Below are 144,179 nucleotides of genomic sequence, written 5' to 3'. Positions count from 1 at the left end.
TCTGCTCTCTGTTGCTTAGAAAATTCTGCATTCATGCTGCCAGTCCCTTTAATCTCATGGGCTTTAATTTTGCGAACAAGTCGATTAGGTGGTACTTTGTCAAATGCCTTTTAAATTTGCATATGCTCAACATCAAACCTACTAACCTCATCCATCGTCAACCATTATTTCATCAAATAACTCGATCAAGTTAGTCAAACAACATTTGCCTTTAACAAGCCAGAATTTCCTTGAGTCTCAGTCAGGACCTGGCATTTCAGCAGCATCTGGTGAGCTGAAAGAGATCCATTATATCAGCTGCCACAAGGGTGCATGTGGACTCCAATAGTGGGGTTCAGGCCCAGCAAAGAGCTGTTATTATCCAAAGACAATTCAGGGTCCATAGCTGGAGTCAGAAGTTGAGCTTGGCATCTCAATCCCCCTATATGTGGGCTGCCTCCCAGAACTCTGGGAGCACAGGGCCGGTAAGCATCAAAGAAGTAGCCCAAGTGGCACATTTGCAACCAGCAACATGTGAATGAGGAGCCCTGTGGGATGGTCAATATTTTTTTTTAATTCATTCTTGAGATGTGAGTGTCACTTGCAAGACCAGCATTTGCTGCCCATCCTTAATTGCCCTTGAGAAGGTGGTGGTGAGCTGCCTTCTTGACCCGCTGCAGTCCATGTGGTGTAGGCACATCTGCACAGCGCTGTTAGGTGGAATTCTTTCATCAGAGTTTCTGTCCATACTTTATTTTAATTTTATTTATTTTGAGATACAGCACAGAAACAGGCCCTTCGGCCCATCGAGTCTGTGCCGACCAACAACCACCCATTTATACTAACCCTACAGTAATCCCATATTCCCTATCACCTACCTACAGAAGGGGCAATTTACAACGGCCAATTTACCTATCACCTGCAAGTCTTTGAATGTGAGAGGAAACCGGATCACCCGGCGAAAACCCACGCAGACACAGGGAGAACTTGCAAACTCCGCACAGGCAGTACCCAGAATCGAACCCGGGTCCCTGGAGCTGTGAGGCTGCGGTGCTAATTTTAAATAAGACAGATCAAAGATTTATTTTTATATTCTATTGTTATATTGAAGGAACATCTAATGTACCTTCAGCATTCGAAAAAAATGAATAATTCACAAGTTTGTCCAGGCCACTCCTTATATTATTCATATCCATTCCATCAATCGTTGTTTCAATCCATTGCAGGGCTGGATATTCCATCTCTTCATAGTTCTTTGATAAGAAAAGAAGAGATATTATCACATGACACAACTGAACTATTATCAAAAAACATTTGTGTTGAGAGGACTGTCCTGGATGCCCAGGTGTGGCAGCATTATTCAGTTCCTGGATAGACTGGACTTTTATGAAGAGATTTATGAGTTTCTGATGGGACTCTTGGCATCAGCACTTCCTGATTCATCTTCCTTTCTCTCTCACTCTTTCATCCTTGGTGATGTCTTGCGTTATTGGCCTTGCTCCTTCCGCTTGAGTTTTCAATAAAAAAAGTAGAGGATGTTATTGAATGCCTTCTACACTGAATCATCGCTAATGATAACATGTCCAGGTACAGTGTTTCTCTGTGAGTCTTTTACCACATTATTTAAACAGACATTTCAATGGAATAGAAATTAGTCCACATTTCCAGGCAGAAAGTTGGGACAGAAAGAACCAATTTTATAAGAACATAAGAAATGGGAGCAGGCGTAGGCCATACAGCCATGGCTGACCTTTGACTTCTCCACTTTCTCACCATTGATGCTTCCAGAATCTGAAAAGCTACCCATCTCAACCTTGAACAGACTCAACGACTGAGCATCCACAACCTTCTGTGGTAGAAAATTCCAAAGATTCACAAACCTCTGAGTGAAGAAGTTTCTCTTCATCTCTGTTTTAAATGATCGACCCCTTATCCAGAGCCTATGGCGTCTGGTTCTAGACTCTCCAACCAGGGGAAATTAGCAACTACCCCATTAAGCTCAGATGTTTCATTGAGGTCACCCCTCAATCTTCTAAACTCCAGAGAGTAAAGGCCAATTCTATTCAACATCCCATCATATGTAAGCCTTCTCATCCCAGGAATTAATTGAGTGAACCTTCACTGCACTGCACTGCCTCCAAGGTCAGCACATCCTTCTTAGATAAGGAGACTAAAACTGTGCAGAGTGTTCCAGGTATTGTCTCATCAAAGTCCCGTACAACTGGAGCAAGAATTACTTACTTTTGTGCTTCAACCTCTTTCAATAAAGGTCAACATGTCATTTACTTTCCTAATTGATGCTGTACATGTATCTAACTTTTTGTTTCTTGTACAAGAACACCCAAATCATAGAAACATAGAAAGTTTAAGGCACAGAAAGAGGCCATTTGGCTCATCGTGTCTGTGCCGGCTGAAAAACGATCCACCCATTGTAATCCCACCTTCCAGCATTTGGTCTATAGCCCTGCAGATTACACACTTGAGGTACATGTCCAGACTCCTTTTGAATGAGTTGAGGGTTTCTGCCTCAACTACCTTTTCAGACAGTGAGTTCCAGACCACCAACACCCTCTGGGTGAGAACATTTGTCCTTAACTCCCCTCTAATATTTCTACTAACCACTTTAAATCTATGCCTCCTTGTCACCGACCTCTCTGCTAAGGTAAATAGACCCTTCAACTCCACTCTATCCAGGCCCCTCACAATTTTGCACATTTCAACCATATCTCTCCTCAATCTTCTCTGTTTCAAGGAGAACAACCCCAGCCTATCCAATCTTTCCTCATAGCTGCATGTTTCCAGTCCTGGCAACATTCTCATAAATCTCCTCTGTACCCTGTCGAGTGCAATTACATCCTTTCTGTTATGAGGTGACCAGAACTGCACACAGCACTCAAATTGTGGCCGAACCAATGAGTTATACAGTTCCAGTATAACCTCCCTGCTCTTGTATTCTATACCTTGGCTAAGAAAGGAAAGGATTCCATATGCCTTCTTAACCACCTTATCGACCTGTCCTGCTACCTTCAGGGATCTGTAAACATTCACTCCAAGGTCCCTCACTTCCTCTACACTTCTCAGTATTTTCCCATTTATCGTGTATTCCTTTGCCTTGTTCGACCTCCCCAAATGCACCACCTCAAACTTCCCTGGGTTGAATTCTATTCGTCACTTTTTTGCCCATCTGGCCAGACCATCAATATCTTCCTGCAGCCTGCAACTATCTCCTCACAATCTAGCACATGGCCAATCTTTGTGTCATCTGCAAACTTCTTGATGATGCCCCCTACATTTATGTCTAAATTGTTAATATACACCACAAAAAGCTGGAGACCTAGCACTGAGCCCTGCAGAACGCCACTGGAAACAACCCTCCAGTCGCAAAAGCACCAGCCAACAATTACCCTTTGTTTCCTGCCACTGAGCCAATTTTGTATCCACCTTGCTGCATTTCCCTGGATCCCATGGGATTTTATTTTTTTAACTAGTCTGCCATGTGGGACCTTGTCAAAATCCTTGCTAAAATCCATGTGGACCATATCAACTGCACTACTCTCATTTATCTTCCTTGTTACTTGTTCGAAATATTCGATCAAGTTGGTCAGACCAGATTTTCCCTTTGCAAATCCATGTTGATGATCCTTAATTAACCAATGATCCAATAATTTTCCCACTACTGAGGTTAGACTGCCTGGCCTGTAATTATTTGGTCTATCCCTCGCGCGCTTTTTAAACAGAGGTACAACATTAGCAGTTCTTCAATCCTCCAGCACCATACCTGTATCCAGATAAGAACAATACCAACAGCTTCCACCCCGACACATAGGTTACCTTTTTGGTCTTGTATGGGCCCAACTCTCTCCTTAGTTACCGTCTTACTCTTAATGTACTGATAAAATATCTTTGGGTTCACCTTGATTTTGTTTGCCAATATTCTTTCATGCCCTCCCTTTGCTTTCCTAATTTCCTTTTTGATTTTAGCCCTCCACTTTCTATACTCCTCTCAGCTTTCTGTAGTATTGAGTTCTTGGTGTCGGACGTAAGCTTTCTTTTTCTGCCTTATCTTACCCTGTCGGCTCCTTGACATCCATGGGGCTCTAGATTTGGCTGTCTCACCCTTTTTCTTTGTGGGAACATGTTTACTCTGAACCTCTTGAATCTTCCCTTTGAATGCCTCCCACTGCTCTGACATTGATTTCCCTTCAAGTAGCTGTTTCCAGTCCACTTTCATGAAATCACTTCTCAGTTTAGTGAAATTGGCCTTGCCCCATTTGTTAACTCTGCCTTCTCTTCTATCACTGTCCTTATCCATAATTATGTTAAAACTGACTGAGTTATGATCACGACCACCAAAACGCTCTCCCACTGCAACTCCTTCCACCTGCCAATCTTCATTTCCTAAAACTAAGTCTAAAACTACACTCTGTCTTGTTGGACTTTCGACATCCTGGTCAAAAAAGTTCTTCAATGCACCTCAAGAATTCTGCTCCCTCAATTCCTTTCCCACTGAAATGATCCCAGTTAATATTGAGGTAGTTAAAATCCCCTAATTTTACTGCCCTATTTTCAGTCATAGAGAGATACAGCATTGAAACATGCCCGTCAACCCACTGAGTCTGTGCCAACCAACAACCACCCATTTATGCTAATCCTACATTAATCCCATAAGGCCTACCACTTCCCCACAATTCTCCTACCACATACCTACAGTAGGGGCAATTTACAATGGCCGATTTACCTATTCACTTGCAAGTCTTTGGCTGTGGGAGGAAACCAGAGTACCTGACAGAAACCCACACGGTCACAAGGAGAACTTGCAAACGCCGCACAGGCAGTACCCAGAATCAAACCCAGGTCGCTGGAGTTGTGGTGCTAACCACTGCGCCACCCACTTCTGTCCCCAGTTGCCTGTTTGGGTGTCTATAGTACTCTCCCAGCAGTGTGATTGCCCCTTTTTTGTTCCTTAGCTCAATGCATGTGCTTCATTTGATGAACTTTCCAACAAATCATCCGCCTCACAGTTATAATAGTTTCCTTGATCAAAATTGCCACTCCCTTGCCCAGCAAGAATCTATCTACCTCTGCATGAAAAATATTCAATGTCCCCGCCTCCACCACCTTCTGAGGTAGAGAGTTCCAAAGTTGCACAACCCTCTGAGAGAAAATATTTCTCCTCATCTCTGTCCTAAAAGGACATCCCTAATTTTAAAACAGTGCCCCCGAGTTCTGGATTCATGCACAGGAGGAAACATCCTTTCCACAACCACCTTGTTAAGACCGTTCAGGATCTTATAAACTTCACTCAAGTCTCCCCTCACTTTTCTAAACTGCAGTGAACACAAACCCAGTCTGTCCAACCTTTCCTCATAAGACAACCCACTCATTCCAGGGTATCAATCTAGGAAACCTTCTTTGAATTGCCTCCAATGCATTCACATCCTTCCTTAAATAAGGAGACCAAAACTGCACACAGTATTCAAGATGTGATCTCAACAATGCCCTGTATAACTGAAACATAACATCCTTACTTTTATTTGCATTTCCTCTCATAATAAAGGATAGTATTTCATTATCCTTCTTTATTATCTGCTGTACCTACATATTATCTTTTTGTGACTCCTGCACTAGAATACCGAGCGGCTCAGTGGTTAGCACCGCAGCCTCGCAGCTCCAGTTCTGGGTACTGCCTTTGTGGAGTTTGCAAGTTCTCCGTGTGTCTGTGTGGATTTTCGCCAGGTTTTCTCCCACAGCTAACGACTTGCAGGTTGATAGTTAAATTGGCCATTATCAATTTCCCCTAGTATAAATAGGTGGTAGGGGAATATAGGGACAGGAGGGGGTGTGGTAGGAATATGGGATTAGTGTAGGATTAGTATAAATGGGTGTTTGATGGTCGGCACAGACTCGGTGGGCTGAAGGAGCTGTTTCAGTGCTGTATCTCTAAATATAAATCCCTCTGCTTCTTGGAATTCTACAGTTGTTCTCCATTTAAGTAATACTCTGCTTTTTTTATTCTTCCTGCCGAAGTGAACAACTTCATATTTTTCCCATTATACTCCATCTGCCAGATTTTTGCCCACTCACACAACCTATCTATATTGGTCTTCAAGCTCCTTATGTCCTCTTCACAACATAATTTCCTACCTATCTTTGTGTCATCTGCAAATTTAGCTACCGTGCCATCTCTCCCCTCATCTAAGTCATTGATATAAATTGTAAAAAGTTCAGGCTCCAGCACAGACCCCTGCGGGGCTCCACTCATCACATCCTGCCAATCAGAAAAGGACCCATTTATGTACACTCTGTTTTCTGCCAGCCAACCAATCTTCTATCCATGCTAATATGTTACCCCCTACACCATGAGCTAAAGGCCGGCTACCAGACACTAACCCGAAAAGACCCGATGACATGTGTCGGGTTCAGGATGGGTCGGATTACACTTCCGGGTCTGACATTCGGGCTCGGGTCAGGCTGGGTCGAACACGCTCTCTCACAACCTCAGGTAAGTGGCTCCAATGTTAGTGTAATTTTTGGACTAGAAAGGTGGTTTTGTTACAGTTATTTTAAACTTGTGCAGATCAGCAACAAAGTGAAAACTGGAAGGTAAGCTAACTGATAGTCAGGTCGGTTCGGCTGGGACGAGCAAAAAAATGGAAGGAGTCAGGCCGGGTTGGGCTCAGGGTCAGATGTGCTTCTGTCGGGCTCGGGTCGGGATTCGTTTGCAGACCCGACCCGGCCTTTACAATGAGCTCCTTCATTGCGCAATAACATTTTATGTGGCACCTTGTCAAATACAATCCAAGTACAGTACGTCAGAGGGTTCCCCTTTATCCACAGCACGTATCACTCCTTCAAAGAACTTCAACTGCTGCACAAGTGCCTTACCCCCTGGCACTGGGCAGGCGATGCAGTCTTCAGAACACCTGACTACGGCTGCAGTGAACAGTTTCTATCTCCCCAAACTACAACATTGCTTTTTCCTCCCCCCAACTTGGATGGCCACCTGTACCATAATGCCTTGCTCAGTTTGCCCAGTCTTTGTTCCTGACGACTGATGCCAGCCTAACTGGTCGGTAGTTCCCTGTTTTCTCTCTCTTTTCTTTTTTAATAGCATTGTAACATTTGCTAATTCCCAATCTGCTGGCACTGTTCTGGAATCTCGGGAATTTTGGAAGATCACAACCAATACATCCAATATCCCTGCAGCCACATCTTCTAGAAACCTAGGATATAGACCATTAGGTCGATGGGATTTGTCAGCTTTCAGTCCCATTAGTTTCTCTTTTACCTATTCTCTGCTGATATTAATTACTTTCAGTCACTCACTCAGTTTAACTCCTTAGTTCCCCACAATTTTTGGTATTTTTTGAGTCTTCTACTGTGAAGACAGATATGAAATATTAGTTTAACATCTTTGTCATTTCCTTCTTCCCTCTGATAATTTCTCCTGTCTCAGCTTCGAAGGGACAACGTTTACTTTTGCTGCTCTGTTCCTTTTCACATACTTGACGAAACTCTTACAATCTGTTTATATATTTCTGGCAGGTTTACTATCATTTTACGGTTTCTCTTTCAATCATTTTATCATCTTTTGCTGGTTTCTAAAACTCTCCCGATCCTCAGTCATGCTACTATTCTTCACATTATAAGCCTCTTCTTTTAATCTTAACCGATTTGGTAAACCACAGGTGGATCACTTTTCCCATGGACTATGAGATTCTCAATGGAATATTTCCATGAAGAATTTTGAATTATTTCTTTGCCACTGTTTATCTACCTCCATACCATTTTTCTGTCCCTTAAGTGATCCACTCTTCATGTGAATATATTACCCCGACAAAGTGGGAGTGTTAAAGTCTCATACCCAAACAGTACCTGATTTAAGGACACCGATGTATTGAACAGGCAACGAGGGGCTCCAATTCAAACAGGTGTTAAGCCTCTTACGTTTAGAATGTATTGACCTTATGCCTGTTATAAACTCCATTTCAGAAACTGGTTGAGATTGAGTGAAGCGAGGAGAAGGAGGAGTGCTTCCCCACTTAACAGTCTTTGCGATTGCCCCACCAACATCCTCTCTATGACTGCACTAACTCCTTCCCTCTCCTGAGGTTTAGCTTTGTTCTGCTGTGAGAGAGGGAAGTGACCCAATGTTCTTTTCTGTAGATTGCACAAGCTGGCAGCAGAGGCCAAGCAAGTGACGGTAGCTCATGTTTAAATTGTTAATGAAGCCCAAAGACTAACTTTAATCCAGTCTTGAGCTTTATGGTTGGGACATGGTTGCACGGCAGGTTATGGACCCATAGATGGGCCTGAAATAATTTCCAGTGTTGGAAACACGACAGAAAGCACAGTCAGCTACAAAATATGCTTACATTGTACTGGATAACATTTGTGGGCTCAGGGAAGTCAATGTTTTCACATAAATCGTTCACCTCGTCTGCTGCATTTCCAGTGATTTGATGCTAGAGGAGGGCAGAGACAGTTAAGCAGAGTAGCAGCATCTTGGTGTCCGTTTCAGTCACTGTTTAATTCACTGAATAATTCTCGACAACAACTTCACCAGGATCTGCAGTTTCAGCAGCAAACTCAAATCTTTTTACACTGTTTTATGAGGATGATTTTGAATACAGCTCAGCTGCAGGCAGGAACAATATGTGTTAAAATTCTGTACTGCATTAACTATGGAAATGTTACTCTGTTCCACCCCTGTGATGGATGTAGAAATCATTCACTCTCTGAGTACCAATTCCAGGGAAGTCTGAACACCCAGGGCAGTCATTTTGAAATGATTCTGGCTCACGCACATACAGTTGCCAGTCCTCCCTCTTTGGGAGCCTACAGGAATGAAAGATTGCTCTCCTGGTCACCAGTATTAGCAACCCAGCAGAAAACCACTTCACATTTCGGTTTTGTACCCACACACTTTCATTTCTCAGCTTTCCTCCAGCGTTGCCTGCAGTAAGTGGGAATGCAGTGGCCATGCTGCACTCCAACCATGGGACAGAGCGCCACTTCCTCACTGAGTAGGTGAGGCTGGAGGATGTTCTTGCTGCCCAATGGCCTGCGCATTTCACACTGTTCCTATCTGTCATTTCCCCTCCTCTTCTGGGATTACGGAGACTCACTGGGATAAAGTAGCTTTGGCAACAACACACACTGGTGTACAGTTCCCTTGGCACTGACTCTCACTGGGGTACAGTTCCCTTGGTACTAACTCTCACTGGGGTACAGTTCCCTTGGTGCTAACTCTCACTGGGGTACCGTTCCCGGGGCACTGACTCTCACTGGGGTACAGTTCCATTGGCACTATTTCTCACTGGAGTACAGCTCGCATGCCACTGACTCACAATGGGGTTAAGTTCCCTTGGCACTGAGTCTCACTGGGGTACAGTTCCCTTGGCACTCACACTCAGTGCAGTACAGTTCCCTTTGCCCTGACTCTCAGTGGCGTACAGTTCCCTTCGCGCTGACACTCACTGGGGTACAGTTCACATGTCACTGACACTCACTGGGGTACAGTTCCTTGCAAATAATTCACTGGGGTACAGTTCCCTTTCACTGACTCTCACTGAGGTACATTTGCCCGGCACTGACTCTCACTGAGGTACAGTTCCCTGGGCACTGACTCTCACCGGGTTCATTTCCCTTGGCACTGACTCTTACTGGGGTAGAGTTCCCTTGCTATTGACTCTCACTGGGGTACAGTTAGCTTGGCACTGATACTCACTGGCGCTCAGTTTCCCTGGCAATGTCACTCACTTGGGGACAACTCCCTTGGTACTGACTCTCACTGGGGTATAATTTGTTTGGCAATGACTCCCACTAGGGTCCTGTTCACTTGTCGCTGATACTCACTGGGCTAACGTTTACTTACACTGAATCTCAATGGAGTAGAGCTCCCTTGGCACTGACTCGCACTGGAGTAGTTCTCTTGGCACCAAATGTCACTGTGGTAAAGCTTACATGTCACTGACTCTCACTGGGGTGCAGTTCCCTTGGCACTGACTCTCACTGGAGTACAGTTCACCGACACTGACTCTCACTGGGGTACTGTTTCACTGGCACTGACTCGCAATGGTGTAAAGATCCCCTGGCACTGACACTCATTGGGCTACAGTTTGCTTAGCACTGAATCTCACTGGGGTACAGTTCCCTTGGCACTGACTCTCACTGGGTACAGTTCCATTGGCATTGACTCTCACTGGGGAACAGTTCCCTTGTCACTGACTCTCTCTGAGGTACAGTTCCCCTGGCACTGACTCTCACTGGGGTACAGTTCCTTTGGCACTGACTCACACAGGGGTGTGGCTTCCTTGGTATTGACTCTCACTGGGGTACAGTTCCATTGTCATTTACTCTCACTCGGTTGCAATTACCTTGGTACTGACCACCGCTGGGGTACATTTCCCTCGTACTGACTCTCACTGGGGTACAGTTCCCTTGGCACTGACTCTCACTGGGGTACAGTTCCTCTGGCACTGACTCTCACTGGTGTCTAGTTCCCTTGTCACTGACTCTCACTGGGGTACAGTTCCCTCGTATTGACTCTCACTGGGGTCCAGTTCCTTTGTCACTGACTCTCACTGGTGTCTAGTTCCCTTGTCACTGACTCTCTCTGGGGTACATTTCCCCTGGCACTGACTCTAACTGGGGTACAGTTCCCTTGGCACTGACACTCACTTGGGTAAAGTTCCCTTGTCACTGACTCTTACTGGGGTATGGTCCCCTTGTCACTGACTCTCACTGAGGTGCAGTTCCCTTGTCATTTACTCTCACTGGGGTGCAATTACCACTGATCTACTAATATCCATTATAAGCCCACCGACTCCAACAGCTACCTCGACTACACTTCTTCACACCCTACCTCCTGAAAGGACTCCATTCCATTCTCCCAGTTTCTCCGTCTCCGACGCATCTGCTCTGATGATGCTACCTTCCATGACGGTGCTTCTGATGTGATCTCCTTTATCCTCAACTGAGGATTCCCCCCCTCTGTGATTGACAGGACCCTCAACCGTGTCCGTACCATTCCCCGCACCTCTACCCTCACCCCTTCCCCTCCCTCCCAGAACCGTGACGTGGTTCCCCTTGTCCTCACTTTTCATCCCACCAGCCTCCATATCCAAAGGATCATCCTCTGCCATTTCCGCCACCTCCAACGTGATGCCACTTCCAAACACATCTTCCTCTCCCTTCCCCAATCAGCATTCTGAAGGGATCGTTCCCTTCGCGACACCCTAGTCCACTCCTCCATTACCCCCACCACCTCGTCCCCGTCGCATGGTACCTTCCCCTGCAATCGCAGGAGGTGTAATACCTGCCCATTTACCTCCTCTCTCCTCACTATCCCAGGCCCCAAACACTCCTTTCAGGTGAAGCAGCGATTTACTTGTACTTCTTTCAATGTAGTATACTGTATCTGCTGCTCACAATGTGGTCTCCTCTACATTGGGGAGACCAAGCGGAGACTGGGTGACCGCTTTGCGGAACACCTCCGCTCAGTCCGCAAGCAGGACCCTGAGCTTCCGATTGCTTGCCATTTCAACACTCCCCCCTGCTCTCATGCTCACATCTCTGTCCTAGGATTGCTGCAGTGTTCCAGTGAACATCATCGCAAGCTCGAGGAACAGCATCTCATCTACTGATTAGGCACAATACAGCCTGCCGGACTGAACATTGAGTTCAATAATTTCAGAGCATGACAGCCCCCATTTTACTTTCATTTTTAGTTATTTTTTCTTTTTGCTATTTTTCTACTTTTTTACATTTTTTACAATTTTTTTTTGCATTTATTTCATTTCATCTTAGTGTGTTCAGTTTGCTTACCCACTTTTTTTTTTCAGGTTTGCACTTGCTGCTGTTCAATATTCAGTCCGTTAACACCTAATCTGTACTAACGCTTTGTCTCACAACACACCATTAACACATTGTTTGCCTTTGCTCCATGACCTTTTGGTCAGCTATGTGGCCTTGTCCAATCTACACCTTCTCCTTTGTTATCTCTTGCCCCACCCCCACCTCACTTGCTTATAACCTGTGATATTTCTAATATTTGTCAGTTCCGAAGAAGGGTCACTGACCCGAAACGTTAACTCTGCTTCTCTTTGCACAGATGCTGCCAGACCTGCTGAGTGGTTCCAGCATTTCTTGTTTTTATTGCCACTGGGGTACAGTTCCCTTGTACTGACTCGCACTGGAGTACAGTTCCCTTGTCATTTACTCTCACGCGGGTGCAATTGCCTTGGTACTGACTCTCACTGGTGTACCCTTCATTTGGCACTGACTCTCACTGGGATACAATTCCATTGGCACTAATTCTCATTGGAGTACAGCTCGCATGTCACTGACTGGCAATGTTGTATAGATTCCCCGGCACTGACTATCATTGAGCTGCAGTTCGCTAACCACTGGATCTCACTGACGTACAGTTCCATTGGCACTGACTCTCACTGGGGTTCAGTTCCCTTGGCACTGACACTCACTGGGGTACACTTCATTTGGCACTGATCCTCACCAGGGTACGGTTCGCATGTCACTGACACTCACTGCGGTACAGTTCCTTGTCAATAACTCACTGGGGTAAAGTTCCCTTGGCACTGACACTCTTTGGGGTAAGGTTCCCTTGGCACTGACTCTAACTGGGGTACAGATCCCTTGTCACTGACTCACTGGGGTACAGTTTCCTGGACACTGAATCTCACAGGGGTATGGTTTCCTTGGCAGTGACTCTCACTGGGGTACAGTTCCATTGGCACTAATTCTCACTGGAGTACAGCTCGCATGTCACTGAATGGCAATGTTGTATCGATCGCCTGGCACTGACTCTCATTGGGCTACTGTACGCTTAGTACTGAATCTCACTGGGGTACAGATCCCTCGGCACTGACTCACACTGGGGTACAGATCTCTTGTCCCTGACTCTCACTGAGTCTGACAGTGGTACAGATCCCCGGCACTGACACTCACTGGAGTACACTTACCCGGTACTGACTCTCAATGGGATACATTTCCTTTGGCACTGACTCTCACTGGTTGACAGTTACCTTGGCACTGGGTCTACCTGGGGTACCGTTCCCTTGGTACTGACTCACACTGGAATACAGTTCCCTTGGCAGGGCCTCTGACTGGGGTACAGATTCCCGGCACTGTCTCTCATTGGAGAACACTCCTCCGGCACTGACTCGCACTGGGGTACAGTACCCTGGCACTGACTCTCACTGGGATGCAGTTCCTTTGGCACTGACTCTCACTGGGGTACAGTTCCCATGTACTGACTCTCACTGGGGTACAGTTCCCGGCACTGACTCTCACTGGTGTACAGTTCCCTTGGCACTGACCCTCACTGGGGTACGGTTCGCATGTGACTGACTTACTGGGGTACAGTTCCTTGCCAATAACACACTTGGGTAAAGTTTCCTTGTCACTGACTCAATGGGGTACAGTTCTCTGGGTACTGAATCTCACTGGGGTATGGTTCCCTTGGCACTGACTCTCATTGGGGTACAGTTCCACGGCACTGGCCCTCACTGGGATACAGTTCCCTGGCAATGTCTCTCACTGGGGTTCAGTTGCCTAGGTACTGACACTGGCGTACAGTTCCCTTGGCACTGATTCACATTGGGGTAGAGTTCCATTGGCACTGACACACACTGGGGAACAGTTTGTTTATTAGGCACTGACACTCACTTGAGTATAGTTCCCTTGGCACTAACTTTCAATGTAGCACGTTTCCCTTGGTACATTTCGCTTGGTAGTGACTGTCACGGAGGTACAATTTGTTTGGCGCCGACTCCCACTGAGTTACAGTTCCTTTGGCACTGACTCTCACTGGGGTACATTTCCCTTGGCACTGACTTTCACTGGGGTACAGTTCTCTGGCACTGACTTTCACTGGGGTACAGTGTCCTAGGCACTGACTCTCACTGGGGTACAGTTCTCTGGCACTGACTTTCACTGGGGTACAGTGTCTTAGGCACTGACTCTCACTGGGGTACAGTTCTCTGGCACTGACTCTCACTGGGGTACAATGTCCGAGGCACTGACTCTCACTGGGGTACAATGTCCTCGGCACTGACTCTCACTGGGGTACAGTTCTCTGGCACTGACTCTCACTGGGGTACAATGTCCGAGGCACTGACTCTCACTGGGGTACAATGTCCTAGGCACTGACTCTCACTGGGGTACAGTTCTCTGGCACTGACTCTCACTGACATACTGTCTGAAACTCACCATCCCAATACTCAGGGCTATGGATATTTCAATTCTCTCCATGGCCTCCTGCTTTGCATTTGTCAAATTACAATCTGCAGTGGACCAGAATCTTTTCCCTTTTATTTTGCACTCTTCTCCTTCAAGGTAGATCTATTAATGTGTATAGACCTGGTGGAAATGGAGGTGGTGTCGCACTCTGAATAAAGGGTAAGATCAGTTTGGATGGAGCTAAGAGACAGTAAGGGGCAGCAGACATTGGTGGGAATTGTTTATAGGCCACCAAACAATAATTGTTATGCTGGGCACAGTATAAATCAGGAAATTAGAGGTGCAAAGGAGCCTGAGGTGGTATGACGAGTATTTTTTTGATGCGTGCGAGTATTTTGTTTTGGAATGCATTGTCTCAAAGATTGTGGAAACAGATTCAAAAGGGAATTGGATAAATATTTGAAGGGGAGAAAATTGCAGTGCTCCAGGGAAAATGCAGAGCAGTGGGACTAATTTGACAGTTCTACTGAAGAGCTGGAACAGTAGTGGTAATGTGGGGTATGGTATTAATCAGGAGATTAGAGAAGCATGTAGCATGAGTAACAGAGTAATCATGGGTGACTTCAATCTGCATATAGATTGGGTAAACCTGGGCAGTAATGCTGTTGAGGACGAGTTTCTGGGATGTGTTCGGGATGGTTTTCTAGAGCTTAGGCAATGGTTAGTCTTTAAAGAAATATTAAATACTTTACAGCAACTATACATTCCTTCAAGGCCCAAAGCCCGCAAAAGTAAAGGCAGGTCAATCGTTGATAACAAAGGAAGTTAAGGATTGTATATGATTCAAAGAAAAGGCCTATAAAGTTGTCAGAAATAGTAGTATATCTGAGGTTTGGGAACATTTTAGAATACAGCAAAGGAAAATGAAGAAACTGATAAAGAAAGGGAGAATGGAATCTGAATGTAAGCTAGCAAACACATATAAAAACGGGCTGTAAAAGCTTCTACAGGTACATAAAAAGGAAAAGTTTGGCTAAGACAAATGTGGATCCATCACAGGCAGAGTCAGGAAAATTTATAATGGAGAATAGAGAAACGGCAGAGAAGCTAAATAATTACTTTGTGTCTGTCATCACTGAGGAAGATAAAGAAATCTCCCAGAATTAATGCTCCAAGGGATTAGGGAGAATGAAGAATTGAAGGAAATCGGTATTAGCAAGAAGGTTGTGTTGGAGAAATAAATGGGGCTGAAGGCTGGTCATTCTACATGCCAGAGTGAAAGAGGTAGCTATGGAGATAATGGATACATTGGTGATCATCTTCCAAAATGCTATAGATTCTGGAGTGGTTCCTGCAGATTGGAAGGTCGCAAATGTCACCCCACTATTTAAGAAGGGAGGGAGAGAGAAAACATGGAACTACAGACCTGTTAGCCTTACATCAGTCATTGGGAAAATGCGAGAATCTATCTTAAAGGATGTGATAAATGGACACTTGGATAATAATGATCTGATTGGGCATAGTCAACATGGATTTATGAATGGGAAATCATATTTGACGAACCTGTTGAGTTTTTTGAGGATGTTAGGAACAGAATTGATAAAGGGAAGTTGGTGGACGTAGTTTACTTGGATTACCAGAAGGCTTTTGCTAAAGTCCCCTACAGAAGGTTGGTTAGCAAAATTAAAGCACATGGCATGTATTAAGGGTTGGTTAACAGGCAGAAAGCAGAGAGGATGAATAAACAGGTCATTCTCACATTGGCAGGCTGTGACGAGTTGGGTACCACAGGGATCAGTGCTTGTGCCCCAGCTGTTCACAATATACATCAATAACTTGGATGTGGGGACCAAATGTACTATTTCCAAGTTTGCGGATGACACAAAGCTAGGTGGGAATGTGTGTTGTGAGAAAGATGCAAAGCAGCTTCGAGGGGATTTGGACAGACTTAGTGAGTGGGTAAGAATGTGGCAGATGGAATATAATGTGGAAAAATGTGAGGTTATCCACTTTGGTAGGAGGAATAGATGTGCAGAGTATTTCTTCAATGGTAAGAGATTAGAAAGGGTAGATGTACAAAGGGACCTGGGTGTCCTTGTCAATAAGTCACTGAAAACTAACATGCAGGTGCAGCCAGCAATTAGGAAGGCTAATGGCCTTTATTGCAAGAGGATTTGAGTACAGGAGTAGTAAAGTCTGACAAGGGCAGGACATATACAGTGAATGGCAGGGCCCTGGGGAGTGTTGTTGAGCAGAAAGACCTTGGGCTGCAAGTATATAGTTCGCTGAAAGTGGAACACAGGTAGACAGGGTGGTGAAGAAGGCGTATGACATGCTTGCCTTCATCGGCCGATGAAGAATTGGGATGTCATGTTACAGTTGTGCATAACATTGATTCGACCGCATTTGGAGAACAGTGTGCAGTTCTGGTCGCCGCACTACAGGAGAGATGCGATTAAGCTAGAGAGGGTGCAGAAAAGATTCACATGGACGATGCCTGGTTTGGAGGGCTTGAGTTATAAAGAGAGAGTGGGTAGGCTGGGTCTGTTTTCCCTGGAGCGAAGGAGGCTGAGAGGGGACATGATGGAGGAATATAAAATTATGAGAGGCACAGATTGGGTCGATAGCCAGAGTCTGTTTCCCATGGTAGGGGTGACTAAAACTAGAGAGCATAGATTTAAGGTGAGAGGGAGAAGGTTTAAAGGGGATCAAAGGAGTAAATTTTTCACACAAAGAATAGTGGGTATCTGGAATGAGCTGTCTGAGGAGGTGGTGGAGGCAGGAACAGTAGCAACATTTAAGAGGCATCTGGACAGGTACTTGAATGAGCAAGGCATAGAGGGATATGGAATTAATGCAGGCAGGTGAGATTAGTATAGATAGGCATTATGGTCGGCATGGACGCGATGGGCCGAAGGGCCTGTTTCTATGCTGTATGACTCTATGACTGTATGAAGTCTTGCTTCAATTGTATAGAACCTCGGTGAGACCCCATCTGGAGTACTGTGTGCAGTTTTGGTCTCTTTGCCTTAGGAAGGATATTATTGCCAGAGAGGGAGTTCAACTAAGATTCAACAGACTTGTTCCCGGGATTGCGGGACTGCCGTATGAAGAGAAATTGGGGAATCTGGGCCTGTATTCTCCAGCCTTTTGAAGAATGAGAGGTGATCTCATTGAAATCTACAAAATACTTAAAGGGATAGACAAGGTGGATGCAGCTAAGATGTTTCCCCTGGTTGGGGAGTCTAGAACCAGGGGACACAATTTCAAAATAAGAGAAAATCATGCAGGACAAAGATGAGGAAAATGTCTTTACACAGAGGGTTGTGAATCTTTGGAATTTTCTACCCCAGAGGGGTAACTGTGGAAGCTCTGTAATTGAGTATATTTAAAGCAGAGATTTCTAGAGTACATTATCAAAGATTTTATAGCAGAGCACTTGGAGAACAGTGGTACAATCAAATAGAGTCAGCATGGATCTACGAAAGGGAAATCATGCTTTACAAATCTATCAGAATTCTTCATGATGTAAGTAGTAGAGTTGATGAGGGGGAGCCAGTGGATGTGGTTTATTTGGACTTTCAGAAGGCTTTCGATAAATTCCCACATAAGAGATTAGCATGTCAAATTCAAGTGCATGGGATCGGGGTAGTGAATTGCAATGGATAGAAAATTGTTTGGCAGACAGGAAACAAAGAGTAGGGATAAATAGGTCTTTCTCCAAATGGCAGGCAGTGACAAGTTGCGTACCGCAGGGATCGGTGCTAAGACCCCAGCTATTCGCTATATATTTTAATAATTTAGATGAGGGAACTAAATGTAATATCTCCAAATTTGCAGATGACACTAAACTGGATGGGAGGGTGAGTTGTGAGGAGGATGCAGAGAGGCTTCAGGGCAAGTTTTGATTTGGACAAGTTGAGTGAGTGGGCAAATGCATGGCAGATGCAGTATTATGTGGATAAATGTGAGGTTATCCACTTTGGTAGCAAAAACAGGAAGGCAGATTATTATCTGAATGGCTGGAAACTGAGAGAGGGGAATATGCAACGAGACCTGGGTGTTCTTGTACACCAGTCGCTGAAGGTGAGCATGCAGCTGCAACAGGCGGTAAAAAAAGCAAATGGTATGTTTGCCTTCATAGCGAGAGGATTGGAGTACAGGAGCAGGGATGTCATGCTGCAATTATACAGGGCCTTGGTGAGGCCACACCTGGAATATTGTGTGCAGTTTTGGTCTCTTTATCTGAGGAAGGATGTTCTTGCTATAGAGGGAATGCAGCGAAGGTTTACCAGACTGATTCCTGGGATGGCGGGACTGACGTATGAGGAGACAGCGAGTCGGTTAGGATTATATTCGCTGGAGTTCAGAAGAGTGAGGGGGGATCTCATGGAAAACTATAAAATTCTAACAGGACTTGACTGGGTAGATGCAGGAAGGATGTTCCCGATGGTGGGGGAGTCCAGAAACAGGGGTCATAGTCCAAGGATACGGGATAAACATTTCAGGATTGAGATGAGGAGAAATTTATTCACACTGAGAGTGGTGAGCCTGTGGAGTTTGCTACCACTGAAAACAGTTGAGGTCAAAACATTGTATGTTTTCAAGAAGGAGTTAGATATAGCTCTTGGGTCTAAAGGGATCAAAGGGTATGGGGCGAAAGCAGGAACAGGTTACTGAGTTGGGTGATCAGCCATGATCACAATGAATGGTGGAGCAAGCTTAAAGGGCCGAATGGCCTACTCCTGCTCCTATTTTCTATGTTTCTATAGCTAAGTCATAAATATTGCAGAAATTATAAGTGCCTGGGAAACTCTCTTCAAATTGTATGTCCCCACTTAAGCAGATACAGAGAGGGGCTTCTTGCAGTTGTATACAGCATGCTACTTGGGACGATTTATTAACTTTTATAAATTTATTAAAGAACTAAACATGCAATACACTTTAAGTGACCAAGTCGACTACAATATAAAAGATTACTACAAGATGTAAAACCTAATCTTATTTCCAAAATAGAATCCATGAGTTTGACAATGTTACTGCAAAATATCTTAGAATATCCATCAAAATCCACAGTGCACTGTTCGCCTAAATTCCCTGATTCGGCCTCCTGCTTCACAATAGAAAGCATTCTCAGTTAAGAATAGAGTTCTCTTGTCACACAGTCAGCTGCTTTTACCATTGGTTGAGTCGCATTGTTGAGGAATTCAATACTTCTGATTTTTCAATTTGAAAACTTTCACTTTTATACTGTTTGTAATCGATTAGCTCATCCTTTGCAAATGTGGGTTTACCTTTGTGTAAATGTTCCTTCCTCTTTCATTAACCATATATGGTTGTATCATTCCCAATTATCCCAGAATTCAGAAAGACATTGACACACCAAGATCTTCAGTTGCACCAGTCTGTTACACTCCTCATAGACCAGCAAGGGACCGTTGCCATATTCCACATGGTCATCTGGGTGGCTGCTCCTCTAACACCACTACTGCAGTCGTTACCCACCGTAATATGGTAATGAATCCATAACACCCAACATGTTGTTTGACCAGAGACAGTATCGCAGCTGAACCCAATCCTGTCCTTGCCCAACACCCACATACGTACATTTTCACAGAGAGCTCACTGGATAATCTCCTCAGCAGGAACAGTGTTGATTTTTATCACTTTCCAAACGAGGGATGTTAGACAACCTGTTGTGTCCCTTCTGCCATCTGACTGAGATTGGATAACTCAGCACAGACTGGAGATTGAACTGGGGGGTGTGGGGGGGTGAAATTCGACCTGGGAGGGAGATCGATTTTTTTTCCATTGATTATGATGGAATGGGGCAGGGTGTAAAGTGGGCATTCTCACCTGATTTGTGTTGCCGCCCAAAAGAAATTTCACCCCATTGGCTCCTTTCTGGTCTCTATGGTTCAGTTCCACAACACAGGCCAACTCACCAACTGAGACAGGAGTAGATTTCAGAGACCTATTTTAAACAAGGGAAGGAATTTTGACATTAGTGGATGATATAAAAAGGGCAAGATCCAATCAGTCACCCGTTATACATCTCTCCCACGATTTCCTTTTCGAGCAGGGCTTATCTGATAGCCAATCTCGGTGGTGAGCTCAAGAAATGACGATTCAGCCAATCGGGCCACACGCCCAAGAGCCGCTGCGATTAAAGGACAGCCAGTCCTGCCGGCTCATTTAAATTTAAAAAAATCCCCCCCCAAAATTTATTAAATATATTTCTAATGCCTCTTTCCTCCCCCCAATAACAATTAACTTAACTATTTGCCCTTTCCCCCCACTCCAAAACACTTACCTTTCAAATCGGACCTTCCCCATCCCCCAGACCTCCGCCTCCCTCCCCACCAGTGTCACACCACATTTCCCCAGACGGGAATTGCAAGTGTGGGATTGCCGGCCGCCACGGGGTCATTTAATGTTGGGATTGTATCAATTCTCTCCTTTAATGGACAAACAGGAATGCATTGAATAGTGAAATGAAAGAACATTTTTGGAATGGGAGGTAGATTTTACTATAATTTCTTAAAGTAGGGATTCTGTAAAATATGATTCAAATGTTCCACAAGACACAGAATCAAACATGATCATCAAACTAGCTCGGGCAAAATGTCTTTCTGTCTCTTAGTGACAAAAGTAAAATGATCTGGCACAGACATGGCAGCAAACAGTGGCCTCCTGACTATACTTTAGAAATCATTAACTCCCTGAGTGTCGGCTCCAGGAAATACTGAACACCCGGGGTAGCGATGTTTTAGATTATTCCAGCTCTCAAACTGCAAGGCCTGATAAATTACTTAGTAATACAGAAATAATATTGATGAAGTGTCAGGAATGGCTTGTTCTCTATGTTATAGTTCAACATCAGTCCCAAATCTCTTTCCTTATTCTCAGTGTAAAAGGCAGCTGCACACGAGTCAGGTTTAAAACGACCTGATAGTGCACCTCGTAGTACAGTATCTTTCATGTGGGGACTAAAACCAAGCCATTCCCTGGGCCCGGTGTGCTGGCTGGGTAACCGATCTCTGTTCCCCTTACCAGTGGGACTGTTGGCAGAGGGACAGGTGGGGATGTTTGGTAGGAATATGGGATTAGTGTAGGATTAGTATAAATGGGTGGTTGATGTTCGGCACAGACTCGGTGGGCCGAAGGGCCTGTTTCAGTGCTGTATCTCTAATCTAATCTGATCTAATCTTTCTTTCCTGGGCAACAAGTTCTGTGAAATTTACTGTGTTGGGAGGTCTCAGAGTTACACAGGAGATCATACTCCTGCACCAACCCACACATCCCCCGGATTCATGCCATTGCTTTATCAATGCAATCAACACTCCTTTGGGGCAGGCCCTCAATGATCCCCACACACATAAATGCCCTGTTCCTCCTTCCACCACTTGTTCCAGCACACCTCCACACCCCCTTTTTGCCTGGTGATTGTCCAGTATGTTTCCTTCCCCAATCGGTCCCAGTCCGTGGTCTGGTTCCCTTTTACTGGGTCCAACTTTCTCAACCACCATCAAAGTCCCAGGGGAATGTTCCCCTCACATCTGAGACAGACGTTCTTTCCTTCAGTCACCCTAACCCTGGTAGCAGTAACCTTTATTTTTACACATGGCACAAAGCTTCCCGGAAAGTGTCGCCAGAGTGGTTCATGTACCTGGTCGAATTCAACCCTACCCACCTTGGCCACCTTCCCTTGTGGAAATAGGCCCTCCGTCCATCCGTCACCCCTGTACCCTCCTTTAGTCACAGTGGGTCCTTGTCCTCCAGTTCACCCGTACACAATGGCTGCTTCGGTGTCTCCCCTTCTCGCCCTTCCGGTCTGTACGGCCATCAAAAATACAAATCCCCATAGGGAGGTCTGCATCCTTCATTCTTCTGATGTTTCCCTGCTTGAAAACAGAACAGACAGAACATATAATCCTCTGGGAAAGGTTTGATCCTCCACAGGTCCAACTGGTTATTTACAAAACATGGAAAAACTATCTACACAACTCCACCGCCTTACTCGAGGCACCCATGGCTAGATGGTATCCAGCCGGGGCCTCTTACAGTTCAGCACTGGCTCGTCGGGAGGCGATCACGGCACTCTTGGCCTTGGGGTCCTGTTGCTCCTCCTTACAGCCCCAGATTCTGGGTCCTCGTCCTCGTCCCAGATGAACAGCGACAGGACCGTCTCCACCAAACTTATGACTGGGCCTGGGCTCCTTTTGACCTTTACCTTCCCTTCCTCAGGAGTAAACAGTTTACACTGGTTGATTTGAAACCATTTTGTCCTCCTGGGAAGCTTCACTGCATAGGCCACAGGGCTCGCCTTGTACGGCCCCATGTACAGTGGTTTGAACACCACTACGTGGGTGTAATTCCACACCATCACCATGTCTCCTATCTTCCATTCCTGGCAGCACTGTGGTTCCAGCAGCAACTGGTTCTGGCGGTGATGCTTCCCCAGGTTGCTGGCAGCCTGCCAATGAATGCTCTGGAGTGTCTCGTACAGATGCTGCACGAAACGATCCCGGGTAACCTCCCTCACCTGTCGATCTGATCACCCTGGAGCTAGCACGTGTGTGGGAGTTTTCATTATTCTTCCCATCATGAGCTCATGCGGGGAGTACCCTGTGCTTTTTGAAGGACTGGCTCGATCTCTCATTAGAATCAATGGAAGGACTTCATCCCACCGCTGAGAGAATGACCCTCTTTCCTTCCTCATCCTTTCTTTTAAAGTCCAGTTCATGTGCTCCACAATCCCTGAAGACTGGGGATTGTGAGACACATGCCACCTTCCGTGTATTCCCAAGAGTCCGAGGGTATCCCTCATGACCTGGCCCATGAAATGACTCCCCTGGTCGGATTCCACCACGTCTGGCAATCCTCACCGGGAGAACACCCCTCTCCAGCAACCTCGCAGTTGCCTAGTGCGGTGGCAGATCTACAAGGAAAAGCCTCAACCCTCTTGGAGAATACATAGACCAGGACCAAGCAATACTTGTTCCCAGCCTTTGTCCTCAGAAACGATCCAATAAAGTCGATCTGCAAAGTCCACCACGTCTCCTCTACCCTTCTCGTGTGTCCTAAGGTTGCCTTTCTTTTCTGGGGATCGAGGTTGTTCACCTGCACAACAAACAGTTCGCACAGAACTCCCAAACTTATTCCCTGAGCTGGCGCCACACCCTACCTTCTCTACCCTCTTCCAGGTAGTTTCTGGCCCTGGGTGCCCTGCTCCCAGACCTGCGCGGGCCAACGGAAGAAATTCTTTCCGGTGCTGTTCGGGAACTACCCACCAATCCCCCTTAAAGAGCAAACCCTCTTTCACAACCACGTCTGCTGCCCTGAGCCGACCCTCAACCTTTTCTCCCCCAACCAGCTTTCCTAGGACCACTCTGATAGCCGGGCTCCTCTGCCTGGACTTGGTTATGTCTGGGCCTAACACTACCCCCTGGGTCCCTCAGCTGTCCCGGATCGCTGCGACTGGCCCTGCCTGACAGGGATCCCAGAATTCTCCCTCTCTTGTTCCCTGTTTTGCCAGCTCGTCGGCCTTAAATTTCCCCTGCCACCTCGGCTCTGACCTGGATTGGGCTTCCACTTTGTGGATGTAAAAGCCCTCTCCACTACATACGGCTACAAGGATTATTTTGATCAAAGGGGCTGTTAGAAGGGGTTTCCCATCTGCCGCTTTAAAGCCACGGTGACTCCAAATCGCCAGATATTTGGTACACGAGTTGCAGGTGAACATCGAGTCTGATCAAATGGTGTAAGGAGTGGGGAATTCCTCGGGGTGCTTAACCACATACACCACTGCAGAGAGTTCTGCGTATTGGGCACTCATGGTGTCGGAGAGTTAAATTGCCTTGGTCACCTTGGCCACAGGATCATAAATCCCACATCTCATGAGTTGTGTCCCGTTTATGACAGAACTTGAACCATCAACATAGATGTCCCTGCCGGTAGAATGGACTCCGGCCTTGAATCCTACATCTTGGTCCCAAACCCCTTCAACCGTGCATCGATGAGCTTCCCCTGCATATGTGAGGTTCATGGTGGGTTTGGGCTCCGTGAGCCCCTGCACTTTCAAATTTAGCTGAGACAGTAGTAAAGTCCAGTGTGCAATGTGAGCACTGCTCATCGTGTCATCCTTTATCCTGCAGTCCAGCAGTATTTGAGTGGGGGTTTAGTGGGTTAATAACATGATGAGCGAGCACCCTGTGAAAAGCTGAGAGCGTTTCATTGCCCAATGCATGGCTAGAAGATGCCTTTCGCAATTGGAGTACCGTTAATCCACATCTGTGAGGACCCTTGAGGAGTACACCATGGGCCTTAGCTTGCTGTGGCACTCCTGGAACAAAAGTGCACCGAGACATCCCGGCTGGCGGCTGCTTCCAAGAAGAAATCCTCATCCCCATTAATCACCCCTAGTGCTGGTGCCATTTGGAGGTTCTCCTTGAGGCACACAAACACTGCCTGGCAGTTCTCATCCCACTCCCATCCGACTCCCTTTCAGAGGAGCTGGAGCAGAGGGGCTGCTGTGATGGTGTAGCACTCAATGAAGTTACGGCAGTATCCTGTGAACCCCAGGGAAGACCTTACTCCGGTAACGTCTTTCAGCGCTGGCAACTCCTGTACTGCCTTCCTCCTTCCCTCATCTGTGCAGCAGTGTCCTGCCCGCATGATCAAACCCGGGGCTTTGGGCTGACCAATCTGAACTTTTATGTGATTCACCTTGAATCCCATCTCGTTCAGTAGCCCGAGCAACTCTGGTAACAATGGGATATGTTCCTCCTCCCCCTCTAAGTGGAGCAACAAATTGTCCATGTATTGGACTAGCTAGTGTGGCCGGCTGACCGCTTTGAGTGCATCAGCCATACTCTGGTGGAAGATAGACGGGCTGCTGTGGAAGCCCTGGGGAAGACAAGTCCAAGTATGTTGTTGGCCTTTAAAAGTGAAAGCAAACTTATACTGGTCCTCCCGTTTTAAGGGGATTAACCAGAACCCGTTTGAAATATCCAGCACCGAAAATGTGGTTGCGGTGGCTGGAATTCTCCCTACGAAGTCTGCTTCCAGACTGGCCAAAGTGGGTCCAGCTTTCCTTTGCTCCTGGTAAAAGCCGCCTGGAATGCAGTCATGAGGCATATGGACTCGGAGTCCTGGGCTTCCTTTGCGTGGGGCTTCTGCCCTGGAGGAGATTTTTGGACTGGCTTCCCCCCTTTGGGGCAGTCCTTCCTCCAGTGACCTGCCTTCCCACACCCATAGCAAGTCCCTGGCATGCTGGTGTCACCCCATTGCTGACGTCATTCTTTCTTCGGCTCACTGGCTCGAGCCTCATGGAGCTTGCCCTTTAGTTTGACCTCCCCTCCAGATTCGGCATTAAAAGCTGGGCTGAGCTTCCTCATCATGCCTGCTCTGTGTTTGCAAGGTCTTCAGGGTCAAACCAATTCTCGGCCCTGCTCCTGACCCTGGGCAAGCTGTTTACCATGAGGAGCCTAAGCTAGTGATTTCTGGGAGCCCCGATCAACTGTGCCCGGACGACCACCCGCGCAGCTGTCTTTGCAGAGTCTGGCCATCTGTGGACTCTCCGGGCAACTGCCTGGTATTTTCAATCTGTAAGAATGGATTCCCCTGGTTCTGCCCCATGGCTACCAGGATCTCATCCATCCGGACCTCTGTGGTGCCTCTCCCCAACTTGGTAGCTGCGGAGAGACTCTGATACAGTCTGCTGTCTAGGAAGAACAGCATCAGCCTGTTCATCTTCTGAGGGACAGGATTAATCTCCACTTGGAGTGGCAGGAATTAATCAAGAATAGTCAACACGGCTTTGTCAGGGGAAGATCGTGTCTAACAAACTTGATTGAATTTTTCGAGGAGGTGATTAGATATGTAGATAAGGGTAAGGCAGTTGATGTAGTCTACATGGACTTCAGTAAGGCTTTTGATAAGATCCCACATGGGAGATTAGTTAAGAAGGTAAGAGCCCATGGGATCCAGGGCACTTTGGCAAATTAGATCCAAAATTGGCTTTGTGGCAGGAGGCAGAGGGTGATGGTCAAGGGTTTTTTTTGTCAGTGGAAGCCTGTGACTAGTGGCGTAACGCAGGGATCGGTGCTGGGACCCTTGCTGTTTGTAGTGTACGTTAATGATTTATCCATGAATAATGGAGGTATGATCAATAAGTTCGCAGATGACATGAAAATTGGTGGTGTCATAAACAATGAGGAGGAAAGCCTTAGAATACAGGAAGATATAGATGGGCTGGTAAAAAGGGTGGAGCAGTGGCAAATGGAATTTAATCCTGAGAAGTGTGAGGTGATGCATTTTGGGAGGACTAACAAGGCAAGGGCATATACAATGGATGGTAGGACCCGAGGAAGTACAGCGGGTCAGAGGGACCTTGGTGTACTTGTCCATAGATCACTGAAGGCAGCAGCACAGGTAGATAAGGTGGTTAGGAAGGCATATGGGATAGTTGACTTAATTAACCGAGGCATAGAATATCAGAGCAGGGAGGTTATGATAGAGCTGTATAAAACGCTAGTTAGACCACAGCTGGAGCACTGTTTACAGTTCTGGTCACCACACTATAGGAAGGATGTGATTGCACTGGAGAGGGTGCAGAGGCGATTCACCAGGATGTTGCCTGGGCTGGAGCATATCAGCTATGAAGAGAGACTGGATATGCTCGGGTTGTTTTCCTTAGAACGGAGAAGGCTGCGGGGGGGACCTGACTGAGGTAAACAAAATTATGAGGGGCATTGATAGGATAGATTGGAAGAAACTTTTTCCCTTTGCGGAGGGATCAATAACCAGGGGCATAGATTTAAGGTAAGGGGCAGTAGGTTTAGAGGGGTTTTGAGGAAACATTTTTCACCCAGAGGGTGGTTGGAATCTGGAACACACTGCCTGAAAGGGTGGTAGAGGCAGGAAAACTCACAACATTTAAAACGCATTTAGATGAACACTTGAAACACCATAACATACAGGGCTACGGGCCAAATGCTGGAAAATGGGATTAGAATAGATAGGTGCTTGATGGCCAGCACAGCCACGATGGGCCGAAGGGTCTTTTTGTGTGCTGGATAACTCAATGACCCTATGACCCTATCTCGCCCTCGCTACACCCGTTGATCCCCCCAATCTGCTCCATCTCCAAGAAGTGAACTGAGGGGTCCCCGTCCCGTTTTAACTTGGGTGTTCCTGCAAACATGGTTTGCAGCTGAGGGTTGGTGTAAGGCACCACATAGTCGCTCTGCAACGGCCCTTGGTCCCCGTTTGCTGCTGTTGGACAAAACATTTGCTGTCGCAGAGGACACGTGGGATTCCCTAGCATCTGTTGTTCTTCCTGGGATCCCATAACCTGAGCCCTACTAGCGGACTCTGCGGTAACCCCACTGGTGGGCTCCGCATCCTGGACCCTACTGGTGGGACCTACACTCTGAATCCTGTTGGCGGATGCTACTATAACCTTACTGGCAGGATCACCCTGACCTTCATCTCCCCTGACTATCTCAGCTGCTCCTGGAGCTAGCAGGCAAACCATCCCTCTGGCCTTCAACAAGGCTTAGGTCAGCTTTCGGATCTCTGCCCTAAGGCCCGTGATCCGTATCCTCGTACCCCCTCACCTGCACAACCTTGTACGCAACCCTCATGTCACTGAGGCGCCCCTCAGCTGTACCAGCCCTGGCTTGTAGTCTTTGATTGTCCGCTCAGAGACCCTGAACTTGCACTTGAGCTTCAGTTACCTGACATTCCCAATACTCGTTCTAGATACAAGATACTTCCTCTCGAGCCCCGCACTCCTTCCTTGCACATCCTCCAAGTACTTGTTATGTGCCCTTGTTATGTGCCATTGATATCATGAGTAAGGCAGGATTACACAATATTTGGTGGAAAGTACCTGGGGTAAGTGGGTGAAGGACTTACAGTACTGATCGCCCGAGCTGGTTCTGGGTAAGGGTCCTACACAGTCTATCAAGAGTCTGTTAAAGGGGTCACCAAACGCCGGTATGGGTTTGAGTGGGGCAAGTTTAATTGTGGACTGTGGCTTTCCCGCAACCTGACAAGTGTGACAGATCTTGCAGAATTTGGCCACATCAGAACGGAGGTGAGGCCAATAAAAGTACCTGCTTATTCGGGCTAGGGATTTGCAGACACCCACATTTCCAGCCATTGGAATGGCATGGGCAATATGTAAGAAATCCTTAGGGAACTCTGGGGCACTGCAATCTGGTGGAGTATTGTCCACTCCTCTTCTGCCAGTCTCCAGGAGTTCTCCACTTCCGCATTACTACCCTGTCTCTCAGGTAATAGCATTCTGGAACCTGAGCGGCTTCTGCCTCGGAGCAAGCAGTCTGCACTATACACTTTATGTTCGGGTCTACCTGTTACATCTTAATTAATGAGGCTTGGCTGAGCACCTCATCTCCTTCATTCAGGATAATAAGGAAGGTTTCAGACAGCGAGACCTTTTTCTCATCTTACCCAAGTTTTTGGCTTGCCATATGGCGGGCAGCCATAAAGACAGGGATAAATTGTGGCGAGTCGAAGAGACTGAGTAGTTGGCAGGAAAAAAGACAGAGGCGCAAGGGGAGAGCCAACTGTGCAACAGCCCCAACAAACAAATTTCTCTGCAGCACCTGTGGAAGAGCCTGTCACTCCAGAATTGGCCTTTATAGCCACTCCAGGCGCTGCTTCACAAACCACTGACCACCTCCAGGCGCGTATCCATTGTCTCTCGAGATAAGGAGGCCCAAAAGAATTATTTAAACTCATCCGCCAGGCTTGGGATCGTTTCACTACACCATCTGGGAAGATCTCCAGGACTTCCTCCTGTAACTGTTCTTTTTCTCACTTATCACTTGGCTTGTCTGGGATTATGGGGGATGCTACCACCTTACTGAGCATTACCTAGAAGGAAATCTATCCCAGCCACTGGAAGCCCAGTGACAATCCCTATAGTGATTGGCCCAGAGACTGGGTCACATTGTAAGGGAACCCAACAGAGGGGTACGGACAGGTATCCTCCACCAATCCCATTGATTAGCACCTTGGCATTCATGGAGCATTACGGGGAAAGTGTCAGGTTTTTCCCCAATAATAATGATTGACTGGTATCCCTGAGCAGTACAATGGACTTGCCCATTTCCTTCGGGGGGTACGGGAACATTGTTCCTCAGAGGACCAAACTCCGCGAACTTTCAAGATCTTTGACTGGTTCTAACAGGCATAAGGCAGTACTGATAGAGGGGAAAATTTTGGCCACTAGGACCTGTCACCCATAGGGTTATCCTGCTCAGGGATGCTTTTGTGGATCCATTTCAAGCTGACAGACTTCCCCTTCAGTTTCCAGCAGTCTGCCCTTCTGCTTTTTGTTTTACTATAATGGGAACACACAGGTCTTCGGGTGTCAGATCTGTGCCCTGTGCCTTCTCTTCTGACTTAGATGGGGGCCGGGGGTGGGGAGTGGGAGGGGGCGTCGGGAGGGCCTCTCACACCCTTTTTCCTAGTCTCTTCCCCCTGGCTTCCCCAACTCCTATCGTATTCCCCCTTTCTGTCTTTTCTGACTTTCTGGGGGTTATTATGAAAGAGTTTGCCTGTGTTCCAGGTCTATGCATGAGTTCGTAACATCAGTGATGGTTGCAGTATTTCTGGCTGTTAGAATCCCCTACTGTTCCACATGAGTGTTAAAGGTGTATGGAAGGCAATTTTTGAACTCCTCTAATAAAATTACCTCTTAATCCCTCGTAAGTGCAGTTAATTTTCAATGCTTACATCCACCTGTTGAATGTGAATTGTTTGACCCTTTCAAATTCGAGAAAGGTTTGGATGGAATTTTTGCGAGGGTTCGTAAATCTCTAGCGGTATGATTCTGGTACAAACTCATAAACACTCAGGACAGCATTTATCATTTGCTTGTAGTTTGAGGAGCTCACGGCCAAGAGTAGGGAAGAAACCTCACAGGCCTTTCCTGTTAACTGGCCTTGCAGCAGGGGAGTCCAAACTCCTTCAGGCCACTTTAACTGATTGGCAAGCCTCGCAAAGGATATGAAGAAGGCTGCAATATCATCCTCTTCAAATTTGTGTACGAACCGGGACGACTTTAAGAAATCAAAGCTTGCCTCGGAACAAGGGTCATTTGAGCTACCAGTGGCATCTCCACTACATAAAGACAATCTTTCCCTGACCAGTTCATACTGTCTCATTTCACTGTCTTATTGTGCTTGTAATTCCTTCTCAAACCTGTCCCTCTGGAAGACTGTCGCTCTCTCTCTCTCGCTCTCCTGAAATTCCAACAATAACCTCGATTTGAGTACAAGTCAAGGTCCTGGGTTTAGGCACCAGATGTAAATCTTCAGTTTGCTTTAATTTAATTGTAAGACTTATGTCAATTACAATTAGAGACTACATTGGGAGAGCTGATCTCGAAGGGACGTTCAGTTCAGACTAGCTACAAACCATGGTCGGTCCGAGTGTTTTTTCACAGGCTTCACAGAATTTGTTAAGTTTATCACAATGAGTACAAAAATGTGATACTTCACGAAAGGCAGCGAGAAGCAGTCACATTCACTGTGCAACACTGCTCCTCGGCCTCCGATTAACGGTGGCGATAGTCTCTTGATTGAAATTTATCTACTTTCTTCCCTTCTTCTCGATGATGCCCACTGATGTCTCTCAGCACCTTTCTTTTATCCCCCTCCGAGGGTTTCTTCATTCCATATTCATCATATTCCAATTTAACCCTTTTCATTGGTCAGATATGACATCACCTTCCATACATTGTCTCTACAGATGTTTTGATGGTCTAAGTATTGTCACACCATGGAGAATGTTTGTTATCCCCAACAACATTCCAGTAATGATTGGCCTCCAAACACTTTCATTTACATTTTCAGCTCCTTGAGACCTGCAAGTCTACCAGTTATTGTTACTCCGAAGAAAAAACAAAAAGTGCTGGAAATACTCAGCAGGTCTGACTGTGATGAATTATAGGTATAATAGGCTTAATTAGGTAAAAGTTAGATATAATTAATACATTATACCTGTTAGAATTAAAGATTGAATAAATGGTCAGTTTTCAAGGCTCATTGAAATTTGCTTTAAGGGCAAAGTTAAAATACATGAACATCCCTGTTACAATGGAATGTGTAGCAGGAACACCTATTCAGGTAAATGAGAGAGGCGATACATGTTCCTTTCTGATAACTATAAACCTAATTAGTTGATATTATTAATGATATTGACAGATTAACTTAAAGAGATGGTACGAGGTAACATCAAAGAATCATCACAGATGATCATCACAGAATGAAATGTTACCTGCAAAAAACAGATGCCACGTAAACCCAACTTAACCCCTGAAGGAAAAAAACAGTTACAATTTAATGAAAAAATCTTTTAAGTATAAAACACATTTATAAAGTTAAGTCTTCATATTACTATTAAACACTACAAACATTTTGACCAGATAAAAACTCACAAATTCATGAGACGGGAATTCTCAGCAGATAATTAATTGGGAATAAGTAGCTAATGATATTCCCATAATTGGGAATAAGTAATGATATTCCCATATATGGATAACGCAAGCGGGGAAAACGCACACAAAAAGGTAACACCTACATTCCAAAGATGAGTTAATCGATTAGAAACAGTATAAACGTGAGAGTTTGGAATCCAAAAATCAGTGGTATTGAATTCCTCATCAATACTACTCATACAATGGTAAAAATGGCTGACTGCATGACAAGAGAATTCTGCTCTTAACTGAGGGTGTTTTGTTTTGTTAGGCAGGAGGCTCACTCAGGGAATTTAAGGTCACAATTTACTTTGAATTTTGATGGATATTCTAAGATATTTTGCTGTAACATTGTCAAGGTTGAGCTTTTGGATTCTATTTTAGAAATAAGATTATGTTTTACATCTCTTGGTAATCTTTGATATTGTAGTATACTTATCCATTTAAAAGTGTATTGCATATTAAAGTCTTTAACAAATATATGAAAGTTAATAAATCATCTCAAGGAGCATTATGTGTCCAACAACACAAACCACCTCTCTGTGTCTCTTTAGGTGGAGAGATACGTATTGAAGAGAGTTCCCAGACCCTTATAATATCTGGGATATTTATGACTTAGCCATAATTATGAAAAAGTAGGCTATCTGAAAGGTGGTAATATTCTCTATGAGTTTTCTTTCTTTGAGGGAAAGCTAGCTCAACTCTTTGGATCTAAAATAAGTCTCTAAGAGTTTGTCTGGTTTGAACTTAATGAAAGGAGATTCATAGGGGTGTACTTCTGATTTGGTTTAGTCCCTGCCATGAAATCCTCCGTCAGGATGAGGACAAAATCTGGCCCATTGTTTCATCTTGAGCTGTCCATTCAAAGGAGTTACTCCACCCATGGTCATTCAATTAGGAACTTTCTGGATGCTTGAGATATTTCTGAGACTGAGCTGGAATTGCAGAAGTAACCTGATCCTCAGCAGCCATCTCTTGTGTCCTTTTAATGTAAAAAAAAGAGAGAAATTGAGTTCCAGAAGATTCTATGCTGAAGATGGTCAATGTTTAAAGTTGTCAATAGGACATGCCTTTACTGGGCATGACGACCTCCAAGACATCAATTTCCATTTCCTCACTGTCACTGGGTTGAAATCCTGGAACTCCCGACCTAACAGCAATGTGTGTGTCCCTTCACCACACAGACTGCAGCGGTTCAAGAAGGCAGCTCACCACCATCTTAGGGCACCAAAGGATTTATATTAAATACCAGCCTTGTTAGTGACGCCCACATCCCAAAATGAATAATTAATACTGTATGAACAGAATGTACAATGACTCCGCCAAATATGTTCCTTGTTAAAGTCTGTACAGCTTCATTTTTGCTAAATGACTGAAAAGCACTTGAACAATTTACAAATATAAAAATCAGCTCCACCTATTGCTCTGAAATGTCGAGCCTGTAAATGTCAGATGGACAATTGGAATTTGTCTCAGATCTGCCTTTGCAGGTGGGCTTTACTTCAGTGAACTTTGGGTGGTCCAGATCTCACTGCCGTTTATAGTCACCCTGTTTTGACTGAGGTACCGAGCTGATTTTACTAACTTTGCAATAAGAGACACACAAGTCATCTCTTGGCCTCTCTTCTCAGTAACGTTTACATGGTGATTTACATCTTTTAATGTTGAACTCAGAAAGATGAAGAAAAACATTGTCACAAGTCACAAAGTGATCTCATCTGCACCTGTTCCCGTGGACAAACCAAATACCTGAATTTTACTATTTGGGAAATGTTATTATTTGAGACAAAAAAAGGACCTGCAATTCTCTCTGACTCTTTATTCCCCGAACATTTACGAGGTGATTTACATCTTCTTTTCAGATTGAAGTCAAACCCAAACCCAGCAGAAATGATGAGGTGGGTTGCGGGTGGGAGCACGATTTTCCACGGCATGGGACCACCACCAGAGACTCGATGAAATGATCCCTGGCACTGGGAAAGTGGATGGGAAAAGGGTCTGGAAGTGATTGAACTGGGGAAAGGGAAGAGAAGCCTGGAGCAGGGGTGGCCAAGAGTTTCTGGTTGGTCCTTGAGCGACACTCGTACAGATCAGCCATGATCCAAGTGAATGGCGGGACAGTCTCAAGGGGCTGAATGGTCTACTCCTGCTCTCTTTGACCATTAGGAAGTCTGGACTTCTCCTATTATGATGTAGCTTCCAGTCAGGTTTTCCCAGATGGTGAGGTATCAATGTCACTATCGGCAGTTCAGATCACATCAGGGTCCAATAGATGTCAACATGACCCCAACATTTCACTATTGATGAGGACCCTGCCTGGCTCCAATGTGTGGCTTGTCCGATTGGGAAAGTTGTTGAAGTTAAAATGAGGGTCAGGTGGGAACAGAGCAACATCGAGTCAGTAAGTTACTCACTCGGCTTTATTCCTTCACATGCACTGTTCCTACCTTGCCGCAGTTGGGCAGGTGGGTGGTGGAGGGGGTGATAAACGTCAGTGTGTTATTTGACCACAGACAGCATCACAGATGAGCCCAATCCTGTCCTCACTTGACACCCATATACGGGCTTTTTAACAGCAGCAGTCGGTGGATATTCACCAGCATCAGGAACCCTGCTGATTTTTCCCCTTTTTCAGACAAGCGATAGATGACCTGTTGTGACCCAACTGCCACCTGGCTTTGATCAGATAATTCAGCAGAGACTGCAGACTAAACCTGGGACCTTCCTACTTGAGACAGTTAAGTTCCACATTCCAGACAAACTTATCTACAGAGAGATCAGTGGATAATCAAAGACAAATTTTTCAAACATGAGTGGGTACAATCTCCATTTGACCAATAAAGAAAAATGGGAATTAGCCATTCAGCAGCTCATTTTAGACGATATAAAGCAGCAATTAAAGAAATGGTGTTCGCTCTGACACATCGTACATCCCATTCACTCTACAACATGACAGGGTCATTGAGAGTGGTGGGCCTGCTAATGGAAGCTGGCTTTTACAGTCGGAACAAGGAAAGAGTTTTGTTGAGTGAGATTGAATTGTAACATACAGAACAAACCACTCCTGACACTTCAATGTTATTTCTGTATTAATGGGGAACAGTTCAGCCTTACAGTGTGACAGCTGGAATCATTTCATAAAAGACTGTCCCGGGTGTTCAGACTTCCCTAGAGCCAGCACTCAGGGAGTTAAAGATTTCTAAATTCATCACATGGTTGGAACGGAGACACATTGCTGAATAAATCAGCTGCTATTTTTCCTCAGTGTCTAATGTTCCTGCCTGCAGATTGTTGTATTCAAAACCATCTTCTGAAAACAGTATAAAAAGATGTGAACACTCTGCTCAAACACCAGATCGATCTGAAGGTGCTGAGAATCATTCAGTGAATTCAGTGATCGGAGTGGACACCAAGATGCTGACTCTTACCTTAACTCTATCTGTCCTACTTGGGCTTGAAATTGCTGGAACGGGAGCGAATGAAGAGGTGACCGAATTCTGCTGGGGCTTTGGCTGCCTTGAACCTATAAAGGATGAATTATACACAGTAAGTATAGTCAGAAGTTTACTGTTTATTGCCATGTTTGTGTCAGTTCATTTTACGTTTGTCAGGAGGAGACAGAAATGCACTTTCAGTGCTTGATTCTCGATAATGTTTGCTTTTGTGTCTCAGGAAACTTTCAAAATTACCTCCAGTTCCAAACAAGATCTTTAATCTTACTGATTAATATATTCATGTCAGTCCATTAAAGGAAAGGTTTTGTGCAATTGCATCAGCAGACTATTTCAGCAATAATTCCCACAATTAGAGATGTGTATCTGGAATTTGCTGTCAGTTCTGGGGCCCAGAATAATCTTCACATTTCAGATGCCCCTCAGTCTGTATCGAGCACTCCTGGACCGGGTGGATCACAGACAGCTGCAGAGTAAAGTCCCATATGGAACCTCAGCCCAAAGCTCACAAGAACAATCACTCCTCCACCAGTTGGGCACTTCCATTTCCCACAACACTTCATCTATTCCCCACTCTGAGTCAGATAACCAATGTGTGGACAGTTGCAGACATTCTGTCTTGTGTGTTCACACCCTCGAGGAACTGGGTTTAGCTCCACAGACTCATTTCACATTGGATCCTTATAGCTGACAGAGAGAGGAGACCTCCCCAGGGTCAAACTCACTCCTTTAAGATTAAAGGAGAACTTGCTGTCCACTTTACCACCCAGCTCACAGCTGAGCTCACTCAACTGGCAAATTAAAGCTTCAACACTGTTTGATGCTCAGAAATATTGAGTCAAATCTTGCTGGATCAGGGCATCGCACTGTTAGTTAGACTTTTCCTGCACATTTCAGCTTGAATATATAGGGTGTAACTTGTTGGGACTGGGAGCTGATAACGGTGCATCAGGGGGTAACTGGGACCTAAGTGAATGATGGGACTAACAATGTATACCTTTAACCAATGAGATTGAAGGACTAAAAAAGAAACTGAGGATAGATAGAGAAGGAATCTAATCAGGATTCAGTCTGTGAGGATTTAACCCCTTACTCACAAAGGGATCAGACATCACAAGAGTACAGTTGTCAAGCTACTTATTGAGAGCAAGCCAGATCAAGTTTATTAAGTTTCATGCAAACTATGGCACTAAACCTTCCGCATTAGTTGTGGGCGGGGAGTGCACATCTTCTCTTGCAGCTTTTGGTCTCCAAAGTTCTCTTCTTTTCTCTTTGTTTACTTGTTTCTGATTCTCATCAACGTACAGACCCAACTGATGGGGTGTCTTTTTTCTGGCTCTTATCCAATTAACCCATCCCAATGCCCAATCATGATTTTAGATTTTTTTTAGATTAGAGATACAGCACTGAAACAGGCCCTTCGGCCCACCGAGTCTGTGCCGAACATCAACCACCCATTTATATGAATCCTATATTCCTACCAAACATCCCCACCTGTCCCTATATTTCCCTACCACTTACCGATACTAGTGACAATTTATAATGGCCAATTTACCTATCAACCTGCAAGTCTTTTGGCTTGTGGGAGGAAACCGGAGCACCCGGAGAAAACCCACGCAGACACAGGGAGAACTTGCAAACTCCACACAGGCAGTACCCGGAATTGAACCCGGGTCCCTGGAGCTGTGAGGCTGCGGTGCTAACCACTGCGCCACTGTACAGACCCAACCTCCAGGGTCTCTTTTTCCTGGCTCTTATCCAATTAACCCATCCCAGTGCCCAATCATGTTCATCCCCGAGGCCCTCATGCCCTGTGTATGCCTTTCTTGACCAATCAGGTATTTAATCATGTCGCTGTTACCAACCTTACATTATTACATCATGTCTTTCATTACAACACTCTCTTATTCTCTCTTTCTCAAGGTCTTTACGTGTTGTGTCTCTTATTAACTTCAGAGAGACCTACTAGACAGTTCTCAGCCAGCTCTTCCAGGACTTTTAATTCCAGCTGCAGTGGGCTTGTTACAATTTCCCACATTCCCTCTATCTTAAGCCATCTTTTCATATTATGCCCCTTTTTCTACTTCTTTTATTTGTCTGTGGGATGTGGGTGTCTCTGGCTAGGCCATCCCTAATTGCTAATTGCTGTTGAGAAGGTTGTGGTGTGCTGCCCTCTCGAACCACAGAAGTGCATTTCATGTAGGTACAGCCACAGTGCTGCTAGGAAAGGAGTTGCAGATTTTGACCCAGTGACAGTGAAGGAACGGCGATGTAGTTGCAAGTCAGGATGGTGTGTGGCTTGAAGGGGAACTTACAAGTGGTGGTGTTTCCATGCATCTGCTGCCCTTGTCCTTCTAGTGGTACAGGTCATGGGTTTGGAATGTGCTGTCGAAGGAGACTTGCTGTGGTGTTGCAGTGCATTTTGTCGATGGTACATACTGCTGCCACTGTGTGTCAGTGGTGGAGGGAGTGAATGTTTGTGAATGGGGAGCCAATCAATCGGGCTGCTTTATCCTGGATGGTGTCGAGCTTCTTGAGTGTTGTTGGAGCTGCACCCTTCCGGGCAAGTGGAGAGTATTCCATCACACTCCTGATTTGTGCCTTGGAGATGGTGGATGTGTTTTAGGGCTTCAGGAGGTAAGTTACTCACTGCAGAACTCCTGGCCTCTGACCTGCTCTTGTCGCCACGGTATAATATGGCTAATATAAAATAAAAACAAGAAATGCTGGAAATACTCAGCAGATCTGGCAGCATCTGTGGAGAGAGAAGCGGAGTTAACATTTACCAAAAAAATGTAAAAAATGTAAAAAAGAAAAAAATAACGAAAAATGAAAGTAAAATGTGGAGCCCGTCATGCTCTGAAATTATTGAACTCAATTTTCAGTCCGGCAGGCTGTAGTGTGCCTAATCGGTAAATGAGATGCTGTTCCTCGAGCTTGCGTTGATGGTCACTGGAACACTGCAGCAATCCCAGGACAGAGATGTGAGCATGAGAGCAGGGGGGAGTGTTGAAATGGCAAGCAACCGGAAGCTCAGGGTCCTGTCTGTGGACAGTGCGGAGGTGTTCCGCAAAGCGGTCACCCAGTCGGCGTTTGGTCTCCCAAATGTAAAGGAGACCACATTGTGAGCAGCGAATACAGTATGCTACGTTGAAAGAAGAACAAGTAAATCGCTGCTTCACCTGAAAGGAGTGTTTGGGGCCTGGGATAGTGAGGAAAGAAGAGGTAAATGGGCAGGTATTACACCTCCTGCGATTGCAGGGGAAGGTGCCATGGGAAGTGAACAAGGTGCTGGAGGTAATGGAGGAGTGGATCAGAGTGTTGCGGAGGGAACGATCCTTTCGGAATGCTGACAGGGGAAGGGAGGGGAAGATGCGTTTGGTAGTGGCATCATGCTGGAGGTGGCTGAAATGGCGGAGGATGATCCTTTGGATATGGAGGCTGATGGGGTGGAAAGTGAGGACAAGGGGAACCCTGTCACGGTTCTGGGAAGGAGGGGAAGGGGTGAGGGTAGAGGTGCAGGAAATGGGCCGGACACGGTTGAAGGCTCTGTCAACAACACTGGGGGGAAATCCTCGGTTGACGAAAAAGGAAGACATATCAGAAGCGTTGTCATGGAAGGTAGCATCATCAGAGCAGATGCGTCATCATGGGCCCCCCATTTTACTTTCTTTTTTAGTTATTTTTTCTTTTTTACATTTTTAACATTTTTTTTGCATGTTTATTTTATTTCATCTTAGTTTGTTCAGTTTGCTTACCCACTGTTTTTTTTTCATGTTTGTACTTGCTGCTGTTCAATTTTTTATTCCGTTAACACCCTATCTGTACAAATGCTTTGTCTTTCAAAGCATCATTAACAGATTGCTTGCCTTGGCTCCATGACCTTCTGGTCAGCTATTCTGTGGCCTTGTCCAATCTACACCTTCTCCTTTAATAAAAGCAAAATACTGCGGATGCTGGAAATCTGAAACAAAAACAAGAAATGCTGGAATCACTCAGCAGGTCTGGCAGCATCTGTGGAAAGAGAAGCAGAGTTAACGTTTCGGGTCAGTGACCCTTCTAACGTTTCGGGTCAGTGACACCTTCTCCTTTGTTATCACTTGCCCCACCCCCACTTTAATTGCTTATAACCTTTGACATTTCTAATATTTGCCAGTTCCGAAGAAGGGTCACTGTCCTGAAACGTTAACTCTGCTTCTCTCTCCACAGATGCTGCCAGACCTGCTGAGTATTTCCAGCATTTTTTGTTTTTATTTCAGATTTCCAGAATTTGCAGTATTTTGCTTTTCTGTTCGGGTATAATATGGCTACTCCAGTTCAGTTTCTGGTCAATGGTAACCTGCAGGATGTTGATAGTGGGTGATTCAGTGATCGTAATGTGTAAATCCAGTAAGTTTTTCAAATAACAGAGAGGCTAAGGGCCTGAGAACATTTGCATGAGGCAATCAGCAGAGCAGCATGTATCGACCATCAGGTTCTAGAGATTTACAGATCATGATGTGTCCCTTCTTCCCCTGAACCTGCTGGCTGATTGCACATTAATAATGGTGGGCATCATTTACACATCTTTACTTTCCAGGAAGATGTGGGCTGTGTAGATAATGTGATAAAAAACTCACAGGAAAATGCTGGAGCTGAACAAAGAACAAAGAAAATCACAGCACAGGAACAGGCCCTTCGGCCCTCCAAGCCTACGCCGATCCAAATCCTCTATCTAAACCTGTCGCCTATTTTCTAAGGGTCTGTATCTCTTTACTTCCTGCCCATTCATGTATCTGTCTAGATACATCTTAAAAGACGCTATCGTGCCCGCGTCTACCACCTCCGCTGGCAAAGCATTCCAGGCACACACCACCCTCTGCAAAAAGAACTTTCCACGCATATCCCCCCTAAACTTTTCCCCTTTCACTTTGAACTCGTGTCCCCTAGTAATTGAATCCCCCACTCTGGGAAAAAGCTTCTTGCTATCCACCCTGTCTATACCTCTCATGATTTTGTACACCTCAATCAAGTCCCCCCTCAACCTCCGTCTTTCTAATGAAAATAATCCTAATCTACTCAACCTCTCTTCATAGCTAGCGTCCTCCATACCAGGCAACATCCTGGTGAACCTCCTCTGCACCCTCTCCAAAGCATCCACATCCTTTTGGTAATGTGGCGACCAGAACTGCACGCAGTATTCCAAATGTGGCCGAACCAAAGTCCTATACAACTGTAACATGACCTGCCAACTCTTGTACTCAATACCCCGTCCGATGAAGGAAAGCATGCCGTATGCCTTCTAGACCACTCTATTGACCTGCGTTGCCACCTTCAGGGAACAATGGACCTGAACACCCAAATCTCTCTGTACATCAATTTTCCCCAGGACTTTTCCATTTACTGTATAGTTCACTCTTGAATTAGATCTTCCAAAATGCATCACCTCGCATTTGCCCTGATTGAACTCCATCTGCCATTTCTCTGCCCAACTCTCCAGTCTATCTGTATTCTGCTGTATTCTCTGACAGTCCCCTTCACTATCTGCTACTCCACCAATCTTAGTGTCGTCTGCAAACTTGCTAATCAGACCATCTATACTTTCCTCCAAATCATTTATGTATATCACAAACAACAGTGGTCCCAGCACAGATCCCTGTGGAACACCACTGGTCACACGTCTCCATTTTGAGAAACTCCCTTCCACTGCTACTCTCTGTCTCCTGTTGCCCAGCCAGTTCTTTATCCATCTAGCTAGTACACCTTGGACCCCATGCGCCTTCACTTTCTCCATCAGCCTGCCATGGGGAACCTTATCAAACGCCTTACTGAAGTCCATGTATATGACATCTACAGCCCTTCCCTCATCAATCAACTTTGTCACTTCCTCAAAGAATTCTATTAAGTTGGTAAGACATGACCTTCCCTGCACAAAACCATGTTGCCTATCACTGATAAGCCCATTTTCTTCCAGATGGGAATCGATCCTATCCCTCAGTATCTTCTCCAGAAGCTTCCCTACCATTGACGTCAGGCTCACCGGTCTATAATTACCTGGATTATCCCTGCTACCCTTCTTAAACAAGGGGACAACATTAGCAATTCTCCAGTCCTCCGGGACCTCACCCGTGTTTAAGGAAGTTGCAAAGATATCTGTTAAGGCCCCAACTATTTCCTCTCTCGCTTCCCACAGTAACCTGGGATAGATCCCATCCGGACCTGGGGACTTGTCCACCTTAATGCCTTTTAGAATACCCAACACTTCCTCCCTCCTTATGCCGACTTGACCTAGAGTAATCAAACATCTGTCCCTAACCTAAATATCCGTCATGTCCCTCTCCTCAGTGAATACCGATGCAAAGTACTCCTTTAAAATCTCACCCATTTTCTCTGACTCCACGCATAACTTTCCTCCTTTGTCCTTGACTGGGCCAATCCTTTCTCTAGTTACCCTCTTGCTCCTTATATATGAGTAAAAGGCTTTGGGATTTTCCTTAACCCTGTTTGCTAAAGATATTTCATGACCCCTTTTAGCCCTCTTAATTCCTCGTTTCAGATTGTGCCTACAATCCCAATATTCTTTCAAAGCTTCGTCTTTCTTCAGCCGCCTAGACCTTATGTGTGCTTCCTTTTTCCTCTTAGATAGTCTCACAATTTCACCTGTCATCCATGGTTCCCTAATCTTGCCATTTCTACCCCTCATTTTCACAGGAACATGTCTCTCCTGCACGCTAATCAACCTCTCTTTAAAAGCCTCCCACATATCAAATGTGGATTTACCTTCAAACAGCTGCTCCCAATCTACATTCCGCAGCTCCTGCCGAATTTTGGTATAGTTGGCCTTCCCCCAATTTAGCACTCTTCCTTTAGGACCACTCTCGTCTTTGTCCATGAGTATTCTAAAACTTACGTAATTGTGATCACTATTCCCAAAGTAGTCCCCTACTGAAACGTCAACCACCTGGCCCGGCTCATTCCCCAACACCAGGTCCAGTATGGCCTCTTCCCGAGTTGGACTATTTACATACTGCTCTAGAAAACCCTCCTGGATGCTCCCTACAAATTCTGCTCCATCTAGACCTCTAACACTAAGTGAATCCCAGTCAATGTTGGGAAAATTAAAACCTCCTATCACCACCACCCTGTTGCTCCTACAGCTTTCCATAATCTGTTTACATATTTGTACCTCTATCTCACGCTCGCTGTTGGGAGGCCTGTAGTACAGCCCCAACATTGTTACCGCACCCTTCCTATTTCTGAGTTCTGCCCATATTGCCTCACAGCTCGAGTCCTCCATAGTGCCTTCCTTCAGCACAGCTGTGATATCATCTTTGACCAGTAATGCAACTCCTCCACCCCTTTTACCTCCCTCTCTATCCCGCCTGAAGCATCGGTATCCTGGGATATTTAGTTGCCAATCATGCCCTTCCCTTAACCAAGTCTCAGTAATAGCAATAACATCATACTCCCAGGTACTAATCCAAGCCCTAAGTTCATCTGCCTTACCTACTACACTTCTTGCATTAAAACAAATACACCTCAGACCACCAGTCCCTTTGCTTTCATCATCTGTTCCCTGCCTACTCTTTCCCTTAGTCACGCTGACTTCATTATCTAGTTCCTTACAGGCTTTAGTTACTACATCCTTACTCTCCACTGACCTCATTTGGTTCCCATCCCCCTGCCACATTAATTTAAACCCTCCCCAACAGCGTTAGCAAAAGCCCCCCCAAGGACATTGGTTCCAGTCCGGCCCAGGTGTAGACCATCCAATTTGTAATAGTCCCACCTCCCCCAGAACCGGTCCCAATGTCCCAAAAATCTGAACCCCTCCCTCCTGCACCATCTCTCAAGCCACGCATTCATCCTGACTATTCTTTCATTTCTACTCTGACTATCACGTGGCACTGGTAGCAATCCTGAGATTACTACCTCTGAGGTCCTACTTTTTAACTTGGCTCCTAACTCCCTAAATTCTGCTTGTAGGACCTCATCCCGTTTTTTACTTATATCATTGGTGCCTATGTGCACAACGACAACTGGCTGTTCACCCTCCCCCTTCAGAATGTTCTGCAGCCGATCTGAGACATCCCTGACCCGTGCACCTGGGAGGCAACATACCATTCGGGAGTCTCGTTTTCAACCACAGAACCGCCTATCTACTCCCCTTACAATCGAATCCCCTATGACTATAGCCCTTCCACTCTTTTTACCGCCCTTCTGAACAGCAGAGCCAGCCACTGTGCCATGAACCTGGCGACTGCTGCCTTCCCCTCGTGAGCCATCTCCCTCAACAGTATCCAAAATGGTATACCTGTTGTGGAGGGAGATGACCGCAGGGGACACCTGCGCTGCCTTCCTGCTCTTTCTCTGCCTTTTGGTCACCCATTCCCTTTCTCCCTCAGCAATCCTAATCTGCGGTGTGACCAATTCGCTAAACGTGCTATCCACGACCTCCTCAGCATCGCGGATGCTCCAAAGTGAGTCCATCCGCAGCTCCAGAGCCATCATGCGGTCTAACAAGAGCTGCAGCTGGACACACTTCTTGCACGTGAAGGAGTCAGGGACATCAGCCATGTCCCTGAGCTCCCACATTGAGCAAGAGGAGCATGTCACGGGTCTGAGATCTCCTGCCATTTTTAATCTTAAGCTTAAACTTAGTGAAATGAAAAAGGAACGAAAAGTTTTTAACCAATCACACGATAAAACAAAAAAGAGAAATAGAAAAAGCCTCACCTTATCTACACACCACCGAGTCCTTTTTTTTTTGTTTGGAGGAGGAGGGCGGGTGGGAGACACTACAGGTGTAGTGTCTCGGGTTCAGAAACGGCCCAAATATATAGGGTTTTACTTACCCAGCAGCCCCCTGGTTTCCGCCGAAAACAAAAGGAAATTAAGTTTACTTTAAACTGACCTTCCCAGCTGATCACTCGCTCGCACTCTCTGCTCCCGAAAAAGCTGCTGCAATGAAATGTGGTTATTAGCACTCACTCAGCGTGGAAGGGTTTTGGCATTCTCTTTGCTTTCTTATTGAAATCTAAGGGGAAGGACCGAGGTCCATAGTGCAGGAGATCACCAAGGGTGAAATACTGAGTGAGAAGACAAGGTGAATCAGGAAGTGCAGATGCTGAGTCCCATCAAAACTCCTAACTCTCTTTAAAGCCCAGTCATTCCAGTCCATGAATAATGCTGCCACTCCTGGGTACTAGGACAGTCCTCTCAACACAGATGTGTTTCAGTAACTGTATATTTATGCAATTTGTTGATACCTTTTCTCTTGTGGCCTTAGGATTATGAAGTGTATACGTTATCATATGACCATTGGATTATCACAGACGTGAATGGAATGGATCTGAAGAGTGATGTAAAGACCGGCCTGGATAAACTTTTCAAATATGCACATTTTGAGAATGATGCAGGTAATTTAAATTTTCCTTCAATGTAACAATGCAGAATGTAAAGTAAATCTTCACTGATTGACCTGTCTTATTTTAAACTACCTGTATTGAGAGACAAACTCTGTCCCCACAATTCCATGGTTGGTAATGTTTTTCAGTGATTGTCACTGGTGTCCTCCAACAATGAGCTCCACTCGAGTTTATGAAATCAATGATGGAGTGGGGGAGAACTCCTCACCTACATGGGGCCAGTAAGTGGAAATGCTATTTAGTTTGCCCACATATCCAACATTCTGTGAAACTGCGACAATCAGCAACTCATCAACAATCAGACAGTGAAAGGCCAAACACCCCACATCCCCCCAAACTCCAGTCAGGGGTCTTATTTTCTCCTGAGTGTGGAGACTGATCCAGAAGGTAAAGTTTTTCAAAATAAATTGCTCTCTCCAGGAGTCCAGACCCATTCCGGGCTTGGATCCCACCAGTGGAGCCTTTCTGCACAGCTGTGGAGGCCAATACACAACATCTTTCCTGGTGTGCCTGGTACCATTGAAATGATGAACCCTATGGAAGAAACTCCAGATTCAGGGAATCCACTAATTTCCCAACTTCAGCCATCACTTGCCTTGTGATGGGCAGAAAAAATTTTGTTTCCTTACAACACATTGTGGAAACTGGCAGACATGATGGAGACTCGATGTAGCCTGGGCTCCCTCATTTCCTCAGGGTTTCCAGTGGTCTCCTTCTCCATGACAAGTTTCATTTGTGCCTTTTGCATAAAAGATTTACTCAACAGGTTACAAATCTCATTAGAGATTACATCAATACTTCGAAAGTGCTTACTCCAGCTACGTTAGATGAAATTACAATTCTTTAGTGACTTCAATGTATTGTCATCACCAAACCTAAAGCAAGTAATTCTTTATATTCCTTTACCTTGTGTTGATCCTCAATACTTCATGAATCAAGATAACATTTCAGCCAATCTGTTCCACATGCTGTTCAAATGCAAACACTATCTAGAACTGCACAGTTAAACAAGTTTGCAAATAACACATTCATCATAGGAATAAAACTCCTTGTGACCAGTAAATTTGTTCAGATTCATCATTATCTTCATCTCTTCCTCAAAATTCTCTTTGTCATGTGTCAGTTTGGAGAACCTGCCTCACTGCCTTGGGTAGTTCATCACATAATGGTACTTTTAGTCACATCTGAAGCACCTATTAACTGTTCCTTAGGCATTCCAGGGATTAGAGTCAGAGAGTCGTACAGCATAGAAACAGGCCCTTTGGCCCACCGCGTCCATATCGACCATAATGCCTATCTATACTAATCCCATCTGCCTGCAATAATTCCATATCCCTCGAATGCCTTGCTCATTCAAGTACCTGTTCAGATGCCTCTGAAATGTCGCTACTGTTCCTGCCTCCATCACCTCCTCAGGCAGCTCATTCCAGATACCCACTATTCTTTGTGTGAAAAATTTACCCCTTTGATCCCCTTTAAACCTCCTCCCTCTCACCTTAAATCTATGCCCCCCAGTTTTAGTCACCCCTACCATGGGAAACAGACTCTGGCTATCTACCCTATCTATACCTCTCATAATTTTATATACCTTTATCATGTCCCCTCTCAGCCTCCTTCGCTCCAGAGAAAACAGATCCAGCCTATCCAATCTCCCTTTATAACTCAAGCCCTCCAAACCAGGCAACATCCTTGTGAATCTTTTCTGCACCCTCTCCAGCTTAATTACATCTTTCCTGCAATTTGGGGACCAGAACTGCACACAGTACTCCAAATGCGGCCTAACCAACGTCATGTACAACTATAACATGACGTCCCAACTCTTGTAGTCAATGCCTCGGCCAATGAAGGCAAGTATGCCATATGCCTTCTTCACCACCCTATCTACCTGTGTTGCCACTTTCAGGGAACTATGTACTTGCACCCTAAGGTTTCTCTGCTCATCAACACTCCCCAGGGCCTTGCCATTCACTGTATATGTCATGCCCTGGTTTAACTTCCCAAAATGCATCACTTCCCACTTGTCTGCGTTAAATTCCATTTGCTAATCCCTTGCCCACTTTCCCAGTTGATCTATATCCTGTTGTAACCTTAGACAACCTTCTTCACTGTTCACTCTTCCACCAATTTTGGTGTCATCTGCAAACTTACTAATCATGCCCCTTACATTCACATCCAAGTCATTAATATATATGACAAGCAACAGAGGGCCCAGCACTGATCCCTGCGGCACACCACTGCTCACCGGCCTCCAATCTGAAAAACAACCCTCCACTACCACCCTCTGCATCCGATTACCAAGCTAATTTTGTATCCAATTTGCTAGCTCACCCTGGATCCCATGTGCTCGAACCTTCTGGACCGGCCTACCATGCGGGACCTTGTCAAAGGCCTTGCTAAAGTCCATGTAGACAACGTCCATCTCCCTGCCCTTGTCAATCCTCTTGGTCGCCTCCTCGAAAAACTCAATCAAATTCGTGAGACATTCTTTCACCTATTATTGCTGTTATAACTCTGTCTCTGCTGTAATAGCCAGATCTTTCATTCTCATTCTGCCTCTCTTTAACCCATCCATTGTATTGATGCCAACATCCAGTATCTGGACCATTTCAAAGTCCAGTGAGCATTGAGTCCTCTATTGTTTGTGCTAATACAGAATGGCACATTTGTTCCAGAAAGTCTGAAATGAATGTTTCCCCAAGAGTGTTTCAAGGCAGCAGACATCTAATCCAACAGGGTCTCTCTCCCTCTCCTAGAATTGAAGGCAATTAGAAGCAGGACCCTGTCTGTGTGAGAGACCTCAGCACAATTTATTAATTTAAATGTCGTACTTATCCAGGGATCCATAAATTGAATTTTAACCATCTTTTAAAGTCCATGATATGTCCCTCCATGGAATTTTTTGAAATCGATCAAAGTCTGTTCGTGCCTCATCAGCATTTAACAGAGTATCGTACTTGCAAATTTCATCCTGAACACTAATAGAAGGTGTAAATCATCATCAGATGGGCAGCCAGCTCACAAAATACTTGACTTCAGATTTTACTTCTTGAAACACAGAAACATAGAAAAATAGGAGCAGGAGTAGGCCATTCGGCCCTTTGAGCCTGCTCTGCAATTCAATACGATCATGGCTGATCTTCCAATCTCAGTCCCCTGTTCCCGCTTTCTCCCCATATCCCTTGATCCCTTTAGCCCTAAGAACTATATCTAACTCTTTCTTGAATACATTTAATGATTTGGCCTCAACTGCTTTCTGTGGTAGAGAATTCCACAGGTTCACCACTCTCTGGGTGAAGAACTCCCTCCTCATCTCGGTCTTAAATGGCTTAACCTTTATGCTTAGACTGTGACCCCTGATCCTGGACTCCCCCACCAACGGGAACATCCCTCCTGCATCTAGTCTCTCCAGTCCTGCTAGAATTTTGTATGTTTCTATGAGATCCCCTCTCATTCTTCTAAACTCTAGTGAATACAAGCCTAATCGACCCAATCTCTCTTCATATGTCAGTCCTGCCATCCCAGGAATCAGTCTGGTGAACCTTCGCTAAACTCCCTCCACAGCAAGAACATCCTTCCTCAGATAAAGAGATCAAAAGTGCACACAATACTCCAGATGTGGTCTCACCAAGGCCTTGTTTTATTGCAGCAAGACATCCTTGCTCCTGCAGTTGAATCCTCTCACTATGAAGGCCAACATACTATTTCTCTTTTGAACTGCCTGCTGCACCTACATGCTTACTTTCAGTGACTGGTGCACAGGGAAACACAGTTCTCGCTGCACCTCCTCCTTTCCCAATCTATCGCTATTCAGATAATAATCTGCCTTTCTGTTTTTGCCATTGAAGTGGATAATCTCACATTTATCCACATTATACTGCATCTGCCATGCATTTTCCCACTCACTCAGCCTGTCCAAATCACACTGGAGCTTCTCTGCATCCTCCTCACAGCTCACACTCCGAACAAGCTTTGTGTCATCTGCAAACTTGGATATATTACATTTAATTCCCTCATCTATATTATTCATATGTAATGTGAATATCTGGGGTCCGAGCACTAATCGCTGCGGTACCCCACTAGTCAGTGCCTGCCACTCAGATAAAGATCCGTTTATTCCTACTCTTTGTTTCCTGTCTGCCAACTGGTTCTCTATCCATGTCAGTATCTTACCCCCAATTCCATGTGCTTTAATTTTGCATGCTAAACTCTTATGTGGGACCTTATTAAAAGCTTTCTGAAAGTTCAAATACACCACATCCACTGGTTCTCCCTTATCTAATCTACGCGTTACATCCTCAAAAAATTCCAGTAGATTCCCTTTCATAGATCCATGTTGACTTTGTCCGATCCTGTCATTGTTTTTCAAGTGCTCTGCTATTACATCTTTTATAATGGACTCTAGCATTTTCCCAACTACTGCTGCCAGGCTAACTGGTCTATAATTCCCTGTTTTCTCTCTATCTCCTTTTTCAAACAGTTGGGTTTTATTAGCTACCTTCCAATCTGTTGGAACTGTTCCAGAGTCTATAGAATTTTCAAAAATGACCAGCAATGCATCTACTATTTCTCGGGCCACTTCCTTAAGTACTCTGGGATGTAGATTTATCAGGCCCTCGGGATTTATTGGCCTTCAATCCCATCAATTTCCCTGACACCATTTCCCTACTAATACTGATTTCATACAGTTCCTCCTTCTCACTAGACCCTATGTTCCCCAACATTTCTGGGAGGTAATTTGTGTCCTCCTTTGTGAAGACAGAACCAAAGTAAGTATTTAATTGGACTGCCATTTCTTTGCTCCCCAATATAAATTCGCCCGTTTCTGACTGTAAGGGACCCACAATTTGTCTTCACTAATCTTTTTCTCTTCACATATCTAGAGAAACTTTTACAGTCAGTTTTTATGTTCTCTGCAAGCTTAATCTCATACTCTATTTTCCCTTTCTTAATCAATTCCTTTGTCCTCCTTTGCTGAATTCTAAACTGCTCCCGCATGGCAGATGGAGGAATGTGACTAGTGGCGTTCCGCAGGGATCAGTGCTGGGACCTTTGCTCTTTGTAGTATATATAAATGATTTGGAGGAAAATGTAGCTGGTCTGATTAGTAAGTTTGCGGACGACACAAAGGTTGGTGGAGTTGCGGATAATGATGAGGATTGTCAGAGGATACAGCAGGATATAGATCGGTTGGAGACTTGGGCGGAGAAATGGCAGATGGAGTTTAATCCGGACAAATGTGAGGTAATGCATATTGGAAGGTCTAATGCAGGTGGGAGGTTTACAGTAAATGGCAGAACCCTTAGGAGTATTGACAGGCAGAGAGATCTGGGCGTACAGGTCCACAGGTCACTGAAAGTGGCAACGCAGGTGGATAAGGCAGTCAAGAAGGCATTCGGCATGCTTGCCTTCATCGGTCGGGGCATAGAGTATAAAAATTGGCAAGTCATGTTGCAGCTGTACAGAACCTCAGTTAGGCCACACTTAGAATATTGCGTGCAATTCTGGTCGCCACACCACCAGAAGGACATGGAGGCTTTGGAGAGGGTACAGAGGAGGTTTACCAGGATGTTGCCTGGTCTGGAGGGCATTAGCTATGAGGAGAGGTTGGAAAAACTGGGATTGTTTTCACTGGAACGAAGGAGGTGGAGGGGCGACATGATAGAGGTTTACAAAGTTATGAGCGGCATGGACAGAGTGGATAGTCAGAAGCTTTTTCCCAGGGTGGAAGAGTCAGTTACTAGGGGACATAGGTTTAAGGTGCGAGGGGCAAAGTTTAGAGGGGATGTGCGAGGCAAGTTCTTTACACAGAGGGTGGTGAGTGCCTGGAACTTGCTGCCAGGGAAGCAGGTGGAAGCAGATATGATAGCAACGTTTAAGAGACATCTTGACAAATACATGAATCGGAAGGGAATAGAGGGATATGGGCCCCGGAAATGCAGAAGGTGTTAGTTTAGGCAGGCATCAAGATCGGCGCAGGCTTGGAGGGCCGAATGGCCTGTTCCTGTGCTGTACTGTTCTTTGTTCTTTGTTCTCCGAAACCTCAGGTTTGCTGCTTGTGATGGACATTTTATATTTCTCCTCTTTGGATCCAATACTGTCCCTAATTTCTTTAGTAAGCCATCCTTCTTGTTTTAGTTCTGCTCCAGACAGGAATGAACAATTGTTGTAATTCATCCATGCGCGCTTTAAATGCCTATCCACTGTCAACCCTTGAAGTAACGTTCCCCAATCTATCATAGCTAACTCGCGCCTCATACCTTCATAGTTTCCTTTATTTAGATTCAGGATCCTAGTCTCACTCTCCATCTTAATGAAGTATTCTATCATGCTTGGGTCGCTCTTCTCCAAGGGATCCTGCGCAACAAGATTGTCAACTAATCCTTTCTCATTACACAGTCTGGGACGGCCTGTTCTCTAGTCAGTTCCTCAACGTATTGGTCCAAAAAACCATCACCTACACACTCCAGGAATTCCTCCTCTACAGTATTATTGCTAATTTGGTTTGCCTAATCTAGATGTAGATTAATGTCACACATAATTACAGTTGCACCCTTATGGCACACGTCTCTAATTTACTGTTTAACGCCATCCTCTACATCACCGCTGCTGTTTGGGAGTCTCTATAAAATCCCCACCAAAGTTTTCTGCCCGTTGGTGTTTCTTAGCTCCACCCATACAGATTCCACATCAGGATTCTCTGAGCTAATATCCTTCCTCACTGTTGTATTGATTTCCTCTTTCACTAACAATGCTATTCCACCTCCTTTCCCTTTTTGCCTGTCCTTCCGAAATATTGAATACCCTTGGATGTTCAGTTCCCATCCTTGGTCACCCTGCAGCCATGTCTCTGTAATCGCAACTATTTCGTATCCATTTACATCTATTTGTGCGGTTAATTCATCTACCTTATTGTGAATACTCCGCGCATTGAGACACAATGCCTTTAGGCTTATCTTTTTAACATTGTTAGTCATCTTAGCATTATTTTGCACTATGGCCATTTTTGTTTCTTGCCTTTGATTTCTATTCCTTCCACTTTTGCCTTTTTGTTTCCTGTCTTTCATTTCTGTCCTTGTTTCCCCCTCCTCAGTCTCCTCACTCAGGTTCCCATCCCCCTGCAATTCTAGTTTAAATCCTCCCCAACAGCAGTAACAAATGCCCCTGCAAGGGCATCAGTTCCAGTCCTGAATGGGTGTAACCCGTCCCACTTGTACAGGTTCCACCTTCCCCAGAACCGGACCCAATATCCCAGGAATCTAAATCCCTCCATCCTGCACTATTTCTCCAGCATGCATCTGGTCTTTTCTCCTGTTCCTATACTCACTAACATGTGGCACAGGAAGTAATCCTGAGATTACTACCTTTGAGGTGCTGCTTTTTACTTTAGCTCCTAAATCCTTAAATTCTCGTTGCAGGACCTCATCACTTTTTCTACCTACGTCGTATGTACCGACATGAACCACAACCACTGGATGTTCACCCTCCCCCTTCAGAATGTCCTGCAGCCACATCGAGACATCCTTGACCCCAGCACCAGGGAGGCAACGTACCATCCTGGAGTCTCGTTTGCTGCCACAGAAACGCCTGTCTGTTTCCCTTACAATTGAATCTCCTATCACTTTGGCTATCCCAGTCTTTTCCTCCCCTGCTGTTCAGCAGAGCCATCCATGGTGTCACGAACTTGGATGTTATTGCTTTCCCCTGGGAGGCCATCCCCCCCAATAGTATCCAAAGTGGTACGTCCTTTGAGAGGGAGGATAGCTACAGGGAACTCCTGCACTAACTGCCTGAGTCTAATTCTCTGCCTGGTGGTCACGCATCCTCTTTCTGCCTCAGCGGCCATTGCCTGCAGTGTGACCACCACGCTAAACGTGCTATCCATGACGTCCTCAGCATCACAGATGCTCCACAGTGAATCCACCCACAGTTCCAGCTCTGTAATGCGGGTAGCCAGTAGCTGCAGATGGATACACTTCCTACATACATGGTTGTCAGGGACACTGGAGCTCTCCTGCCATGACTTAGATTACTTAGTTACTCCCAAATGTACTTTCCAAGATTACTTAGTTACGCCCTATAAGAAATACTAATTGCAGTAGGGGCCTTGTTCTACTCCAACACTGCCCACTACAATCTTACGTCCTTCATATATTCCAGTAATTAAAAAAAAACACACTTGAGTAGGTCTCACTTTATCACTTCTATGGTAGGTTTTCAGGCTTTTTTTCCAAAAAACATATTTTCCCTTTTTTAAGCTATTTAAAGGCACTAACAGCTGTTACTTAGCCAACCAATCACCTTGCAGTTTTCCCGTGATGTCACTATCCTGTCAGAAGCAAACATACCAAGGCCATGCTTAAATTCTCTAGTGTTTAGAAGAATGAGGGGTGATCTAGTTGAGGCAAACAAAATTCTAACAGGACTCGACAGGGTAGATGTGGGAAGGATGTTTCCCCAGGCTCGGGGGTGTAGAACTGGGGACGCAGTCTCAGAATAAGAGATTAGCCAGTTAGAACTGAGAGGAAGAGGAATTTCTTGACTCAGAGGGTGGTGAATCTTTGGAATTCTCTTCCCCAGAGGGCTGTGGAGGCTCAGTCATTGAGTCTATTTGAGACAGAGATCAATAGATTTCCAGGTATTAAAGATATCAGGGGTATGGGGATAGTACGGGAAAATGGCATTGGTAGAAGCTCAGCCATGATCTAGTTGAATGGCAGAGCAGGCCCGAAGGGCCGAATGGCCTACTCCCACTTTTATATCCCATGTTCCTCTTTGGTAGGGACGTAACCCGTGTCCACATACCTACATCATTCTTCCACTGCTCAACTGGTTCTGAGTCTGAGAACATCAAAGTGTAACAATTTACATGAGCTTTCAGCCACTTTTCACAATGGCAACCAGGATTGTAGTTTTCTTGCTGATATTTTTTTTTCTTAACTTCCAACCTGCAATTTCAGCCAACCATTCTCTGCTCCCATGCTCTATTCCATAAAGCCAACTGGTGAATTTTAGAACAGGAGACAAGCTTTACACATTGATGGGCAGCACAGTGGCGCAGTGGTTAGCACCGCAGCCTCGCAGCTCCAGGGACCCGGGTTCGATTCCGGGTACTGCCTGTGTGGAGTTTGCAAGTTCTCCCTGTGTCTGCGTGGGTTTTCTCCGGGTACTCCGGTTTCCTCCCACAAGCCAAAAGACTTGCAGGTTGATAGGTAAATTGGCCATTATAAATTGTCACTAGTATAAGTAGGTGACAGGGAAATATAGGGACAGGTGGGGATGTTTGGTAGGAATATAGGATTAGTATAAATGGGTGGTTAATGTTCGGCACAGACTCGGTGGGCCGAAGGGCCTGTTTCAGTGCTGTATCTCTAATCTAATCTAAAAAAAAAATTTTATATTTATTTACAGAGTTACTCAATACAAGCATACACCTCCAAACCCCAACAGTTTTAGTCTATCGGGTTCAAGTGAATGCCCAGTTAATGCCACCAATTCCATACAATTAAACACAATTAATATACAATTAACAACCACTCGCTTTTACCACTCACAATAATGGCCTCTCCCCCCTCCTACACGAAGGTCCTCTCCTAGCTCCAAATTGCTGGGGTCTCTCCTCAAGGGTTGCCAGCTGCGGTCTCCTGTTACTGGAGTTTCTTCCTGCCACTGGCCATGCTGTACATGTGGTCAGCTGCCGGATGGGAGACAGACCAACATATGTTCATGAAGTCCTACCATTAAGGACCTCCATGTCCTCACCTTTACCAGATTCTTCACCCATTTTCAGTCTCAGCCATGGTCACCTACCTCCTGTGTAAATATTGGGGTCCAAATGTCTTAATTCCTAGATTTGGAGAGTCTGTATTAAGTCAGGATCAGTCAGCACAGATTTCTAAATGGCAGTTCACACCTGACCAACTTTCTGGAATATTTTGCAGCAATAAGGGAGATGAGGAATGAAGGAGATGCAGTGAATGTGGTTAATCTGGATTTTAAAAACCATTTGATAAAGTATCACATGAGTGTCATCACCACACCAGCACCGTCCCCACCCCCACCTGTAACTTCTGACTCACCATGAGAAATGTGATGGTTAATCTGTCAGTAAACTGATCTAACAGTGTCTTTCTTTCACTGCAGGTACTATAGTTCCTGTCGCTGCACCTTGGGTGGCTGAAGCACACTTGGTAGATGGGAAAATACAAAACTTCAGTGTGGCTCTTTTTTTACCTCCTTCGGTCAATAATGCACCTGAACCAACTGATGACACAGTGAAAATACTTAAACCAACTAAGCATGTTTATTTTGTTAGGTAAGCTTCTTTGTTGGTTTCTTGAGACTGCTCTTGTTGGTGAATTGTGAACTAGTGTCAGAAAATGAACACAAATGCGACTGATTGTCATAAAAACCCAACTTGGTCATCAATGTCATTCACGGAAGGGAATCTGCCATCCCTAACTGCTCTGCTATACATGTCACTGAGAAATTGTACAGGACCAAGGATATATCCCTGGGGAACGTCAAAGAGAACGGTGTGGGAACAGGAAGTGAAGCCATTGTAAGAGATTCTTGACTATGACGAGGTGGATAAGAATGGAATCAGTGAGGGCAGTCCTACTCTGCTGCACAATGGATGAGAGGCATTAGAGGAGGACGGTGTGCTCAACTGTGTCAAAGCCTGTAGATAGGTCAAGAAGGTTGAGGAGAGTTAGAGCATCCCGGTCACCAATATTGCCTTTAATTTTACCTAACTATAAGCAGCCAGCTGGTCCAGTGTGTGGTCCCTTTAAGATTGGCGTGCAGCTGTGCATGCGTGCATTTTAAAGGGAAAGCTGTATGTGTGTGGCCTGTTTATCCCCAATTGCTGTGTGACCGAGCAGCTGAGAGGAAGCATTGCTGGTCACAGTCACAGAGGATGTAATTTTTGGGGTTTTTTCACCTTTTTGGTGAGGTGGCAGTTTCTCAGTTGGCTATTAATAGACTGGGTTGAGAAGCACCAGGGATACGACACCAGCACAAGTGTCTTACAGCCTCATGTTCACACTCACATCAGATGGCTGTTGTTGTCCTGGGTACTTTAGTCAAACTCATTTTCTCTCACAATCCTATTTATTACATACCTCCTTTTCATATCTGCTTGGAGGACAAGTCTCCACACCACAGGGGGCAGCACTTGCAGATAGGAGGGAGGTCACCAAAGCTGTGAGCCTGCAGTCCTTGTGAAGGGAGAGCCATCAGGTTTACGTTGATAAGGGTAACAACAGGACTGAGGAGGGTGAATTCCGTGACCAACAAATGATAATTCTCTGACTCCAAGTAGTAAAATCACAAGGAATAATGAGACCATCTCCCTTTCAAATTGTTTGGTTTTGAACAGGTTTTGACAGGAGAAATAAAAATGAAAAGTCTCTTTATGGAACCATCAAGCACAGAAGGAGGCCATTCAGCCCATCTTGCCTTTGCTGGCTCTTTGACAGCTATCTAAATAGCCCCATTCCCCTGTTCTTTCCACAGAGTGCAGAAAATTTTACCCCTTCATATATTTATCTAATTCAGTTTAGAAAGTTACAATTGAATCTAATTCCAGCACTCCCTGACCATGACAACACACTGCCTATAATTTATTTTCCTCATGTCGTCTCTTTTTTTTGCCAATCACCTTAAATCTGTTCCCTCTGATTATTGGGACCTGCCACTGGAAACAGTTTCTCCTTATTTATTCTATTAAAATCCTTCAAGATTTTGAATGCACCGATCCAATCTCCCTTTAATCTTCTCTGCTCGAAAGAAAACCACCCAATTTCTCCAGTTTCTCCAAAGTTTTTCATTGCTGGTATCATTCCACTAAAGCTCCTTGGTACCTGTGACAGACTTTAACATCTTTCCTAAAGTGTGGTGTCCAGAAGTAGCCACAATTCTCCATCTGGATTCCAACCAGTGATTTATAACTTTCTTACTTTTGTGATCTATATCTCCATTTATAAAGTCAAGCATCCTGTACACCTTTTTAACATCCTTCTCAACTTGCTCTGACACCTTGTGTACGTGCAACTACAGCTGTCTCTTTTCCTGCATCACCTTTAAAATTGTATATTATTGTTGATTCATAATTGTTTTGCAGGACTCTCCGTATTATTCCTGAGGAACAAGACTATATTGCACTGATGACAGATTTCAGGAACAAACTGGAAAATGACAAGCAATCCTTTGATAAGTCTGCATTTACAATTGCCTGGTACTCAACAAAAGGGCTAATACAAATTGTTTTGAAGAAGATATAAACAGAAATTATTGCTTAAAGTTTCTGTTACATTTACAGATAGACAACAGTGAGATGTGCTTAGCTCTATGCTTCATCTTTAGTTTGGGCCTCCGACAAAGTACACATTGGATATAACTCTGTGCATGTGCCACTATTGGGATTTTGAACAATTTTCCCAATGTCCCATCTCCAGAGCCCTGTGCATGGTAAATCTGTTTATAAATACTGCCCTGTACTGGCACTTTACAGTTTTTGTTCCCACCCACACTGCTGCATTGTGAGTTGGAGTTTCTTTATTCAGAATTATTCAGCTACGTTAATTCTAACAGTCAGGTTTCCTTTCCCATTTTCATTGTATTTTACATTCACTGTTCACATTATTAGGTTTTGTCCAATGAATCTAAACAACGGCTCTTTCCAGGTGCCCAGTTCAACATGTCATCACTTACCGACCTGTGACCGATAATCCCTGGTTTTCAGCAGGGTCTGTACCTCCCTGTCATTCCCCAGATAAATATATTGGGAGCCACATGGTCTTCCACCCACACATTAACCAGACACTCAACTCCGGCCCTGAAAGATCTGACTGCCCCTGGTAGAGGAGTTCTGGCTGCTGTTGTTCCTTTTAATATTGTTTATAATTAGGTTCCCTCTTCAATTCCGAGTTATTTGTAAATGTTCCTGAATCATTTCTGACCGACCAGCTGTGAGGGGCAGCTTGGATGATTTAACAATCGAACCCTCTACATTGAAACATTTCTGTTTGGAAATCTGGGAGTGTTTCAAACAGAGCCATCAAGTCACAAGGATATTTGTTTAATGTCTCCATCCTGCACATACACAGGACTAAACCCAGGTGTACATGGTGTTGGGCTCTGCTTGAATCAACAGGGATTAATCACTGCAGTAATTTCCCTTTTCTGTAATCTTACTTTAAATGAATCGTGCACAGACTGACATTGAGATGGTTCTGTTGGCAGATATAGTTCCAAGATGTTGTATCTTCACACAGTGATGGACTATTTTTATGTTTATCCCTGTCATGCTGACCAAAACAGTTAAAGTTGATGTGAAAAGAGCCAATAGAGAATGGGAAGTGTTGCAGAGCAGAGAGTATTGAAGTTGTTACATGTGAAATCAGAGATGGTCAGATGTGGGATCGTACCTGGTCTCTCTCACTCTGAGTTAGTTCCAGATTGAATTATTTAATTACAAGGGAAGGTTTAAACTGTCAAGATGCAGTGTGTTCACCATTTGTAAAATGTTCAGGATTTTTAGTCACATGATCTTGAATGATTTCCTTCCATGTTTAAATTGTTCTGTCTCCTGTTCTCAGAAATGTGATGGAAATGGACTGTTAACAGACTGTGTCGACTGTGTACTGTGCATTGCAGGAAGAGCAATACATTCACTGGAGGAACCTGATAATATGGTCCTTGCTCCTGTTAACAGGCGGCTGACTCACAGGCTTCTCTTGTGGAGTAAATAAGTCATTGTCTTCCAGACTTTATTTGTTTTTTTTGTTTTTTGACCTGCTGGGAATGTCATCTCACTGTGAAATAAAGAGGGTGATGCATCACAACACTTGGTGTCATGTTGGATTCTTACTCAGAAATAAAACTGGTCACTGATCACATTCCTCACGTCATATCAGATAAACATTCCACATTTCAGTGAAATGATACTTTGAAAATATTGAAGTGTAAAAGTAAAAAATGAAAAAGAATGGAGAGTTAGAGTGTAAGTTAGTGAGAGATGTAACATGTGGAGAGTGAGCTCCATATTCTTCAGGTAACAGCTCACATCCCCATGCAGCCTGACCCTTGAATCTGTCAAACTCCCCTTTGAACAGTGTTTATAACTCTATCAATGGGATTTCACTAATGAAATCACAGGGAAGACAGAGACCAATTTTACCCACCTTAGGAACCTCTCGCCCTATCAGTAAAGATTTAATGAACGTGCTCTCACAGACATTAGGTTAACTGGTCTATAGTCCCTGATCTTGACACACCTCCCTTTTCAAATATACGAATTACATTAACTGTTCTTTGGCATTGTTCCTTTTTCTAATGAATTTTTTAATCAACTATTTAATAGAGTCTCTGACAGCTCTCTTCTTGCTTATTCTAATAACCATGGATGCAGTACATTCAGACCAGGGTCTGAAGTTTCCAGTCAATTGTACTGGTTTTCAGTACAATTCCCCCCAATTTCAGTGTAAACAGCGCTAAAAGGCAGCAGACTTTTAAGAACAAATTGCATTCAACCCAGCTTGATTTTCCGTGATCTTTTGCGCTAGTTTCAAAAATATCACATGCAGTTACAACAAATAATTGGAAGGCAAATGGAATGTTTGTGTTTATTGCAAGGGGGATGGAATATAAAAGTAGGGAAGTCTTGCTACAACTGTACAGGTAATTGGTGCGACTGCACCGAGAGTACTGCGTACAGTTTTGGTCTCCTTACTTCAGGAGGGATTATAATTGCATTGGAAGTATTTCGAAGAGGGTTCACTTGGTTGATAATTGGAATGAAGGGGTTGTCATGTGAAGAAAGGTTGAGCAGATTGGGCCTATACTCATTGGCATTTAGAAGAATGAGAGGTGATCTTATTGAAACATATAAGATTCCGAGGAGGCCTTGACAGGGTAGATGCTGTGAGGATGTTTCTCCTCATGGGGGAACCTAGAACCAGGGAGATCAGTTTTAAAATAAGGGATCTCCCTTTTAAGATGGAGATGTGGAGGATTTTCTTCTCTCAGAGGGTCATTAATCTTCTGAATTCTCTTCCCCAGAGAGCAGTGGAGGCTGGGTCATTGATGGATTTTTGATGTACGAGGGAAGTCAAGAGTTATGGGGGACAGGCAGGAAATTAGAGTTAAGGCCACATCAGATCAGCCATGATCTTATTGAATGGAGGAGCAGGCATGAGGGGCCGAATGGCTCACTTCTGTTCCTATTCTCTACGATCTTGTGAAGTTCTGTCTTCATACTGAGAATACCGTCCATCGTGTTGTGTGGCATTACCATCGTGCTAAATGGGATATACTCAGAACAGGTCTAGCAGCTCAAAACTGGACATCCATTAGGTGCTGTGGGCCATCAGCAGAAACAGGAATGTATTCAACCACAATCTGTAAGCTCATGGCCCAGCATATCTCTCTTCCTATCATTACGATCAAGCCTGGGATCAGAGGAGAGCAGGAGAGCATGCGAGGAGCAACACCAGGCAAACCTAAAAATGAGGTGCCAACCTGATGAAGCTACAACAGAGGACTACACCCTGATAAACAGCAGAAGCAGAATGTGACAGACAGAGAAAAGAACGAATGGATCAGATCGAAGCTCTGCAGACCTGTCACATCCAATCATGAATGGTGGTGGACAATTCAATAACGAACTGTAGAAGTCAGCTCCACAGACATCCTAAATTCTCACAGAACCCAGCATGTCAGTACAAAGGAAAAGGCTGAAACATTTGCCGCTATCTTCAGCCAGAAGTGAAAAGTGGGTTATCTATCTTGGCCTCCTCTTGAGGTCCCCAGTATCACAGATGCCAGTCTTTAGATAATTCCATTCACTCCCCGTGATATCAATGGCTGAAGGCACAGGATACTGCAAAGGCAATGGGCCTTGATAACATCCCACCTTTAGTACTGAAGACTTGTGCTCCAGAACTAGCCACGCTCCTAGCCAAGCTGTTCCAGCACAACTACAACACTGGCATCTACCTGACAATGTGGAAAATTGCCCAGGTATGTCCTGTCCACAAAAAAGCGGGACAAATCCAATCCAGTCAATGAGCACCAGATCAGTCTACTCTCAATCATCAGCAAAGTGATGGAAGGTGTCATTGACAGTGTTATCAGCAGCACTTACTCAGCAATAACCTGCTCCCTGATGCTCAGTTTGAGTTCCTGCTGGGGCATTTAGCTCTAGAACTCATTACAGTCTTGGTCCAAAGAGGACAAAATGGACAAAAGAGATGAATTCCAGAGGTGAGGTGAGGTGAGTGTGATGGCCCTTGACACCAAGGCAGCATTTGACTGAGTGTGGCATCAAGGAGCCCGAGCAAAATTGAATTCAACAGGAATCGAGGGAAAAGTCTCCACTGGTTGGAGCCACATCTATCACAAAGGAAGATGTGACTGTTAGAGGCCAAACATCTCAGTCCAAGAACATCACTGCAGCAGGTCCTCAGGGTAATGTCCTATGACCAACCACCTTGATGCTTCATCAATGACCTTCCCTCCATCATAAGGTTAGAAGTCGGAATGTTTGCTGATGATTGATGACTCCTCAGACACTGAAGCAGTCTGTGTCCACATGCAGCAAGGCCTGGACAGCATTCAGGCTTGAGCTGATAAGTGACAAGTAACATTCATGCCAACAAGTGCCAGGCAATGGCCATCTCCAAAAAGAGAGAATCCAACCATCTCCCTTTGATGTTCAATGTCATTACCATTGAGGCATCCCCCACTATCAAAAGCCTGCGGGTTACTCTTGACCAGAAACTGAACTGGACCAGTCATATAAATTCTGTGACTACAAGAGCAGGTCAGAGGCTAGGAATCCTGCGGCAAATAACTCACCTCCTGACTCCCCAAAGCCTGTACAAAGCTGCTGTAAGTGATTGGCCTGTGAGGGGTAGCAATAGTGAAAATCTCTCCTCCCACAACACTCACTTGCGGGTTTCTTGGCGAAGGCGGTGTGATGTTTACGAAGTGGAATTTGAAAATGATGTCAAACAACACACAGGTATATGATGAATCAAACAAGGGTATTTATTTAACAAAAACCAACAGTGACATCACTTATGCTCTGTCTTGTTCTTCTTTTTTTCTTTCTTTTGGGCCTCCTTATCTCGAGAGACAATGGATACGCGCCTGGAGGTGGTCAGTGGTTTGTGAAGCAGCGCCTGGAGTGGCTATAAAGGCCAATTCTGGAGTGACAGGCTCTTCCACAGGTGCTGCAGAGAAATTTGTTTGTTGGGGCTGTTGCACAGTTGGCTCTCCCCTTGCGCCTCTGTCTTTTTTCCTGCCAACTACTAAGTCTCTTCGACTCGCCACAATTTAGCCCTGTCTTTATGGCTGCCCGCCAGCTCTGGTGAATGCTGGCAACTGACTCCCACGACTTGTGATCAATGTCACACGATTTCATGTCGCGTTTGCAGACGTCTTTATAACGGAGACATGGACGGCCGGTGGGTCTGATACCAGTGGCGAGCTCGCTGTACAATGTGTCTTTGGGGATCCTGCCATCTTCCATGCGGCTCACATGGCCAAGCCATCTCAAGCGCCGCTGACTCAGTAGTGTGTATAAGCTGGGGGTGTTGGCCGCTTCAAGGACTTCTGTGTTGGAGATATAGTCCTGCCACCTGATGCCAAGTATTCTCCGAAGGCAGCGAAGATGGAATGAATTGAGACGTCGCTCTTGGCTGGCATACGTTGTCCAGGCCTCGCTGCCGTAGAGCAAGGTACTGAGGACACAGGCCTGATACACTTGGACTTTTGTGTTCCGTGTCAGTGCGCCATTTTCCCACACTCTCTTGGCCAGTCTGGACATAGCAGTGGAAGCCTTACCCATGCGCTTGTTGATTTCTGCATCTAGAGACAGGTTACTGGTGATAGTTGAGCCTAGGTAGGTGAACTCTTGAACCACTTCCAGAGCGTGGTCGCCAATATTGATGGATGGAGCATTTCTGACATCCTGCCCCATGATGTTCGTTTTCTTGAGGCTGATGGTTAGGCCAAATTCATTGCAGGCAGACGCAAACCTGTCGATGAGACTCTGCAGGCATTCTTCAGTGTGAGATGTTAAAGCAGCATCGTCAGCAAAGAGGAGTTCTCTGATGAGGACTTTCCGTACTTTGGACTTCACTCTTAGACGGGCAAGGTTGAACAACCTGCCCCCTGATCTTGTGTGGAGGAAAATTCCTTCTTCAGAGGATTTGAACGCATGTGAAAGCAGCAGGGAGAAGAAAATCCCAAAAAGTGTGGGTGCTGTCATAGCCGCTAAGCGCATTGCACTTTTGAACTACAAGAAAGCCCCCAGCGATTTAACATCCGCAGCACTTAAAGCAGCCAGAAGTACTGCACAAAGAACAGCTAGGCGTTGCGCAAACGACTACTGGCAACACCTATGCAGTCATATTCAGCTGGCCTCAGACACCGGAAACATCAGAGGAATGTATGATGGCATGAAGAGAGCTCTTGGGCCAACCATCAAGAAGATCACCCCCCTCAAATCTAAATCGGGGGACATAATCACTGACCAACGCAAACAGATGGACCGCTGGGTTGAGCACTACCTAGAACTGTACTCCAGGGAGAATGCTGTCACTGAGACTGCCCTCAATGCAGCCCAGCCTCTACCAGTCATGGATGAGCTGGACATACAGCCAACCAAATCGGAACTCAGTGATGCCATTGATTCCCTAGCCAGCGGAAAAGCCCCTGGGAAGGACAGCATTACCCCTGAAATAATCAAGAGTGCCAAGCCTGCTATACTCTCAGCACTACATGAACTGCTATGCCTGTGCTGGGACGAGGGAGCAGTACCCCAGGACATGCGCGATGCCAACATCATCACCCTCTATAAAAACAAAGGTGACCGCGGTGACTGCAACAACTACCGTGGAATCTCCCTGCTCAGCATAGTGGGGAAAGTCTTTGCTCGAGTCGCTCTGAACAGGCTCCAGAAGCTGGCCGAGCGCGTCTACCCTGAGGCACAGTGTGGCTTTCGTGCAGAGAGATCGACTATTGACATGCTGTTCTCCCTTCGTCAGATACAGGAGAAATGCCGTGAACAACAGATGCCCCTCTACGTTGCTTTCATTGATCTCACCAAAGCCTTTGACCTCGTCAGCAGACGTGGTCTCTTCAGACTACTAGAAAAGATCGGATGTCCACCAAAGCTACTAAGTATCATCACCTCATTCCATGACAATATGAAAGGCACAATTCAACATGGTGGCTCCTCATCAGAGCCCTTTCCTATCCTGAGTGGTGTGAAACAGGGCTGTGTTCTCTGTCTTGTACAATGGTTATAAAAACACCACCCACCCAGTCTAATCTAAGGTGTGTGTCTGGTGTGTTTGATAGAGGGACCCGAGCCCATGCAGTGTGTGGTGTAGTCTTGGTGATACTCACGGGTCCGATGTCTTGCAGCTGGCAGTGGCCTGTTGTTATTGCAGTGCACAGTCTATCTTGGGTCAAGGAATTAACTCCTTACTTCAATGCCTCTCTTTTCCACTGTGTCCTGAACTCAGACGTGAGCTCCGTGGTCTCGATGTGCTGATGTTCTCTGCACTCACTCTGTACAGCTTGCTGGAGATGCTGGCCTGCCTTTTCATACTGTTCCTGTAATGCGATTGCTGAAGAAAAAAAACTCATCTGCCCAAAAACCTCATTGGGCAAACCCTATACAAGTTATAGTGTTGTGGGTTCACATCAAAAACTGTCTTTTTATTGTCCTGGAAGTTTGTGTCAGACAGGCCAGATATAACTTGTTGAATAGTTCTTTTGAACAAGGTTGCCTGTCTCATTTGGGGAGAGTAGGTGAAAAATGGAGGGGAGATGAGCTGATCATATCTTCATAGCTTGGAGATGTTTAGAGTTGGTGTTAATTGATAACCATTTTTATTTTATTTGAAATGACGTCCAGGTAATGGCATCCCTTTTCAGGTCTTTTGAATATTCAAAGACTGGCTGGTGAACTCCCTGCCATTTGGTGCCTGATAGGCTGTCCCTGTATTTCTTTAATTGATTTTTAATCCATTGTTCAGAGACAATTTCTTAGTGATTTAAAGGGACAGTTCACTGAGTCGAATTCAAAGTGTTCTTTGGCCTGGTTTGATTTGAGGGCTTAAAAATGGCCATACCTGCAGTCAGAAACCTGGAACTCTCTCCCTGACAGCACATGAACTACATCAGTTCAAGAAGACAGATTCACCACCTTCTCAAGGACAATTGGGGATGTAGAATAATTTCTGGCCGTACCAGCGATGCCCACATCCCATGAAGTTATTAAAAAAATTCCTTGCTTTTTTTACTCTATCCTCTATTTCTAATACCAAGGCTCCCATATGCTTTTCTGCAAAGATTTTACATAAACTCCTCAGGTCTCTCTCTACCTGCAGATCCTTTAAAATTTACCATTTTCTTTTATATGGGCTTTCCTCATTTTTCCTTCCAAAATGCATCAATTCAGACTGGCTGTGTCGTTGATAATGAAGAAGAAAGCTGTAGACTGCAGGAAGATATCAATGGGGTAGTCAGGTGGGCGGAACAGTGGCAAATGGAGTTCAATCCGGAGAACTGTGAGGCAATGCATTTGGGAAAGGCGAACAAGGCATGGGAATACACAATAAATGGTCGGATACTGAGAAGTGAAGAGGAATCCCTGAAGGTGGCTCAGCATGGAGATAAGGTGGTCAAGAAGGCATATTTGGTCAAGAATATTTGCCTTTATTGCCGAGGTATAGAATATAAAAGCTGGGAGGTTATGCTGGAACTGTATAAAACACTGGTCAGGCCACAGCTGGAGTACTATATGCAGTTCTGGTCACCGCACTATAGGAAAGATGTGATTGTCGTAGACAGGGTACAGAGTAAACTTACGAGGATGTTGCCTGGATGAAGAATTTTAGTTTTGAGGAAAGATTGGATAGGCTAGGGTTGTTTTCTTTAGTAACATAAGAGCAAAATACTACGGATGCTGGAATTCTGAAATGAGAACAGAAAATGCCAGAAATACTCAGCAGGTCTGGCAGCATGTGTGGAGAGAGAAACAGAGTTAACGTTTCAGGTCTGCGACCCTTCATCAGAACTGGCAAAAGTGAGAAATGTCTTTGAGCAAGTGAAAGGGGGGAGGGGGGAATAAGAAGAAGGAAGGACTGTGATAGGATAAAGGGGGAGAGATTAAATGACTGATTAAATGCTTCCTCGTCAGTATAGTGGTGAGTATCCCTGCCGATCACGCGGGAGACCAGGGTTCAATTCCCCGACGGGGAGGTGTGAGCATTTTGGAGACCACCTGAAGTTGGAAAGAGTCAACCTTTTATGGGCGGCGCAGTGGTTAGCACCACAGCCTCACAGCTCCAGCGACCCGGGTTCAATACTGGGTGCTGCCTGTGCGGAGTTTGCAAGTTCTCCCTGTGCCTGCATGGGTTTCCTCCGGGTGCTCCGGTTTCCTCCCACAGCCAAAGACTTGCAGGTTGATAGGTAAATTGGCCATTAGAAATTGCCCCCAGTATAGGTCGGTGGGAGGGGAATATAGGGACAGATGGGGATGTGATAGGAATATGGGATTAGTGTAGGATTAGAATAAATGGGTGGTTGATGGTTGGCACAGACCCGGTGGGCCGAAGGGCCAGTTTCAGTGCTGTATCTCTAAATAAGATGTCATGGAACAAATCAAATGCAAATGGAGTGCTAAATAGTTACAGCGAAAGACAAAGCACGAGTCCAGAGAAGGTGCTAATGGCAGAATAATGAACCGCTCTGAACGAAAGCAAAAATATGAAAAATAAGTTTAAGATTAGCACATGGTTAAAAAATAAATAAATACTAAATAAGAATTATATATATAAATAAAAATAATAAATTCACAAAAATAATAGGGCTCATGGTCTGAAATTATTGAACTCAATATTGAGTCCAAAAGGGTGTAAAGGGCCGAACTGGAAAGTGAGGTGCATTCCTCGAGGTTGTGTTGATATTCACTGGAACATTGTAGCAGGCAAGGACAGAAATGTGGGCAAGCGAGCAGGATGATGAATTAAAATGACAAGCAACCGGAAGCTCCGGATCAAGCTTGCGGACCGAGCGGAGGTGTTCAGCAAAGCGATCACCCAATCTGCGTTTGGTCTCCCCAGTGCAGACGAGCCCGCACTGTGAGCATTGAACACAGTATAATAAACTGAAAGAAGTTCAAGTAAATCACTGCTTCACCTGAAAGGAGAATTTGGAGCCTTGCATAGGGAGGAGAGAACAGGTAAAAGGGCAGCTATTACACCTCCTGCGATTGCATGGGAAGGTTCTGTGGGAAAGGGAAGAGGTGTCGGGTGATGAGGAGTGGACCAGGGTGTTGTGGAGGAAATGGTCCCTTCGGAATGCTGACTGGGGAGGGGAGGGTAAGTTGTGTTTATTGGTGGCATCACGCTGGAGGTGGTGGAAATAGAGGAGGATGATCCTTTGGATGTAAAGGCTGGTGGGGTGGAAAGTGAGGACAAGGGGAACCCTGTCATGGTTCTGGGAGGGAGGGGAAAGGGTGAGGACAGAAGTGAAGGGAATGGATCAGACACGGTCAAGAGCCCTGTCAATTTCAGTGGAGAGGAATCCTCAGTTGCAACAGAGGAGGCTGAGGGGAGACCTAATTGAACTGCATAAAATTATGAGGGGTCTACACAGAGTAGATAGGAAGGATCTATTCCTCTTGGTTGAGGGATCCATAACCCAGGGGTAGTAGATTTAATAAGTAGTAGGAGGTTTAGAGGGGATTTGTGCGGAAATCTTTTCACCCAGAGGGTGATGACGGTCTGGAACTCACTGCCTGAAAGGGTAGTAGAGGCAGAAACCCGCATAACATTTAAAAAGTACTTGGATATGTACTTGAAGTGCCGTAACCTACAAGGTGACAGACCAGGAGCTGGAAAGTGGTGTTAGGATGGATGACTCATTGGCCAGCGTGGACATGATGGGCTGAATGGCCTCCTCTGTGTTGTAAATTTCTATGATTTCGATCAAACTGTCTGTGTTAAATTTCAACTGTCACGTGCCCATTTCAACAATCTGTCAAGATCCTTCTAAAGTCTATTACTATCCTCCTCACTACTACCTTTCTGAATTTCATGTCTTCTGCAAAATATGACATTATACCGTGTGTATCCAGTGCCAGGTCATTAATGTATCCAAATGCATGATATCTATCTAAATGGTCCAAATGATCCGAATACCACCCTCTGGGGGATGTTAATGTAAAACCACTGTTCACCACTGCTCTCTGCTTTCTGTCCCTTAGCCAATTTCAAATCCGGGCTACCACTGCTCCTTTAATCCCATGGCCTTCAATTATTGTCATTCCCAGAACCCATTAAAATACTTGGCAGAAAACATTCATGTAAATCCCAGAACCCATTAATGTACCAAGAAAACATTCAAAAACCCAAAACACATTCATCTATTTCCAAAGTTCAGATTCATACACTTTCCAGATATAATGGGGGATCCCATGTACAAATCTTTGAAGATGACAGGACAAGTTGAGAAAGATGTTGGAAAAGATTATGGGATCCTTGGCTTTAATTAGAATTATTAGAACATTACAGCGCAGTACAGGCCCTTCGGCCCTCGATGTTGCGCCGACCTGTGAAACCATCTGACCTAAACTATTCCATTTTCATCCATATGTCTATCCAATGACCACTTAAATGCCCTTAAAGTTGGCGAGTCTACTACTGCTGCAGGCAGTGCGTTCCACGCCCCTACTACTCTCTGAGTAAAGAAACTACCTCTGACATCTGTCCTATATCTATCACCCCTCAACTTAAAGCTATGTCCCCTCGTGTTTGCCATCACCATCCGAGGAAAAAGACTCTCACTATCCACCCAATCTAACCCTCTGATTATCTTATATGTCTCTATTAAGTCACCTCTCCTCCTCCTTCTCTCCAACGAAAACAACCTCAAGTCCCTCAGCCTTTCCTCGTAAGACCTTCCCTCCATACCAGGCAACATCCTAGCAAATCTCCTCTGCACCCTTTCCATATCTTCCACATCCTTCCTATAATGCGGTGACCAGAACTGCACGCAATACTCCAGGTGCGGTCTCACCAGAGTTTTGTACAGCTGCAGCATGACCTCGTGGCTCCGAAACTCGATCCCCCTACTAATAAAAGCTAACACACCATATGCCTTCTTAACAGCCCTATTAACCTGGGTAGCAACCTTCAGGGATTTATGCACCTGGACACCAAGATCTCTCTGTTCATCTACACTACCAAGAATCTTCCCATTAGCCCAGTACTCTGCATTCCTGTTACTCCTTCCAAAGTGAATCACCTCACACTTTTCCGCATTAAACTCCATTTGCCATCTCTCAGCCCAGCTCTGCAGCCTATCTATGTCCCTCTGTACCCGACAACATCCTTCGGCACTATCCACAACTCCACCGACCTTAGTGTCATCCGCAAATTTACTAACCCACCCTTCTAAACCCTCTTCCAGGTCGTTTATAAAAATGACAAACAGCAGTGGCCCCAAAACAGATTCTTGCGGTACACCACTAGTAACTAAACTCCAGGATGAACATTTGCCATCAACCACCACCCTCTGTCTTCTTTCAGCTCGCCAATTTCTGATCCAAAGCTCTAAATCACCTTCAACCCCATACTTCCGTATTTTCTGCAATAGCCTACCGTGGGGAACCTTATCAAACGCCTTACTGAAATCCATATGCACCACATCCACTGCTTTACCCTCATCCACCTGTTTGGTCAACTACTCGAAAAACTCAATAAGGTTTGTGAGGCACGACCTACCCGTCACAAAACCGTGCTGACTATCGCTAATGAACTTATTCTTTTCAAGATAATTATAAATCCTGTCTCTTATAACCTTTTCCAACATTTTACCCACAACCGAAGTAAGGCTCACAGGTCTATAATTACGAGGGCTGTCTCTACTCCGCTTCTTGAACAAGGGTACAACATTTGCTATCCTCCAGTCTTCCGGCACTATTCCTGTCGACAATGACGACATAAAGATCAAGGACAAAGGCTCTGCAATCTCCTCCCTAGCTTCCCAGAGAATCCTCGGATAAATCCCATCTGGCCCAGGGGACTTATCTATTTTCACACTTTCCAAAATTGATAACACCTCCTCCTTGCGAACCTCAATCCCATCTAGCCTAGTAGTCTGAATCTCAGTATTCTCCTCGACAACATTTTCTTTCTCTACTGTAAATACTGACGCAAAATATTCATTTAACACTACCCCGATCTCCTCTGATTCCACACACTACTTCCCACTACTATCCTTGATTGGCCCTAATCTAACTCTAGTCATTCTTTTATTCCTGATATACCTATAGAAAGCCTTAGGGTTTTCCCTGATCCTATCCGCCAATGACTTCTCGTGTCCTCTCCTTGCTCTTCTTAGCTCTCCCTTTAGATCCTTCCTGGCTAGCTTGTAACTCTCAAGCGCCCTAACTGAGCCTTCACGTCTCATCCTAACATAAGCCTTCTTCTTCCTCTTGACAAGCGCTTCAACTTCTTTAGTAAACCACGGCTCCCTCGCTCGACAACTTCCTCCCTGCCTCACAGGTACATACTTATCAAGGACACGCAGTAGCTGCTCCTTGAATAAGCTCCACATTTCGATTGTTCCCATCCCCTGCAGTTTCCTTCCCCATCCTACGCATCCTAAATCTTGCCTAATCGCATCATAATATCCCTTTCCCCCAGCTATAATTTTTGCCCTGCGGTATATACCTGTCCCTGCCCATCACTAAGGTAAACCTAACCGAATTGTGATCACTATCACCAAAGTGCTCACCTACATCTAAATCTAACACCTGGCCGGGTTCATTACCCAGTACCAAATCTAATGTGGCATCGCCCCTGGTTGGCCTGTCTACATACTGTGTCAGAAAACCCTCCTGCACACACTGGACAAAAACTGACCCATCTAAAGTACTCGAACTATAGTATTTCCAGTCGATATTTGGAAAGTTAAAGTCCCCCATAACAACTACCCTGTTACTCTCGCCCCTGTCGAGAATCATCTTCGCTATCCTTTCCTCTACATCTCTGGAACTATTTGGAGGTCTATAAAAGACTCCCAACAGGGTGACCTCACCTCTCCAGTTTCTAACCTCGGCCCATACTACCTCAGTAGACGAGTCCTCAAACGTCCTTTCTGTCGCTGTAATACTTTCCTTGATTAACAATGCCACACCCCCCCCTCTTTTACCATCTTCTCTGTTCTTACTGAAACATCTAAATCCCGGAACCTGCAACATCCATTCCTGCCCCTGCTCTACCCATGTCTCCGAAATGGCCACTACATCGAGATCCCAGGTACCAACCCATGCTGCAAGCTCACCCACCTTATTCCGGATGCTCCTGGCGTTGAAGTAGACACACTTTAAACCAGGTTCTTGCTTGCCAGTGCCCTCTTGCGTCCTTGCAACCTTGTCCCTGACCTCACTACTCTCAACATCCTGTACACTGGCACTACAATTTAGGTTCCCATTCCCCTGCTGAATTAGTTTAAACCCCCCCGAAGAGCACTAGCAAATCTCCCCCCCTGGATATCTGTACCCCTCTGGTTCAGGTGAAGACCATACTGTTTGTAGAGGTCCCACCTCCCCAAAAAGAGCCCCAATTATCCAGGAAACCAAAACCCTCCCTCCTGCACCACTCCTGCAGCCACGTGTTCAACTCCTCTCTCTCCCTATTCCTCGCTTCGCTATCACGTGGCACGGGCAACAACCCAAAGATAACAACTCTGTTTGTTCTCGCTCTAAGCTTCCACCCTAGCTCCCTGAATTTCTGCCTTAAATCCCCATCTCTCTTCCTACCTATGTCGTTGGTGCCTATGTGGACCACGACTTGGGGCTGCTCCCCCTCCCCCTTAAGGATCCCAAAAACACGATCCGATTTATTAATAGAAGAAATGGGTACAGAAGCAAGGAAGTAATGCTGAACATTTACAAAACACTGGTTAGGCCTCAGCTGAAGAATTGGGCTGAACAATACTGCTGTTTTTGGGACCCCGATGTCGGGGCGAAATATGGGTCCAGAAACCACACTTGCTGGCAGCAGGACCGACTCAGCAATTTTACTGCAGACAGCCTCCTAATTGGATGGTGGGGAGGCTCTTGATGCTGCTGGCCCAATCAGAGGGCGGCAGCTCTGAAGGGTCACCAGTGCCAACAGGAGAGGTGGGCGCTGCTGAGGTAGGTCAGAGTTCATGGATTGCCTCCAGATAAGTAAACAAAATATAAAGATTCAGAGGTCTGAGGATAGGAGGGAATCTTGGGCCATGGGGGCTGCATTTCCTGCCTATGGCCCCCTCTGTGAGTCTCCAGTTACGATAGCCCCTCCACCTCCCTGGGCTGCTGCAGGGAGAGAGGCTCCATAAAGCCAGCAACCTCCTCACACAGTGCGGGTCATCCACATCAGCAAAATGCTGGCGGCGCTGTAACATGGCCGTCACTGGACCCTTTAATGATGCAAATTGACTGCTCACCTCGCAGCCCATTACTGGGAAACACCCCCGGCGACGGGACTGTGTCAGGGAGCTGTACCCGGCACCCCACCTTCCAGCCTGCCGCCCAGGGGCTGGTAAAATTCTGCCCATGGTGTCTATTACTGGGCACCACACTTTGGGAAGGATGTCAAGGCCTTGGATGGGGTGCTGAAGAGACTCACTCAAATGGAACGAGGGATGAGGGACTTCTGTTATGTGGAGACATTGGAGATGCTGGGATTGTTCTCCGAGAGCAGAGAAGGTTAAGTAGAGGTTTGATGGAAGTGTTACAAATGATGAGTGGTCTCGATAGACTAAATAAAGAGAAACTGTTTGCAGGGGCCAAAGAGTCAGTCACCAGAGGACAGAGATTTCAGGTGATTAGCAAAGGAGAACCAGAGGCGACATGAGAAAACATTTTTAGGCAGCGAGTTGTTGAAATATGCAAAGTTGCATTATGTTGCTTTAAGGTTATGTACAAAGAATGGGCGTGATCATCTCAAAAGAAAGTGATAGAACATAGGACATAGAACATTACAGCGCAGTACAGGCCCTTCGGCCCTCGATGTTGCGCCGACCTGTGAAACCATCTGACCTACACTATTCCATTTTCATTCATATGTCTATCCAATGACCACTTAAATGCCCTTAAAGTTGGTAAGTCTACAACTGTTGCAGGCAGGGCGTTCCACGCCCCTACTACTCTCTGTGTAAAGAAACTACCTCTGACATCTGTCCTATATCTATCACCCCTCAACTTAAAGCTATGTCCCCTCGTATTTGCCATCACCATCCGAGGAAAAAGGCTCTCACTATCCGCCCTGTCCAACCCTCTGATTATCTTATATAATGATGCCATGGAGCACGTGATTGTGCAATTGTAGTGTGTGGATCCCAAGGTTAGACAGGCCTCATAGGCTGTCCTGTAATAAATATGTAACAGTCCTAGTCTTCAAATGAAGGAACCGATCTTGTTCATACCAGGCATCTCATTGTGATTGGTATATTCGTATACAGCAAGTGAGGAACACGACAGAGAGCACTTCCTGAAAGGTGGTGGAAGGAGTTTCAAGAGCAGCATTCAAACAGAATTTAATAAATACATCGAAACCATCGAAATGTTACATGATGGGAAAAAATATATCGGGTTACGGGGAAAGAGCATGAGAGTGGGATTCATTGGATAGCTGTACCAGAGTCAGCAGAGACACAATGGGCTGAATTTTGTTTTGAAGAAAATGGCGGCCCGCATGTACGGGCCACGCGCCGCTATGTCGCTGTGATCTTGCACGCGGTAGCTCATTCAAATATACAGGGTGAGCCAGCCCCTTCCCCCAATCACGTGGTGGGGGCGGCCTCAGCGACGCCATGAACAGTATCAGCTGCCTCGACGGAGGCGCTGGCACCATTTTCAAAGGGCAGCCAGCCCTGCCCAGAGACTGCAGAGTTAAACCCTGTACACCCCGACTACACCGAAAATAAATGTTCACCCCATTTCTTCCCCCACATCCCCCAACCCAAAACACTTAGATTAAAGTGTTCTTCTCTCGACCTCCAACTGCACAAAGTGTGGAGATCACCTCTTCCTGCCACCAGACTGCAAATACAGAGTTAAACCCTGTACACCCCGACTACACCGAAAATAAATGTTCACCCCATTTTCTCCCCCACCCCCCAACCCAAAACACTTAGATTAAAGTGTTCTTCTCTCTACCTCCAACTACACAAAGTGTGGAGATCACCTCTTCCTGCCACCAGACTACAAATGCAGAGTTAACCCTGTTCCCCCCGCTCCCCACGACATTATAAACCCTGAGTTCCCCCCTTCCTCACCTCGGTGGCGCCAGCTTTCCCTGGATGGGAAAGTGAAGGCACGTGAGTGCCACATGTCGCACAGAAGATCTCGATCTGTCGGTAAGATTGTAGGGAATTATATTTAAATCTATTCACGAACTTTATTTTAATTTATAAAGTCTGGTCCCATCGCACAGTGGTGGAGGGGCTGCCATGGAGCCTCACCACCACCAGGAAGATTGGGCCTGGCAATCCCAGCGTCAGGTTCTGTGGTGAGCCGCTGCCACTCCGAACTTCCGGCACCCGGACCCTGCACCCCCGTCTTGGAGCCCAAACTCGGGAGCTGAACAAAATTCAGCCTGATGGGTTGCTTGGCCTCCTTCTGTATGTCTCATTTTATGATTCTCTATGTGTATTTCCCAGGAGGTGACTTCAGTCTTCATTGGATGAGTTTGACATTTTTTAATTTTAATTTGAATTCTGCAGCCAACAACAACCAAAACAGTTCCAACAAGAATTCCTTATGCTCTTTCTGTAGCAAGTAACAAATCATCAACACATTGTAACGAACAACAGGGGATTAAAATGTTTTTACCTGCTGACATTGAGGAGAACAATTCCTTCTATATTGCTGACCTCCAAATGTAGATGTGAATTTGCCCTGGTTCCCTCCACACAGGAATGCTCTAAATCCTCTTCATCAGAACAGACTCTTTTAAATGTTGTGAAAAGCCTGGTTAGTTCTTCACATTGTTTTGTCTGTAAGTGCAAAAACATGTTGTCCAATTTTCCTAGCCATTCCATATTTGCTAACCTGATAGTTGGAGGTTCAATCTGAGAATTGTCTGGGTCTCCTTCTGCCTCATCCTCACTTTCCTTTTCCTTCTCAACAATCCTGATTACCTGACATACCTGTACTGGCTTATCCTGCTCCTGCGATAATACTGCTTTAACATATTGATGTGACACAACCGGTTCTTTTTCCGGCGATCAGGGGTGCCAATCAAGTAATCTACCTTACTCGCTCTTTTACTCACTTTATATGGGCCACTGAACCATGCTTTAAATGGTTCCCCTGAAATGGTAACACCACCAATACTTCATCCCCCAGTTGAAAATTGCGCGTCTTTGCATTCTTTTCTGCCCATTTTTTCATATTGGCTTGGGATGCCTGAAGGTGTTCCTGAGACACACAAAACTGCTTTCGTGAGCCTTTCCCGGAACACAGATACACAGTCTGGTATCACGCCACCACCAGCGTGATGCCACTACCAGTCGCATCTTCCCCTCCCTTCCCCTGTCAGCATTCCGAAGGGATTGTTCCCTCCGCGACACCCTGGTCCACTCCTCCATTACCCCCACCACCTCGTCCCCGTCCCAGGGTGCCTTCCCCTGCAATCGCAGGAGGTGTAATACCTGCCCATTTACCTCCTCTCTCCTCACTATCCCAGGCCCCAAACACTCCTTTCAGGTGAAGCAGCGATTTACTTGTACTTCTTTCAATGTAGTATACTGTATTCGCTGCTCACAGTGTGGTCTCCTCTACATTGGGGAGACCAAGCGTAGACTGGGTGACTGCTTTGCGGAACATCTCCGCTCAGTCCGCAAGCAGGACCCTGAGCTTCCGGTTGCTTGCCATTTCAACACTCCCCCCTGCTCTCATGCTCACATCTCTGTCCTGGGATTGCTGCAGTGTTCCAGTGAACATCAACGCAAGCTCGAGGAACAGCATCTGATCTACCGATTAGACACACAACAGCCTGCCGGACTGAACATTGAGTTCAATAATTTCAGAGCATGACAGCCCCCCATTTTACTTTCATTTTTAGTTATTTTTTCTTCCTTTTTTTTACATTCATTTTTACATTTTTTACTATCTTTTTTTGCATTTATTTCATTTCATCTTAGTTTGTTCAGTTTGCTTACCCACTGTTTTTTTTAGGTTTTTTTTCAGGTTTGCACTTGCTGCTGTTCAATATTCAGTGTATTCACACCTAATCTGTACTAATGCTTTGTCTTTCAACACACCATTAACATATTGTTTGCCTTTGCTCCGTGACCTTTTGGTCAGCTATGTGGCCTTGTCCAATCTACACCTTCTCCTTTGTTATCTCTTGCCCCACCCGCACCTCACTTGCTTATAATCTGTGACTTTTCTAATATTTGTGAGTTCCGAAGAAGGGTCACTGACCCGAAATGTTAACTCTGCTTCTCTTTCCACAGATGCTGCCAGACCTGCTGAGTGGTTCCAGCATTTCTGGTTTTTATTTCAGATTTCCAGCATCTGCAGTATTTTGCTTTTATCAAAGATTCATTCCTTTGCTCTAAGAATCTGTCTTTTATGAGTTTTAGAGGAGCTCTTACTTCGTCCTCAAACCAGTTCTAAAGGACTGAAGCCTGTGGACTCATTCGGTGAGTCTCTGTTGACAAATGAAAGAAGGTCTAGTCCTTCATCCCAGTCATGTGGATATTCATGACAGCATGTTCTAATCATTGTTTTGAGAGTTTGGTGTTTCCTCTCTAAAGCTCCCTGTGACTGTGGGTGATTTGCTGATGATTTCAATTGTCTGATACTGAGATTGCCCATGACTTCTTGAAATATCTTAGACGTGAAATTAGAACCTTGATCCAATTGAACTTCAAGTGATAATCCATATCTTGTAAAGAACTGGGTAAATGTTTCTACTTCTATTTTAGCAGTAATTGTCCCCAAAGGGATGGCCGCTGGAAACCGAGTAGCCATATCTGTGATAGTAAGTATGTATTGATGTCCCGCTTTTCTTTTTGGCAAGTGTCCAACATACTCTACCAATACCCTGCTAAATGGTTCCTCAATCATTGCTAAATTAGTGATGCCGGTTTTATGGTCGGTTGCAGTTTCCCACCATTTGGCATATATAGCATGTCCAACAAAATTGCCTCACGTCCTTTGTAAGGTCTGGACAGTAACATTGTTGACTTATACATGATTTAGTCTTCAGAATCACACTATGTTCTGCAAACGGAATGTCATGCGCTAAGCTTAATAATCTCTGGCGATATTTAGTTGGTTCGATGATCTGTTCAACAATTGTCCAGTCTTTGCCCACAGGTCTATGAGGCAGTCTTCATGTCCTCCTCAAAACCCCAATTTCCATGCAATAGCCTTCTGGAACTCCTTTTACTTCAGCTTCTGTCAGAGCCGTCTGTGCCATTCTGAATAACTCTGGATCAGCTTGCTATGCTGTAATTATAGAAGATCTGTTAAACATGACATTAGGATTATCTAAATCCCCAAATAAGGTTTAAGATACTTGGCTATTTGTGGTGCTACTTTTACCTTGAACAATGGAACCTGTTAAAGTCATTGATCAGATGACTACACAGGCAGAACATATTCCCGGAACTTGTTCCTGTAATTGTTCCATTTCGCTAACTTCACTTGGTTCCTCTGTAATTGGAGGAGAAACTGATACTTTTGATCCAGCCAAATCAGTTCCTTGGAGTAGATCAATTCCCTCTACTGGCAAACTGTGGACAACTCCTACAGTTACCATCCCAAAGGTGCGGGTATATACTCCCCTCCAATTCCACTAAATAAAACCTTAGCTTTACAGGTGCTCTGTGGTGGAAACCTCATATCTTTCCCCAGCAAGAATATATGGGTTGCTCCTATATCCCTAAGAATAATGATAGGTTTTCCTGCCTCAGTTAAAGGATATGGAGTTACTTTTCCCTTTCACACAAATTCATTACAACCTTCGGTTATCTTATTCTGAACCTCTACACTCATTTTAGTTTATGTGTCTGGTTTTACAGCCTCCATTAAAGCTACGGCCTGGTCTGCTGCACTCTTAGTCAGAGCTCTTTGCTCTGCATTAGCTTTGTGTACCCAACATGTCCTATGGGTTTACCTCGCAACTTCTAGAATTCTGAATGAAGCTGACCCGTTTTGTGGTAATGATAACACTTTGGCTTTCAAACCTCATTTCTTCCCTCAGCAACTTCCTTTCTGTCAAGAACTCATGAGAATGGTTCCAGGGATGAGGAATTTCAGTTATGAAGATAGATTGGAGAAGTTAGGACTGTTTTCCTCAGAGAAGAGAAGGCTGAGAGGTGATTTGATAGAGGTATTCAAAATCATGAGGGGTCTGGACAGAGTAGGGAGAGAAACTGTTCCCATTCGTGAAAGGATCGAGAATGAGAGGGCACAGATTGAAAGTATTTGGTAAGAAAAGTAACATGAGGTAAAACTTTTTCATGCAGTGAGTGGTTAAGGCCTGGAATGCGCTGCCTGAGAAAGTGGTGGAGGCAGGTTCAGTTGAAGCATTCAAGAGGGAATAAGACAGTTATATGAAAAGGAAGAATGTGCAGGGTTACGGGGAGAAGGTAGGGGAATGGAACTAAGGGACTTGCTGTTTCGGAGAGCTAGAATGGACACAATTGGCAGAATGGCCTCCTTCTGCACTGTAATGATTCTGCGATTGTGGCCTGAGGAGGTGATCCTGGGGCAATCCCAGCAGTTCCTTCTTCACCCTGGCTACTTGCCTTCCTTTCACTCTCCCACTTTCTATCCTTCTTGGGTTTATGGGGGTGACAGACAAAAGTTTTTTCTTTATTCACAAGCTCAAAATCATAAGCAATTTCTGCTGCTTGCCTAACTTTCAAAACTTTCAGGTAATCTACATGAGTTCACATGACTAAAGGAATGGAATTTCTAAACTCTTCCAAGAGAATCAATTCTCAAAGGTTCTCATATGTGGTTTCCATCTTTAATGCCCATATCCAAAGGTCAAAATTAATTTGCTTCACCCTCTCAAATTCTACACACATCTGCCCAGCCAATCTCTGTACGTTCCGAGTGAGCTTCAGGGACTAACTGCTATGTAGTGAGAAGAAGGTTTTTTGCCATCTCATAATCTGCAGAAGCCTCTTCAAGAAGCATGGCAGAAACTTCATGAGCTTCGTCTGTCAACCTGCTTTGCATAAGCAGTGTGCAGCTTTCCCTTGTCCATAGACATATACATAGAAAATAGGAGCAGGAGTAGGCCATTCAGCCCTTCGAGCCTGCTCCACCATTCATTATGATCATGGCTGATCATCCAACTCAGTAGCCTGTTCCCGCTTTTGCCCGATATCCTTTGATCCCTTCAAACCAAAAAGCTATATCTAACTCCTTCTTGAAAACATACAATGTTTTGGCCTCAACTGCTTTCTGTGGTAGCGAATTCCACAGGCTCACCACTCTCTGGGTGAAGAAATTTCTCCTCATCTCAGTCCTGGAAGGTATCCTTAGACTATGACCCCTGGTTCTGGACTCCCCCACCATCAGGAACATCCTTCGTGCATCTACCCTGTCAAGCCCTGTTAGAATTTTACAGGTTTCTATGAGATCCTCCCTCACTCTTGTGAACTCAAGCGAATATAATTCGAACTGACTCAACCTCTCATCATACGTCAGTCCCACCAACCCAGAAATCAGTCTGTAAACCTTTGCTGCACTCCCTCGATAGCAAGAACGTCCTTCCTCAGATCAGTAGACCAAAACTGCACACGATATTCCAGGTGTGGCCTCACCAAGGCCCTGTATAATTGCAGCAAGACCTCCCTGCTCCTGTACTCGAATCCTCTCGCGATGAAGGCCAACATACCATTAGCCTTTTTTACCGCCTGTTGCACCTGGATGCTTACCTTCAGCGACTGGTGTACGAGAACACCCAGGTCTCCCTGCATATTCCCCTCTCTCAGTTTACAGCTGTTCAGATAATAATCTGCCTTCCTGTTTGTATACCAAAGTGGATAACCTCATATTTATCCACATTATACTGCATCTGCCATGCATTAGCCCACTCACTCAACTTGTCCAAATCACCCTGAAGCCTCTCTGCATCCCCTTCACAACTCACCCTCCCACCCAGTTTCGTGTCATCTGAAAATTTGGAGATATTACATTTAGTTCCCTCATCTAAATCATTAATGTATATTGTGAATAGCTGGGGTCCTAGCACCAATCCCTGCGGTATCCAACTAGTCACTGCCTGCCATTCGGAAAAAGACCCATTTATCCCTACTCTTTGTTTCCTGTCTGCCAACCAATTTTCTATCCATTGCAATGCATTATCCCCAATCCCATTCGCTTTAATTTTACACACTAATCTCTTATGTGAGACTTTCTCGAAAGCCTTCTGAAAGTCCAAATAAACCACATCCACTGGCTCCCCCTCATCAACTCTACTAGTTACATCCTCGAAGATTTCTAGTAGATTTGTCAAGCATGATTTCCTTTTCGAAAATCCATGCTGACTCTGCCCAATTCTACCACTGTTCTCTAAATGCTCTGCTATAAAATCTTTGATAATGGACTCGAGAATTTTCCCCACTACCGACATCAGGCTGACTGGTCTATAATTCCCTGCTTTCTCTCTACCTCCCTTTTTAAATAGTGGGGTTACATTAGCTACCCTCCAATCTGTAGGAACTGTTCCAGAGTCTGTAGAATCTTGGAAGACGACCACCAAATGCATCCATTATTTCTAGGGCCACTTCCTTAAGAACTCTGGGATGCATACCATCAGGCCCTGGGAATTTATCGGCCTTCAATACCATCAATTTCCCCAGCACCATTTCTCTACTGGTACTGATTTCTTTCAGTTCCTATCTCTCACTATGCCCTGTGTTCCCCAACATTTGTGGTATGATATTTGTGTCCTCCTTTGTGAAGACAGAGTATGCATTTAGTCGGTCAGCCATTTCTTTATTCCCCATAATAAATTCCCCTGTTTCTGACTGTAAGGGACCTAAATTTGTCTTCAACAATCTTTTTCCCTTCACATACCTATAGAAACATTTACAGTCAGTTTTTATGTTCCCTGCAAGCTTGCTCTCGTACTCTATTTTCCCCTTCTTCATCAATCCCTTGGTCCCCCTTTGCTGAATTCGAAACTGCTCCCAATCCTCAGGTCTGTTGTTTCTCCTGGCAAATGTATATGCCTCTTCCTTGGATCTAATGTTATCCCTAATTTCCCCTGTAAGCCATGATTTCGCTACCTTTCTCGTTTTACTGTTGCACCAGACAGGGATAAACAATTGTTGCAGTTCATCTTTGCGCTCTTTAAATGTTTGCCATTGCCTATCCACCGTCATCCCTTTAAGTAATGTTTCCCAATCCATCATGGCCAACTCGTGCCTCCTACCTTCGGAGTTTCCTTTACTAAGATTCAGGACCCTCGTCTCAGAATCAACTACGTCACTCTCCATCTTGATGAAGAATTCTATCATATTATGGTCGCTCAACTAGATTGTCAATTATTCCTCTCTCATTACACAATACCCAGTCTAAGATGGCCTGTTCTCTGGTTGGTTCCTCAACGTATTGGTCCAGAAAACCATCCCATATACACTCCAAGAATTGCTCCTCTACGGTATTGTGACTAATTTGATTTGCCCAATCTAAATGCAGATTAAAACCACCCATAATTACAGATGTTCCTTTATCGCATGCATCTCTAATTTCCTGTTTAATGTCATTCCCAACATCACCACTACAGTTTGGGGGTCTATATACAACCCCCACTAACGTTTTTGCCCCTTAGTGTTTCTCAGCTCTACCCATACAGATTCCACATCGTCAGAGTGAATATCTTTCCTCACTATTGCGCTAATTTCCTCTTTAACCAGCAATGCAACTCCATCGCCTTTTGCTTTTTGCCTGTCCTTCCTAAATATCCTTGGATGTTCATTTCCCATCCCTGGTCACCTTGCAGCCATGTCTCCGTAATCCCGACTATACCATACCCGTTTACAACTATTTGCACGATTAATTCATCCACTTTATTGCGAATGCTCCACGCGTTAAGGTACAAAGCCTTAAGGCTTGTCTTTTTAACATTACTTGTTTCATTTCATTTGTTTGGCTAGTTTTTCAAAAGATATGTAAAACGCCTCTCTGTCCCTTTTCTCAAAGTTAGTTTATATGAATTTAAACAGCTTTTCGCTGGGTCCTGGGCTGAATTCAGATTCTTCCTGACCAGAACTTTCCCTGGATTCAAAACTGCACCTTCGTCTTAGTTCCATCTCTTTTAACGTAAATTTCCTCTCATCTCTTTCACTGTCTCTCTGAAGTTCAAGCTTTCTTATTGCTATTGCTGTTTCTTTTTCTTGTTCGAGTTTCTTAATTCTTTTTCATCCTCACGTTTTTTCATTTCTAACTGAGTTCCAGCCAATTCTAGTTCATCACTCTTTAACTTATTATCTTCTTCTTCCAGTTCCAAATGTTGAGTTATTATGTCAATTGTCATTGCTTTTGTGGCATCTGATTTCAACATTAACCCCAATTTTGCTGCCAATTCTTTTAGTTTATTCTTAGTTTAAGCTGTCAAGTCACTGAGGGGCACATTCTCCTTGCCAAGAAACTCTGCTGCAACTGCTAATGCCATTCTGATGATACAGCCTTTATCCTGACATACAAGAAACTGGGTTCCTTGTATTTTTTCTCTTTCAAATTATTACTTCCCTTATAATTAATGTAATCGGTGTTGGATTTGGATTGGATCCCAGACAATCGAGCAATTAATATGATCCCAGACGCAAGCGCCAATTAATATGTTACGACTGAAGTGGGAGTAATGCACTGTCAATTCAGTCCCAATATTCTACAGGTCGCAGCATATTATTAAGGTTTTCCCACTTACTGGAAATTAGACAAATTAAACATATTTTTTACCCCCAGAATAAAGTACACCAAGCCAGGTATCTTTAAACAACAAATTAACTATTTATTAATAAACAAAATCTCAACACTATTTAGATAAACCTCTGTCTAAAGACCTTATAACTTTTTACTTAACCTAAGCCTCCCCATGCACACACAAACATACATTCAAAACTAACAACGGTTAACTGGTTTTTGAAAAAAGCAGTTCTGTGACAACAAGGAATTAATCCCTTCCTTCTATTTGCTGCATTGAATTGTGAATATCAAGACATGCTGTATTAGTGTTTTAACTTTCAGCTCAAACTGATGCCACCATGCTCACTACTGCAAAAGTTCTTGGAAAACAAAGTTCTTTCCAAATGGGGAGTTTGAGGTGATCGATAGTGATAATGGGGAATGATTGGTGGGTTAAATCATAAAAGAAATATGTACAACGTTCAGGATGGAAAAGAATTTTCACCTCTCACAGCAGCCACAAGTGTCATGTTTGGTGGAAAGAACATATGGAACAGTTAAAACTATGTTGGAGAAAGCAGTGATACTGAGGGGTTAAAATACCCCTGATTTTAATGGCAATTGGAAGAACTGTGTTTAAAAATATTGATGGAATGCAAATTTTCCAACTGTTAATTTTTTCTTCTGTATCTTTGCCTTCCAATTTATATAATCATATGTATGTAGAATTTCGAGTTATAGAGTCATGCAGCACAGAATCAGGCTCTTCGGCCCATCAATTTTATTTTAAAGATACAGTACTGAAACAGGTCCTTCAGCCCACCGAGTCTGTGCCAACCATCAACCACCCATTTATACTAATCCTACATTAATCACTTATTCCTACCACATGCCCACCTTCCCCAACCACCTACCTACACTCGGGGCAATTTATAATGGCCAACTTACCTATCAACCTGCAAGTCTTTGGCTGTGGGAGAAAACCGGAGCACCCGGCGAAAACGACACGGTCACAGGGAAAGCTTGCAAACTCCGCACAGGCAGTACCCAGAATTGAACACGAGTTGCTGGAGCTGCGGTGCTAACCACTGCGTCACTGTGCCGCCCATCATGTCTGTGCTGGCCATCAAGCACCTAATTATTCTAATCCCATTTTCCAGCACTTGGCCCGTAGCCTTGTATGCTATGGCGTTTCAAGTGCTCATCTAAATACTTCTTAAATGTTGTGTGTTTTCCTGCCTCTACCACCTCTTCAGGCAGGGCGTTCCAGATTCCAACCACCCTCTTCAACTCCACTTTCCTGCCCTATCTCGATATCCATAGATTCCCTTCGTTCATCATGCAGTGCTCAAGGAAATGGGATACAATTTTACAAAATGCAATTCGGGAAGAAAATCAGGTGAATTGAGACAAAGAGAATGTTGTCACATCATGAAACATGAGCAAGTAATGAAAGTGCCTGTTTAAAGGAATAAATAGGCAGACAGGGAGGTAATATCAGAACAATAATGCCGATAAGGAACAACTGATTTCAAAGGCAATTACGTGTTGCATGTATGGAGGCCTTTTAAAATTAAGATCGTAAAGAGGTTAAATGACTGGTTCCCAAATTTTTCATTCGGCAAAATTAAAATCCAGAAATTAAATGGGAATATAGTTTGATGTAAGGTGTGAAGATTTGGATTGGTGTATTTTGCCAGAGAGCCCTGCAAGTGTAGGGACATTATTTTGTTTGAAATAAATCTTCCATTTCCTGACACACATCACATATTATAGGAATTATTGCTGGGATAATTTCATGTTGGGATTGTATCAATTCTCTCCTTTAATGGACAAACAGGAATGTATTGAATCGTTAAATGAAAGAACATTTTTGGAACAGGAGGTAGATTTTAAAATAATTTCTTAAAGCAGGTATTCTCTCCCTTTATAAAATATGATTCAAATGTTCCACAAGACACAGAATCAAACATGATCATCAAACTAGCTCTGGCAAAATGTCTTTCAGTTTCTTCGTGACAAAAGTGAAATGATCTGGCACAGACATGGCAGCAAACAGTGGCCTCCAGACTTCTCTTTGGCCTCCTTATCTCGAGAGACAATGGATCCGCACCTGGAGGTGGTCAGTGGTTTGTGAAGCAGCACCTGGAGTGGCTACAAAGGCCAATTCTAGAGTGACAGGCTCTTCCACAGGTGCTGCAGAAAAATTTGCTTGTCGGGGCTGTTACACAGTTGACTCTCCCCTTGCGCTTCTGTCTTTTTTCCTGCCAACTACTAAGTCTCTTTGACTCGCCACACTTTAGCCCCGCCTTTATGGCTGCCCGCCAGCTCTGGCGAACGCTGGCAACTGACTCCCACGACTTGTGATCAATGTCACAGGACTTCATGTCGCGTTTGCAGACGTCTTTAAAGCGGAGACATGGACGGCCGGTGGGTCTGATACCAGTGGTGAGCTCGCTGTACAATGTGTCTTTGGGGATCCTGCCATCTTCCATGCGGCTCACATGGCCAAGCCATCTCAAGCGCCGCTCAGTAGGGTGTATAAGCTGGGGATGTTGGCCGCCTCGAGGACTTCTGTGTTGGAGATACGGTCCTGCCACCTGATGCCAAGTATTCTCCGGAGGCAGCGAAGATGGAATGAATTGAGACGTCGCTCTTGGCTGGCATTCGTTGTCCAGGCCTCGCTGCCATAGAACAAGGTACTGAGGACACAGGCTTGATACACTGGGACATTTGTGTTCCATGTTAGTGCGCCATTTTCCCACACTCTCTTGGCCAGTCAGGACATAGCAGTGGAAGCCTTTCCCATGCGCTTGTTGATTTCTGCATCTTGGGACAGGTTACTGGTGATATTTGAGCCTAGGTAGGTGAACTCTTGAACCACTTCCAGAGCGTGGTCGCCAATATTAATGGATGGAGCATTTCTGACGTCCTGACCCATGATGTTCGTTTTCTTGAGGCTGATGGTTAGGCCAAATTCGTTGCAGGCAGCCGCAAACCTGTCGATGAGACTCTGCAGACACTCTTCAGTGTGAGATGTTAAAGCAGCATCGTCAGCAGAGAGGAGTTCCCTGATGAGGACTTTCCGTACTTTGGACTTCGCTCTTAGGCAGGCAAGGTTGAACAACCTGCCACCTGATCTTGCGGAGAGGAAAATTCCTTCTTCTGAAGACTAGAACGCATGTGAGAGCAGCAGGGAGAAGAAAATCCCAAAAAGTGTGGGTGCGGGAACACAGCCCTGTTTCACGCTACTCAGGATAGGAAAGGGGTCTGATGAGGTGCCGCTATGTTGAATTGTGCCTTTCATATTGTCATGGAAAGAGGTGATGATACTTAGTAGCTTTGGTGGACATCCAATCTTTTCTAGTAATCTGAAGAGACCACATCTGCTGACGAGGTCAAAGGCTTTGGTGAGATCAATGAAAGCAATGTAGAGGGGCATCTGTTGTTCGCGGCATTTCTCCTGTATCTGACGAAGGGAGAACAGCATGTCAATGTTCGATCTCTCTGCTCGAAAGCCACACTGTGCCTCAGGGTAGACGCGCTCGGCCAGCTTCTGGAGCCTGTTTAAAGCGACTCGAGCAAAGACTTTCCCCACTATGCTGAGCAGGGAGATTCCACGGTAGTTGTTGCAGTCACCGCAGTCACCTTTGTTTTTATAGAGGGTGATGATGTTGGCATCGCGCATGTCCTGAGGTACTGCTCCCTCGTCCCAGCACAGGCAAAGCAGTTCATGTAGTACTGAGAGTATAGCAGGCTTGGCACTCTTGATTATTTCAGGAGTAATGCTGTCCTTCCCAGGGGCTTTTCCGCTGGCTAGAGAATCAATGGCATCATTGAGTTCCGATTTTGTTGGCTGTACGTCCAGCTCATCCATGACCGGTAGAGGCTGGGCTGCATTGAGGGCAGTGTCAGTGACAGCATTCTCCCTGGAGTACAGTTCTAGGTATTGCTCAACCCAGTAGTCCATTTGCTTGCGTTGGTCAGTGATTATGTCCCCTGATTTAGATTTCAGGGGAGCGATCATCTTGATGGTTGGCCCAAAAGCTCAATTAATGCCATCATGCATTCCTCTGTTGTTTCCAGTGTCTGAGGCCAGCTGAATATGACTGCATAGGTGTTGCCTGACTATACTTTAGAAATCATTAATTCCCTGAGTGTCGGTTCCAGGAAATTCTGAACACCCTGGGTAGCGATGTTTTAGATTATTCCAGCTCTCAAATTGCAAGGCCTGATAAATCCCTCAGTAATACAGAAATAATATTGATGAAGTGTCGGGAGTGGCTTGTTCTCTATGTTATAATTCATCATTAGTCCCAAATCTCTTTCCTTGCTCTCAGTGTAAAAAGCAGTTTCCATGAACAAGCCCACACATCCAGCTGGATTTTACCAAGCCCTCGACGTTGGGCTTCATGGTGGTGGGGGTGAAAGAAGGGGCCGGTAACAGTTCACCTCGGACTCTGATGTCAATAGGGCCCAGCCAAATCCTTCCGTGGGCATCGAGGCTCCATGGTGGCCCCCATGCTGCTAGGCAACGGGACCTGGATTGCAAAATTTAAATCAATGACATGCATAAGTTTAAATGGACTTACCTGCAATCTTGTGGGCCCACCGCGATCTTCACTGTGGTGGCCGGAACTCCCACACCTTCAATTCCCTGTCCGGGGAAAGGTGGCGTCACACTGGTGGGGAGGAGGGCGGAGGTAAGATTTTCAATGCAGGGGTTAGGGTGGGGGTGGCGGGCGACGTCAAATAAATGTAATGGGTGCAGGAGCTTGTGGGAAGCAGTGAACTACAAACTTTGTGCAGTTTTGTTGTGGGGAGGTCAGATTTGAAAGGTAAGTGTTTTGGAGGGGGAAGGAGGGAAATAGTTCAGCTATTTGTTATTGGGGGTGGGAAAGGGGTGTGAGAAATTTATTTCATAAATTTTGGGGGGGATATTTCTTCAACAATTTAAATGATCCAGCAGTCCTTTAATTGCAGAGATTCTTTGGTATGCGGCCCTCGCGGGAGGGCTGCCATTTTTTGAGCTCTTCACCGAGATCAGTGGCGGGCTCTTAAAATCCAGTCCATCGGTGTAATTTTAGCATTGAAGTTAGTGTAAAATGGACGTTTCAGATCAACCCTGCTAGAAATGAAAATCGTGAGAGAGATGTATAACAGGCGACTGATTGGTATTGCCCTTTTTATATTATCCACCAAAGTCATATTTCCTTTCCTTGTTTAAAATAGGTCTCTGAAATCTACTCCTGTCTCAGTTGGTGAGTTGGCCTTTGTTGTGGAACTGAACCATAGAGACCAGAAAGGACCCAAAAGGGTGAAATTTCTTTTGGGCAGCAACACAAATTTTACACCCTGCCCCACTCCATCATAATCAATGGAAAACAAATCGAGCTCACTCCCAGGTCGAATTTCAGCCCCCCCCCCCCCCCCCCACATCCCCCCACAGTTCAATCTGCAGTCTGTGCTGAGTTATCCAATCTCAGCCAGGTATAATCAGCAGTCTATGCACTATCGCAACATTTTGCGCTACCATCCATGATGGATTTATACCCAAGTGTAGCCTATAGTCTGTGCTGAGTTATCCAATCTCAGCCAGATGGCAGAAGGGACACAACAGGTTGTCTAACCTCCCTCGTCTGCAAAGTGACAAAAATCAACGCTGTTCCTGTTGAGGAGATTATCCAGTGAGCTCTCCGTGAAAATGTACATATGTGGGTGTTGGGCAAGAACAGGATTGGGTTCAGCTGTGATACTGTCTCTGATCAAACAACATGTTGAGTGTTATGGAGTCATTACCATAGTCAGGTGGGTAACCACGGCAATGGTGGTGTTAGAGGAGCAGCCACCCAGATGACCATGTGGAATATGGGAACAGTCCCTTCCTGATCTATGAGGAGTGCAACAGACTGGTGCAGCTGAAGACCTTGGTGTGTCAATGTCTTCCTGAATTCTGTTCTTGCAATGATGACCCATAATCAAATGATATCCTCAGTGGGGCCCACGGGCAACACTGAAAGACACCAAATAGGCTTTCTGAAGCATAAGTATCAGGAAAACTACCAGATTCACCCCAAATTAAAGTCAGGATGCAATGGGGGGGATGGTGAATTAGTACCTGAGCTCCCTGCAATGGAATTTGGAATTCCTGCTTTCATGGTGTGTAAACCCAGCAAAATAGGTCCTGCCCAACTTCCGGTACCTCCACCATCTAAAGAAGTTGTGGAGGTTTGAGGTTTATGACACTGCATCGACACTGGATAGTCTTCAAAGAGTTATTACATAGTTTACAGCAACTACATATTCCTTCAAAACACAAAAATTCCAAAAGTAAATGCAATCAACTGTGGCTAACAAAAGAAGTTAAGGATTATGCAAGATTAAAAGAAAATGCCTATAAAGTTGTCAGAAATAGTCGTAAACCTGAGGATTGGGAGGATTTTAGCAAAGGAGGACGAAGGAACTGATAAAGAAAGGGAGAATAGAATATGAATGTAAACGAGCGAAAAACATAAAAACGGACTGTAAAAGCTTCTATAGGAATGTAAAAAAGAGACATTTGGCTCAGACAAATATGAGTCCATTACAGGGAATTAGGAGAATTTCTAATGGGGAATAGAGAAATGGCAGAGAAGCTAAATGATTATTTTGTGTCTGTCTTCACTGAGGAAGATAAAGAAATCTCCCAGAATTAGAGATCCAAGGGATCAGGGAGAATGAGGAATTGAACTAAATTAGTGTTAGTAAGAAGGTTGTATTTGAGAAAGTTATGGGACTGATGGTTGATAACTCCCCAGGATCTGATATTCTACATCCCAGAGTGTTAAAAGAGGTAGCTATGGAAATAGTGGATGCATTGATGATCATCTTCCAAAATTCTATAGATTCTGGAATGGTTCCTGCAGATTGAAAGGTAGCAAATGTCACCCCACTATTTAAGAAGGGAGGGAGAGAAAAAATAGGGAACTACAGACCTGTTAACCTTACATCAGTAGCAGGAAAAATGTTAGAATCTATTTGAAAGGATGTGATAAATGGACACTTGGATAATAATAATCTGATTGGGCATAGTCAACATGGATTTATGAATGGGAAATCATGTTTGAGGAACCTGTTACAGCTTCTTGAGGATGTTACTAACAGAATTCATAAAGGGGAGTCAGTGGACGTAGTATGCTTGGATTTTCAGTAGGTTTTTGATAAAGCCCCCACAAAGGAAGTTGGTTCGCAAAATTCACGCACATGAGATAGGAGGTAATATACTGGCATGAATTAAGGATTGGTTAACAGAGAATAGGAATAAAAGGGTCATTCTCATATTTGCAGGCTGTGACTAGTTGGTTATCGCGAGGATCAGTACTTGGGCCCCAGCTGTTCACAATATATATCAATGACTTGGATGTGGGGACCAAATGTAATATTTCCAAGTTCGCAGATGACACAAAACTAGATGGGAATGTGTATTGTGAGTAAGATGCAAAGTGGCTTTAAGGGGATTTGGACAGACTTAGTGAGTGGGCAAGAACTTGACAGATGGAATATAATGTGGAAAAATTTGAGGTTATCCATTTTGGTAGAAGCAATAGATGTGCAGAGTATTTTTAAATGGTAAGAGATTAGAAAGTGTAGATGTACAAAGGGACCTGGGTGTCCTCGTCAATAAGTCACTGAAAGCTAACATACAGGTGCAGCAAGCAATTAGGAAGGCTAATGGTATGTTAGCCTTTATCGCAAGAGGAATTGAGTGCAGGAGTAGTGAAGACTTGCTTCAATTGTATAGAACTTTGGTTAGACCGTACCTGGAGTAATGTGTGCAGTTTTGGTCCACTTACCTGAGGAAGGATATTATTGCCCGAGAGGTTCACCAGAATTGTTCCCAGGATGGCGGGGCTGTCCTATGAAGAGAGATTGGGGAAACTGAGCCTGTATTCGCAAGAATTTGAAGAGTGAGAGGTGATCTCAGAGAAACTTACAAAATACTTAAAGGGATAAACAGGGTAGATGCAGGTAAGATGTTTCCCCTGGTTGGGGAGTCTGGAACCAGGGGACACAATTTCAAAACAAGGGGGAAGCCAGTTAGGTCAGAGATGAGGAGAAATTTCAATTCTCAGAGGGTTGTGATTGTTTGGAATTCTCTACCCCAGAGGGCTGTGGAAGCTCAGTCATTGAGTATGTTTAGAGATTGACAGATTTCTAAATACCAACGACAGAAAGGGATATAGGGATAGTTTGGGAAAAAGGCATTGAAGTGGATGATGAGCCATTTTCGTATTGAATGGTGGAACTGGCTCGATGGGCTGAATGGCCTACCCCTGCTCCTGTGTTGCTATGTTCCTATGTAATTAAACATTTATTGCAGGTCCAGAGCCCATCAGAGTAAAGATCTGTTATTAGAGACTCTGAGATATTGAGCCTGGTGAATGGCAAGATTTTCATTTGTTCAGATTGCAAAGGTCAGATATTCAGAAGTCACCAATCTACGGAAATAATCTCAAGGACATTGTTATGACTGAGGTGGGAGGACTGCACTGTTTTATTCTCGTTCCACTTCTCAAAAGGTCACAACGTATATTGAAATTTTTTCCCACTTACCGATATGGTTGAAGTGGGACCAAAGGGGCAACATTCGTCGATTATTTAGCATTAGAATGCATTAATAACCTTAGACGAAACACAAAACACTGCAGTTGTAAGGGACCCATGGAATGATGAGATACTTGACCATTATTCTGGGATACTCAATACCTAATTGCCTCCACAGTCTATGTAAACATGCTGTCCTTGCTTCACTAATCAAAGAGGTAAGGGTGAGACTGGAGACAAGACAAGATGCAATAAACTATGGGAACGGGCAGCCTCACTGGCAGTTTCAAGGTTTAAGGAGGAGATGATGGAAGCATGTTTATGCGGCAATACAATCCACTGTATTGATTAAGTTGCAGACCTGGAATGTTTTGGGGTAGTGTGAACAAATGAGTAATGGCTATTGTATCCTATAAAAAATAATGGGCTGGATTTTACCATCGGCGGATGGGTCTTCGCCACCGACTTTTATGTTGGTGGCGAACCTGCTTCCGCCTTGCCTGGGGATCTGACCCTCACTTTACAGGTGCCTGGGCTTTAATTGTCCCAAGGAGGGACTTCCACCCGCCTGAAGGAGGAGGTCCCGCCTCAGTGAGCTGCCGGCCAATCAGTGGGCCGGCAGCTCTTAGTCTAAGCAGCGCTACCGGGAGCGGTGGCCACTGCTGGGACTGCAGCCCAGCAGCCCGAGGAGGATGCCATGGAGCTGGGATCCAAGGTAGGTTGTCGATGCCTCGCCAAGGAAATCGGTTGCGCCCCGGTGAGGCAAGGGTGGTTGTTTGGTGGGAAGGGGGACATCTTGGGTCCTGGGGGTGGGTTGGGAGACGGAGGCAGCCCTCAATCGGGCACCCTGTGCCCAACTGCTATGGTACCCGCCCTGCACCCCCCGTGTGCGAAAAGGCCGGCAGCTGTCACTCGGCGACCTTTCACTTCCTCAGCACGCCAGCTTTCCATGGGTAAAATACCCATGGAAGCGAGCGAGGGCCCTTAAGTGGCCGTTAAGTGGCCACTTGTTATCCCACTATACCCCACTATACCCCACTGTCATTGGGAATAGCTTCTCCCTATTCTAGTGAACTGGTAATCCAGAGGTTCAGGCTGATGTCTGGGGGAATACAGGTTCAAACCCTATCACAGCAGCTTGTGGAATTTAAATTCAATGAATAAATTCAATTAATCAATAAAAAATAAAATCTGGAATAAAAAAAAGCTAGGGTGGAACCTTGTGCTGGTGGTGGGAGTCTGGACGTTGGGGGAAACTGATGCTGAGATCCGTGCGTGGCTCTTGTATGGAAGGCCAACCGACTTTATTGCTGATCAGGCACTTAACTGCACAGCGGCGGGGCTTCTGTTTGATTTAGGACCCTCTTCTGGAAGTCCCAGCTGTGCAGAGCTTCCGGCCAATCCACCACCAGATACTGAGGAGCGGCCCTGGAACCAGGCTCAAGGTAGGACAGAGCGAGAGGGGTCTCATGGGGTAGGGGTTATGGAAGAGGAGTGGGGAAGGAGGTTGGCAGCAGGGGTAGCAGAATAGATCTCAGTGGGCACCCACCTACCCGATGCTGGTTCCCTCATCCAGGAAATAATGCCTTTGAATGAGGTCCCCCACCCCCAGCAACCAGGAAGCAGCCGCACAGGTTTTTGTGCCGTATTTCCCGTGCGGTGACAGGGCCACCCGTCACATGGCTAATTGCGGTTATGGTGGAAAGATGTCCTTAATTAAGGGTTAATTACCCAGTTAAGGGCCTCAATTGGCAGCAGGGCAGTGGAAACCCACTTCGAATATGCAAAACCTACCTCTGCAGATTATGCAACCTGTCGCCTCTCCATGCACACTTCCTCATTTTACAGAGAACAGGCGGCCGTCACGTGCTGTCCACGATTAGAAAAGCCAGCGGGTCATCAAAAGTAGAAGGTTTTGCTACGGAATGTAAGTTCAGATATTCAGGGATCTCAGTCTGCATACTGGAAGGAAGGAGGGAGGGGGATTACAGGGGTCTCTGCATACTGGAAGGAAGGAGGGAGGGGGATTACAGGGGTCTCTCTCTGCATACTGGAAGGGAGGAGGGAGGGGGATTACAGAGGTGTCACTCTGCATACTGGAAGGGAGGGGGTGGGATTACAGGGGTCTCACTCTGCATTCTGGAAGAGAGGAGGGAGGGGGATTACAGGGTCTCACTCTGCATAATGGAAGGGAGGAGGGAGGGGGTCTGTAATTACTGGAGGGAAAGCTCTGCAGGCATGAAGGTAGATACTGTGTACTCTCCCTCCATAAACAGTGTACACTCTGTGTTTGTTTGTGTGTGTGATGGAGCAATGGCACTCTAGCCACCCTGTGTGTGGGGACGGTGACAGAAAGGGTAGCAGCATTAAGGTTATATGGATTGTGGGGCAATCAATTCAGTTGGTAGGTTCTTGATGTGGTCATGCTGTGTCACTCTGAGTGTTGGTCAAGATGGGCAATGCCATGCCACATAGTTGTTCCATAAAAGCACCTGATGTACCCGTCAACACCAATCCCTGCCCTGTTAGGAACCTTCAAATAAATGAAAAGTTCAACTTTATTTATCACATGGAAATGGTTCTGGCTTATCCTACATTGTGTGATCCTCTGTTGCTGAGGGTCCGTATGTGCCGGAGGTATAATCAACAGGCAGGTGCGGTCCGTGAGCAGCAGCCCCCAAGTGGAGCTCGCCATTACGGTCACCGTGCATCATCAGGGCCCACATGATACGCCATCACATGTCAGAGATATCAGAGCACCAGTGTCAGAGGTGATTGCACATGTAGAGAGGGTGGTGACACGTCTCTGTGTCCTGCTCAAAGCTGACCTGCAGCCTATGGGCTTCAGTGGACATCCTATTCCTGCAGTCCTCATAGCGACAGCAGTACTCAAGCTTGACGCCTCTGCAGCATTTAAGTATGCTAACTTCGTACCAAAATTTGATTAGATTGAGGTGGAATCCTTTTTTGCTACTTTTGAGAAAGTAGCGGGACAGCTACGATGGCCACAAGAAATGTGGGCCCTCATGATTCAGGGTCAGTTAACAGGGAAGGCTCAAGAGGTATTTTCTTTGCTGTCCCCTGAAATGTCGCTAATTACGAGCAGACTAAAGCTGCCGTCCTTTGTCCTTATGAGTTGGTCTCAGAGGCGTATCACCAACAATTCAGGAATGCTCGAAAGAAACACATGCAGAGTTATTTGGAATTCGAAAGGCAAAAGGAAATCGCTTTCAACCAGTGGGTCCGATCTTTAAAATGATATAAAAATACAGCGCACCTACAAAGAATTACACGAGCTAATATTGTTGGAGGAATTTAAAAATAGCATACCCCTCAACCTGAGAGTGCACTTGGAGGGGCAGAGAGTCCACACAGCTAGAGAGGCCGCAATTGCTGCCGATAGCTATGACCTCACACATAGGCCTCTCAACTCAGGCAGATCCTTACAAAGCCACCACCAATTAGACTCACTAATTTGGTTGAGTTTTTTGAGGAAGTGACAAAGATGATTGATGAAGGAAGGGCAGTGGATGTTGTCCATATGGACTTCAGTAAAGCCTTTGACAAGGTCCCTCATGGCAGACTGATACAAAAGGTGAAGTCACATGGGATCAGAGGTGAGCTGGCAAGATGGATACAGAACTGGCTCGGTCACAGAAGACAGAGGGTAGCAGTGGAAGGGTACATTTCTGAATGGCGGGATGTGACTAGTGGTGTTCCGCAGGGATCAGTGCTGGGGCCTTTGATGTTTGTAGTATATATAAATGATTTGGAGGAAAATGTAGCTGGTCTGATTAGTAAGTTTGTGGACGACACAAAGGTTGGTGGAGTTGCGGATAGTGATGAGGATTGTCAGAGGATACAGCAGGATATAGATCGGTTGGAGACTTGGGCGGAGAAATGGCAGATGGCATTTAATCCGGACAATTGTGAGGTAATGCATTTTGGAAGGTCTTATGCACGTGGGAAGTATACAGTAAATGGCAGAACCCTTAGGCAGAGAGATCTGGGCGTACAGGTCCACAGGTCACTGAAAGTGGCAACGCAGGTGGATAAGGTAGTCAAGAAGGCATTCGGCATGCTTGCCTGCATCGGTCGGGGCATAGAGTATAAAAATTGGCAAGTCATGTTGCAGCTGCACAGAACTTTAGTTAGGCCACACATAGAATATTGCGTGCAATTCTGGTTGCCACACTACCAGAAGGACATGGAGGCTTTGGAGAGGGTACAGAAGAGGTTTACTAGGATGTTGCCTGGTCTGGAGGGCATTAGCTTTGAGGAGAGGTTGGATAAACTCGATTGTTTTCACTGGAACGACGGAGGTGGAGGGGCGACATGATAGAGGTTTACAAAGTAATGAGCAGCATGGACAGAGTGGATAGTCAGAAGCTTTTTCCCAGGATGGAAGAGTCAGTTACTAGGGGACATCGGTTTAAGGTGAGAGGGGCAAAGTTTGGAGGGGATGTGAGAGGCAAGTTCTTTACACAGAGGGTGGTCAGTGCCTGGAACTTGCTGCCGGGGGAGGTGGTGGAAGCAGGTACGATAGCAACATTTAAGAGGCATCTTAACAAATACATGAATAGGATGGGAATAGAGGGATACGGTCCCCGGAAGTGCAGAAGGTTTTTGATTAGGCAGGCATCAAGATCGGCGCAGGCTTGGAAGGCCGAATGGACTGTTCCTGTGCTGTACTGTTTTGTGTTCTTTGTTCTTCGTTCAAAACAGTGCGACGATGAGAAGGGAGAGTGGGATAAAAAGAGAGCCAGACCTGGAAAGGGGAATACAAACAAGAGTGCAAAGAGTCCACTCCAAGACCGCAAAGAGAAGCCCCAGAGACCAGTGTGCTCCCACTGCAACAAAGTGGATCACTCCAGGTCAGAATGCTGGATGCTGAAAGGAAAGCCGGTGGCTCAGGGGCGACTCAGTCCATAACGTTAGAGAACAGCCCAAACCTTCCCCTGAAACCTCGGTGAAAGCCAAGGTCCTGATCAGTGGAGTGGGAGGAGGTTACCTGTCTGTTCTCCTTCATCGAGTCCACCTACAGTGCGACCTAGTCTCAGGCCCCATAAACATAGGAATTGTCTCAGAATTACCGGTAGCAGGGATAAATTTCCGACTGGGAAATGATTTGGCGAGCAGTGAAACCAGGGAAATAGAACAGCTGCAAGAGGAAGTACCAGGGATCTTCCTCGATTGTGTAGTGACGCGGCCCCAAGCCATACAGGCCAGATTAGTTGAAAGTGAACCAGTGCCCCAGCTGGATGAGCCGGAGGTCTGGTTAGCTGAAACTTTCTTTAAGGACCTATTTGAAGGGGAGGAGTTGATCAGCTGAGCCTCCCTAATTGACACCCAGCAGGCAGATCCTGAAATGAAGCGCATAGCAAAGACTGCTTGTCATGAGGCAGAGGCCACCCTGATCCCTGAGTGTTACTACATACAAGATGGGGTAGTAATGCGACAGTGGAGACCTCCTGGGAGACCTGCGGTGGAAGAGTGGACAGTGCTCCACCAAATTGTAGTGCCCCCAAAATACCATCTCGGGATTTTAACGATAACCCATGCCAACCCGGTGGCTGGACATGTGGGTACTCGGAAAACTTTCACCCGAGTAAGTAAACACTTTTTGTCGCCTCACCTCTGGTTCGATGTGGCTGAATATTGCAAAACCTGGCATGCTTGCCAGTTTGCAGGCAAACCCCAGGTCACAATTAAACCGGTCCTCCCTCAAGTTCATTCTGGCATTTGGCGAACCCTTTGACCAAATGTTAATAGACTGTGTGGGACTCCTACCCAAAACCAAGCCCTGTGTTATCCATTGGGCAGCCAGGACGAGTCAGTCGAGGAGGAGGAGACTGCGGTTGAACCCCCAGCTAACAGACTGGCAAACACAGAAGTCTTAAAAGGCTTAACCACCCGTCTGACACCCCGAACACAAGAGCAGCGAAAGGACTTGTCCACACTGTTAAAAATATTCAAAAAGATCTGTAATGCTCAGCCAGGACGTACCACCCTCGCAGTTTGCGGAGTGGATCTGGGAGACATTCCACCAGTCAGGTGGGACCCCTGCCGGCTGAGCCCCGACAAGCTAGCTGAGGTTAGACTGGAAATCCAGTACATGCTGGATAAGGATGTGGTCGGGCCTAGCTGAAGTGGGTGGAGCTTCCCTGTTGTCCTGGTCCTGAGGCCAAATGGACCTCTATCACGTGCTATTCCCCTGCAAACTCCTTACCACCCTGCAGAACATGAGTCTACAGTTCAAGTTGCACATCTGAACAGTTATCAGATGAGCTCTCATACAGCAAATCCAACATTAATGGTCAGTCAGAAACTGGAACAAGCATCCATTGTTCATAATTTTCCAGAGACGTGTGAAAACACTCCGACAATGGTGACACTATCAAGGCTTTCCCCAGGTGATCCTGACTTGCTGTCTCGTGAAGCAACATCTGTAATTACAAGTGTGCTTCAAGACGAATTAGAGAACTCATACAAAGAGGGAATACCTGGAGCAGGAGCACATTCATCAAAAGCCTGCTCATTTTCTGTCCCTACCTGGTGATGGAGATGGCTCTGAATCCATCAATCAGCTCATCCAGCTTGGTGAATCTGCTTGTACATTCCTTCTTCTTTGGCCTCCTTATCTCGAGAGACAGTGGGTAAGCGCCTGGAGGTGGTCAATGGTTTGTGAAGCAGCGCCTGGAGTGGCTATAAAGGCCAATTCTAAAGTGACAGGCTCTTCCACAGGGGCTGCAGATAAAATTGGTTGTCGGGGCTGTTACACAGTTGTCTCTCCCCTTGCGCTTCTGTCTTTTTTCCTGCCAACTGCTAAGTCTCTTCGACTCGCCACACTTTAGCCCCACCTTTATGGCTGCCCGCCAGTTCTGGCGATCACTGGCAACTGACTCCCACGACGTGTGATCAATGTCACAGGACTTCATGTCGCGTTTGCAGACATCTTTAAAGCGGAGACAAGGACGGCCGCTGGGTCTGATACCAGTGACGAGCTTGCTGTACAATGTGTCCTTGGGGATCCTGCCATCTTCCATGCGGCTCAGATGGCCAAGCCATCTCAAGCGCCAATGGCTCAGTAGGGTGTATATGCTGGGGATGTACATCCAGTAAGAGCACAGACCTACCTGAATTTTATCAGAATAGTGTCAAGTAATCAGAACAAAAAATAAAGACATTGAACCAAGGGAATAATGGGATTTTCTCTGTTCCTGCTAGTTCTGTCACTGTACCTGTACCTGACACTATGCTGAAACCAGGAAGGTCTGCTGACAACTTGCCTTCCAGAAATCATTCCACTGTATTAGACACTAATGTTCTGCAGCTTGGGGAACCCATACAGCGCTGTATTGATTACCGAAAGTTGGTCCCAAACTTTAGCACCTTAACTGCCCCACTAACAGAAGCACCAACACAAAAAGCAAAGGTGTTCTGGATAGAGATGTGCCAGGAGGCATTTAAAAAAATTGAAAACCATCTTAGTGAACGAGCTCCCACAGACTTCAGCAAACATTTAAGTGTGAATGAGAGAATGAATGAAAACCTCTTTCCTCTTTATTTCTTTATTCTTTTTTAATGAAAAACATGCAAAGAAAAAATGAAATAGAATTTTTTTTCTCTGAGGGGTAAAGGTGTCACAAATAGATGAGAGCCCACTGCCAATTGTGATTTGTGCATTTAAGCTGGGATCCACTTATTAAAATGGACGAGAGAGATCATGGGACTGCAGCTTGAGAGGGTCTAGTTTTAGCATCCAGGAAACTACTATCCAACTTGCCTGGAATTGAAACTGTAACAGTTTGAGGGTGCAGCCTGTTTTCAATACACAGCTGCTTATTGGTTCAGAGATTAGCCCAGCACTCTGAACCTGCACACCTCTCTCGAAAACACAGTCTGCAAAAAGAAAGAAAATTAAAGGAGACATAAAGTGCAAACAGCGAAGTAAATTAAAGACACAGGGCTGAATTTTACTGGCCCCTCGACGGCGCAAAAATAGCAAGAAAACCTGCCTTCTGCAAGCTTCCTTTCCATCAAAGATAAAGGTGACTTCAACAAAATTAAGCTACCTCCATTTATATCTGAAAGTACAAAGAAGAAGAAACTTGTAAGAGAAGAGAGATTTCCAACAGCTCCTCCCCAGTTCGGTATTTCCAGTCAGTGATCTCAAATTTTTCGACTCTTCTTGATAATTTAAACAACACCAGTTTTAACTGAAATTCATGCTAGTTTATAGTTCTATTTAGTAAATGTCCTTGACTTTTTATGCCTTTAACCTTTCCTTGAATGTTTGTAAGTGTGCGTGTAAAGTTAAAACCCTTCTCAAGTTTAAGTGTGTGTAAATAAACCCTAATTCTATGATTTAACTCGAACAACCGTGTTGTTGTTGTGTTCATTTATTATCAGAGATTAAGGGAGGGAAAAAAATTCAATCACTAATCTATTTCCAGACAGGTGGTTGAAAAAACAGAGAAATCTGTTCAGAGAGAAAAAAGTTTAACTACCTGTTTGTAACAGTAAGCAGTGTCCAGCTTTCCTTGGGACACTTCATCTGTTGGCTGTCTTTTCAAAAGAAATGAAAAATGCCTCTACATCTCTTTCCTCAAACTTAGGAAGGGCTTGCACAAATTTAAACAGCTCACCACTGAGTCCTGGGCTGGAGTCAGATCTTTCCTCACCAGAATTTCCTTGAGGTCAAAGACATCCTTTTGACTTAGTTCCAGCTTTTTTAATTAAAATTCCTTTTCTTCTCTTTCTCTTTGTCTTTCCCTTTCCTTTTCCTCAAGTTCACAATCTTTCATTGTCAAACCTTTTCCTGCTAAAGTTCAAACTGCTTCATCTGGAACTGAATTTTAGCTAATTCAACTGCACTACCCTCTGGTTTGCTTTCTGCTTCTTCAAATTGTAAATGTTATACTATGACTTCAATTACGTCTGCTCTCTTAGCTCCTGATTTTAACTCTAACCCCAATTTTCCTGCCTTTGTTATAAGATTAACCTTGGTTAAGTACCTCAAATCACTCAGGGATACATTCTCCGTCCCCTGAAAAGTCACAGCAACTGTTAAAGACATTTCGGTGGTATTCTATTACACAAGAAACCGGTGTTCTTTATTTTTCCTTTTTCAATTATTATTACCTCAATTATAATTGTACGTCATTGGCATTGGGTTTGTTCCGCATCCAACCCCCAATTATATGTTATTATATGACCATCTCAGACAAGAGAGAATCGAACCATCTCCCCTTGACATTATGGCACTATGATCGCTGAAACCCCATTTATCAACTTCCTGGGGGATACCATTGACAAGAAACTGAACTGGAGTTCTCTTCTCTTACCTTTGGCCTCCTTGTCTCGAGAGACAATTGGTAAGCGCCTGGTGGTGGTCAGTGGTTTGTGAAGCAGTGTCCGGAGTGGATATAAAGGCAAATTCTAGAGTGACAGACTCTTCCACAGGTGCTGCAGAAAAAATTGGTTGTCGGGGCTGTTACACAGTTAGCTCTCCCCTTGTGCTTCTGTCTCTTCGACTCATCACTCTTTAGCCCCGCCTTTATGGCTGCCTGTCAGCTCTGGCGATCGCTGGTAACTGACTCCCACGACTTGTGATCAATGTCACAGGACTTCATGTCGCATTTGCAGACGTCTTTAAAGCGGAGACATGGACAGCCAGGGGGGGGTCTGACACCAGTGACGAGCTCGCTGTACAATGTGTCCTTGGGAATCCTGTCAGCTTCCATGCGGCTCACATGGCCAAGCCATCTCAAGCGCCACTGGCTCAGTAGGGCGTATATGCTGGGGATGTTGGCCGCCTCAAGGACTTCTGTGTTGGAGATTCGGTCCTGCCACCTGATGCCAAGGATTCTCCGGAGGCAGCGAAGATGGAATGAATTGAGACGTCGCTCTTGGCTGACATACGTTGTCCAGGCCTCGCTGCCGTAGAGCAAGGTACTGAGGACACAGGCTTGATACACTCGTACTTTTGTGTCCCCAGTCAGTGCGTCATTTTCCCACACTCTCTTGGCCAGCCTGGACATAGCAGTGGAAGCCTTTCCCATGCGCTTGTTGATTTTTGCATCAAGAGACAGGTTACTGGTGATAGTTGAGTCGAGATAGGTGAACTCTTGAACCACTTCCAGAGCGAGGTCACCGATATTGATGGATGGAGCATTTTTGACATCCTGTCCAATGATGTTCGTTTTCTTGATGCTGATGGTTAGGCCAAATTCGTTGCAGGCAGTCGCAATCCTGTTGAGGAGTCTCTGCAGAAACTCTTCTGTCTGGGATGTTACTGCAGCATCGTCAGCAAAGAGGAGTTCCCTGATGAGGACCTTCTGTACTTTGGTCTTCGCTCTTAGACGGGCAAGGTTGAACAACCTGCCATCTGATCGTGTGTGGAGGAAAATTCCTTCTTCTGAAGACTTGAATGCATCTGAGAGCAGCAGTGAGAAGAAGATCCCAAAAAGTGTAGGTACGAGAATAGCCATATAAATACTGTGGCTGCAAGAGCAGGTCAGAGACTAGCAATCCTGCAGCAAGTAACTCACCTCCTGACTCCCTAAAGCCTGTCCACCATCTACAAGGCACAAGTCAGGAGTGTGATGGAATACTCGCTACTTGCCTGAATGGGTGCAGCTCCAACAACACTCAAGAAATTCGAAAGCATCCAGGACAAAGCAGCTCATCCCTTGATTGGCTCACCATTCACAAACAATCACTCCATCCACCCACCAATGCATAGTGGCAGCAGTGTGTATCATCTACAAGATGCACAGCAGCAACACATCAAGGCTTTTTAGAAAGCATCATCCAAACCAGCAACCTCTACCACCTGGAAGGACAAGGACAGCAGATGTCTGGGAACACCACCACTTGCAAGTTCCCCTCCAAGTCACACACCATCCTGACTTGGAACTATATTGCCGTTTCTTCACTGTTGCTGGGTCAAAATCCTGGAGCTCACTTCAAAAGAGTGAGAGAGGATCTCATAGAAACCTATAAAATTCTAGCAGGACTTGACAGGGTAGATGCAGGAAGGATGTTCCCGATGGTGAGGGAGTCCAGATCCAGGAGTCATAGTCTAAGGATACGAGGTAACCCTTTCAGGACTGAGATGAGGAGAAATGTCTTCACCCAGAGAATGGTGAGCCTGTGGAATTCGCTACCACAGAAAGCAGTAGAGGCCAAAACATTGTATGTTTTCACGTGTGTGTTAGATATAGCACTTGAGTCGAAAGGGATCAAAGGGTATGGGGAGAAAGCAGGAACAGGTTACTGAGTTGGATGATCAGCCAAGAACATAATGAATGGCAGAGCAGGCTCGAAGGGCCAAATGGCTTACTCCTGCTCCTAGTTTCTATGTTTCTATGTTTCTTAACAGCACTATGGGTGTGCCTATCCCACAAGGACTGCAGCAGCTCAAGAAGACGGTTCACCACGACCTTCTCAAGGGCAATTTGGGATGGACAATAAATGTTGGCCTAGTCAGCAACGCCCACATTGCACAAACAAATAAATGCAAATTTAATACCTCAGCGATTACCCGTGCCTCCATGTGTAAGTACCATTTTTGGTCCCTGATCAGCCGTACTCTTCCTTTTACCACCTTTTTATTATTCTATATGCCTACAGTAGACTTTGGAATTCCCTTTTACGTTAGTTACCATTCTCTTTTCATGTTCCCACTTTGCTTCTCTCATTTGCTTTTTCACTTCCCCTCTGAACCTTCTATATTCAGCCTGGTTCTCCATTGTATTATCTACCTGACATCTGACATTAGCACACCTTTTCTTCTACATCTTAATCTCTATCTCGGAGAGTTGAGTGGTTGGAGGAGATTAAAGACATAGTGAGGAGTGAGGCCATGGAGGAATTTGAAAACAATGATGAGAATTTTAAAAGACGGGATAACCGAAAACCAATGTAGTTCAGTGAGCACAGGGGTGATGGGTCAATGAGACTTGGTGCGAATTAGGACATAGGCAGCAGAGTTATGCATGATCTCAAGTCCATGGAGGCTGGTTGGTGTGAGGCTAGCTGAGAGTGCATTGGTATAGACAAAGATAGAGGGAACAAAGGTATGGATGAGGGTTTCAGCCGCAGATGAGCTGAGGTGGGGCAGAGTTGGGTGATATTCTGCAGGTGGAAATAGTCAGACTTAGTAATTGTGCAGATACATGATCAGAACATCAATTTGGGGACAAATATGAGACCAAAGTTCTGAATATTCTAGTTCAGCCTCAGACAGTTGCCAGGGAGAGGGATGGAGTCAGTAACTAGGAGCAGAGCTTGTAGCAAGGACCAACGTCACTGGCTTCAATCATCCCAATATTTGGTTGAAGGAAATTTCTGCTCATGCAGTACTGGATGTCAGACAAGCAGTCTCACAATTTAGAGACAGTGGAATAGTCAAGAGAGGTGGTGGTGTGGGAGAGTTCAGTGTCAGTGTACATGTGAAAATGTGAAAAGTACACCTGTGTTTTTGGATGATGTCACTCAGGGAGGGGTCAAGGATAGGTTCTTGGGGTCTCCAGAAGTAACGACACCGGAGCAAGACCAGAAAGCATTGCAAGTGATTTTCTGGTTACAACAGGATAGATAAGAATGAACCAGACGAGTGCAGTCCCACGCAGCTGGATAATAGTGGAGAGGCTGGGGAGGAAAATGGTGTGGTGAACCGTGAAAAGGCTGCAGACATGTCACAAAGGATGAAGAGGGATAGGTTACCTTTGTCACACTCACATAGGATGTCATTTGTGACTTTGGGAAGAGCCGTTTTTGTACTGTGGCAGAGACAGAAACCTGATTGGAGGGATTCAAACATAAACATGGAGTTCTGGAAAAGATAAACACAGATTTGGGAGGCGACAACATGTTCAAAAAATTTAGAGAGATAAGGGAGGTTGGAGATGTGGTGATCGTTTGCAAGGATGGAGGTGTCAGGTGTTGCTTTTTTGAGGAGAGGGACAATGACAGCAGATTTGAAGAACAGGAGCCACTACCTGATGAGAGAGAAGCATTAACAATATCGGCCAACACGGGGGTCAGTGAGGGAAGTTGGGTGGTCAGTAGCTTAGTGGGAAAAGGGTTGAGGGAACAGGAGGTGAGTTTCATGAACCAAGATGAGTTCAGAGAGGGGAGGTCGGAAAGTAACTAGAGAAAGATGCAAATCCAGTGCTTTGATGGGGGGAAGATGTGAGGCTTAATGAGCTAGGGGAAGGAAATGAAGCCGCAGAGACAACTGATTGGCTGGTCTGAATCTCAGTGAAGAAGAAAGACCTCACACTCATTGTTGGATGTGAGGGTGTAAGGAGACTTCAATTAGGAGAAGGTATCATCAACCCTCAGCCACAAGGCCAAGATGTCAATGCAATCATCTCCAATCAGCTCATGGATGTCAAGGGCCTTGTTTACATGAATGGACAATCTAGAGGGAGGTGCAGAGAGGAACAGTGAGAGCTGATCATTGGCAGAGTTCACAGGGTCAGCATTGGTGGCAGTGACTGGGAAGGGATGGAATTTGGAAAAATTTGTCTTCAACCGGTACACTGGGAGGGAAGGTCAGTGAGAGAGTAGACGAGGGCAGTTGGAGTTGCTGATTGTTACGAGACAGCGACGAGTGCCACAAAGGGCCCTTTGGCAGATGTGAAGAGAGGCACCAAGGGAAGCTGTAGGCTTATCTAAGGGGGAATCAAGCTTGGGATGGCAGCAGGAGAATAGGAAGGTCAAAGATGCTGAAGGAATGGGGTAGAATCAGAATAGAATGACCGTGTCTGGGTATTTAAAGGTTTCAGCTGTTGACAAAATGCCCTGTGGTTCCCCTCTGTGATTCTGCACCATGTGAAGAGCAATGAAGAAGCTTGGAGAGACAACCTCTGAAAGTGGTCTCACTAATTTACACATTTCCATTCACAGAAGTCAAAGAATAAAAACAACAACATTTATTTATATTCTCCCTTGTGACATTTTACTGCATTAAAGGCATTTTGTTTTTTATTCTTTCATGGGATGTGAGCGTCACTGGCAAAGTCAGCATTTATTTCCCATCCTTAATTGCCCTTGAGAAGATGGTCATGACCCGCCTTCTAGAACCATTGCAGTCCATCTGGTGTAGTTACACCCACAGTGCTGTTAGGAAGGGAGTTCCAGGATTTTAACCCAGTGACAGTGGAGGAACAGTGATATAGTTCCAAGTCAGGATGTTGTGTATCTTGAAAGGGAACTTGCAGGAGGTGGTGTTCCCATGTGTCTACTGACCTTATCCTTCTCGGTGGTAGAGCGCAGGTTTGGAGGTTGCTGTTAAAGGATGGTGTTGAGCTTCTTGGGTGTTGTTGGACTTGCACTCATCCAGGCATGTGGAGAGTATTCATTACACTCCTGATTTGTAACTTGTAGAGGGTCAAAGGCTTTGGGGAGTCAGGAAGTGAGTTACTCACTGCAGAATTCCCAGCCTCTGACCTCCTCTTTTGTACCACAGTCTTGATATGGCTGCTTTAGTTAAGTTTCTGGTCAATGGTAACCCCCAGGACATTGATAATGGGGGATTCAGCGATGGTAATGCCTTTGAATGTCAAGGGGAGGTGGTTGCACTCCATCTTGTTGGAGATGATCATTGCCCTGCACTTGTGTGGCGGGAACGTTCCTTGCCACTTATCAGCCCAAGCCTGGATATTGTCCATGTCTTGCTGCATTTCTGCACGCATTGCCTCAGTATCTGAGGAGACACGAATGGTGCTGAACATTGTGCAATCATCAGCGACCATCCCCACTTCTGACCTTATGATTGAAGGAAGGTCATTGATGAAGCAGCTGACGATGGTTGGGCCGAGGACAATACCCTGAGGAACTCCTGCACTGATGCCCTGGAGCTCAGATGATTGACCTCCAACAACCACAACCATCTTCCTTTGCGCTAGGTATGACTCCAGCCAGCGGAGGGTTTTCCCCCTGATTCCCATTGACCTCAGTTTTGCTAGGGTTCCTTGATGCCATACTCATTCAAATGCTGCCTTGATGTCCAGGGCAGTCATTCTCACCTCACTCCTTGAGTTCAGTTCTTTTGTCCATGTTTGCACCAAGGCCGTAATGAGGTCAGGAGCTGAGTGGCCCTGGCGGAACCCAAACTGAGCATCACTGAGCAGGTTATTGCGAAGCAAGTGCTGCTTGATGGCACTGTTGATGGTACCTTCCATCACTTTACTGATGATTGAGAGTAGGCTGATGGGGCGGGAATTGACCGGGTTGGACCTGTCCTCCATTTTGTGTCCAGGCCATACCTGGGCAATTTTCCACATTGCAGGGTAAATGCCAGTGTTGTAGATGTCAGATGGACAATTGGAATTTGTCTCAGATCTGCCTTTGGCTTTACTTCAGTGAACTGTGGGTGGTCCAGATCTCACTGCCGTTTACAATCACCCTGTTTTTGAATGAGGGACCAAGCTGATATTACTACTTTGCAATAAGACACACGCAAGTCATCTCTTGGCCTCTCTACTCAGTAACGTTTGCATGGTGATTTACATCTTTTTATGTTGAACACAGAGAGATGAAGAAAAACATTGTCACATGTCATAAAGTGACCTCATCTGCACCTGTTTCCATGGACAAACCAAATGCCTGAATTTTACTATTTGGGAAATTTTACTACATGAGACACAAAATGTACCTGCAATTCTCTCTGACTCTTTATTCCCCAGAACATTTACAAGGTATTTACATCTTGTTTTCAGCTTGAAGCCAAACTGACTGTCAGCAACAAAGAGCAGTGTGTGTCAAAGGTCAGAAAGTGACCTCAGTGGACTATTTCTTGTTAATTTACCAACAGATGGAATTTGTTCAAATCAGCAATTTGTAACCATCTGATACGAAAGATTTAACACTGCTTCTGTTATCACTAATATTCACTTTAATTTCCTGGTGATGTGTGGAAGTTCACTGCACTGAGCTTGGATGAGTTTGTTCTGTTCTATGGTTTGATATGCTGGTACATTAATAGCGCTTTATCTCTCACCCAGATACAACTGAATAAAATATCTTGTTGGGCCATGTCAGAGGATATTAAGAGTCAACCATGTTTTTTGATCTACAGTCTCATGTAGACCTGACCAGTTTGGGATATCTATCACTCTGATCCTGAACTTCCCAGGTTCACCATAATATGCACTACACTGTTATTTATTAGGCCAAGGATCCCGTATCCTGTTTTAATAGCTTCATCAACATTTTCTGCCACCTTCAGGATTTGCACACGAAAACCTCCTGTATATCTGGAAGTATAGCGATGTGTTCTGGGATGTGCTTTGTATAACATGAATAACGTCTGGGAAGGACATGATTGTGTCTGGGTATATGAATAGGTTCACAGCACTATACAAATGCATTCTGGGGAATACATGTGGGGGTTCTAGGATGTATATGAATGGAGAATGGGAAGCACATGAATATGTTCTGAGAAAATGCATTAATATGAACTGTAAACCAATACACGTTCTCGTCAGTATACGGCAGAAAGGAAAACAATTGTGATCATTGGAGGCCAATCATCTCAGCCCCAGGTCGTTACTGCAGGAATTTCTCAGGGAAGTACCCTAGGCCCAGCTATCTTCATTGGCTTCATCAGTGACCTTCCTTCCATTAGAAGGTCAGCCACGGGACTGTTCTCTGGTGATTGCAGTGTTCAGCTCCTTTCGTTATTCTTTAGATAATGAAGTAGTTCATCCCTGCATACAGCAAGATCTGGGCAACATCCAGGCTTGGATGATGGGTGGCAAGTAACATTCATGCCATGCAAGTGCCAGGCAATGACCATGTCCAATGGCATTACTTTTGCCGTAACCCAAACATCAACATCCTGAGAGTCAGCAGTGACCAGAAACTGAACTGGACCATAAATATTGACTGGGATTTTTGCCTCCGTGGACGGGAGCCGTACATCGACTGAAAAGTCAGTTGTGGACCCGCTTCTGCCTGGACTGGCCTGAGGCAGGACTTCCACGCACTTGAGGCAGGAAGTCCCGCCTAATGGAGATGCCGGCCAATCAGCGGGCCGGCAGCTCTTAGTCCCAGCAGTGCCACCAGAAGCTTCAAGAAGAGGGTGTTTGGGAGCCCTGGAACCAAGGTATGTTTTTGGGCATCGCCGGGGTGATCGCTCGAGCCCCTGCGAGGTAAGTGTGTTCGATTGGGGGGACGGGAGGCGTGTTGACTGCTGGGGATGGTTGGGGCTGCGTGGTCAGTCATCCGTCGCGCACAGGGTGCCCAATCACGAGGGGCATGCCCCCCAGGTTTTCAGAGAGCAACCAGCATTTGTCAGGCGGCTTCTATCAGGCCTGGCCCGCCCAACTGGCCATGGGTAAAATACCTGTGGTGGCGGGCAGAGACCCTTAACTGGTCATTAAGTGGCCACAGAAGGGTTTTGATTTTCCTGGGGCGGGTGGGCCATATTTCACCAACACCACCTTGTGTAAAGTGGCGGGGGAAGCGGGAGTGGTTCAGGAAGGACCCTCCGAGCCTCCTGCTCCATTTTACGCCCCATGCCCACCACTTTCCCACTCTTTGGGCAGTGTAAAATTCCGGCCATTGTACCTATCAGACCAGTTAAGAGACTGTTTACTGGCTCACCTCCTGCATGACCAAGCTTTCCTCGAAAGCACAAGTCTGGGATGGAGTGGAATAGTCTTTCCTTTCCCGAATGGTTGCAGCTCCAACAACATTCCAGAAGCAAGACGAAACAGTCCATAATAGAGCAGATCTCTTGTCAAGCACCCCATCCATTAACTTAAATATCCACTCCCTCCATCACCAGCATATTGTAGCTACATTGCGTACTCTCTACAGGATACACTGGCCAAGACTTCTTCGGCAGCACCTTCCAAATCCATGACCTTCACCACCTTGAAGGACAAGAGCAGCAGGATCATAGGAACACCATCACCTCCAAGTTCCTCTCTGTTACAGACAGAATTGAGAGAGAACTGAAAACCCAGTTCCCTTCCCATTACTGTCCGTAATCTGTGTGTTTTTGACAAGAAAGTTGTTAATCCCGAGGTGTGTGACCAGTTTTAATAACCAGCATGTTTTTCATGGGTTTTAATAATTAAATAAATGATTAGTTTCAATCACATGTCATCCCAAAAGTCTAGTGCTATGTAACTCACTGATCACTCACACTCACTCTCACATGCACACACTCACACACACACAGACACATACACTCACACTCTCCCTTGTGCTTTGGGTAATAAGATCTGTTATCTGTGAGTATTTTCACTCAGAAAACCACCTGATCAATACTTTTATTGTCCACTCGGAATGATTTGATGTTCAAAGCCATTACGACACAGTGGGGATGGATGGTGGCCATTCACCTCTACTTATGATTTAGCGGGTTTCTTACAGCTCACTTCGTGAAGTTTCGAGCTCAGAGACAGTGGGCCGAGGAGTCCATAAATATTGAGTCAACAATAGGAGGCTGATATTCTACAAATGGTTTCATCAAAACCTGTGTGGGAGAGAGACAGAGAGGAGCGGAGCCCGAGGAGCAGCAGTACTGGAGGTTTGTGCGTGAGAGAGACAGAGAGGAGCGGAGCCCGAGGAGCAGCAGTACTGGAGGTTTGTGCGTGAGAGAGACAGAGAGGAGCGGAGCCCGAGGAACAGCAGTACTGGAGGTTTGTGCGGGAGAGAGACAGAGGAGCGGAGCCCGAGGAGCAGCAGTACTGGAGGTTTGTGCGGGAGAGAGACAGAGAGGAGCGGAGCCCGAGGAACAGCAGTACTGGAGGTTTGTGCGGGAGAGAGACAGAGGAGCGGAGCCCGAGGAGCAGCAGGACTGGAGGTTTGTGTGGGAGAGAGACAGAGAGGAGGAGCCCGAGGAGCAGCAGGACTGGAGGTTTGTGCGGGAGAGAGACAGAGGAGCGGAGCCCGAGGAGCAGCAGGACTGGAGGTTTGTGCGGGAGAGAGACAGAGAGGAGCGGAGCCCGAGGAACAGCAGGACTGGAGGTTTGTGCGGGAGAGAGACAGAGAGGAGCGGAGCCCGAGGAGCAGCAGTACTGGAGGTTTGTGTGGGAGAGAGACAGAGAGGAGCGGAGCCCGAGGAGCAGCAGGACTGGAGGTTTGTGCGGGAGAGAGACAGAGAGGAGCGGAGCCCGAGGAGCAGCAGTACTGGAGGTTTGTGCGGGAGAGAGACAGAGAGGAGCGGAGCCCGAGGAGCAGCAGTACTGGAGGTTTGTATGGGAGAGAGACAGAGAGGAGTGGAGCCCGAGGAGCAGCAGTACTGGAGGTTTGTGTGGGAGAGAGACAGAGAGGAGTGGAGCCCGAGGAGCAGCAGTACTGGAGGTTTGTGTGGGAGAGAGACAGAGAGGAGCGGAGCCCGAGGAGCAGCAGTACTGGAGGTTTGTGTGGGAGAGAGACAGAGAGGAGCGGAGCCCGAGGAGCAGCAGTACTGGAGGTTTGTGTGGGAGAGAGACAGAGAGGAGCGGAGCCCGAGGAGCAGCAGTACTGGAGGTTTGTGTGGGAGAGAGACAGAGAGGAGGAGCCCGAGGAACTGGGGAAAGATCGAAAAGTGACATCAGAGTGACGTCACATTGAACAGTGAGAGCAGGGAAATGGAAAGCAGTTGGGGTCAGTATTCAGGTAAGTTTTTAATTTAATTTAATTGAATCAACATAGAGTAAGACTTGATTGATTTATAAGTAGATAAACTAAACATTAAAGCAGATTTTAAAAAACTAAAGACCAGTCGGAAATTTAAATAACAAATTAAAATCTAATTATATAAAATAAGAGATGCAGGGCCAGGCGATGTGTTGTACCTGCATGAAGTGGGAGCTGGTAGACCCCATTGTGGTTCCTGGTGAACACATCTGTCGCAAGTGTTGGCTGCTCGAGGAACTCCGGCTCAGGGTTGTTGAGTTGGAGTCTGAGCTTCAGACACTGCAACACATCAGGAGGGGGAGAGTTACCTGGATGCTGTGTTTCAGGAGACAGTCACACCCCTCAGATTAACTGCCTTGGATTTGGCCAGTGGTCAGGGACAGGAGGGTGTGACTATGAATGAGGCAGGCAGAGGGATCCAGGAGGTAGTGCTGCAGGAGCCTCAGCCATTGTCCTTGTCCAACAGGTTCAAAATTCTTGCTCCCTGTGTGGTCAAGAGCAGGAACTGGAGGGAGGATGAGCAAACTGACCACAGCACCGTGGTACTGGGAGCCATTCAAGTTGGGGGAGAAAAGAAAAATGTAATCATAATCGGAGATAGTACAGTTAGGGGCAAAGACACTGTTCTCTGTGGCAAGGATCGAGAGTCCCGAAGGCTGTATCGCCTACCTGGTGCCAGGGCATTACTCGGGCTGTGGATAGGACTTTAAAGTAAATAGTGGGGGGGAGGGTTCAGTTGCATGGAAAATTAGGAAGTCAAAGTTAAAGGAGAAGGTAGGAGTGCAGGTTAGTGGTGAGGCTTATTGTTACCAGAAAATAAAAGGAAGGGACAGATCGTGTGAACAACATATTGCATCAAGGAATCGTACAAGAGTAGGGAAATCTAATAACAGAACAAACTTAAAGGCTTTGTATCTGAATGCACGAAGCATTTGGAATAAAATAAATGAGCAAACAGCGCAAATGGAGACGAATGGGTATAATTTAGTGGTGATTACTGAGATGTGGTTACAGGGAAACCAGGTTTGGGAATTGAATATCCAAGGGTACTCAGTATTTTGAAAAGATAGACAGGAAGGAAAAGGAGGTGGTGTAGCTTTGTTAGTGAAGGAAGAGATCAGTGCTGTAGTGAGAAACGATATAGGCACTGGAGATCAAGGCGTAGAATCAGTCTGGATAGAAATAAGAAATAGCAAGGGAAAGAAGTCACTGGTGGGAGTAATCTTTCGGTTCCCAAAAAGTAGTTCCGCAGTGGGACACAGTATAAACCAGGAAATACTGGGGGCTTGTAAGAAAGGTACGGCAGTAATCATGGGTGATATTAATCAGCATATAGTCTGGATTAATCAAATTGGGAAGGATAGCCTCGAGGGAGAGTTCATTGAATGTATTAGAGATTGTTTTTTGGAGAAATATGTTGTGGAACCAACCAGGGAGCAGGCTATTGTAGATTTGGTGTTGTGTAATGAAGTGGGATTAATAAATGGTCTCATTGTTTAGGATCCTGTCAGGAAAAGTGATCATAGCATGCTAGAATTTCAAATTCAGTTTGAGGGAGAGAAGCTGGGGTCCCACACAAGTGTTCTGGAGTTAAACAAAGGTAATTATATAGGCATGAGGAGAGATTTGGCCCTAGTGGACTGGGCAGGTGGACGACAAGGTAGGACGGTTGGCGAGCAGTGGCAGATGTTGAAGGAGATATTCAATTTATCCCAATTAAAATAAATTCCAGAGAAGAAGAAAGATTCTAAGAGGGGGAAAAAAAACATCCATGGCTGAGCAAGGAAGTTAAGGATAACATAAAGACAAAAACTAAGGCATACCATGTTGCAAAGGCCTTTTAAAGATCAACAAAAGGTTACTAAAAAAAAAGTAAAAAAGCAAAGGTAAATTATGAAAGAAAACTAGCGCGAAATATAAAAACGGATAGCAAAAGCTTCTATAAGTATATAAAAGGGAAGAGAAGCTAAAGTGAATGTTGGTCCTTTCGAGGATGAGACTGGGAATTAATAAAAGGGAACATAGAAATGGCAGAGACACTAAATCAGTATTTTGCTTCAGTTTTCACAATGGAGCACACTCGTACCATCCCAATAGTACCAGGTAATGCAGAGGTTATTGAAAGGGAGGAACTTAGAACAATCATCATCACAAGGGAAAAAGTACTGAGCAAACTATTGGGGTTGAAGGCTGACAGGTCCCCAGGTCCTGATGACCTACATCCTAGGGTCCTAAAGGAAGTGGCAGTGGAGATATTGGTTATAATATTCCAAAATTCTCTGGATATGGGAAAGGTTCCAGTGGATTGGAAAAAAGCGAATGTAACACCCTTATTCAAAAAGTGAGGGAGGCAGAAAGTAGGAAACTATAGACCAGTTAGTTTAACATCTGTTGTTGGGAAATTGTTAGAATTCATTATTAAGGAAGTAGTAACAGGACATTTAGAAAGTCCAAACGCAATCCATCAGAAACAGCATGGTTTCACGAAGAGTAAATCGTGTTTGACTAATTTGCTCGAGTTCTTCGAAGCTGTAACAAGCAAAGTGGACAATGGGGATCCTGTAGATGTAGTTTCGCTGGACTTCCAGAAGGCATTGCATAAGGTGCCGAACAAAAGGGAAGTTCACATGGGGTTAGGGGCAGTTTATTAGCTTGGATAGAGGATCGGCTAACCAACAGAAAACAGAGAGTTGGGATAAATGGGTCTTTTTCTGGTTGACTAGATGTAACTAGTGAGGAGCCACAGGGTTCGGTCCTCGGCCCCCAACTATTTACAATCCATATAAATAACTTGGATGCAGGGATCGAAGGTACTATAGCCAAATTTGCAGATGACACGAAAATAGGTGGGACAGTAAGTTGCAATAAAGAAATAAGAAATCTACAAATGGATATGAATAGTTTAGATAAATGGACCAAAATTTGGCAGATGGATTTAACATAGATAAGTGTGAGGTTATCCATTTTGGTCGGTAGAATGGAAAGACAAATTATTATCCAAATGGAGAGAAACTTCAGAGTGCTTCGGTGCAGAGGGATCTGGGTGTCCTCGTGCATGAATCGCAGAAAATTAGTTTGCAGGTACAGCAGGTGAAAAGGAAGGCAAATGGAATTTTGGCATTTATTGCTGAAGGAATAGAGAATAAAAGGAGGGAATTGTTGCTTCAACTGTACAAGGCATTAGTGAGACAGCATCTGGAGTATTGCGTTGAGTTTTGGCCCCCTTACTTAAGAAAGGATGTAGTTGCATTGGAGGCAGTTCAGAGGAGGTTCACTAGATTGATTCCAGAGATGGGGGGCTTGTCTTATGAAGAGAAATTGAGCAGTTTAGGCCTTTACTGTCTGGAGTTGAGAAGAATGAGAGGTGGGGCAATCTGGAACGAGAGGTCATAGTTTTAGGATAAGGGTTAGCAGATTTAAAACAGAGACGAGGAGAAATATCTTCTCTCAAAGGGTCGTGAATCTGTGGAATTCACTACCCCAGAGTGCGGTAATGGAGGAGGGAGGGGGATTTCAGGGGTCTCACTCTGCATTCTGGAAGGGAGGAGGGAGGGAGATTACAGGGGTCTCACTCTGCATACTGGAAGGGAGGAGGGAGGTGGAATTCAAGGGCCTCACTCTGCAGACTGGATGGGAGGAGGGAGGGAGATTACAGGAGTCTCACTCTGCATAATGGAAGGGAGGAGGGAGGTGGAATTCAAGGGCCTCACTCTGCATAATGGAAGGGAGGAGCTAGTTGGAATACAGGCGCCTCACTCTGCAGACTGAAAGAGTGGAGGGATGGGGATTACAGGGGTCTCATTCTGCATACTGGAAGGGAGGAGGGAGGGGGATTACAGGGGTCTCACTCTGCATACTGGAAGGGAGGAGGGAGGGGCTTTACAGGGGTCTCACTCTGCATACTGGAAGAGAGGAGGGAGGGGGTTACAGGGATCACTCTCTGAAAACTGGAAGGGAGGAGGGAGCGGGATTACAGGGGTCTCCCTCTGCATATTGGAAGGGAGAGGGAGGGGAATTTCAGGGGTCTCACTCTGCATACTGGTAGGGAGGAGGGAGGGTGATTACAGGGGTTTCACTCTGCATACTGGTAGGAAGCAGCGAGAAAGATTACAGGAGCCTCACGAAGCATGCTGGAAGCGAGGAGAGAGGGGGATTACTGGGGTCTCACACTGCTTTCCGGAAGGGAGGAGGTCGGAGGTATATTCAGGGGTCTCACTCTGCATACTGGAAGCAAGGATGGAGGGGGATTACAGGGGTCTCACTCTGCATTCTGGAAGGGAGAAGGGAGGGGGATTACAGGGGTCTCACTCTGCATTCTGGAAGGGAGAAGGGAGGGGGATTCCAGGGGTCTCACTCTGCATTCTGGAAGGGAGAAGGGAGGGGGATTCCAGGGGTCTCACTCAGCATACTGGAAGGGAGAAGGGAGGGGGATTACAGGGGTCTCACTCAGCATACTGGAAGGGAGAAGGGAGGGGGATTACAGGGGTCTCACTCTGCATTCTGGAATGGAGGAGGGAGGGGGATTACAGGGGTTTCATGCTGCATACTGGAAGGGAGGAGGGAGCGGGATTACAGGGGTCTCACTCTGCAGACTAAAAGGGAGGAGGGAGTGGAATTCCAGGGGTCTCACTCTGCACACTGGAAGGGAGGAGGGAGGGAGATTACAAGGGTCACTCTGCATACTGGAAAGGAGGAGGGAGGGTTATTCAGGGGTCTCACTCTGCACACTGGAAGGGAGGAGGGAGCGGGTTTACAGGGGTCTCACTCTGTACATTGGAAGGGAGGAGGGAGGGGGATTACAGGGGTCTCACTCTGCACACTGGAAGGGAGGAGGGAGCGGGATTACAGGGGTCTCACTCTGTACACTGGAAGGGAGGAGGGAGGGGGATTACAGGGGTCACTCTGCACACTGGAAGGGAGGAGGGAGGGGGATTACAGGGGTCTCACTCTGCACACTGGAAGGGAGGAGGGAGTGGGATTACAGGGGTCTCACTCTGTACACTGGAAGGGAGGAGGGAGGGGGATTACAGGGGTCACTCTGCACACTGGAAGGGAGGAGGGAGCGGGATTACAGGGGTCTCACTCTGTACACTGGAAGGGAGGAGGGAGGGGGATTACAGGGGTCTCACTCTGCACACTGGAAGGGAGGAGGGAGTGGGATTACAGGGGTCTCACTCTGTACACTGGAAGGGAGGAGGGAGGGGGATTACAGGGGTCACTCTGCACACTGGAAGGGAGGAGGGAGCGGGTTTACAGGGGTCTCACTCTGTACACTGGAAGGGAGGAGGGAGGGGGATTACAGGGGTCACTCTGCACACTGGAAGGGAGGAGGGAGGGGGATTACAGGGGTCACTCTGCACCCTGGAAGGGAGGAGGGAGCGGGTTTACAGGGGTCTCACTCTGTACACTGGAAGGGAGGAGGGAGGGGGATTACAGGGGTCTCACTCTGTACACTGGAAGGGAGGAGGGAGGGGGATTACAGGGGTCACTCTGCACACTGGAAGGGAGGAGGGAGGGGGATTACAGTGGTCTCACTCTGCATACTGGAAGGGAGGAGGGAGGGGGATTACAGGGGTCACTCTGCACACTGGAAGGGAGGAGGGAGGGGGATTACTGGGGTCTCACTCTGCATACTGGAAGGGATGAGGGAGAGGGATTATAGGGGTCTCACTCGGCATACTGGAACCGAGGAGAGAGGGGGATTGCAGGGGTCTCACTCTGCTTTCTGGAAGGTAGGGGGTAGGAGGGATATTCAGGGGGCTCACTCTGCATACTGGAAGGGAGGGGGATTACAGGGGTCTCACTCTGCAGACTTTAAGGGAGGGGGATTACAGGGGTCTCACTCTGCATTCTTTAAGCGAGGAGAGAGGGGGATTGCAGGGGTCTCACACTGCTTTCTGGAAGTTAGGAGGTAGGAGGGATATTCGGGGTCTCACTCTGCATACTGGAAGGGATGAGGGAGAGGGATTATAGGGGTCTCACTCGGCATACTGGAAGGGAGGACAGAGGGGAATTACAGGGGATTCTCTCTGCATGCTGGAATGGAGGGCAGAGGGGAATTACAGGGGTCTCTCTCTGCACAGTGCAAGGGAGGAGGGAAGGGGATTACAGGGGTCTAACTCTGCATGGTGGAAGGGAGGAGGGAGGGGGATTACAGGGGTCTCAATCTGCATAGTGAAAGGGAAAAGGGAGGGGGATTACAGGGGCCTCACGCTGCATACTTGAAGGAGGAGGGAGGGGGATTACAGGGATCTCACTCTGCATACTTGAAGGAGGAGGGAGGGGGATTACAGGGATCTCACTCTGCATACTTGAAGGAGGAGGGAGGGTGATTACAGGGGTCTCACTCTGCATACTGGAAGGGAGGAGGGAGGGGGATTACAGGGGTCTCAATCTGCATACTGGAAGGGAGGAGGAAGGGGTATTACAGGGGTCTCACTCTGCATACTGGAAGGGAGTACTGAGTGGGATCGCAGGGGTCTCACGCTGCACACTGGATAGGTGGAGGGAGGGGGATTACAGGGGTCTCACTCTGCATTCTGGAAGGGAGTACTGAGTGGGATCGCAGGGGTCTCACGCTGCACACTGGATGGGTGGAGGGAGGGGGATTACAGGGGTGTCACTCTGCATACTGGAAGGAAGGAGGGAGGGGGATTACAGGGGCCTCACTCTGCATACTGGAAGGGAGGAGGGAGGGGGATTACAGGGGTGTCACTCTGCATGCTGGAAGGCAGGAGAGAGGGGAATTAGAGGGGACTCACTCTGCATACTGGAAGGAAGGAGGGAGGGGGATTACAGGGGCCTCACTCGGCATACTGGAAGGAAGTAGGGAGGGGGATTACAGGGGCCTCACTCTGCATACTGGAAAGGAGGAGGGAGGGGGATTACAGGGGCCTCACTCTGCATACTGGAAAGGAGGAGGGAGGGGGATTACAGGGGTCTCACTCTGCATCCTGGAAGGAAGGAGGGAGGGGGATTACAGGGGCCTCACTCTGCATACTGGAAGGGAGGAGGGAGGGGAATTACAGGGGTCTCACTCGGCATACTGGAAGGAAGGAGGGAGGGGGATTACAGGGGCCTCACTCTGCATACTGGAAGCAAGGAGAGAGGGGGATTACAGGGGTCTTACAATGCATACTGGAAGGGAGGAGGGAGGGGGATTACAGGGATCTCACTCTGCTTTCTGGAATGGAGGAGGTGGGAGGGATATTGAGGCGTCTCTCTCTGCATACTGAAATGGAGGAGGGAGGGGGATTACAGGGGTTTCAAACTGCATGCTGGAAGAGAGGAGAGCGGGGGATTACAGGGGTCTCACTCTGCATCCTGGAAGGGAGGAGGGATGGGGTTTGCAGGGCTCTCACTCTGCATACTGGAAGGGAGGAGGGAGGGCGATTCCAGGGGTTTCACTCTGCATACTGGAAGGGAGGAGGGAGGGGGATTACAGGGGTCTCACTCAGCATACTGGAAGGGAGGAGGGAGGGCGATTCCAGGGGTTTCACTCTGCATACTGGTAGGAAGCAGCGAGAAAGATTACAGGGGCCTCACGAAGCATGCTGGAAGCGAGGAGAGAGGGGGATTACTGGGGTCTCACACTGCTTTCCGGGAGGAGGTCGGCGGTATATTCAGGGGTCTCACTCTGCATACTGGAAGCAAGGATGGAGGGGGATTACAGGGGTCTCACTCTGCATACTGGAAGGGAGGAGGGAGGGGGATTACAGGGGTCTCACTCAGCATACTGGAAGGGAGAAGGGAGGGGGATTACAGGGGTCTCTCTGCATTTTGGAATGAAGGAGGGAGGGGGATTACAGGGGTTTCATGCTGCATACTGGAAGGGAGGTGGGAGGCGAATTACAGGGGTCTCACTCTGCAAACTAAAAGGGAGGAGGGAGTGGAATTCCAGGGGCCTCACTCTGTATACTGGAAGGGAGGAGGGAGGGGGATTACAGGGGTCACTCTGCATACTGGAAGGGAGGAGGGATGGGGATTACAGGGGCCTCACTCTGCATACTGGAAGGAAGGAGGCATGGGGATTACAGGAGTCTCACTCTGCATACTGGAAGGGAGGAGGGATGGGGATTGCTGGGGTCTCACTCTGCATACTGGAAGGGAGGAGAGAGGGGGATTACAGGGGTCTCACTCTGCATACTGGAAGGGAGGAGGGAGTGGGATTACAGGGGCTTCACTCTGCATCCTGGAAGGGTCGAGAGAGGGGAATTACAGGGATCTCACTCTGCATTCTGGAATGGAGGAGGGAGGGGGATTACAGGGTTCTCACTCTGAATACTGGAAGAGAGGAGGGAGGGGGTCTGGAATTACTGGAGGGAAAGCTCTGCAGGCATGAAGGGAGATACTGTGTACCCTCCCTCCATAAACAGTGTACGCTCTGTGTTTGTTTGTGTGTGTGATGGAGCAATGGCACTCTCGTCACCCTGTGTGTGGGGACGGTGATAGAACCGGTCGGACCATAAAGGTTATATGGATGGTGGGGACAATCAATTCAGTTGGTACGATCTTGATGTGGTCATGCTGCACCACTCTGAGTGTTGGTCAAGATGGGCAATGCCATGCAATGGCACATAGTTGTTCTATGAAAGCACCTGATGTACCCGTCATCACCAATCCCTGCCCTGTTCGGAACCTTCAAATAAATGAAAAGTTCAACTTTATTTATCACATGGAAATGGTTCTGGCTTATCCTACATTGTGTGATCCTCTACTGCTGAGAGTCCGTATGCACCCGAGGTATAATCGACAGGCAGGTGCGGTCCGTGAGCAGCAGCCCCCAAGTGGAGCTCGCCATTACGGTCACCGTGCATCTTCAGGCCCCACATGATATGCCATTGCATGTCAGAGATATCAGAGCACCAGTGTCAGAGGTGATTGCGCATGTAGAAAGGGTGGTGACACGTCTCTGTATCCTGCTCAAAGCTGACCTGCAGCCTATGGGCTTCAGTGGACATCCTATTCCTGCAGTTCTCATAGCGACAGCAGTACTCAAGCTTGATGCCTCTGCAGCATTTAAGTATGCTAACTTCGTACCAAAATTTGAAGAGAGTGAGGTGGAATCCTTTTTTGCTGCTTTTGAGAAAGTAGCGGGACATCTACGATGGCCACAAGAAATGTGGGCCCTGATGATTCAGGGTCAGTTAACAGGGAAGGCTCAAGAGGTATTTTCTTTGCTGTCCCCTGAAATGTCGCTAATTACGAGCAGACCAAAGCTGCCGTCCTTTGTGCTTATGAGTTGGTCTCAGAGGCGTATCACCAACAATTCAGGAATGCTCGAAAGAAACCCATGCAGATTTATTTGGAATTCGAAAGGCAAAAGGAAATCACTTTCAACCAGTGGGTCCGATCTTTAAAATGATATAAAAATACAGCGCACCTACAAAGAATTACACGAGCTAATATTGTTGGAGGAATTTAAAAATAGCCTCCCCCTCAACCTGAGGGTGCACTTGGAGGGGCAGAGAGTCCACACAGCTAGAAAGGCCGCAGTTGCTGCCGATAGCTATGACCTCACACATAGGCCTAGCAACTCAGGCAGATCCTTACAAAGCCACCCCCAAAACAGTGGGAGGATAAGAAGGGAGAGTGGGATAAAAAGAGAGCCACACCTGGAAAGGAGAATACAAACAAGGGTACAAAGAGTCCACCCCAAGCCCACAAAGAGAAGCCCCAGAGACCAGTGTGCTCCCACTGCAACACAGTGGATGACTCCAGGTCAGAATGCTGGATGCTGAAAGGAAAGCCGGTGGCTCTCATAGGTCTCCACAAGGGCAGTCCCAAGGAGGATATCCCAGTAAAGGACGCAGCAGGACCGGCAGAGACCCTCACGCTGGAGCCTATACCCTCTGATGGTATTTCCCTTTGCATTGCTGGACCGTACAAAATCCCCGAGTGTTATCGGAGTTTTATCCTCGAAGGAACTGTGTCCCTCTCCCCTTCCCAGGAGATGAGCAAGTCCATTGTACTGCTCCGGGATACAGGGGCGACTCAGTCCATAACGTTAGAGAACAACCTAAACCTTCCCCTGAAACCTCGGTGAAAGCCAAGGTCCTGATCAGTGGAGTAGGAGGAGGTTACCTGTCTGTTCCCCTCCATCGAGTCCACCGACAGAGCAACCTAGTCTCAGGCCCCATAACCATAGGAATTGTCCCAAAATTACCGGTAGCAGGGTTAGATTTCCTACTGGGAAATGATTTGGCGAGCAGTGAAACCAGGGAAACAGAAAAACTACAAGAGGAAGTACCAGGGATCTTCCCCAATTGTGTAGTGACTCAGCCCCAAGCCAGACAGGCCAGATTAGTTGAAAGTGAACCAGTGTCCCAGCTGGAAAACTTCCACCCGAGTAAGTAAACACTTTTTGTCGCCTCACCTCTGGTTCGATGTGGCTGAATATTGTAAAACCTGCCATGCTTGCCAGTTTGCAGACAAACCCCGGGCCACAATTAAACCGGCCCTCCCTCAAGTTCATTCCGGCATTTGGCGAACCCTTTGACCAAATGTTAATAGACTGTATGGGACTCCTACCCAAAACCAAGCCTTGGGTTTGCCATTGGGCAGCCAGGACGAGTCAGTCGAAGAGGAGGAGACTGCGGTTGAACCCCCAGCTAACAGACTGGCAAACGCAGGAGTCTTAAAAGGCTTAACCACCCGGCTGACACCCCGAACACAAGAGCAGTGAAAGGACTTGTCCACACTGTTAAAAATATTCAAAAAGATCTGTAATGATCAGCCAGGACGTACCACCCTAGCAGTTTGCGGAGTGGATCTGGGAGACATTCCACCAGTCAGGTGGGACCCAGCCGGCTGAACCCCGACAAGCTAGCTGAGGTTAGACAGGAAATCCAGCACATGCTGGATAAGGATGTGGTCGATCCTAGCTGAAGTGATTGGAGCTTCCCTGTTGTCCTGGTCCTGAGGCCAAATGGACCTCTATCACCTGCTATTCCCCTGCAGACTCCTTACCACCCTGCAGAACATGTGTCTACAGTTCAAGGTGCGCATCTGACCAGTTATCAGACGAGCTCTCATACAGCAAATCCAACATTAATGGCCAGTCAGAAACTGGAACAAGCATCCATTGTTCATAATTTTCCAGAGATGAGTGAAAACAATCCGACAAAGGTGACACTATCAAGGCTTTCCCCAGGTGATCCTGACTTGCTGTCTCAAGAAGCAACATCTGTAATTACAAGTGTGCTTCAAGAGGAATTCGGGAACTCATACAAAGAGGGAACACCTGGAGCAAGAGCACATTCATCAAAAGCCTGCTCATCTTCTGTCCCTACCTGGGATGGAGATGGAGCTGAATCCATCAATCAGCTCATCCAGCTTGGTGAATCTGCTTGTACAGACAGTCACAGAAAGAGCACAGACCTACCTGAATTTTATCAGAATAGTGTCAAGAAATCAGAACAAAATATCAAGACATTGAACCAAGGGAAGAATGGGATTTTCTCTGTTCCTGCTAGTTCTGTCACTGTACCTGTACCTGACACTATTCAGGAAGAAATGCTGAAACCAGGAAGGTCTGCTGACAACTTGCCTTCCAGAAATCATTCCACTGCATTAGACACTAATGTTCTGCAGCTTGGGGAACCCATACGGCGCTGTATTGATTACCGAAAGTTGGTCCCAAACTTAAGCACCTAAACTGCCCCACTAATAGAGGCACCGACACGAAAACCAAGGTGTTCTGGATAGAGATATGCCAGGAGGTATTTAAAAAAATTGAAAATCATCTCAGTGAACGAGTCCGTATGAGCTCCCACAGACTTCAGCAAACATTTAAGTGTGAATGAGAGAATGAATGAAAACCTCTTTCCTCTTCATTTCTTTATTCTTTTTTAATGAAAAACATGCAAAGAAAATATGAAATGGAATCATTTTTCTCTGTGGGGTAAAGTTGTCACAAATAGATGAGAGCCCACTGCCAATTGTGATTTGTGCATTAATTCAACCACCATTTTTTTTTAGCACTGAAACAGCACTGAAACAGGCCCTTCAGCCCAATGAGTCTGTGCCAAAAATCAACCACCCATTTATACTAATCCGACACTAATTCCATATTTCTACCACATCCCCACCTGTCCCTCTATTTCCCTACCACCTACCTATACTAGGGGCAATTTATAAAGGCCAATTTACCTATCAACCTGCAAGTCTTTGGCATGTGGGAGGAAACCAGAGCACCCGGAGAAAACCCACGCAGACACAGGGAGAACTTGCAAACTCCACACATACAGGACCCAGAATTGAACCCGGGTTGCTGGAGCTGTGAGGCTGCGGTGCTAACCACTGCACCACTGTGCCGCCTGATAAATTGAAGCTGGGATCCACTTATTAAAATGGACGAGAGAGATCATGGGACTGCAGCTTGAAAGGGTCGAGTTTTAGCACCCAGGAAACTACTATCCAACTTGCCTGGAATTGAAACTGCAATAGTTTGAGGGTACAGCCTGTTTTCAATACACAGCTGCTTATTGGTTCAGAGATTAGCCCAGCACTCTGAACCTGCACACCTCTCTCTAAGACACAGTCTGCAAAAAGACAGAAAATTAAAGGAGACATAGAGTGCAAACAGAGAAGTAAATTAAAGACACAGGGCTGAATTTTACTGGCCCCTCGACGCTGCAAAAATAGCAAGAAAACCTGCCTTCTGCTAGCTTCCTTTCCATCTAAGATAAAGGTGACTTCAACAAAATTAAGCTACCTCCATTTATATCTGAAAGTACAAAGAAGAAGAAACTTGGAAGAGAAGAGAGATTTCCAACAGCTCCTCCCCAGTTCGGTATTTCCAGTCAGTGATCTCCAATTTTACGACTCTTTTTGATAATTTAAACAACGCCAGTTTAAACTGAAATTCATGCTAGTTTATAGTATTATTTAGGAAATGTCCTTGCCTTTTTATGCCTTTAAACTTTCCTTGAATGTTTGTAAGTGTGCGTGGAAAAGTTAAAACCCTTCCCAAGTTGAAGAGTGTGTAAATAAACCCTAATTCTATGATTTAACTCTAACAACCGTGTTATTGTTGCATTCATTTATTATCAGAGATTAAGGGAGGGAAAGAAATTCAATCACTAATCTATTTACAGACAGGTGGTTGAAAAAATAGAGACATCTGTTCAGAGAAAAAAAGTTTAATTACCTGTTCATAACAGTAAGCAGTGTTCAGCTTTCCTTGGGACACTTCATCTGTTGGCTGTCTTTTCAAAAGAAATGAAAAATGCCTCTACATCTCTTTCCTCAAACTTAGGAAGGGCTTGCACAAATTTAAACAGCTCACCACTGGGTCCTGGGCTGGAGTCAGATCTTTCCTCACCAGAATTTCCTTGAGGTCAAAGACACCCTTTTGACTTAGTTCCAGCTTTTTAAATTAAAATTCCTTTTCTTCTTTCTCTTTCCTTTTCCTTTTCCTCAAGTTCACTATCTTTCATTGTCAAATCTTTTCCAAGCTCAAGTTTTTCCAATTCTTTTCCTGCTCAAACTGCTTCATCTGTAACTGAATTTTAACTAATTCAACTGCACTACCCTCTGGTTTGCTTTCTGCTTCTTCAAATTGTAAATGTTATACTATGACTTCAATTACGTCTGCTTTCTGAGCTCCTGGTTTGAACTCTCACCCCCATGTTTCTGCCTTTGCTATAAGCTTACTTTTGGTTAAGTACCTCAAATCACTCATGGATACATTCTCCGACCCGGAAAAGTCACAGCAACTGTTAAAGACATTCCAGTGGTATTCTATTACACAAGAAACCGGTGTTCTTTATTTTTCCTTTTTCAATTATTTTTACCTCAATTATATTTGTACGTCGTCGGCATTGGGTTTGTCCCACATAGAGCCCCCAGTTATATATTATGACCGAGGTGGGAGGAGTGCACTGTTTATTCCAGTGCCACTTTACCACAGGTCACACCACACTCCAACCAGGCTTTATTTTATTTATTTATTTAGCGATACAGCACTGAAACAGGCCCTTCGGCCCACTGAGTCTGTGCCAACCACCAACCACCCATTTATACTAATCCTACATTAATCCCATATCCCCGACCACATCCTCACCATTCTCCTACCATCTCGCTGCACTCGGGGCAATTTACAATGGCCAATTTACCTAGCAACCTGCAAGTCTTTGGCTGTGGGAGGAAACCGGAGCACCTGGCGGAAACCCACACGGTCACAGGGAGAACTTGCAAACTCTGCACAGGCAGTACCCAGAACTGAACGCAGGTCGTTGTGAGGCTGCGGTGCTAACCACTGTGCCGCTTCTTTAATAAACAATGAAATAATCTGTTTCTTATAAAACAGTAACCAGTAATGAAGTAAAATATACAAACACTACACAGCCCAGTTAACTGGAAAAAAGTAAAGGGGACCTTTATTTACAGTACTATTACAAAGAAAACAGAAAAAAAACACATCGGCGGCATACTTGCACATACCTGAAGTAAGAAGAAAGTATTGAAAGATGTCTTTTGTCTTGGTTCAGCATCCCAAATGTGTATAGAAGGATGTCACTGGATTCTTCCCAGAATAATTCTTTCCAGGCGATGTTGAATAACAGTTTGGGTAGGCTTTCCAAGAAATGCAGCTAGAAGGACTTCAGACAGGTATTACAGCAGAAATGAAACAACAAGGGTTTCAATTTCCATACATTCGATACACAGGGCTTCTTCAAATACAGTTGGATAAAGGAAACTGACACACTGTATGCAGGGTTTCTGTTCGAGAGAGAGAGAGAGAGAGATGAGCTGGGTCTTCTTGGCAGGGTCTTCTTGTAACAATTCAAACTGAAACTAAAATATCCCAGAAGCCAAGCCTCTTCAATCTTGACCTGTCATTTCTTTGTAAGCATCTCCCCAAGTCAAAAACAGCCCTTGCGAGGTGGTTATCCACAGCAGATGCTTTCCAGTAAGATTTGTTTACAAGCCATGTCCAGGAACCTTTTGGTGACTTCTTTTCAAAAAAAAACTAAGTTCAACTTCTCTTCAAGGTTCCAGATGAATCTATGTCCATAATTCAACTATGAGTCCTTAAAACTTATTTTACAAAAAAAAAATGCATTCGCATTCTCATAACACTGTGAACACTGCAATGGAAATTGTGGAGGGAAGGAGCACCCGACTGTTCTTGGGTGGAAATTAGAAGCAGTGAAGAAAAGGTGTGGAGACCCGGATTAATCAGATCCCACCCCAGATTCCTCCCCTACCCACCCAGATTGGGAGAATTTCCAACAGAAGAATTTAACAATAGCAGGTCTATAATTCATCCATGAATTGTTGTGTGTTGGTCTCTGTCTCTGTATTTGCAAATAACTCAGATTTAAATAATGCATCTAATTATAAACAATATTGAAAGGAACAAGAGCAGCCAGTATTCCTCTACCAGGGACAGTCAGATCTGTCAGGGCCAGAGCCGAGTGTCTGGTTAATGTGAGGGTGGAACACCATGTGGCTGGGGAATGAGAGGGAGGTACAGATCCTGCTGAAAACCAGGGATTATCTGTCACAGAACGGTAAGTGGTGACATGTTGCACTGGGCGCCTTCAAAGAGCCATTGTTTAAATTATTGTGAACAGTGAATTTAAAATAACATCTAGAAAATGGGAATGAAAACTCACTGTTGCAGTGAACATAGCTGATTAACTTTGAATTATGAAGCTCCACCTCACAATGCAGCAGTGTGAGACAAAACTACCAACTGCCAGTAGAGGGCAGGATTTACAAACACATCTCTTTGGCCTCCTTATCTCGATAGACAATGGATACGCGCCTGGAGGTGGTCAGTGGTTTGTGGAGCAGTGCCTGGAGTGGCTATAAAGGCCAATTCCAGAGTGACAGGCTCTTCCACAGATGCGGCAGAAAAATTTGTTTGTCGGGGCTGTTACACAGTTGGCTCTCCCCTTGCGCCTCTGTCTTTTTTCCTGCCAACTGCTAAGTCTCCTCGACTCGCCACACTTTAGCCCTGCCTTTATGGCTGCCCGCCAGCTCTGGCGAATGCTGGCAACTGACTCCGACGACTTGTTATCAATGTCACAGGACTTCATGTCGCGTTTGCAGACGTCTTTAAAGCGGAGACATGGGCGGCCGGTGGGTCTGATACCAGTGGCGAGCTCGCTGTACAATGTGTCTTTGGGGATCCTGCCATCTTCCATGCGGCTCACATGGCCAAGCTCTTGTGTTCCGTGTCAGTGCGCCATTTTCCCACACTCTCTTGGCCAGTCTGGACACAGCAGTGGAAGCCTTTCCCATGCGCTTATTGATTTCTGCATCCAGAGACAGGTTACTGGTGATAGTTGAGCCCAGGTAGGTGAACTCTTGAACCACTTCCAGAGCGTGGTCACCAATATTGATGGATGGAGCATTTCTGACGTCCTGCCCCATGATGTTCGTTTTCTTGAAGCTGATGGTTAGGTCAAATTCATTGCAGGCAGCCGCAAACCTGTCGATGAGACTCTGCAGGCACTCTTCAGTGTGAGATGTTAAAGCAGCATCGTCAGCAAAGAGGAGTTCCCTGATGAGGACTTTCCGTACTTTGGTCTTCGCTCTTAGACGGGCAAGGTTGAACAACCTGCCCCCTGATCTTGTGTGGAGGAAAATTCCTTCTTCAGAGGACTTGAACGCATGTGAAAGCAGCAGGGAGAAGGAAATCCCAAAAAGTGTGGGTGCGAGAACACAGCCCTGTTTCACGCCACTCAGGTTAGGAAAGGGGTCTGATGAGGCGCCATCATGTTGAATTGTCCCTTTCATATTGTCATGGAATGAGGTGATGACACCTCGTAGCGTTGGTGGGCATGCAATCTTTTCCAGTAGTCTGAAGAGACCACGTCTGCTGACGAGGTCAAAGGCTTTGGTGAGATCAATGAAAGCAATGTAGAGGGGCATCTGTTGTCCGCGACATTTCTCCTGTATCTGATGAAGGGAGAACAGCATGTCAACGGTCGATCTCTCTGCACGAAAGCCACACTGTGCCTCAGGGTAGACGCGCTCGGCCAGCTTCTGGAGCCTGTTTAGAGCAACTCAAGCAAAGACTTTCCCCACTATGCGAGCAGGGAGATTCCACGGTAGTTGTTGCAGTCACCGCGGTCTCCTTTGTTTTTATAGAGGGTGATGATATTGGCATCGTGCATGTCCTGAGGTACTGCTCCCTCGTCCCAGCACAGGCATAGCAGTTCACGTAGTGCTGAGAGTATAGCAGGCTTGACACTCTTGATTATTTCAGGGGTAATGTTGTCCTTCCCAGGGGCTTTTCCACTGGCTAGGGAATCAATGGCATCACTGAGTTCCGATTTTGTTGGTTTATGTCCAGTTCATCCATGACTGGTAGAGGCTGGGCTGCATTGAGGGCAGTCTCAGTGACAACATTCTCCCTGGAGAAAAGATCTAGGCAGTGCTCAACCCAGCGGTCCATATGTCTGCGTTGGTCAGTGATTATGTCCCCTGATTTAGATTTGAGGGGGCAGTTACGGATTATAAGTCCAGCTAAATTGGCGTAGAAACTGGGTGCCACGGGTTGCCTTTGTCGGTGGGAGAGGTCATCGCACCTCACTGGACAGCTACCGCCCGCCTCAAACTGGGCAGCCCCCAGTCAATAAGGTTCTGTCCCACCACAGTCTACCTGCTTCAATGGGAGCTTGGAGCTCAGGGTCATTGCTCGAAAGGTGGACTGAAACACCGCACCAAACAACACGAAAAAAGGAAAGAAGGTACCAGCCCTTCGCTTTGCAAGCTGGAACGTCAGAACTATGTGTCCTGGCCTGTCGGAAGACCTTACACAAATCAACGATTCTCGGAAGACCGCCATCATTAACAACGAGCTCAAGTAGACTCAATGTAGACATTGCACCACTTCAGGAGACACACCTCCCCGCGAGTGGATCTCTAGCAGAGTAAGACGTCACCTTCTTCTGGCAGGGCAGGGATCCTGAAGAACCAAGACGACATGGAGTGGGCTTCGAGATCAGAAACTCCTTGCTCAGCATGATCGAGCCTCCCTCAAATGGCTCGGAACGCATACTGTCCATCCGACTGCTCACTACCTCTGGTCCAGTACACCTACTCAGCATCTATGCTCCAACACTCTGCTCCCCACCTGAAGCTAAAGACCAGTTCTACGAGGAACTCCATAACATCATTAGCAGCATCCCCAACACTGAACACCTATTCCTGCTGGGGGACTTTAATGCCAGGGTTGGGGCCAACCATGACTCATGGCCCTCCTGCCTTGGGCGCTATGGCGTTGGAAGGATGAATGAGAACGGGCAGAGACTGCTTGAGTTGTGTACCTATCATAACCTCTGCATCACCAACTCGTTCTTTCACACCAAACCCTGTCACCAGGTTTCATGGAGGCACCCAAGATCGCGTCGTTGGCTCCAGCTGGACCGCATTGTCACAAGGCGAGCCGCCTTAAACAGTGTTCAAATCACACGCAGCTTCCACAGTGCGGACTGCGACACCGACCACTCCCTGGTGTGCAGCAAGGTTAGACTCAGACCAAAGAAGTTGCATCATTCCAAGCAGAAGGGCCACCCGCACATCAACACGAGCAGAATTTCTCACCCACAGCTGTTACAAAAATTTCTAAATTCACTTGGAACAGCCCTTCAAAACACTCCCACAGGGGATGCTGAGACCAAGTGGGCCCACATCAGAGACACCATCTATGAGTCAGCTTTGACCACCTACGGCAAAAGTGCGAAGAGAAATGCAGATTGGTTTCAATCTCATAATGAAGAGCTGGAACCTGTCATAGCCGCTAAGCGCATTGCACTGTTGAACTACAAGAAAGCCACCAGCGAGTTTACATCCGTAGCACTTAAAGCAGCCAGACGCACTGCACAAAGAACAGCCAGGCGCTGCGTAAACGACTACTGGCAACACCTATGCAGTCATATTCAGCTGGCCTCAGACACAGGAAACATCAGAGGAATGTATGATGGCATTCAGAGAGCTCTTGGGCCAACCATCAAGAAGATCGCCCCCCTCAAATCTACAAACACAAGAAATAGCAGAATTTGACCATGTGGCCCATGGAGCCTGTTCCACACAGGATCACCATGATCAGGGATCTGGAGATAGGACTTTGGGAGAATTATTCAATATCCCAAACAGGGGTAAATCCAATGTGTACTAGGTGAGAGATCCAATTTCAAGATTATGAATAGAGTTAAGCCGATCTCATTGTTTAATGTTTGCAAAGGTCGAAGAATTTTTTAGCTATATGTTCTGTTACAACTTTTCAAAAAGATAACTGGCATTAGCTCATAATTATTTTATCTAAGTATATAAGCCACGTCTTATTAAGGGATGGGTTGCCATTTTCCAAGTCCTTCATGAATTCCGTGACTATTCGGGCAATGTTTCCATTGTCAGTCTTGAAAGTCTTGCAAAAAGACAAAGAATAAAAAGACTTTTATTTTAATTGCTTCTGTCAAAACCTGTAAAAAAAAAACAACAAATTGAAAGGAAGATGGTCTCATAATTCCTTGTGGCCTTGCTCATGGGATTGCAGAATTCTCCCCAAGGAATGAAAATCAAAGGCTGTTTATCATTTTCTCCACTACAATAATCCTGATGGCCCACCCCTCATAAGGAATCAAGGGTGATAGCAAGGCTGACAACCCTGCTTTTTAAAATTTGTTCTTGGGGTATGGGCATCACTGGTAAAGCCAGCATTTATTGTCCATCCCTAATTGCCATTGATAGGTGGTGTTGAGCTGCCTGTTAAACCCCTGCAGTCTGTGTACTGAACAGCTGCAAAGTACACTGAGGGGGGAGGGTGAACAGCCAGCAGTCGTGGTCCACCTTGGTACTAACATCGGGAGGGAGAACGATGTAGTCCCACAGTAAGAGTTAAGTGAGCTTGGTAAGAAATTAGCACGAAGGATCTCAAAAGTAGTAATCTCTGGATTACTCCCAGCACCATGCACAATAGGAAAAGGAAGATTAGTGCAGATGAATGTGTGGTGGGAAAGATGGTGCAGGAGGGAGGGTTTTAGATTCCTGAGATTGTAGGACTAGTTGTGGAGAAGGTGGGACCTGTGCAGGCCACATGGGTTGCACCTGAACAGAGTTGGGACAAACTGGAGAAAAGAGGAGGAAATAGCAAACTATTAGGTGGGGTCAGAATGAGAGAGTTAGACAGTACTAGAAGAGGGAGTTGTTGCGGATTCTTTGTCTTTTTGATGGAAGGATTATGAGGAAAGAAAAGACAGAATTACAATGTATGTGTATAACACACAAAATACATTGAATCAGGTTGGTGAGCTCCAAACACAAATAGCAGGATGGGAATATGATGCAGTGGCAATAACAGAAACGTGACTTAAGAATGGCAAGGACTGGGTGCTTAATATATAAGGATATAAAGTGTTCAGAAGAGAGAGAGAAGGAATAAAGTGAGGTGGGGTAGCAATCCTGATTAGGGAAGACATTGCAGTGTTGGAAAGGGAGGATGTCCTTGAAGAGGAAAGGACAGAATCCATTTGGTTAGAGTTGAGGAACTAAAAGGGTATTATCACATTACTAGGTGTATTCTATCGGCCTCCAAATAGTGAAAGAGAGATAGAGGGGCAAAACTGCAGGGAAATTACAGAGATTTGCATGAATTGTAGAGTGGTGATATTGGGGGGATTTTAATGACCCAAGTTTTGACTGGGATAATTTTATAGTAAAGGGTAAGGAGGGGGTGGAATTTCTCAAATGTGTTCAGGAGAACTTCCTTTATCAGTATGTTCTCAGCCTAATTAGAAAGGACACATTGCTGGATCTGAAGCTGGGAATGAGGTGGACCAATTGGACCAAGTGTCTGTCAGGGTGCACTTAGATAAGAGTGGTCATCAGATCATAAAGTTTAGATTCATAATGTGGAAACACAGGGAACAAGATAAGGTCGAATGTTTAGATTGGAAGAGGGTTAATTTCAACGCGATGAGAAGGGATCTGGCCAGGGTAGTATGGAAGCAAAGACTGGCAGGAAGATCTGTAGTGGAACAATGGGTTATCTTTAAAGAAGAGATGGTTTAAGTACTGCCTAGTAACGTTCAGCAAGAGTGAAATGTAGGGGAACCAAGAACAGAGCTCCTTAGATGACGAGGGAAATAGAGATTATGATGAATGTTAGGCAAATTCATCACGGGAGAACTCGGACAATTGCAATCAGTTGAGAGGGCAGGTGAAGTGGGAAATAAGATTGGCAAAGAGAGAATATGAGAATAGAATGGCAGTTAACATAAAAGGGAAGCAAAGTTCTTCTACCTGCCTACAAATAGTAAGTGAGCAGGAAGAGGTGGAGTCAGGCCTTATCGGGACAGAGAGGGTAATAGCTGCTTCGAGGTGTCGGGCAGCGCAAATATACTTAATGAGTACTTTGTATCAGTGTTTACTATGGAAGTGGAATCTGACTAAATATCAGAAGAAATGGAGAGTTTAGAGGCAATGGATAGGATAAAAATTGAGAGGGGGGAGGTACTAAAATGACTGGCTATGCTTGGAGTTGATAAGTCACCTGGTCAGGATGGCTCGTATCCCGGATTGCTAAAGGAAGTGGGAATGGAGATAGCCAAAGGGATTGTCATAATCTTCCAATTTTCCCTAGATAAGGGGCAGGTGCCAGAGGTTTGGAGTGTGGCAAATGTGACACCCTTATTCACAAAAGGGTGTAAGGACAGTCCTCCAACAGCAGGCCAGTTAGTTTAACATCAGTCGTGGGTAACATTTTAAAAGCAATAATCAGGGGAATATCAATGGACACTTAGTTTAGTTTAGTTTAGAGATACAGCACTGAAACAGGCCCTTTGGCCCAACGAGTCTGTGCTGACCATCAACCACCCATTTACACTAATCCTACACTCATCCCATATTCCAGCACATCCTCACCTGTCCCGAAATTGCCCTACCACCGACCTATACTAGGGGCAATTTATAATTGCCAATTAACCTGTCAACCTGCAAGTCTTTGGCATGTGGGTGGAAACCGGAGCACCCGGAGGAAACCCACGCAGATACAGGGAGAACTTGCAAACTCCACACAGGCAGTACCCAGAATTGAACCCAGGTCGCTGGAGCTGTGAGGCTGCGGTGCTAACCACTGCGCCACTGTGTCGCAGTGCCGCAGAGATAACCAGTATGGATTTGTAAAAGGCAGATCATGCTTGACTAATCTAATTGAATTTTTTGATGAAGTAGCAGAGACGGTTGATGAAGGGAATGTGGTGGATCTTGTTTATATGGATTTTAAGAAAGCATTTGATAAGTAACCAAATAAAAGGCTGGGTAACAAAATTGAGGCTCATGGGATAGAAGGGTCAGTGTCCAATTGGATTAAAAAATTGACTAAAGGACAGAAAACAAACTGCAAGTTGTAATAAATGGTTTCTTTTCAGACTGAAGGATGGTACAGTGGTGTTGCCCAAGGATCAGTGGTGGGACTGCTGATTTTTTTGTTATATATCAATGACTTGGATCTTGAAATACAGATTGGATTCTCAAAATTTGCTGTCGATGCCAAACTTGGAGGTGCAGCAAGCAGTCAGGATGATATGAACCACCTGCAACAGGACACAGATAGGATAACGGAGTGGACAGACAGATAGCAGATGGAATTTAATACTGACAAATGTAAGGTAAGGCATTTTGGCAGAAGGAAGATTTAATAGAGGTGTACAAGATTATGATAGACTTAGATAAATTAGACAATGAAAAACTCTTCCCATTAACAAATGGTACAAGGACTAGGGGACACAGATTGACAGTTTTGGACAAATGATTTCGGGGGAATATAAGGAAGCACTCTTTCACGCCAGAGGTGATAATGATCTGGAACTCACTGCCCACAAGGATGGTGGAGGTAGAGACAATCACTGATGTTAAGAGGAATTTGGATGGCCAGCTGAGAGAAGTAGACTTGCAGGGCTACGGGTATTGAGCTGGAGAGTGGGACTGACTGCATAGCTCCATGGAGAGCTGGAATGGACTCATTAAGCTCAGTGGGCTCCTTCTATGCTGTAAATGACTCTATGACTTTGTTCCCAGGTCAACAGCCACCTGATGTGAGTGTGAATATGGAGCTGTGAGACCCCTGTGCTGGTGTCATGTCCCTTGTGCTTCATACACAGCCCATTAATTGCCAACATGGACAGCACTGTGACATGGTAACATGGCCCTGAGAAACAATAACTTATATTTATATGGTGGCTTTAATATAGTAAAATATCCGAAGGCCTTTCACAGGAATGATATCAAACAAAATTTGACACCGAGCCACATAATGAGATATTGCGAGAGATGACATAAAGCTTGGCCATAGAGGTAGGTTTTACGGAGCCTCTTAAAGGAGGAAAGAAAGGTATTGAGGTAGAGAAGTTTAGGAAGGGATTTCCAGAGCTTAGTCCTCGGCAACTGAAGAAATGGTGACCAATTGCAGAGCAATTAAAATTGGAGATGCTCAAGAGGCCAGAATTAGTGAAGTGGAGATATCACAGAATCACAGAATTATTACAGCACAGAAGGTGGCCATTCAGCCCATTGTGACTGCACTGGCTCTCCAAATCAACAATTCACCTAGTGCCATTCTCCCACCTTCTCCCCGTAACCCTGCACATTCTTCCTTTTTAGATCATAGTCTAATTCCCTTTTGAATACCTCAATTGAATCTGTCTCCACCACAATCTCAGGCAGTGCATTCCAGACCCTAATCACTCATTGCATGAAAAAGTTTTTCCTCACATCGCCTTTGTTTCTTTCTCCAGTTACTTTAAATCTGTGTCCTTTTGTTCTCAATCCTTTCATGAATGGGACACTATCAATTTCATATCCATGTTCCTACTGTCCCTTTTATTCAGTGAGTTATAACTTTTCTCACTAGTCTGTTGTTTGGCACTATATCAAATGTCTTCTTGTAGTCCATGTATAGCACATCACAGAATTACCCTCATCAGCTCTCCCGGTTACATCTTCAAAATAAAACTCCAGCAAGTTAGTTAAACATGATATTCCCTTAATAAATTCATGCTGGCTTTCTTCAATTAAGCCACATTTGTCCATGAGCCTGTTAATTTTGCCCTGAATTATTGTTTCTAGAAGTTACCCTACCACAAAGGTAAACTGACTGTCCTGAAGTTGCTGTGTTTATCTTTTTCCACCCTTTTTTGAACCAGGGTGCAACATTTGCAATTCTCCGGTCCTCTGGCACCACCCCTGAGTCTAAGGAAGACTGGAAAATTATGGCTGGTGCCTCCGCAATTTCTACTCTCACTTCCCTCAGTATCCTTGGATGTATCTCATCCGGTCCTGGTGCTTTAACAACTTCAAGTATAGACAGCCTATCTACTTTCTCCTCCTTATCAATCTTAAATTATTCTAGTGTATTAATTACCTCCTCTTTCACCATTGCCTGGGTAACATCTTCTTCCTTAGTAAATACAAATATCCCCATCCTCAATGATGGGGAAGCCCAGCACATCAATGCAAAAGATAAGACTGAAGCATTTGCAACAATCTTCAGCCAGAAGTGACAAGTGGATGATCCATCTCGGCCTCCTTCTGAAGTCTCCAGCATCACAGATGTCAGACTTCAGCCAATTCGATCCACTCCATGTGATATCAAGAAACCACTGCAGACACTGGATACTGCAAAGGCTAAGGGCTCGGACAACATTCTAACAATAGCACTGAAGACTTGTGCACCAGAACTTGCCACGCCCCGAGCTAAGCTGTTCGAATACAGATACAACACTGGCATCTACCCGGCAATGTGAGAAATTGCCAGGTATGTCCCATACACAGGTCTGTCCCATACACAAAACGCAGAACAAATCCAGCCCAGCCAATTCCCGCCCCATCAGTTTACTCTCGATCATCAGTAAAGTGATGGAAGGTGTCGTTGACAGTGCTATCCAGCGGCACTTGCTTAGCAATAAACTGCTCAATGATGTTCCATTTGATTTCCACCAGGGCCACTCAACACCTGACCTCATTATAGCCTTGGGTCAAACATGGACAAAAGAGCTGAATTCAAGTGGTGAGGCGAGAGTGACTGCCCTGAACATCAAAGCAGCATTTGACCGACTATGGCATCAAGGAGCCCGAGCATAACTGGAATCAATGAGAATCAGGGGGAAAGTTCTTTGCTGGTTGGAGTTATATCTAGTGCAAAGGAAGATGGTTGTGGCTGTTGGAGGTCAATCATCTCAACTCCAGGACATCATTGCAGAAGTTCCTCACGGTCGTGTCCCAGGCCCAACCATCTTCAGCTGCTTCATCAATGACCTTCTTTCAATCATCAGGTCAGAAGTGGGGATGTTCGCTGATGATTGCACAATGTTCGACACCATTCGCGACTCCTCATATACTGAAGCAGTCGTGTAGAAATGCAGCAAGACCTGGACAATATCCAGGCATTGGCTGATAAGTGGCAAGTAACATTCAAGTGCCAGGCAATGACCATCTCAAACAATAGAGAATTTAACCATGTCCCCTTGACATTATGGCACGATGATCACTGAATCCCCATTTATCAATATCCTGGGGGTTACCACTGACAAGAAACTGAACTGGAGTAGCCATATAAATACCAGGGCTACAAGAGCAGGTCAGAGGCTTGGAATCCTGCGGCGAGTAATTCACCTCCTGACTCTCCAAAGCCTGTCCACCAACTGCAAGACACTAGTCAGGAGTGTGATGGAATACTTGCCACTTGTCTGAATGGGTGCAGCTCCAACAACACTCAAGAAATTCGAAAGCATCCAGGACAAAGCAGCCCATCCCTTGATTGGCTCCCCATTCACAAACATTCACTCCCTCCACCACCGAAGCACAGTGGCAGCAGTGTGTATCATCCACAAAATGCACCAAGGCTTCTGAAACAGCACCTTCCAAACCAAGATCTGTACCACAAGGAACGCAGATGCATGGGAAAACCACCACTGGAACTCCCTTCCTAAAAGCACTGTGGATGTGCCTACCCCAGAGGAACTGAAGCAGCTCAAGAAGGCGGTTCATCACTACCTTCTCAAGAGCAATTAGGGATGGGCAATAAATGCTGGCCTAGTCAGCAATGCCCACATCACAGGAACAAATTAATGCAAATTTAATATCTCAGCTATTATTCGTGCCTCCATATGTAAGTCCCATTTTTGGTCCCTCATCAGCCGTACTCCTCCTTTTGCCACCTTTTTATTATTCTATATGCCTACAGTAGACTTTGGAATTCCCTTTTACGTTAGTTACCATTCTCTTTTCAAGCTCCCACTTTGCTTCTCTTATTTGCTTTTTCACTTCCCTTCTGAACCTTCTATATTCAGCCTGGTTCTCCATTATATTTATTTTTTTTTATTTCGAGATACAGCACTGCAACAGGCCCTTCAGCCCAGCGAGTCTGCACCGACCATTAACCACCCATTTATACTAATCCTACACTAATCCCATATTCCAGCACATCCTCACCTGTCCCTATATTCCCCTACCACCTACCTATACTAGGGACAATTTATAATGGCCAATTTACCTATCAACCTGCAAGTCTTTTGGCTGTGGGAGGAAACCAGAGCACCCGGAGGAAACCCACGCAGACACAGGGAGAACTTGCAAACTCCACACAGGCAGTACCCAGAATTGAACCCGGGTCGCTGGAGCTGTGAGGCTGCGGTGCTATTATGTCCAATACATCTGACATTAGCACACTTTTTCTTCTACATCATAATCTCTATCTCGGAGAGTTGAGTGGTTGGAGGAGATTAAAGACATAGTGAGGGGTGAGGCCATGGAGGAATTTGAAAACAAGAATGAGAATTTTAAAAGACGGGATAACCGAAAACCAATGTAGTTCAGTGAGCACAGGGGTGATGGGTCAATGAGACTTGGTGCGAATTAGGACATGGGCAGCAGAGTTATGGATGATCTTAAGTCTATGGAGGCTGGTAGATGTGAGGCTAGCTAAGAGTGCATTGGAACAGTCAAATATAGAGGGAACAAAGGTATGGATGAGAATTTCAGCAGCAGATGAGCTGAAGTGGGCCAGAGATGGGCGATGTTCTGGAGGTGCAAATAGGCAGACTTAGTAACCACACAGATATGTGATCAGAATATCCTCTTGGGGACAAATGTGACACCAAAGATCCGACTATTCTGGTTCAGCCTCAGACAGTTGCCAGGGAGAGGGATGGAGTCAGTAACTAGGAGTGCAGTTTGTAGCACGGACCCAAGTCATTGGCTTCAATCATCCCAATATTTGGTTGAAGGAAATTTCTGCTCATCCAGTCCTGGATGTCAGACAAGCAGTCTACTGTGTTTTTGGATGATGTCACTCAGGGAGGGATCAAGGATAGGTCCTTGGGGTCTCCAGAAGTAACGATGTCAGAGCAAGACCAGAAAGCATGGCAAGTGATTTTCTGGTTACAACAGGATAGATAAGAATGAACCAGACGAGTGCAGTCCCACGCAGCTGGATAATAGTGGAGAGGCTGGGGAAGAAAATGGTGTGGCGAACCATGAAAAGACCGCAGACATGTCACTAAGGATGAGGAGGGATAGGTTACCTTTGTCACGCTCACATAGGATGTCATTTGTGACTTTGGGAAGAGCGTTTTTGCACCGTGGCAGGGACAGAAACCTGATTGGAGGGATTCAAACATAAACATGGAGTTCTGGGAAAGATAAACACAGACCTGGGAGGCGACAATATATTCAAAAAAATTTAGAGATAAAAGGGAGGTTGGAGATGTGGTGATAGTTTGCAAGGATGGAGGTGTCAAGTGTTGCTTTTTTGAGGAGAGGGACAATGACAGCAGATTTGAAGAACAGGAGCCACGACCTGATGAGAGAGAAGCATTAACAATATCGGCCAACACGGGGGTCAGTGAGGGAAGTTGGGTGGTCAGTAGCTTAGTGGGAAAAGGGTTGAGGGAACAGGAGGTGAGTTTCATGAACCGAGATGAGCTCAGAGAGGGGAGGTAGGAAAGTAACTAGAGAAAGATGCAAATCCAGAGCTATGATGGGGGGAAGATGTGAGGCTTAATGAGCTAGGGGAAGGAAATGAAGCCGCAGAGACAACTGATTGGCTGGTCTGAATCTCAGTGAAGAAGAAACACCTTGCACTCATTGTTGGATGTGAGGGTGTAAGGAGACTTCAATTAGGGGAAGGTATCATCATCCCTCAGCCACAAGGCCAAGATGTCAATGCAATCATCTCCAATCAGCTCATAGATGTCAAGGGCCTTGTTTACATGAATGGACAATCTAGAGGGAGGTGCAGAGAGGAACAGTGAGAGCTGATCATTGGCAGAGTTCACAGGGTCAGCATTGGTGGCAGTGAGTGGGAAGGGAAGGAATTTGGAAAAATTAGTCCTCATCCGGTGTCCTGGGAGGGAAGGTCGGTGAGAGAGTAGACTCGGGCAGCTGGAGTTGTTGATTGTTACGAGACAATGACGAGTGCCACAATGGGCCCTTTAGAAGATGTGAAGAGAGGCACCAGGGGAAGCTGTAGGATTATCTAAGGGGGAAATCAAGTTTGGGATGGCAGCAGGAGATTTGGAAGGTCAAAGATGCTGAAGGAATGGGGTAGAATCAGAATAGAATGACCGTGTCTGGGTATTTAAAGGGTTCGGCTTTTGACAAAATGCCCTGTGGTTCCCCTCTGTGATTCTGCACCATGTGAAGAGCAATGAAGAAGCTTGGAGAGACAACCTTTGAAAGTGGTCTCACTAATTTACATATTTACATTCACAGAAGTCAAAGAATAACAATAACAACATTTATTTATATTCTCCCTTGTGACATTTTACTGCATTCAAGGCATTTTGTTTTTTATTCTTTCATGGGATGTGAGCATCACTGGAAAAGTCAGCATTTATTGCCCATCCTTAATTGCCCTTGAGAAGATGGTCATGACCCGCCTTCTAGAACCATTGCAGTCCATCTGGTGTAGTTACATCCACAGTGCTGTTAGGAAGGGAGTTCCAGGATTTTAACCCAGTGACAGTGAAGGAACAGTGATATAGTTCCAAGTCAGGATGTTGTGTATCTTGAAGGGGAACTTGCAGGAGGTGGTATTCCTATGTGTCTACTGACCTTATCCTTCGAGGTGGTAGAGGTCACAGGTTTGGAAGTTGCTGTTGAAGGATGGTGTTGAGATTCTTGGGTGTTGTTGGATTTACACTCATCCAAGCAAGTGGAGAGTATTCATTACAGTCCTGATTTGTAATTTGTAGACGGTCGAAGGCTTTGGGGAGTCAGGAAGTGAGTTACTCACTGCAGAATTCCCAGTCTCTGACCTCCTCTTGTACCACAGTACTGATATGGTTGCTTTAGTTAAGTTTCTGGTCAATGGTAACCCCCAGGATGTTGATAGTGAGGGATTCAGTGATGGTAATTCCATTGAATGTCGAGGGGAGGTGGTTGTACTCCATCTTGTTGGAGATGCTGCCAGACCTGCTGAGTGGTTCCAGCATTTCTTATTTTTATTTCAGATTTCCAGCATCCGCAGTATTTTGCTTTTATTGTTGGAGATGGTCATTGCCTGGCACTTGTGTGGTGCGAATGTTACTTGTCTATTATCAGCCCAAGGCTGAATGTTGTCCAGCTCTTTCTGCATGTAGACACAGACTGCTTCAGTACCTGAGGAGTTGTGAATGATACTGAACACAATGCATTCATCAGAAAACATCCCCACTTCTGACATTATGACTGAGGTAATATCTCATGGTTATTGGCGCTGTGATGATGTTATTGGGCTACAAATCCAGAGGCCCCAACTAATGCTTGAAGGATATGGGTTGAAATCCCACCACGGCAGCTGGTGGAAATTAAATTCACTAATTATGTTTTAAAAATCTGTAATTAAAAGCTAGTCTCAGACCATGAAATTAGTGCATTGTCATAAAAACCCATCTGGTTCACTAATGTCCTTTAGGGAAGGAAATCTGCTGTCCTTTACTGAAATAAAAACAAGAAATGCTGGAAATACTCAGCAGGTCTGGCTGCATCTGTGGAGAGAGAAGCAGAGTTCACGTTTCAGGTCAGTGACCTTTCTTCAGAACTCCTGATTAATAGCAATGTGGGTTTGCTTTCCCCACATGGTCAGTTCAAGATGAGGGTCAACGACCATCTTCTCAAGAGCACGTAGAGATGGGCAATAAATATCAGCCTTGCCAGCGGTGACCACATCCCTAATAGGCATTAAAAATGTAGTCGGAACACAATATGCAGTGATCCAGACAAATATATTCCTGGTTAAAGTTTGTGCAACTTCATTTTTGTTATGTGTCTGAAGATCACTTGAATAATTTACAGATATAAAAATCAGCTCCACCTATTGCTCTGAAATGCAGGCTCTGTAAATGTCAGATGGACAATTGGAATTTGTCTCAGATCGGCCTTTGCAGGTGGGCTTTACTTCAGTGAACTTTGGGTGGTCCAGATCTCACTGCCGTTTCCAGTCACCCTGTTTTGTATGAGGTACTGAGCTGATTTTACTACTTTGCAATAAGAGACACACAAGTCATCTCATGGCCTCTCTTCTCAGTTACATTTACATGGTGATTTACATCTTTTAATGTTGAACACAGAGAGATGAAGAAAAACATTGTCACAAGTCATGAAGTGACCTCATCTGCACCTGTTCCCGTGGACAAACCAAATGCCTGAATTTTACTATTTGGAAAATTTACTTCATGAGACACAAAATGTCCCCGCAATTCTCTTTGACTCTTTATTCCCCGAAACATTTACAAGGTATTTACATCTTGTTTTCAGCTTGAACCCAAACTGACTGTCAGCAACAAAGAGCAGTGTGTGTCAAAGGTCAGAAAGTGACCTCAGTGGACTAGTTCTTGTTAATTTACCAACAGCTGGGCTTTGTTCAAATCAGGCAATTTGTAACCATTTGATACAAAAATTTAACACTGCTTCTCCTATCACCAATATTCACTCTGATATCCTGGTGATGTGTGGAAGTTCACTACACTGAGCTTGGATGAGTTTGTTCTGTTCTATGGTTTGATATGCTGGTACATTAATATCGCTTTATCTCTCACCCAGATACAACTGAATAAAATAGTTTGCTGGGCCACGTCAGAGGTTATTAAGAGTCAACTATGTTTTTTGATCTACAGTCTCATGTAGACCTGACCAGGTTGGGATAGCTATCACTCTGAACCTGCCTGAGGAATAAAGGCCCCCTCGACAAAAAAAAACAGGGTTAGATACAGAGTAAAGCTCCCTCTACACTGTTAAAAAAAATCACTCCGAACCTGAACTTCCCAGGTTCATCATGATGTACACTACACTGTTATTTATTAGGCCAAGGATCCTGTATGCTGTTTTAATAGCTTCATCAACGTTTTCTGCCACCTTCAGGATTTGTGCACGAAACCCTCCTGTATATCAGGAAGTATAGCGATGTGTTCTGGGATGTGATTTGTATAACATGAATAATGTCTGGGAAGGACATGAATGTGTGTGCGAAAATGAATAAATACACAGCATTCATTATATGACTGCATTCTGGGGAATACATGAGGGGTTTTTGCGGCATTTTGTGGTTCCACAGCCTTTAATTGTTCTGAGGTGGGACTTGCACGCACTTGAGGCAGCAAGTCCTGCCTAATGAAGATGCTAGCCAATCAGTGGGCCGGCAGCTCTTTGTCCCAGCAGTGCCACCAAGAGCAGTGGTCACTGCTGGGACTATACCCAGCTTCAAGGAGAGTGTGTTGGGGAACCCCGGAACCAAGGTATGTTTTTGGGTCTTGCCAGGGGTGACTGGTTGGGCCCCGGCGAAGCAAGGCTGGTCAATTGGGGGGAAACGGCAAGCATGTTGGGTGCTGGGGATGGTTGGGGCTGCCTGGTCAGCCCTCCATCGGTACAGGGCCCCCCCCCCCCCCACCTCCCCCGAAGTGGTCAGAGAGCTGCCTGCATTTGTCAAGCGGCTTCTCTCGGGCCTGGGCCGCCCCTCTGGCCATGGGTAAAATACCCATGGTGGCGGGCAGAGACCCTTAAGTGGCCGTTAAGTGGCCACAAAAGAGCTTTGATTGGCCTGGGGCAGGTGGGCCATATTTCACTGATGCTATTTTGTGTAAAGTGGCGGGGGAAGCGGGAGTGGGTCGGGAAGGGCCCTCCGAGCCTCCTGCTCCATTTTACACCCCACCCACCAGCTACTTTCCCAATCTTTGGGCAGTGTAAAATTCCGGCCATTGTATCTATCTGACCAGTTAAGAGACTGTTTACTGGCTCACCTCCTGCATGACCAAGCTTTCCTCTAAAACATAAGTCTGGGGTGGAATGGAATAGTCTTTCCTTTCCCAAATGGTTGCAGCTCCAACAACATTTCAGAAGCAATTCGAAACAGTCCATAATGAAGCAGATCTCTTGTCAAGCACCCCATCCATTAGCTTAAATATCCACTCCCTCCATCACCAGCATATTGTAGCTACATTGTGTACTCTCTACAGGATACACTGGCCAAGTCACTAAGACTTCTTCGGCAGCACCTTCCAAATCCATGACCTTCACCACCTTGAAGGACAAGAGCAGCAGGATCATAGGAACACCATCACCTCCAAGTTCCTCTCCGTTACTGACAGAATTGAGAGAGAACTGAAACCCCACTTCCCTTCCCTTTACTGTCCGTAATCTGTGTGTTTTTGACAAGAAAGTTGTTAATCCCGAGGTGTGTGACCAGTTTTAATAACCAGCAGCATGTTTTTCATGGGTTTAAATAATTAAATAAAGGATGAGTTTTATCACATGCCATCCTGAAAGTCGAGTGCTATGTCACTCACTGATCACTCACACTCACTCACACACTCACACAGATAGACACACTCTCCCTGGTGTTTTGGGTAAAAAGAACAAAGAACAAGAACAAAGAACAAAGAACAGTACAGCACAGGAACAGGCCATTCGGCCTCCAAGCCTGCGCCGATCTTGATGCCTGCCTAAACTAACACCTTCTGCACTTCCGGGGCCCATATCCCTCTATTCCCTTCCTTTTATGTATTTGTCAAGATGTCTCTTAAACGCCGCTATCGTATCTGCTTCCACCACCTCCCCTGGCAGCAAGTTCCAGGCACTCACCACCCTCTGTGTAAAGAACTTGCCTCGCACATCCCCTCTAAACTTTGCCCCTCACACCTTAAACCTATGTCCCCTAGTAACTGTCTCTTCCACCCTGGGAAAAAGCTTCTGACTATCCACTCTGTCCATGCCGCTCATAACTTTGTAAACCTCTATCATGTCGCCCCTCCACCTCCGTCGTTCCAGTGAAAACAATCCGAGTTTTTCCAACCTCTCCTCATAGCTAATGCCCTCCAGAGCAAGCAACATCCTGGTAAACCTCCTCTGTGCCCTCTCCAAAATTTCCACGTCCTTCTGGTAGTGTGGCGACCAGAATTGCACGCAATATTCTAAGTGTGGCCTAACTAAGGTTCTGTACA

The sequence above is a fragment of the Heterodontus francisci genome, chromosome 3 (assembly GCF_036365525.1).
Source record: "Heterodontus francisci isolate sHetFra1 chromosome 3, sHetFra1.hap1, whole genome shotgun sequence".
In the NCBI taxonomy this organism is placed as follows: Eukaryota; Metazoa; Chordata; class Chondrichthyes; order Heterodontiformes; family Heterodontidae; genus Heterodontus; species Heterodontus francisci.
This window is presented reverse-complemented; position numbering follows the sequence as displayed.